Source organism: Mixophyes fleayi, chromosome 12 (genome assembly GCF_038048845.1).
Source record: "Mixophyes fleayi isolate aMixFle1 chromosome 12, aMixFle1.hap1, whole genome shotgun sequence".
In the NCBI taxonomy this organism is placed as follows: Eukaryota; Metazoa; Chordata; class Amphibia; order Anura; family Limnodynastidae; genus Mixophyes; species Mixophyes fleayi.
The window spans coordinates 38,000,947-38,123,446 of record NC_134413.1 but is presented as its reverse complement, the minus strand read 5'-3'; the positions used below and the strand labels follow the sequence as shown (position 1 = coordinate 38,123,446).

The 122,500-nt window shown below is 40.5% G+C and overlaps 2 protein-coding genes across 5 annotated transcripts; both read right to left on the bottom strand.

The window, feature by feature from the left end:
* Window positions 1–2,153: 2,153 nt before the first annotated feature.
* On the bottom strand, window positions 2,154–5,715 carry ZNF770 (zinc finger protein 770). The gene has a single exon (XM_075191830.1). It carries the CDS (start codon window positions 5,358–5,360, stop codon window positions 3,369–3,371), a length of 1,992 nt encoding a protein of 663 aa, XP_075047931.1. The 5' UTR covers window positions 5,361–5,715; the 3' UTR covers window positions 2,154–3,368.
* Window positions 5,716–23,684: 17,969 nt separating this feature from the next.
* Window positions 23,685–66,543, bottom strand: DPH6 (diphthamine biosynthesis 6). Of its 4 annotated transcripts, none has more exons than XM_075193093.1 (15): window positions 66,423–66,543; window positions 66,013–66,107; window positions 63,243–63,430; window positions 51,310–51,383; window positions 50,240–50,358; window positions 47,189–47,250; window positions 46,143–46,237; window positions 42,477–42,564; window positions 39,366–39,498; window positions 38,788–38,904; window positions 37,289–37,418; window positions 36,290–36,461; window positions 31,707–31,937; window positions 28,402–28,765; window positions 23,685–24,009 (listed from the first exon to the last, which is right to left on the bottom strand). In XM_075193093.1, the coding sequence occupies exons 1-15, from the start codon at window positions 66,443–66,445 to the stop codon at window positions 23,891–23,893; spliced, it is 2,010 nt and encodes a 669-aa protein (XP_075049194.1). In that variant the 5' UTR covers window positions 66,446–66,543; the 3' UTR covers window positions 23,685–23,890. The 4 variants fall into 4 exon arrangements, with proteins under 4 accessions (XP_075049194.1, XP_075049196.1, XP_075049195.1 ...); XM_075193095.1 differs by having other exon boundaries at window positions 66,469–66,508; XM_075193094.1 differs by lacking the exon at window positions 66,423–66,543 and adding an exon at window positions 66,283–66,360.
* Window positions 66,544–122,500: the final 55,957 nt, after the last annotated feature.

The window sequence follows — 122,500 nt, the reverse complement described above, 5'->3', positions numbered from 1 at the left end:
TATTGGTAATTTATTATTAAGACTTTGAAACACTTTGAGGATCTGGAATTTTTTTAATGGGAATACAAGGTCTTTACTCAAATCATAGTCAAAGGCCTTCCTTCAAATCCTGTTATTCTAATAAATTGGAACCAGGCAAGAATGCCCGTATATTTGATAGAACCACTAGTATCTTCCATCAGAGCCTCTTTAGACATAAATGTAGTGAAGGTGGGAAACCTTGATTCAAGTTGAATCAATTTGACACTTTTGCAACAAATAGTTTCCTTACCCAACTTGTTTAATATTATAGACCTAAATAGTATCCTTTCAGGTTATAAGATCAACCAAGATAAATCAGAAGCCATGTTATATGTGACAGCTGGATATGAAAAAGTATGTAACAACTTAAATAGCAAAAGAAAAAAAAAGAAAAATATTTGGGGATCATATTACCGACTCTATAAGGAAAATGTCCCTCGGCTTTACATCCAAAATTAAATCAGAACTATACACATGGAGATATAGGATGATCATGAGGTTGGACAGGACCATTGTGATCAAAATTAATATTCTCCCTAAACGCCCTTATTATTTTCAGATTTTACCAGTTAAAATTCCATACTCAGAAATTACTAGTATTCAAAAATGTCTCTGAGACTTTGTCTGGAGATTCCTCTTTATTTAGTTTAAGAAATCTATAACATGTGGTGGAAGAGGCTTTGCAGATCCATTCCATTAAAAGTTTCTTGAGTAGACCTAGAATGCAAATGCTTTCTCTTTTAAACTGAGACTTTATTTTTCATATTGTTCCATTATAGGACAATCCCAATTTCCCTCTGGGAATGTCCTCCAGCTTCTCCAGATCCTAGACTGAAGCCGGAATATGATTTATATATAATCTTTCAGAGGGAAGAGACTGGATTTCACTTGAATCTTTCCAAATTCAATACCCTACATTACATACTAGATTCTTTACATGCAGAATAATCATTTCCTGTTGTCTGCTCCTCAAGATGAATCTGACTCTTATCATTCTACAAGTACAAACACTCTGCAGCACCATACCTCTCTGTACGGCGCTGCGGACCTTTTGTAGCGCCATATAAATAAAAGAAAATAATAAATACCAGCATGTTCTGGCAGCCATGGGTGTGCCATCAAATCCGAACACTTTAGGCAGGACAAGCCTTGCTGTGATATCACCATTAAAAAAACCTATTTTTACACTTGTATTATACCACACCTACGGGACGAGGGGTGTGGGAAGAGCCCTAGTGCTTCAGCACGTGCATACTTGCCAACTCCGAAATTCGGGTCAGTCTCACGGACTCCCGGGAGAGCTGGCGATTCTCCCGCATCTGGCCCATCTGCCTACTTCAATAAAATTAGACCTGGAATGTACGGGCTTAGGGGGCGGGGGCTTCATGATTTGCGTCATTCTGGCCCCGCCCCCAGTGATGTAATGCTTGTTTTACACTGTAAAAAAGACCCAAAACAGGCATTGCGTCACCGGGGGGAGGGGGGGGGGGAGCAAAATGACGCGAATCGTGAAGCCCCACCCCCTCCGCCCATACACCCCTCCTGCCCTCCAGAATCTCCTGGATCCGGCAAACATAAGGCTGACAAGTATGAGCAAGTGGCTGTTTCTCCTGGGGGAGGATGCAATTTTTACTGGCCCTATTCCGCAAGGCAATTCATTCCCATACTGAAAAGGCTAGAGCTGGTGGACATTATGGCAAGAGGACCCCATGCTGTTCCTAGCCTGTCATAGCCTACTGCTTGTAACAACGTTTTGGGGGGACATCACATAGTTTGTAATTGTCTAGATATTTTTTTTCCTTTTGTAAAAATGTAATTGATTTTGTACAGTCAGAGAGTACAGTATATATAGTAAAATGTAATACAATTGGGTATCCATACGCCCTGGACAGATACCTAAAAAGTATGTAGGAAAATCAAGTTTATATTCAAATTTAGATAACTTGGCCAAAAACTATTTTCTTAAAAGGCACTTTAGGCTCACAAACATACTTTGTTTAGAGGGTTTCTCTACCCAATTTTAAAATTGACCAGACCAAGCTGTGCATGGAGGTGCAGTTTGTTCTTCCTCACTTTATATTATATATATATATATATATATATATATATATATATATATATATATATATATATATATATATATCATTTTTGGACCTCCTGACCCCACCACATTCCCAGCCACATCAGCCTTTCCCATGAAAGCAGGCCACACTCCAAGAGGATTACCACACATGAGTAAGACTGACAGTTTGGGAGGCTATATTGGGCATTATGGGATAGAGACAAAAGAAATGGCTATAACTAATTCACATTCTGCACATAACAAGTATATAGTAGGTAGGCGAATACCTGCAACATAAACCATAGAGTTAATATTATTTTAAACAAATACTAAATAAATAGGCCATGAAAATAAAATAAAAAAATAAGTGCATTTTTACGAATTCAAAATGTTTATATGCATGTAACTCCTTTGCAATGTACTAGTTCAGATCTGGCACAATATATCTGATACAAATAAATAAAGTATAAGTTCACCTTTGTGGGTTTTATTGCTTTTATTTATTTTAACTAACATATGTATAATCAACCCAAGGGTGAAAATAGAATACGTAGCCCATCTTTAATCACCGGTTAGATACACTCTTTGTCAGAGTGGTAACCTGATAGTGCAGGGTCTTCATCTTCAGAGTTTCTGGTGTATTAAAGAAAGGTTATGGATTCTATTTACAAAATACAGTCATTGGATATATTATATTCATGGAATTTGCTGATGCTGATAGTTTGTCAAATTTACTCTTAGGGGGTATTCAATTGAAGGCGGGAGCGCCAAAAATCCCGCGCTCGAAAAATATCACCGTTAATACGTAAAAATGCTCAGGGAGCTGCGAGCTGAAATCCAGCGAGATATTACCGTATTAACGGTAATATTTTTGGAGCGCGGGATTTTCGGCGATTCCGCCGTCAATTGAATATGCCCCTTAGGGGTTTTTTTATGTTTTGACATCTCCAGAATAGCCCACCCTCTGGCTATTCAGTTAATGTAGCTGCTTCCATACATTCTGAATACAAGCTTACAACTCCTCACAAGAATCTTCATGTTAAAATTAAAGTCATGGAAATGGTAAAAGGAATTTGAAGTAATCCACAGTGTAACAAAAACCAAAACATATTTTACCAATTTTAAAACAAAGTAATCAAACTATTATTCCATTATTAATTATTGAACTTTATACAATCTATACCTAAAGAAGTATGTAGACTGCAACGAAACAGGAAAAAAGTGTAACTTAGTCAAAATCCATGGAAGAATGTCACATCCTTTGACTTGCATCACCCACCTCAGTTTAGTCCTTCGTTCGTATGTGTGTGAGCATATGTCGCTTCAGGTGGGGATCTTGGCGGAACGACTTTCCACACTCTGGACATTCAAAGGGTCTTTGCCCAGCATGCATGAGATAGTGGCGCTCAAGTTTGGAAGGGGAAAGAAAGTTTTTGGTGCACACACTGCACTTATAACTCTTCTGCAAAGCTCGAGTCCTCATTTTCTGAAGGGGACGTTCTGGATGGGACTTTGTGCTCCGACCTCTTGGTACAGTTACCCTGGCCTTCTTACAGGCCACTGGTTTTTGGCTCACGATTGACAAGTCCGTTGACTCAATTTCTACTTTAATTTCAGGAACTACAAAAGTCGTAACTCGATCAAGGTCTTGGATGTTTTCTGTTGGGCTAAAAGAGTGCTGAGACAATTGGTAGCTTATGTTTTCCTGTTGCTGACCAAATGTTGAATAATAATCTTCAAGCCCTCCCTGTGACCTGTGCAATGGAACTTTTTGCATGTGAGTTACCTGATGGCGTTTTAAGTGAGCAGACTGACGGAAATTCTTTCCACATTCAGTACATGTGAAGGGCTTTTGCCCAGTGTGGATAAGGTAATGCCTGCGTAGCTTGGACATAGAAGGAAAAGTTTTATCACACTGGTCACACTTGCTCACCTTGTGCCGTTGCAGTAAAATGCCTTGTGCCCCCTGTAGAAAATGGTGAAGTGTGTGACTCTCCTCCCCAGGGTCTCCATGCTCATAAGCAGTGAAAGCACTCTGTGTGGTTTGATTGTTTCCATTTCCCAGCATTCCTTGAAAATTGATTCCAAACTGATGATTTTGAAAATGATCTCCCATATGCATCTGAGGTTGCCCTATGTATTTTCTCCGTGATTTTCCTTTCTGTCGTGGATGCAGTTGGAGTACATTTCTGGGGGCTCCAAGCTGTTGGTATCCTGGCTCCCTGGTGTTTAGCTGTTCTGCTTCTCGGAGGTCTTCTGTTTTCAGCAATCGCCTAACTGGTTCCGAGACATTTGGAAGAATCTCATTGTCAGGGTTCAAATAAATTTCATGCAATTTCATCTGTTTAACAGATCCTTTGTTACAAATTCTTCTGGGATAAGACACTGTTTTGATTGTGTCTGCTAGTAAACATGTGTGGCTGTCCAGGATCTCCTGGGTCTCAAAGCACTGCTCACAGGAGGTACACTGGAAAGGAATAACATAGACAGAGAACACCTCTTCAGATTCCTCCTTGATTTCTAAAGATTCAGTTCTAGAACTCCTTGATTTGCCCCGAACATTAGATAGGTTCTTGTGCAACTCTTCATGCTTGAGAAGTTTTCCTGGTGTCTTAAAGGACTTCAAACACTGGTTGCACTGAAAGGGTTTCTCCTGAGTGTGAGTGAGCTGATGGATTTTCAGGTGTGTTTTCTGCCTGAAGGATTTTCCGCACAGAGCACAGGTAAATGGTTTCTGCCCAGTATGAATCATTAAGTGCCTCTCCAACTTTGAGCGAGAAGGAAAAACCTTATCACAAAACTCACAAAGTAGATGTTCAGGTTTCTTGTAAGCGGTCACATTCACAAAGTCACACTGATGAAGCAGTCGCTTTTCTTCACTTGCAAATGTTCTCTGGCACCCAAAGCAATAGACGGGTAAGGACAGGCACCTCCTCTGACGGGTAGCTAAAGACTTTTTGGCTGATCTCACTTCATTTGGGGGACCCTTAAGATGCATTTGTTGATGCTTTGAAAATGTCTCTGCATTTTTAAAGTGCCGGTGACAAATGTTACACTGAAAGGGAAGCATGTGGGTCATCATGTGCCTTTCTAGGTGCACTAACTGGCGAAATGTCTTGCTGCAGTCCTGGCACTGAAAGGGTTTTTGGCCAGTATGAGTGAGGTAATGCCTTGCCAGCTTTGAAGGGGTTTCAAATTGCTTGGAACATGCATCACAGCTGTAGGGTCTCCTTCGTGGGGCTTTCTTAAGAGTCTTGCCTTGCTGGGTTTTTAACATCTTTTCAGTAAGATTATTGTTTGGTTTCACATGACGTCAGGAATGGAGCAGAGATATCTGACTTCCTAAAGCCACAGCTGGTATGACGGGATCACATGAATGCACTTTAGTATGTACAGAGGCTGAATGTAGTCTGCTTCTGATCTGTGTTCTCTCTCCCGCAGTGTCAGCAGGACACTTCCTCAGGGCTGCAGCCTGCCTGTGCTAGCTGTTGTCAGCTACACATTGTTCTCCATAGCTGTTACGAATTCCTTTCCAGCGGAGTGTAACTGTAAAGTGTCTATAGATGGTTTGTTCAGGGCATTACTGTACCTCAGGGTGAGGTGAGGACAGCAGCCATAATCTGCACCAGGAAGTCCTTTGCCTGTGGCATGTCAGAGCTTCAGTCACTTGACATCATCAAAGAGAGTCTGAAGCAGCAGTGGCCATTTTTCATTTGGTATAGGAGTTACAGTGACTTTATTATGCAGATGCTACTGGCTGGGAAATTTGCATGTGTTGTGTTGTATTCAAACAACATGCACACACAAAAACATCACTGCACGGGTGTCATAGGAAGACGTGTATATGACAGACAGCGAAAAAATGGAGCAATGATTTTCTCTGTCATATGAACATATCCGTGTAAACATAATGTTTAATTTATAATGATTAGTGACCTAAACTGTATACATTGTACAAATTAGGTAAGTTTGAATCTAATTTAAGATTATATATAAAATATATACCGTATGTAAATTCATTCAAGGTTTGCTTGTTTTTACTTTACATTATTCTATTAAACACATCCAGTATGACATATTGCTTTTCATCATAACTAGAAGAACCTATCTTGGGATGTTTTCCAGATACAGACCTCCGTTCCGGATGCCTGAATGGGTCTGCAAGTATCATAACTACCCATTCTGGGTGCCGGAGTGGGTGTGCGAGTATGTTACCCATCCATTCCTGGTGCCGGAATTGGTCTAGAAGTACTATAGTTATCCATTCCAGGTGCCGGAATGGGTCTGCAAGTAACATAGCTATCCATTCTGGGTGCCGGAATGGGTGTGTGAGTACGTTACCCATCCATTCCTGGTGCCGGAATGGGTCTAGAAGTACTATAGTTATCCATTCCGGTTGCTGGAATGGGTCTGCAAGTACCATAGCGATCCATTCCTGGTGCCGGAATGGGTGTACGAGTACGTTACCCATCCATTCCGGGTGCCGGAATGGGTGTGCGAGTTTGTTACCCATCTAGTTCTGGTGCCGGAATGGGTCTAGAAGTACTATAGTTATCCATCCTGGTTGCCAGAATGGGTCTGCAAGTACCATAGCTATCCATTCCGGGTGCCAGAATGGGTGTGGGAGTATGTTACCCATCCATTCCGAATGCCGGAATGGGTCTGCAAGTACATTATCCATCCATTCCGGGTGCCGGAATGGGTCTAGAAGTATCATAGTTTTCCATTCCGGTTGCCGGAATGGGTCTGCAAGGGCCATAGTTATCCATTATGGGTGCCAGAATGGGTCTGCAAGTATGTTGCCCATCTATTCTGGGTGCTGGAATGGGTCTGCGAGTACCTTACCCATCCATTCCGGGTGCCGGAATCGGTCTAGAAGTACCATAGTTATCCATTCCGGGTGCCAGAATGGGTCTGCAATTACGTTACCCATCCATTCAGGGTGCTGGAATGGGTCTGCAAGTGCCATAGATATCCATTCCGGATGCTGTAATGGGTATGCGAGAACCTTACCCATCCATTCCGGGTGCCAGAATGGGTCTAGAAGTACCATAGTTATCCATTCCAGGTGCTGGAATGGGTCTGCAAGTACCATAGCTATCCATTCTGGGTGCCGGAATGGGTCTAGAAGTACCAGAGTTATCCATTCCGGGTGCCGGAATGGGTCTAGAAGTACCAGAGTTATCCATTCCGGGTGCCGGAATGGGTCTAGAAGTACCAGAGTTATCCATTTCGGGTGCCGGAATGGGTCTGCAAGTACGTTGCTCATCTATTCTGGGTGCTGAAATGGGTCTGCAAATACATTATCCATCCATTCCGGGTGCTGGAATGGGTCTAGAAGTACCATAGTTTTCCATTCCGGTTGCCGGAATGGGTCTGCAAGTACGCTGCCCATCTATTCTGGGTGCTGGAATGGGTCTGCGAGTACCTTACCCATCCATTCCGGGTGCCGGAATCGGTCTAGAAGTACCATAGCTATTCATTCTGGGTGCCAGAATTTGTCTGCAATTACGTTAGCCATCCATTCCGGGTGCTAGAATGGGTCTGCAAGTGCCATAGATATCCATACCGGATGCCAGAATGGGTATGAGAGAACCTTACCCATCCATTCCGGGGGCCAGAATGGGTCTGCAAGTACGTTATCCATCCATTCCGGGTGCAGGAATGGGTCTAGAAGTACCATAGTTATCCATTCCAGGTGCTGGAATGGGTCTGCAAGTACCATAGCTATCCATTCCGGGTGCCGGATGGATCTAGAAGTACCATAGTTTTCCATTCCGGTTGCCGGAATGGGTCTGCAAGTACCATAGATATCCATTCTGGGTGCCAGAATGGGAATGCGAGAACCTTACCCATCATTTCCGGGTGCCGGAATGGGTCTGCAAGTACGTTATCCATCCATTCCGGGTGCCGGAATGGGTCTAGAAGTACCATAGTTTTCCATTCCAGGTGCCAGAATGGGTCTAGAAGTACCATAGTTATCCATTCCGGGTGCTGGAATGGGTCTGCAAGTACCATAGTTATCCATTCCAGGTGCTGGAATGGGTCTGCAAGTAGGTTACCCATCAATTCCAGGTGCCGGAATCAGTCTGCAAGTACCATTCTGGGTCCCCGAATTGTTGTGAAAGGTGGGGACCAGACACATTAACGGTTAAGCTAGCCGGGGACCCTACCTTCATGGTGTAGTAGGTATTGTTTCTGCTCCTTAAGTGTCCATTTACTGTATAATCTATGTGTGTACAATACTGTGTAAAGAAACTGCTTATCTCCTCCATCTACCTAAACATCGAGGGATGTTGCCCTTTTTCCAGTAGCCCATATACCAGTGTCCCTAAAGGGCCTGATCATGAATCTTACCTCAGAAAACAAAAGCCCAGTCTAGCGTGATTAATCCCCAGCGGTACCAGAGTCCAAATCATAGTGAGAATGAGAGCCTGGTAGAACTTTTTATCCTCCAAGCAGCATTGGTATTTAATTTACATAGGAAACATATAAATACTAAATAGTACATATATTTACATTAACTACACAACGTGTATGAAAAGTCTTTATTGCAAAAATAATTTCCATAGTTTGTATGCAATGGAATGAAACAAAAATAATATTATACATAAATACTCAGTGCAATTTTTAAATGTTTAGGCAGCAGTTCTATTATTTTTTAACACATAACAAACCACTTGCATGCAGGGACAATAAACATAGGGCCAGATTTAGGAGATGCTTTAGGGTTAGCTGAAAATGTTACATGCTTGCAAAATAGGGAACCGAACAAACCATATGTATCTGGAACTAGACTCCTCTTTTATTGATCAACTTTTTAATGAAATGTTTTCTATTGTTGCGATAGGAAATCTTCGATATCATAGGGTCTTGATAAATAGACCCCTAAATCTGCCACTTAAAACTGAAAATAAAAATGGACTCAAAACATACATTCAAAAAATGTCCGTTCCCGTAAGTTTTTCCACCTGTATTTTGAGTTGCACACATGTTAAGGGAGGTGCAAGAGTTTTATATCTAGTGTATAGATGTGTCTGAAGCAAAGATGCGTCCACAGCGAAAATGTGTCAATCATCAACACGTAAATATGCACCACGTTCGGGAAGGTGCGAATGTTCCGTCTTCAAGATGTGTCCAAAACAAAACAGATCTCAGCTGCGTGCTCACCTTATTGTTCTGAACTTGCACATGAGCAAAAGGGTCAGCAAGTGCAAAATACATTCAACTCTAAATACAGATTCATTATTTGCACAAGCTCAGTGGAGCAATTTCTGATCTCAAGCCATGATTAGGCTGCACGAATACATTTACCTGCAACTTTAAATCAATTCACCCCCAGCAGAAGCAGCAGCAGTGGGACGAACGCTCAAGAATACCCATTCCGGGTATGGATAAGGTACTCGCAGACCCATTCCTGGCAATTAGAATGGATAGCTATGGTACTGGCAGACCCATGAATGGCTAAGTAGGTCAGAGCCCCATTCCAGTGACTGAAATGAATGACTAAAGTTCTCAGAGCCCTATATGGCACCCGGCATGGATAGCTAGGGTACTTGCAGAACCATTCCAGCACCCGGAATGGATGGGTAAGGTACTCACAGTCTCATTCCAGCACCCGGAATGAATGGTTATGTAGCTCAGAGCCCCATTCCAGTGATAGTAATGGAAGGTTCTTAGAGCACTGTTCCATCACTTGGAAAGGATCCCTGAAGAACTCGGAAATACATTCCATTGTATTTTATTATTTGTATCTCTACTTTTTTTTATATTTAATGCTTTGAATTATTATTTTAACTCTTACTTTTATTTCATTCCAACCAGAATGATATAACATCTTCCTTTTCTATGCACATTTACAAAAATATTTATATTATATATTTGTTTGCTATGTGTGGCTGTTTTTATATTTGTGGATTACATGAATTTATATTTCCTTGTATGATATTATTTTGATATTGTAATCATATTAATCAATAGATGCCTCAATAAGACGGTGTTATGTTATTGAATATTCGAACAGAATGATGCGAAACATGGCGATGCAAGAGCTTGTAAAAGCATGTCTCCCACATCACCCTGGAGCAACTGTTGAATGGGCAAAAAGCAAGATCCAGAACCTTAGGAATGTGTATAAAAAAAAGAATTAAATAAAGTTGAAGCAGCCAAAAAATCAGGAGCTGCAGCTGAAGACGTGTATGTGCCAAGGCTATGGTACTTTGATCTGTTACACTTTGTGAGGGATCAAGAAACACCACGTACGTCCACTAGCAGCATGCCCACAGACAGCAGTTCATCCACGCAGGTAGAGCAAGCAAGCAAGTGGGCAGCACAGTGGCCTAGTGGTTAGCACTTGTGCTTCGCAGCACTGGGGTCATGAGTTCGATTCCCGACCATGGCCTTATCTGTGTGGAGTTTGTATGGTCTCCCTGTGTTTGCGTGGGTTTTCTCCGGGTGCTCCGGTTTCCTCCCACACTCCAAAAACATACTGGTGGGTTAATTGGCTGCTATCAAAAATTGACCCTAGTCTCTACCTGTATGTCTGTATGTATATGTCTATGTGTGTGAGTGTGTGTCTATATTAGGGAATTTAGACTGTAAGCTTCAATGGGGCAGGGACTGATGTGAATGAGTTCTCTGTACAGCACTGCGGAATTAGTGGCGCTATATAAATAGATGATGATGAGATATACCTGCAAGCGGCACAGTAAGTACAGTACATTATGATGTTGCCATGTAACAGATTTATTCATGTTCAAAGAATCAACACAATAACAATACATAACATGTATATATAAACAGTTGTCATAAGCAATCATTCTGCCATGGCACAACACCATCACCGTAAGGTTACGAAATACGTAAGGCACGCTTCCAGATTTAATTTTGCCAATGTACTACTATTTTTAGAGTGTCCACACTCTAATGGTGTCAAGCCCACTACCTCCATGTCCTGGGCATTACTTTCCACATTGACCTGAGTGGTACGTCCACTGTTGCTTTTACGCCGTAGAAAGTTATGCAGAACACAACAGGCCATCACTACTTTGTTGACTTTGTCCAAATGCAGGTTTATTGCAGAATGAAAAACTCGGAACCTGTTATTTAGAATCCCAAAGGCATTTTCAACTACACGCCGAGCACGTGGCCGTCTGTAATTAAATATACGCCTTTCAATGCTCAGATTTCTTTGTGGGTACGGTTTTAAAACATTGTTGTGCAATGCAAAGGCGTCATCTGCCACAAACACAAAGTTTAGTCCATATTTTGTGCTACTCCGCAATGGAAGGTTTAGGGCATTGTTTTGTAGTTTGTTATGGAAGGCAGTATGCTCCAATGCACCTCCATCTGAGACTCTTCCATTTTTTCCTATGTCCACAAATAGGAATTCATAGTTCGCATCCACGATGGCCATTAAAATAATGCTAAAAAAATCCTTTGTAATTATAGTAGAAAGATCCACTGTGTGATGGTGGCATGATTCTGACATGTTTGCCATCAATAGCACCACCGCAATTTGGGAAACTCCATAGTCTCTCAAAGTCTTCCACTATCACTTTCCAGTCTTCCTCTGTCGATGGAAACTGAAACATAAAGATGTGTAAATAGTTTACATTTGAACATGCCATTGCATCCCCTCATTCGTTTGCTCTTTTTCAGCCTGCACTACTGTCTGATGGGCTCTTGCTGGATGTTGAAGGCCAGGAAGCTACAACAATTATTAGCACTGTACCTGAAAGCCAGGTAACTGCTGACAGCCAGGACGTGACCCAAGCTGGTACACTAGCAAAAACAATCAGAAGCGAAAGAGACGCAGAATAAAGGAAATACAAGAAACTGATGCACTAACAGAAAAGATGATTGATTGCGCTAACACCTTGATAACAAAAACAAAGGAACAGGACACATTTGATTTCCTGGGAGCAACAATAGCTAGCAAAATGAGAAGTAGTAGCAAGCGCATACAAGCTGAAATGGAGCAGCTGCTGTGCGACCTCATGTGCAGGGCTACCGCTGAAGATTTGTGGCCGGACACAGTTATTTCCCCATCTAACCGCAGACACAAACAATCATACACATTTCACACAGCACAGTTGCAGCATGGTACCATGGGCGGACAAAGCGTAAAGTCTCAACCGTGTATGACATCCACACCAACAGTATCAGGAAGGATGCCACATTACGCTGGGGACACATTTGGAATGGACACAAGCAAAATTTTGCACTACCAACAATTATAAACTGTTGCTCTGGTCCAAATAATTAATGCATTGCACGTTACAAGTTAAATGTATTTTTAATATGTATGTTAATAAACCGCTATTTTTACAATCAATACTATTGCTTTTTTTTACCAATCTTCATATACTGCTCACTGAGAACTTCAATGATAGCATCACAGGTGTCAGGTATTATCATGGCAAGAGCTTGAGGTGAAATAGCCGTGCTGTATTTAAGATCTGCAAGTGTTCTCCCTGTTGCCAAAAATCTTAGTGTTGCCACCAGTCTTTGCTCTGGCGGTATGGGTCTCCTTAATTGGGTGTTCTCCCTCTGGATGAGAGGGGTTACTAGTTGGAGCAGTTCCTGAGAAGTGGAATCATTCATACAAAGAAAATTCTTAAAGTCATCTGGGTTGTTGTCCCGTATCTCCTGTAGCAGGGGCATATGAGAGAACGTGTCTCTCCTCTTGAACCACTCTTTGCTCCAACAAGATCTACTCTTCCTCCTTCTTTCTCTTTGGTTCCGTACGAGCAGTCTTCTTGCCACAGCAAGCAGGAAAAGTGCAGTTGCTTGTTCTTGTACTACTGTAGCCATTGTAGGTTTACAAATAGGAATGAATGAAGAGATAGTGTAGCCTTCTGTTTTTATGCTGTTTTGGGAGTTAACTATAGCGAAAGCTCTGCCCCTTTATGCTGTCTTTGGTATCTTGTTACATGCCCCGCAAATGTTGCTTCAGTGTGTACGAAATTGCAATCATTGCTCACGACAACATGGCTGTAAAAAGTCACTAAAGGGACGTCCGCTCTTCCCTTTATCGTCCTAACAAGGCTAGTGTGTATGCAGTCCATGGACCGAGCGATCGGACCATCGATCGCATGTAAAATCGCTCGGCATAAAAAGTTGGTGGAAATTTCTGTAGTGTGTACCCAGCTTTAGGTTGCCGAACAGGTGGTCTCACCTAGTCTGTGTGTGTGTATGTTAGGAAATTTAGACTGTAAGCTACAATGGGGCAGGGAGTGATGTGAATGAGTTCTCTGTACAGCGCTGCAGAATTAGTGGCGCTATATAAATAAATGGTGATGATGATGATGATGATAATCTGGCACTGCTCATGCAATTTGAAAATGATAAAAAAAAAAAAGGGATGCCATCAAGGAAAAAAAACATTGGTTTCTCCAGTAAAATGGTGGTGGCAAAAAACACTTACTACACTCTTGATTAGTTAAAAGAAACCAAGGGGATTGAGTACAATACATTATTTGTTTCATATCAAGCTATGCTCCATTAAAAGACATACACTATGCAAAATACTTCAGAGTACAGTTATAGATAAAACCCGGAGTCCTGTTAAATTGTTCCCATAGGATTAAACTTAATATCTAGTAATAGTATTGGCCCTAATCGGACATGATTACTCCAATTGCTCACTGCTTTATCAGTCTTTCGAGATTAAACTCACACTTTCTACCTGCGTTATCTTTTTTCACCACTGGAGGTCACCAGAGGTTCACCTATTAAAGAAACACTTTTTTTTTCATATAAAGCATCAACATTTTATATATCACTGTACTATCATCATCATGCATTTATATAGCGCCACTAATTCAGCAGCGCTGTACAGAGAACTCATTCACATCAGTCCCTGCTCCATTGGAGCCTCCAATCTAAATCCCCTAATTTACACACACAGACCAAGAGAGACTAAGGGCAATTTAATAGCAGCCAATTAACCTACCAGTATGTTTTTGGAATGTGGGAGGAAACTCACGCAAACACGGGTAGAACATACAAACTCCACACAGATAAGGCCATGGTCAGGAATCAAACTCATGACCCTAGTGCTGTGAGACAGAAGTACTAACCACTAAACCACCGTGCTGCCAAATGAATCAATGAAAGTAAAAGTTGAACAGACAGTACGTCCAAGTTCAAAATTGAAAACAGCACAGAGGGCCTTTCTTCTAAAAGCGTACACTCTAAAATATATGTGGTGCACATTTCCTCTGTTCTTTTGGGTTGTCCCTTTTAATGCTTTCTTCTAGACTACATTTGAGCTCACTATGAGTCCTTTAAATACATATTATTCTTTTGGTTTTCCACTCTCACACACATTGCCTCAAACAGGCTTCCTCATAGTGATAGAGCGCCAGCATCGTTAGGGTGGGTACACAGGGGTATTTTAAATTCTTAAATAATTTAAATACAGCTAGATACGCTTTAATGCGCATAGAACAATAATGGAAGAGAATACACCTGTACATACAAACACTTTGACAAGCATTCGCAGCATACATCCACGTTAATGCTTTAAAATTGGTATGCTGTACAGCAGGACGGGTTTTGGAACAAAAGTTGAATGCTCTGTTCAAAGCAAGGACAATGTACAAGGTTTTGTTTTCACCATTAGTATGTTGTTTTCCAATGCCCATATGTAGAGCATATGTATTGGAATATATAGATTCATACAAAGCTGTATGCTAGTAATCCATGCAACAGACACTATTTACACATCAAACAAGTTGATGTTTTGGGGCAATGCAACAACACTTTTGAATTTCTGAGAAAGGGACACTACACTACTACACTACTATAAAACGTGGACTTATTTGATGTTTGAAGCGTTCCATGCAGAGCCGGATTAGGAGAATGGAGGCCCCTGGGCTAAGGGGGCCCCCCTCCCCGTGATCGGAGCTGCCCGAGCCCACCCCCCCCCTCGGCACTTACCTCCCTCTCCGGCGCGCTGTACTCTCTTTACTGAGATCTCGTGAGAGTGAGACTCACGAGATCTCCTCAGTAAGGAGACTACAGTGCGCCGGAGAAGGACTGCAGGGAAAGTGCCCCCACCCCCGACCGATCAATGCTGCTGCTGAGCACTTTCAAGGGCCCCCTGGATACCATTGGCCCCTGGGCTGTAGCCCAGTTAGCCCTATGGTTAATCCGGCCCTGGATGCATGTATTATATTACTGGCATGTGGAATGCTGCAGTTCTATATTGGATTCTACTTACAAAGCACAAACCTGGTAACCCAGCACCCATCACTATACATCAGATATCGTATTATTAGCTACTTAATCATCTACAAATAAATTCTAATGGAAAGAAAGGGACACAAATCAGTTTTCATTCCAAGAATGCTCTCCCAGCAATTCACATACATTTTCCACAGCCTCCTGCGAGGCATCTTTTATATAATAAGATAAATTATGGGCAGTATGGTGGTGGTTCGATTCGGTCCAGGGCTCTACTTGCATGGTGTTTTTATTTTCACCCCTTGTTTGCAAGGGTTTCCTCCAGGTTCTCACTTCCTTCCACAACAGTGAAAAACATCATGGTAAAGTAATTGGCTGCTGACAAATTGGACCCTAGGGTGTGTGTGCGGTAAGGAATTTAGACTGCAAGTGCCAATGTGGCAGGGACTGAAACAAATGGCTACGACAAGATAAAAATTATAACTGCTATTGGGAGAACCGTGATGGAGCTTCACATCCAAGACCTTCAACCACAGTTCATAATTACTATAGAGATGCAGTGCTCCTGTGATAATGTAAAACCATACTCCTAACTGAATCTGGTGTGGCGCCAGGGCCGGATTAACCATAGGGCTAACTGGGCTACAGCCCAGGGGCCTATGGCATCCAGATCGGATCACGGGGGGATGGGCCTCACGGGGGAATGGAGGCCCCCTTAGTCCCGGGGCCTCTATTTCCTTAATCCGACCCTGTGTGGCGCACAAACAAGGGATATCGTAAAGGAAATCAGAGAACTACAACATAAGATACTAAATGGATGACACCAATTACAAGAAGTGAGACACATTCATCTCCAGCCTGAACCGGCAGCTTTTCAATGTAAAGATTGTCAGACTTACCAAGACCTATGCGGCTTTTCCATCCTGTGTAACTCACTCTGGAGGCTCTCCCTCTGGCCTAAGTGCTGACGTGTTGGAGATGGAAGAAGTCCACAGATTTCTGCGGTCCAGCAAGCTTATTGGCCTTTCATGGGATGTTATCTGCAAATGTCATTATTGCCCCGCTAAAAACGTATCATAAAAGCTGACAGGAAAGCGGTGTGACATCAATGAACAGCAGTCCTTTGGCAGACAGTGACATCAGACTCCTAAAATCTTGTAGGGCTCCTGCACACAGGAGGTTTTTGAGACACTACAAGAACATTAACCTGTGTTTATAACATCAAACCATTCCTGAGTGCGCTATGCTGACATTTTTAGTACATTATCTACCACCTGAAGTCAGGACAATGTGTATTAAAAGTGACCAATAGATATATGAATATATTTTAGGATTATATCACTATTTTGGGAACCATCAATGACTCACCTCCTGGTGAACGAAGTGCAATGCAATGTATCACAGGGGATTATATAACTTTCCATGACTGTGTATCAGTCAATCAGGCCATTTCAGTAAGGATTGGCCATAAATCAGTGAGTAGGCTTAAAATGATCATTGATTGCACTCATCTGTGTGACAACATTCAGCTGTCCATCAGAACTTGCATTAGTCAGAAAACAACTACAATATTAGTATGTACTATGTAGTGTTCTATAGGGGCCAGTGTTTAGTGAAAACACCCAGTGCTGAACAAGACTCGTCCTAGCAAGGTAATTAACCAATCTAACAGTTCACATATCCTTGTGAAAAAATAATTCATCTAATGAATGAACTAAACCAGTAAAAACAGTGGGCACTTATAGGCATGTCCATTGTGCAGCATTTTGACTAATTAACTGTGATCATACAATAATGGAACACCAAGTTTTATAAGCTATTCAACCAAAGTGTGGTACTTTGGCTAAATGTTGCTTGCAAATATATCTGTTGGCAAACCAATAAGGCCTTTTAAAGAGAATGTTGGATGTTACAGTGAACACAATTCGAAAAAGCTGTGTATTTGTTATGGCAACCAGTGCGGCATAATCTTGTAGAACTATAGCAGTAGAGGTCTTCACTTATAGCAGCAGCCTTTCTCGTAGAGACTGGTTATGCTCACAGGTACTCGGATGCCCGCAGGACTTACACTCAGTGTAATACAAGTTTATGTTCACACGGCAGTGCACAGCTACAGGAGGTAATACTCGGGGTAGGGACCGGCCAGAGATCTGCCGAGTGGACAGAGCACAAGTGGAGACCTTAGATGCTAGCTGGATCAAGGCCACAGGCAAAGGTTCGGAGTCCGGGTACAGACAGAAGATCTGGGTCACAGGCGGGAGGTCAGAGTCACAGGCAAAGATTCAGAGTTCAGGAACAGGCAGAGGTCATACACGGGTACAGACCGTTATGGCCGGCAGTGAGGCTCAGTCCTCAATGCCTTAAATAGTACTAAGAGCCAATCAGGGTAGTGCTCTGAAAGCATCCCCAGGACATGCCTAATTAATTAATGGCCCTTCCGGCCAATGCAGAAGCAGTGCCCAGCTGCCTAACAATCAGCCAGTTGGCTGTAATAAGGACTGCCTCCAATCAGCCCTAGACGACTGAACTAAATAGCACAGCTGGCCGGGCACGGCCGCAGGGAGATGCAAGTGTCCCGGTTGTTGCCTAGGCAACCAGGATGCGGAGACCGGAAGGGACGTCCCAGTCGCCATAGCGGCTCCTGACAGTATTTTGTCTGGACATGGCAACCAAGAGATCACAGTGTTTAAATAACAACCTGAGTGCTCATATAATGTGAATACATCACATTAAGTTATCCTGCTATTATATGTAGAACTTGCATAAGATGATTGTCTCTGGGAGACTTCAGGAACATCCATCTATATGATTAGTGTACAGTTAAGGATTTGAACTAATAATTGTTTGTTCATGTGATGTTGAATACAATTAAGCAAACTTCATTCGGAGCCAATTGCTATAAATTACAAGTAGATGGAACAAAGTTGGAGACAGTCCGAGGTGTTAAACAACGGTGCCCATACACAGTGGTTTACCACCCTATATTGCAGCATATGGCCTAAGTGACTGATAATCCTATAACCAATGGGCCTGTATGTGGCCAGCTTACGGGAGAGAGCTGACATGAGGTGGTATAGAGTTTGGATCCATCACCATAAAGATACATTCCCCTGTTTAATAACACCAGCTTATAACAGACCAAAACTTGTGTTACAGTGAGTTTTATATTAAGAGGCTGACATGTAAAGGAATTTATATATTTTAATGCATAATGTGCATAGAAAATACCTGGTAGCAAGTAAACCAAAGAAGCTCAGGGCTTTCAGAAGTGGATGATGACAATGGTATCAAAAGACCCAGAATATTACATTTGGCAGACAGAATAGATAGCAAGTAAAGCCACCTTTTAACAATAATACATTTAAAATGTTTATTTCTTAGTTAAATAATATAACTGAAATAACAAATGTGACCAGATCTATAGATTAGGCTGTCTACTTTTCTTTCCAGGATGGTGCTTCTCTATCTGAGCACAGATAAATCTTGGTGACTGGCTGGCAAATTTTACAGATAACAAATGCTCAGAAGGCTGCAAACTAGTGCATCTGTGTACAGGGAACAGTACCAGTAACCTCCCAGCAATGCGTTTTGTTTTGTCCTGTATCAGATCTGCTTAGGACAATATTCCAAAGATGTTATTTCAGCAGTCTGCAATGAGGGTACATCAGGGGGAGACTGAACAGTGTAGTTTGGTTCATTGTCTGTTCAAAATATCCTAAAGAAAATCAAGAGCTAGTTGACAGACATCTGGTATATGAGTATAGATCAGGTGTTCAAGGAATTTTTTTCAAGATTAGTAGGTGTTTTCTGTAGGATAGGATAAGTCCCAATTTAAAAAAACAAAAAAAGTTGACCACTATCTGTGTGCATGCTCACCCGCTAACAGCACTAACAGGCTCCAATCTGTCTCTCTACCATGATCTATCCAATATCACCACTGTGTGCGGACAAACATGAACCTGCCTCTGATCTCTTTGGTAGTAGGGAAAGGAAGCATTTTGATAAATTGCATGTTAGGAAATCATGACCTGATTGATGGAAAAGCTACTTGGCAAAAATAAATGGGTGAAGAGGAAATAAACTGTAACAAACTTTATATATGGGGAAAATTAGGTAAAAACTCTGTTAAAGATGGAAATTCTTAGAACCGCTTTCTGGCAATGCATAGAATGAATTCCTCTTTTTAGCTTTCTACGCAGTTTCCTCAAGTTTAATTTGTCCTGTTATGGAGTTAAGGACCTCTGGCGATATCCCGTTAGTTTTGGTGGGTATGCATGTGCTTTTACCATTATGCTTAGTTTAGTCACCATACCACCAAGATCTATAAACGGGACAAGAGGAGAATCTACCAAATTCTAACTCTCAGCGCCTACGTTGTCCTCTCTAGCATTCTCCAATGTGTAATGCAGATTTCTGCCTGGCACTGGAAATAGATGAGGTGGACTGGGACAGACCATTGTGTGTTGAAAGTAGAGACAGTAGATCAGGGTTTCCCAAACCCAGTCCTCAGGGCTCCCCATCAGTGCAGGTTTTCCATATCTCCTTGCTGGAGCACAGGTGTATTCATTACTGACTGACAGATTGTAACAGATCCACAGGTGGTCCTAATTATGTCACATGTGATCCAGAAAACCTGCACTGTTGGGGAGCCCTGAGGACTGGGTTTGGGAAACCCTGCAGTAGAGAGTAATGCACCTCTACAAACTCACTGAGGTCTGTCAACATAGATCCTTTATTTACTATAACTCAGACTACTAAACCATTCACAAATGATTTACATGATTAGAAATACATTTAATATTCATGTGTACAGTATTGTTGGCTACTATTTCTCTTATCTCTCATGGAATAATGTTCTAAAATATTTATATCTACAATGTTGTGGCAGTGGACTGAACACATTAACAAAACAGATAATATTATTCATATGAGTGCACTTACAGGAGGTCTTGCATCTGCAAAAAATGTGTCGCTTGTGCTGGACTTACTAGCTGCATTAATGTTATATACAAATTTCACAACCTGACATATCCATTATCCACTGCTGCCCTCGTGTGGCCAAATGAAATCATGCCAAACACAGCAATATTACAAAAAAGTCTTATCCTACAAGTGCATTTGGTGTATTTTTATGATGCCAACCATAATTTTATTTTTCCTGGTATAACATTATATGAATGACCTATGAACTTTGGTTCCCATTTTAAATTTTTAAATTTGTAAAAGACAAGGAACAATTCATTTTTTTACTTTGGTATAATGGAGGGATAAATGTCCAATCCGAAAGCCACCCTTGTATAGTAAACTTAAGTGAAATATTTGTAGTCTTAGTTGACAGCAGATTTCTTTAATCACAATTCTTTACTACTTGTATTCTCAAATACAAGATACTCTATTGGTTAATTAATACTTTTACATAAACTGGATTGGATAACAGACATTATTTCTGAGTCACAAATTACCTTTATATTATTTTACTATCTCACTGGATTAAATACCGATATATAAGCCTATAGATGGTTAACCTTAAACTATAAAACAATGTTACATTTTTTTTTTAACCAAACATTTTTTAAAACGAAATCTTTTCCTGCAGACAATATTAAAGACATGAAGGAGTGATTGAGAATAAGACTCTGCAATCATTATAAGACATTGAGCAGTTAGTTGTATATACACAATTTCATAATTATAGATGTGCTTTATTTTTGTTCTTTCTCCAACACAATTTTTTTTTTTAAAACATGGGTAAGACATTGCTGTAAAAATCTCTCCAGAGTAAATAATGACTGCAACCTCTATGGACCTTTACTCTTACTACCCCCTTGTGTGATTGTTATTCTCAGCTATTGCTTAAACCTACTAAGTGTATTAGGTCATTGGTGCAATACAGTGTAAACTGCTTGGTAAAAGAGCTAAACAGAAGAATGACTACAGTGATAATTGGAACACAATGAAAAGTTTATTTAAAAAAAAAAAAATCCAGAATATAATCTTATATAAAAAGAAAATAATGTATCGCAGAACCTTAAACCTGCTTGGTATACGATATTATAAATTGATCCGGGAATGTTCCTGGAGCATGCTGGGCATTGGTGCAATATGGCAGTGTAGGGTTTAGGTCCTACTCTGCTTTAGATTATTGTCTGTATATGGTTTAAGCCAGGGGTGTCCAACCTTTTAGCTTCCCTGGGCCACATTGGAAGGCGACAAGTTGTTTTGGGCCGCACATAAAATACACTAGCACTAATGATAGCTGATCATGCAAAAAAAACATAGAAAACATTGCTAATGCTCCTTGTTGTTGCTCTGTGCTTCAATGACATGCTAATGGCTGCTGTCAAACATCAAGTGATATTGTTACAACATTTTATGAAGGGCTTCAATACAGCAGTCATTAAGACAGGAAGATAAGGTCTGTGATGCTCCAGGACTAGGTGAGTTTATGCACTGGTCAGCGTCCCTTGAAATAATAAAAAAAAAAAACCCTTAACTTACCTTTTAATCGGCTTGTTCTCTGATTCTCTTCTTTTGTTTTTTCCGTTTCACTGCTGCTGATAGTTTGCGCGGGTGACTCCTATGTGCTGCGCTCCGCAATGGATGTCGGACGTGATAACGTCACGCCCGACATTCACTGCGAGCGCCGCACGGAGGAGGAGACCAGGGAGGGACCGCGTGACCACAAGGTAAGTATTTTCTTATCTTTTTCTTTTTTGCAGGATTATTTTTTTTTCATTAACAGCGCTGCCCCCTTGCCACAACCAAAACTCCTGCTGGGCCACATTTACAGGCATGCTGGGCCGCAGGCCGTGGGTTGGACAACCCTGGTTTAAGCAGTTCTTAGCACCCTGTGATTTAGACTAAGAAGAGTGAATTGGAATAGTCTGCTGGCCCCAGAAGCCCTGTTATATCTTATGCGTACTACTGATATTGTAAGAAATGCTACTCCTCAGTTCTTGTGTAATTAACATTTCTTGCTCCTCTTACCCAACTTTAATCCCCGCCAAGTAGGCAAATACACACTAAAAATATTTATAGCCTTGTATTGGACACTTCCTTAAATCCAGCCTGTACATACAGATCTCTGCTCCTGTTATTTGAAAATTATTCTTGTTTCATATATACTATAAAATAAGTGTGGTCCACCAGTAAGTAGCCAAATATGATCCTAAATATACCTAACACTTGACTCCAGCTCAACAAGCAAGTGATATAATGTGACTTGCTCAAGTTATATTGTATATAAATTAAGGTATACATAAAAAGTCTTTGCAATTTCATTACAAGTGCGGTTTGTGATGTAACAATACATAGGATCATCTGCACTCACCAAAAGCACTATTAATGCTATTCAAGCTGTACTGTATTAAAGCTATATACTGTATTAAAAACAGAGAATGTTAGTTCCACATATTGCAATACATGTTAAGTTGACTAACTCAAGCCAGTGTCTTCCCCTTCTGGCCAGTCCTACACTGAACATAAATATAAACATACATTGCTATGCTATAAATATCAACATGATCATTGCTATGCTTTTATTTTAGTTTTTAAGTCCTACCTGTTTGTGATCTACAGCCTGAAATCAATATAAATTGAGATGTTTGACATTTTTTGTACTTTTCAGGGACAAACGCAGGATTTTTAAGGGGGGGATTTCCGCCCCCCCCCCCCCCCCCAAAAAAAATAGAGAGGGCATTTCGGCGAGTCTGAATCGTGCAGCAGACGAGGCGCTGTCAAAGAAGTACAATACAGCACTGCCGCGGACACTTCTTTGACAGCGCCGTTGCTGCTGTACAGAACCGTTCGTTGAGGCAAGGGGGGAGGGGGGGGGGAATCTGGAGAACCAGAAACCCCCCCTGCGTGCGCCCCTGCTTTTAATGTGCACTGAGGCACCATTTCAACTAATACGATCCTATTATCATAACCATGGCATCACTTTACGCACTGTGCTGGAGGACTAAGGAGAAGCTTACACATACCAATTGTTTCATTTCAGTCTATGCAGAGAAATTCAAAGTAGTCAGCAATAACAGAACGGGCCAATAGCTTTTGATTGTCTGACCAGCAATAACGTTCGCTGCCAGAATATAGCGTTTGAGAGAAGACAAGATTAATATCGGCCAATATGGCTGGTAGCAGCTTCATTGGGTTTTATGGAATTGGAGAGGTGGGGCATGAATGAGGGAGCCGTATGTGCCCCACACATCGGGTAGACAGCTGCTTGTCTGTAAGGGAAATTAGATTGAAAGGTCTACTGGATATGTGCTTGAATAATAAATAAACGTGCTTGAATAAAGTTCTGATAGTACAGCGTAAACAATATTTTAAAATATCAATAAAAGAAAAAATATGCACATTTCAGTCTACAAAAAAGTTCAGTAAGTCAACTTTGAGATAAGGAAAAGTGTTTGTTTTTTTTTTTTTAATACAAAAAAATAAAATTATCCAAATGATGGCTTGAAAACATGAGTGACGAGAAAAAAATAATTCATAACGCTGTTCGATGCTCTTGGGACCTGTATCTTGAACACCTGCCCTATGCAGGAAGACAGTTTTGTGACTATGAACTTGATTCTAGAGTCCTCATTAGTCCCTTGAATGTCCTCCACAGGATCAAGAGCTGAGCCAGACAGACAGGTGCAGGAGTTCAGAAGTGGGCAGGTCTATTACAGGCACCAAGACCAGACAGGGAGCATTCTCTCCCCACACTTTTTGCAAGATCTCTGGCAACTCTGGAAAACAGAAAGAACCAATTGGATGGAAAAAAAAAAAAAAAAAAGTTTAAAATACATGTAAAACATTCGATATGGATACAATCTTTACAACCGTAATCAAACTTCATCTACATTTCAAACTTCTCCTCTGGGAGATCCTGGAAGAGAAGTCATGTGACAGGGAGCAGCAGCGGGCATGGTGACACCATAGTTCCGCCCCCTGCTAGGAAATGCCAAAATTCCCACCATTTCAAAGCAGGGGGCGGGACGTAATGACGCAAAATTGCGGCATTAAGCACCACCTCCATCGTGTCCAGGGAGTTGCTTATTCTTTCGGGAGTCTGGGAGGCCTCCCTGAAATTCGGGAGCCTCACGGAAATTCCGGGAAAGTGGGCAACTATGACATAAGAATTTACACCAATCACTTCAGAACCAGCAGAACAACTTCATACTACTGTCTTTCACTCCCACATTTTGCAAGACACAGCAGAAGGCCACATATGAATATAAGAGAAATAGTAACCTTTAATAATCCAATATTTCATAATAAGACCAATGTCCTGGTCTGAGACAAACATCTTCACTAAACAGTTATTTACTTGTTGCAATTTATACACTATATCTTTCGTTTTTCCAATTGCATGGTGGCTTACAATGCCTTGCTGAATTCTATAACAGAAAAAAGGCCCAAGCCATAACAGAAAGAGAGGCCACAGAGGGAAATGACAGATTAGGTTTAGTCAGTAGACGCTCATCAGCCTCGCTGACTCCTTTCTGTGTAACTTCTAGCGAGATGGGGAAGCAGGAGAGACTCGCTGTGTAATGATAATCTCCTTAGAATGAGGATTTTTTTTTGTTGTGCTTTATTAATTCAATGCCTGATGGGGGATATTAGCAGCTCTTGAAATTGGAAAGGCCGGGAGCGTTGCAATTTGCTGAATCCCAAAATGTTCCAAATGAGCAGATAAACAGCAGCAATAATTGGGCTTTATTAAATCAAAGAGTCGTTCATTACAAGTATCCCAGCTGTACCAGAGCGGGGGACAAGGAGGGAGAGAAGAGCTGAATGCGTGCACTTGTAATGTAAAATGCATGTGTGAATTACAATCCTACACCTACCAGGATGTAGATGCTCTTTTCTCCATCAATCTAGGCTCACCCCCACTGCACACACTCCTGGGGGGCACAAGGCATTACCGGTGTGGTCAATTTGCCTACTAAGGTAAGGATGTGTAATTTCCTACATGAAAGTTCCTTTTGGCCACCTTTACCTATGGTGTGATCAGAGAACGGTGCACCACTAAAATCTCAATAGGGATTCCCCTGATGATTTCTCTTTCACTGCACACTTGGCAGTCCTACTAATTCACACATTCATGCAGAGGGATTGATCCCCATTCATGGTAACTACAGATAGAAGAAAAATAAAGTAGACACTTTTACTTCCGATACTCCTATCACTCTGGTTACAACTTCCCAAACCCAACAAAAAGTCAGAGGCACGTAACAATAAAATAAAACTACTGAAAACATAAAACAATTTATATGCTAAACTACCAACCTGAGCAAAGCTTCCAAGAGCTACAAAGTAGATACAGCCTGCCACCAGCAATTATCTGCAGAGCATACTTTATAAACAAGCAGCATAAACTGACCCCTGACAGACAGGAATCAAACTTATGGATATGTCCACCATATGTGTATTGATTGTTTAATGCTGTTTGAATCCTATATATGTGGAATGATTTTCCTTGCAGCTGTAAGGGGGTTAACATTTAACATTTATCTTCTTGGCATAAATCTGCATTTCATCAGAACAGGTAAGGGAGGCACCCATTAACAGGCACATACTAATTAGTATTCTTCCTCAAGATGTTATGAGCTGCCGCTGAAAGCTCTGCAAATTATCTCACCCCTCATGGTTTCCTCCTGTCTGCACTCAAATCTCACAATACTGGCACCAAAAGGGTGACACCAGCATAATGTACACACCCTGATCAGCCAGTCGGACACCAGACAGTTGTGTTACCATTACAATTTGAAAGAGTCAGAGCCCTCCGAATTATACCAACACAACACAGACAATACATGTTAATCACATCTTAATTGCACTGAAAAGAAGCATCATGGCACCAACCATAAAGCTGTCTATACACGCAACGATCCGGATTTGGCCTTGCTATGCCAAAGTTTCCCTACAGGCCAGGGACCATTAAGATGGCAAGCAGTGCAGATGAAAAACCCAGTCAGCCAATAACCTGCCTCTTTTCATCCAGTCACCTGGCGTAACCACCAATCAGATTTGTTCAATACAGTCACCAAAAGTGGTGGTTCAAATTGGACACCAATCTGGTTGCTCAGACTGTATGGACAGCTTAACAGATATCAACTCTTCATCTATTTATTTACATAGCGCTACTAATTCGCAGTGGAGCAATAACTACTACACCATAATCATTTATCATATATAAATCTTCATCTGAAATATTGCAGTAACTGGCTGTATGTTCCAACATCACTTTATTATGATCCCGCTCTTCACCCAATCAAAATGAATCAGTGTTCTTACACATGACATGAATGAGAACTTGAGAGTTGAAAGTTGGGCAACCTAATAAATAAAGGGAATGGAAGGGTTACATTTTAAAAGGGAGGCCAGTAGTTGTGTCTATTTCCGATAAAAAGGCACCTTAGAGGTGACCTAACTAATATGTTTTAGTATAATCAAGGCAAACCCAAATCACCAACAGAGGAAAGACTTTCACCGTGAATGATTCTTTACTGTAAGTGTGCTTAAGCTGTCTTATCACATGAGGTGGTGATACCAAAGTCACTACAGAATTTAAAAGTGGAGGCTTTTTAAACAATAAATTGTATAAGTAGCTATAAGTAGAAGAGAACATTGTGTTGGTGTTTGATCCAGAGGATTTATCCGATTGACATTTTTGATTTCAGAAAGGTTTTCCCAACCCCATGACACTAAATTTGCTGGGAGGTTTGTTCTGCCTTCCTCTGGTTCAAAGCAATTACAGTTTATAGGAGATTGAACTCATGACATGTATCTTTCCCACCTTAAAAAAAAACTAAAATAATTTTTTTTTTTTTTTTAAAGTTAGCATTAATTATTGATTTCAACACAAGACTCCAATTTAAGAATAGTGTAAAGATCCATAACGTCAAATGTATTAATTCCAATTTGAATGCAGAAGTCTAACTTTAGACGTTTGGGAGTATGGCGGTTAGGTATTTCAAAGCTGACAGTATTAAATTACCTTGATCTAACTGAAAGTTAGCAAATGTCGCCGATATGCTTACATCAATTAGCACGAAGAATACACATTTTTCATTGCTCATCATACATCTATTAAAATAGTTGTTGGCCAAGAAGCACAACGACCCTGCTATGAACTAATGTACAGGATATTACCAGTAAGTATTAAAAGGAGTGAAATCACAGCTAAATTTGGGGGACAACCTAGAAATGCTGCTTCCTTCTCCTTGGCCATGGGGAAAAGAGGGGTGTCTGAACTAGTTGTGTAAGCAGCTGTTTATACACAGAGTGATCGGAATGGTGAATTTGGTCATTTATATAAAAATCACCCAAAGTTTCTTAACATATGGGCCCAAAACAATAGGCAATTCCAATATCTGATCAGAGTGAGATGTCAAATGGATAAGGCTCTCATAATTTAGAAATGAAAAACCAAATCATAAAATCTACCCAAGACTTCCTTTTAAGTTGGCAATAAAGTAAAAACAGTTAAAGGAAACCAATCCCCACTTCTATTATTTATTTCGGTATACAGGGACTCAAAATTATGTGGGGAAAAAAAGCTTTGCGAGTTAATGATTTTAGGTAGAATAAAAAGCAGACTGTCCTTGAAAAACTGGAACAGATTGGGAGGTCCAGAAATGGAAAAATCCTGGTCAGCCAATGGCCAATTGTCCAGTCTGTGCAGTCATTGGGAGCCATAGGATCCAGTTGCTCGGTATGAGCACCAAGGCATCAAACAGATCCAATTTGGCCAACCATTTTGGCAGAATAATCAAACCGGTCAGACCAGATGACCAATATGCCCCTGTATAGACAGCTTTATTAAGACCATGGAACTTGTATTGCTTATTTAATAATGTGTAACGTGGTATTTAAAATTTTGGTTGTTAACCGATTGTCTATACCATGTGAAATGACTCAGCTGGTGCTGCCCTGGGCATTGTGTGTGAATGCTGCCTAATAATTGTGCACCACAATGCCCTTATGTACTACTCTCCCGGGCCAGTAGCTGGTGAAACCCACATAGGAAAAGAAGAACATTGAAAGGAAAAAAGTAAATATAATGTACAGATAACCATTTCTATACTGCCCCGTATGCATAGTTTGCCTATATGGGTAATAGAAACGTGACTCACCTGCCTGGAGACCCTGTATCTGTACACTGTCACTCCTGTAGAAAGCCCTGCAGCACAACGGTGTAAATACTGGGAGTTCAGCAGAGGCTTTCTGTAGCACAGCACTTACAAGTTTGCTAGCATTGCACCAGTCCATACAAGGCCTCTGAGGTGTGGTTACAGAAAGAGAAAGCACAAGGCAGGCACATGTCTCACAGCTAGAAATGGAGCCATGGATCACTGCCTGGAATCCAGAACTCTGCTCCAGCACAGATATATTTCTCTGACCAGCGGGGTCACTCTCGGCAGCCATGACATGCCACTCCACTGCAGCCCCACGTGGAAGCCTAGGGACTACAGCTACTGTAAGGAGCGGGAGGGCATCCTGTTAAAGAAAATAAAATAAAAGAACATGTAATTTGCAGCTAGACATAGTGCATAATATGATAGAAGAAAAGATTAGATATAAAAGGAAAAACCAAGAACCAGTTTCCTGTAGTAACTGTATAAATGTCTAGGTAGTTACTTTCACAAGGTGTTGTTGGGGACTATTAAATATGTGTACCATTATAATCATCAACTGGCTAAAGTACAGAATAAGGATACTGGAGAATCGTGGGAGCTGGGATGTAGTGCAGTTTGCAGACCTGTACGCTAACAGCGTCAGTCACGTAGATGTATGTCCCCTGCAGTCAGGTGATTTAATAACTAGAGTGACAGGAGAATGACAGGTCTGCAGGTTGGCCATCAATTCCCAGGATTACAACTGCTTCTCATTCAGCAGAGCTCAATTTCTGTAACCGAATCTCAAAGAAAGCAGGATAATTACAGGAAGCTCAATAGTGGAGACACGGGGCTGTGTCATGAGAACCGCACCTTCTAGGCATATGAAAGGCCAAACATCACACACGAGACAAACAGGACATCTCATCAAATACAGAACTCTGCTCCTGTATTAACTCCTTAAATGAGATGCTACTTTCTGTACTTTTCATCGGGGCTTAAAGCAGCAAACTTGTTCTTTGCCTAATTGTACCTGGTACAGGGGGAAGTAATGGCTAGACATAGTGCTAAGCTATTCCTTTGTAGAAAATATGACCAAACTAAGAAAGTTGAGTCTGCCATCTCTTTGCCTGTTCCCATATTTTAAGTCTCCACACTACAATGACATATACCCAATTATATCACACCCACCACTGAGCCACACCCCAAACCATTCTATTATGAGAGGGTCACAGCTCTGTAGATAAGGGGATGACGTGACAGACAAAAACACTGGTATGGAAAAGGTGAGTTCTGCAAGAGAAACTAGGCAAACCGTATAACAAACATATATCCAAATGTTTCCATTACATACAAAGGTAAAAAATAAGGTTACAATGCTTTCAGAAATTACAAGAACATTCAGACACAAGAAGTTGGCTTAAAGGAAATATACACTCATTTCTTTCAATTAACATCCTGCAATTAATAAAATGCAAACATTTATATTCCGTTTATGTGAGTACAGAGCCATTTGCTTTCATTATGTTATGGACTATCAGCATCAAAGTGTATTTAAAAGCCTTTAAACATGCCTGTGTGTACAAGTTCTTCAAACAAGCTATAAAATGATTAGCTTCTATGCTATTCTAAGAGATAAAGTGCTGCAGAAAACTACAACATTATTGCAACAATGTAAAAAAGCATCAGTAGTCACGGCTTCCTAATGTAATGACTAAAGCTGGGTACACACTGATGCAAATATCGTGCAGATCACACAATTCACGATGGTTTGGTTAGACATTCCGAGAGTGTGTACACTCCCATGATCATGTTCTATTGTACCAAAACACATCACATTTGTTAATTTGGTTTGATAAACTTGCTAAAAATCACGATCAATGGACTTTCAGCCTTTGCGAAATAGTTACAGAAATCGCACTCTAGGCAAGTGAAACAACAAGAAGACTTAACACCTTTGTAGAATCCAAGCCAAGTACTGGCACAAGAGAATGTCACATTCATCTCTTAATATTTTGATTAGATGAATAGAATAGGAAACAAAAAAACAAACAAACCGGTATGGTGTGCCTTTGTGAAAACCCTGTTCAGAAACTAGCATTTTTATTAGTCTCTCTCAAACCTGTCCTCAAGTCAAACAGTGCATGGTTGTAAGATCTCTTGTAAAGGCACATATGTGTAAGGATCTGAACAACAAGTCATTCTAGAGGTACAGCACAACAGGCTCAGTGGGAGAACTCAAGGTTCTCCCACTGAAATCCAGAACTGTTGGACTGGAAGCAAAAAGGTCCTTCCTACAGAGATCCGCGATTCCCATATCATAATTTCCAGCTGTAGAAGACTGGGCTGAATCAATTTATTTATTCACTGCAGTTTACTGCAATTAGAAAAGGAGTAGGAAAGTACAGGAGCAGAATATATGCTGGCATTTATGTACTTGGGGAAAAAAACCTGTGTATTTTATCAGTGCAAATTGAATCTGCCGGCGACATGCAAAGGAGCAAGAACCAATGCCATGTTCTGTGCAGATAATTTTGTGCTACCATCGTTGGAAAGTATACGTCATCCATCCACAGTGAAAACTGCTTCCTATCAGTAGCTTCCAGGTAACACAATTACAACTTATTTTTTTTTTCTCTTAAAATACTGCTCTCTGGGCCATTCCATTAAATTTTAATGAAGTCATAACAGTAAGGTTTGGTTAGTAAGTGGTTTATATACAGATATTAAAGTGCTTTGCTGCATAAAGTGCACCTATATGATGCAAACTGCAATGCATGAATCACAGTAACCAGTGTCTGATAACCACAACAACATAGAACATGCAAAAATAAAGTTGCTCTGTACATCCAAAAAAATCTCTGCAGATTCCTGCTAAGTGAATCCTCTCCAAAGACATGGACACAATGAATTTTACAGTCAAATTAATTCTTGTATTTTTGCATTTAGCTACAAAACCAGGTGCATTACTTGTAGCCAACTCACATACAGGAACTGCTCAGTTCCTTCCATCAGACACAACATGCTGCTTTCCCTAGACCCTAGTCTTATTAACATTATTATTGTCAACATTTATTTATATAGCGCCGGCATATTCCATAGTGCTTTCCAATTGATTACTGTAGTGCTGACTGTGCTACCCCATGCATGTAACTGTACATACACATATACGTACATATGGTTAGATGTCTTATGGCTTAGTTGATATCTAGTAAACAAAGTTACCAAATACGAAACAAGAGTTAAAAACCGTAAAAGTAGATAAATATTAAAAGCGATGGGAAAATATTACAAAAAGAAAACAGAGAAGATCTCGTGTTCACCTTATGTTCACGTTCCCATGCTTCCACAGCAGTAGGTATGTAGGATCTGTGTGTCACGTAGCAATGAGCAGCCATCACATGACTCCGTGTAGTGCCTGGGCTAACGGCCTCCAAGACTCTCTCAACGTGGCGCAAGGAGATGCGGCTCTCAGCTAGGATTCCTCCGGAGACCAGCTGCATGGTGCAGGGTTTTAGTGCAATCTGTCCTGCACAAAATACTGAGCCGCCAACCTTTACATGTAAAACATAAAACAAACAAAAGCATTATCAACTGATACTTGTAAATAGTCACAGCTATATTTACTATTGTATAAAAACTCACCTGCTTTTAATATTTAAAGATCCAGTGCCAAATTAAGCAAATCTGTAGCTCCCCATCTGTGTTGAAATACACCACTTTGCATGCTGGGAAAAATATTTCAACAACGGTTGGAGAGCCGTATATTGCTAAAGCCAGTACTGGACCACAGTAATCTGCACTGTAACATGCCATTTCCATAACTCGTGCTTCAGAACAGGTAAGAAGAGCCATTTAACATGATCCATGGTGACACACAGGTCCCTGGTAGCAAACTCAGAAGAAAAGAGAGCTCACCATTATAGTGTACCCATTGCCTAGAAAGAGTGGAATCAGCCATCTTGTGGGCGGTACCAATTTTAATACCTCAGTCATGTTGCTAGTGCCTTGTGAATAGCTAGACTGCATTCTATTGTTTTGACCCATCAAATTCCTACCTTCACTGTGAGGGTTACACATTAACCTGAAACCTAGGACACCACACAAGGAGTTTATTGTTCTAGCAAATTGCAAACACTACATATTGGAGGCAACTCATACATACACGTGACAGCATTAAGCAGTTACTCATTTACATTATCTGACAGGAGACTGGTAAGATAATGGCTCTCAAAAACTGTACAACGCTGCACATAGAAAGCAGACATACAATTATTTCCTAACAGAAATATTGTTCATTTTTATTTGGAAGTATAGCTATCAGGATCATTTATTGACCTAAACTCCTTGCTATGTGGGGCAGACAGAAATGGCAGTGTGCACAGAACAACTTTAGAATTATTTTCAGAGTAGAGAGAGTTGTTCTGACAGTCAGAACACACGTAATCGTGCAATTCACCCTCTTCAACAGCATATCAAAATGCAAATTTGGTTTCAGTTTCCTTTCAGTGTACCAACACAGATATCAAAAGAAACCACTACATTTTATTTAATGCTTCCTTAGACGTTATTGGTCAAGTTACAGAGCAAGACTAACTAAACATATATGTTTGCAATCAATTCTAGACCTTCCAGCAGGGGATTATCAACAGCACATTCAACCACCAGGCCACCCCCTATTAAAATACAGAAATCCACTATTTTTTTCATCTAGCAGTCCTTCTTTGTGACCCATTATAGATGAGCTGTCTGTAACTACCCCTGATCCACATCAATACCCAATAACCTGAATCCACCTGATAAATGCAGCACAATGCCTGAAGATCTTGCCCTTATCCAGGGGTCATAGGGCAGCCAATATTCAATAGGACAACCAGCATTTTCCCTTCATTAGACTGCATCTCCCACTGCAGGGGAGAGTGTGCATCTCTCTGCATACTGAGTGACACGGACACTGCTCTCCCTGCAGGGCACCACTCATGCGGTGCTTTGGACAAGGGACGATGATGACAGGGGACAAAACACACAGTGCTGTCATTGGGTACAATTCAACAATGGCTTGCAACACACTGTCACATGAGAGACAATACCTGCAAAGGGTTTAAAGTACAAGAAGTGGAGAAGGCAGGTTTATTAAGGAATAAAATCATTGTGGCATGGACAAAGTGAGTGATAAGACACTTAGCTGACACCAAAGCCCAACAGGAAGTTCATAGCACTTAAAGGGTTAATTGCTAAACATGGACAATTGTCAGAGTGTCTGACACCTCACACCTATATCTAAGCAGGAATGGACCAGTGTCAATAACCATTATGAGGTGGGGGCAACTTGTAAGTGGCTCCCCCTGGAGATGTAACCTCTGACCTTGGCTGTAGCGCAAATCAATAAAGGCTGTAACCTGCCGCATCAGATTGTAACGGGATTAGAGACCCTCTCATCCCATAGCGTGTGCTAATCCTGTCAGTAATTAGACTAATAGAGGCAATCCCTGCAGGGATTTTTCCATGCAAAACACACACACACACGTAAAGAACGCACATGCAGCTACTAGATGACACATACTAGGACACCTCGGCTAATGCCTACCAGAACTGGGGAAGGATTACACGTCAGATTCAATTCTAAGAGCTATATTGAGAATAAGATCTCTATATATATTGCGGCACAAAAATTCCACAGCACTGTACACTAGAACACTGACATAACAACAAGTACAAAAGTGGCACATTTAAATAAATACAAATTTACATAACATTAAAAGCAACAAAAGACATTACGTAAACAAAAACACTAGTGTGTATGTATGTGTATGTGTATGTGTATATGTATATATATGTGTATATATGTATGTGTATATATATGTGTATGTGTATATATATATATACACACATATTATACACACACGACTAGTAGTACCCTCAAATTCAAGTAATCTCTATTCCTATTAAAATATTTGAAACATTCATAGATTGTGTAGGTTCTAACGCATAAACAATCTCCACCAAATAGACGTATAAGATCCTGTGTACATTTGTAGCAGAATGGTACCTGTCCCATACATAAGATAAAATCTGTGCTCATTTGTAGACTCTGCCAGCCGCTCAGGTGGAAGTAACGCTCGCCGTGTGTGCGCTGTTGGGTGGTGCTCAGTCTTGCTCTGTTTGCCTGTCTGAATGCTGAATGCCCCCGTACTGGATGTGTTGTGCAGGGCAGGCAGCGCTGTCACCTCCGCTTTGTCCACGGCACGCTGATTATCCTCTTTTTTTCCCTGCCGAGCTCCGCTTTGCGAATGCTATCAAGGTCAGGAGCAGTCGCTCAGAAAAACAAATTTAACCCCCACCCTCCAATCTGGGACGTGCCTCCCTCCCATGCAGTGCTTCGCTGGGTGCAATCTCCAAGAGAAAGGACCAATATTACTTTACACAGACAATACTTGCACACATTCAGCACGTAACATAACAGGAAACAGAGCAGAGCCTTTACCGGCTACCAATCTACATTCTACTATTAAACCCAGATAGGACAATAGAGCAATTTATAACTATCAAAAATATAAGACATGTACCTCCTCACTAACCTGCAGACGCCTTCTGAGGCCATACTATGCTATAGATGGATAAAACTAGGCTGCGCTTCTTCTATGACCTCACATTTAACAAGAGTAATAAGTTAATAAAAAACAAGCACATAGAAAGGACTGAGATCTAACTGTAAATACAAAGTTTCACTGGACAGGCAACTAAACTAAGAACATACAGTACATCACAATCACACACAAACAGGGTAGAACATTTCAATATATTGACAGCCATGCTAAAATATCACACTGCTAAATTAATAAATATGGCCTAAACCAAACTATATGCTTCTCACAGTCTCCTACAAGGTTGAAGTGGTTAAAGACGTATATATTTTTTTTTATTATTGCTTCCGGTGTTTTGAATGTTACATACATCTTCTGGTCTCCTTCACATTACTTCTGCCAAGGTGCCTCCTGTGACCTGCCCGCCAGGGTCTCCTTCCAGGACACTGGAAATAGTGACAAACCCCATCACCCCGCATTAAGCGCCTCACTGTAATACCCCTATTTCCAACGAGCTGCAACAGCGTCAGCTAAAGGGCACAATGTCTGATTGACTGATGCCGAAGGGACAGTCTCTACTCTAGGCTGTCACATCCTGCAGACCTTCTACCAATCTATCCAGTCTTCTTTGTAGCCAACATGAGGTGTAAGAATAGTATTTGAACACTAGGGGGCAATGTAGCACTGCATCAAATGGAGTGTTACATATTTCTCTAAACGTGTGCTAGACAAACATGACTGCTGTAAGCGTTTACCAGTCCAGCAGCTCACCCTCCAGTTGCAGGAAAAGACACCAAGAGTAGCGTTTACCATTACTTCTACAAAACACCATAGACTTATTATGGTGCATACAAGTTGTATATGAGAAGACAACTTTAATGTAATTACATGGAAGAAATGTTTCTATAATCTAATTTCTAGGAGAAAATATATAGAGAACGCCTCAACACAGCAGATCCTGTACCCGTTTGCTGCCACTACCGTGCAATCAATCACTCACCTGGTGACTAGTAGACATTGCACATATATTGAACTTAAAATATTTCGACTAATAATTATCACAAAAAAATAAACTTGAAATGATGAATTCTTTGTAACAGTTTCTTACAGCTGCAAATAAATCCCCAAGGGGACAACGATGTGCCACACTACACTGCGTTACCTCTGACACTAGACTGTACCGCCTGGCCCGTTCCATTCCTTTTCCTGAGCTACCGTCAGTAGGATGACATTATTTACGGCTTGCACAGTGTTAATCGTGGTGATAAGGGACACGGTTCTAAATAATGGCACAAGTGTCTTTGGCACAGAGTGCTGCTTACCCGCACAGCTTGGCTGTAGGGCCCTATGTTAGCAGGGGCCCAGTGGGAGATGCTCTGCACATGCATGGCAATCTTCTCTGGGGTGCATTCGTCCCTGCAAGCAGCAGGCAGCCAGAAGAGAACATCCATCTTGAACAGGGTATCCTGGGGTAGACAGCACTGCACACAAACGCTGGAAATCAAGTAAGACATAGGATAAGATTTACTATGCGAAGGGAAGATCTGAGTTTCTGAACAGAAGCAAGTAGTCAATGTGCTGGTAACTCAACACAGACGAATGAAACAGGTATCGCTAACAAGCGTTACTAATAAAAAGTCAGTACAAACTGCTTGTTAATTACAATTAAAAAGGTGACAGGAAATCTTTAGATTCAGGCCTATAAACAAAGCAAACGTTAAATATATGAATGTCACATGGTCATAGTCAGATCTGCCATTGATAAGACGACTAGGAAATAAAGATACATTACGGAGTCAGCCAAGAACCAGCAGTGTGTGGACATTACATCACGGCCGCGTACAGTGTGGACAGTGTGGACATTACATCACGGCCGCGTACAGTGTGGACATTACATCACGGCCCCGTACAGTGTGGACATTACATCACGGCCCCGTACAGTGTGGACATTACATCACGGCCGCGTTCAGTGTGGACATTACATCACGGCCCCGTACAGTGTGGACATTACATCACGGCCGCGTACAGTGTGGACATTACATCACGGCCGCGTACAGTGTGGACATTACATCACGGCCGCGTTCAGTGTGGACATTACATCACGGCCCCGTACAGTGTGGACATTACATCACGGCCCCGTACAGTGTGGACATTACATCACGGCCCCGTACAGTGTGGACATTACATCACGGCCGCGTACAGTGTGGAGGGGGAGGAGGGAACATAAGATTAGGAGTAAGCTCCAGTCACCAGGGCACATTTTTTAGCCACCTTTGGCAGCCAGGATTTCTCCAGTAATGACAGTAAGAGGTAAGACCTACCGAGCGGGAGGTGCCACAGGGAAAAGTGTCCCATATTCTGCATTGATGGTGGCAAAATCATCCATTTCTCTGATGTATAGGTGAACCAACACAGCATCACTCATCTGCAGCCCAGTCTCTTCCATGTGTGCTGTACAAAAACAAAAAAACATTTACATTACTATTCATTATGTCCGAGCTTAACCTGGATCTCGTATATGCTTTTTTTGTTTCCATCTTCCATGTTTTTCTGCTTGTATTGACGACTTTGCCTATTTTAATTTCATATGGGCAGCGCAGTGGCCTAGTGGTTAGCATTTCGGCCTCACAGCACTGGGGTCATGAGTTTGATTCCCGACCATGGCCTTATCTGTGTGGAGTTTGTATGTTCTCCCCGTGTTTGCATGGGTTTCCTCCGGGTGCTCTGGTTTCCTCCCACACTCCAAGAACATACCTGTAGGTTAAGTGGCTGCTATCAAAAGACCGTAGTGTGTGTGTTAGATAATTTAGACTGTAAGCTCCAATGGGGCAGAAACTAATGTGAATGAGTTCTCTGTACAGCCTGCAGAATAAGTGGCGCTATATAAATAACTGATGATTATGATGAGTGTTATTGTGTCCATTCGCCACCATGTAACCCCCCTTCCTTGATTTTTCGCTGTCCCTTTTCCCCTTTTGCTTTCTCCATAATTTAAAAAAACCCCAAACAAAATAGAAAACATTATCTGAATTGAACACCACTAAACGCAGAAGTGCAGGGGAGACTAAACTAGGCACATACACGTTGTTGAACAGTCATAGGCAAGTTAAGATAAGTTCATTCCTGTATGGGACTGTTGGGGCTTCTAGAAGGAGTACATCCATACCAGCACTCCCATAATTTAAAAGGGAAACCTCTGACACCCATATAACCTGAGGTTTGCTAAAGCCATACACAATTCACCCCAAATATACTTGTAGATCACAAATAAGGTAAAAACAGAGCCTATTCCCCTTGTCCTGATAGTTTAAGTTTATTCTGAGTTTTCGTTAATGGAGAAAGAATTATTTTAAAGTTAATGATTTTGGGTGGAAAAGAAAAAAAAAAGTCATCAGAAAACCAGGACACGGCAGTCCTAAAGGGAATGACCAGCTTACATTGCAGAAATTCACACTTTCACACATAGTGCATGACCCCCATGAACATTACATCTGCAAATCTGTCTGACACATTGAAAACCCAACAGTCGCCACATTGTTCATGTAAATCTGTCACGAGTTATTAAAACTACTCCTTGACAGGTATTATCTATTGCATAAGCGAACAATTACATTTCTTAGAAGTGCAGTATGTTCCTATTGTCCTTAACAAGCTTACAACACTGAAGAACACACCCGGATTATTAATATCCAATTACAGTTCTTGCACAATGATCATTTTGCATTAACCCCTTCACAGAGTGAGGTGAGATCATGTTAGAAAGGAGGTCCAGCATCCGCAGTGCTGACAGATCATCATCTTACCCCCTCTACATATGTACCTTTCATGGAGGAGAGTCCTCTGAGAGTAGCCTCTTGCACATTATCCCCTCTGGCAGTGACTTCACTGATCCAACGGAACCCACTCGGTGACTGGGATGAAGAATGGAGTACACTACCTAAAAGGATGCATCAATGAAGTGTTTTGTCAGTTCATTTTCATCACATCTTTATAATATAGAATACATTCTTAGCGGAATATTCTTATTATTGCAGACAAGCCAACAGTGAAAATGAAATGGATTCAGAGTTCAATGCATGGAGACTGACCCATCTGCAACATGCTGCTCCCTGCAAGTAAGGGAGCAGCAGTAAGGGCATCTCTGCATTGCGTGGCAATAATCAAATACCTTTAGACATGTAAAAGGAATCAATTTACAGGTTTTAGCCTTAGAAATTGTGTGGCAACCAAAATATGTGAACAGAGTTAAGGAGACCAGGGCAACCCCTTCGCCCACCAGCTGTGTTTTTAAAATACTTGCACTAAAAAGATTATTCATGTAGCCAAAACCAAGAAGGCACAACTAGAATATGCCTAGTATATAGAGGTGACCACAAAGGGCAAATATGTACCATGTACCTGACGGCCATATCTGGGGTATAGGTGTCATAGGTTGGCACTCTGTTTCTCTGTGCAGCTGCGTCTCATCGGGCACACACTGTGTAATATCACAGGGACATGGCTCTCCTGAAGGCAATGCTGGAGACCCAACCTATAAGGAAAAGTCAACTGGTTAGTCATCACAACAAAGACACACAGCAATCCCCCACAAAACAACAAAAGTAAAGACAGATAGGAGGATAAAACACTTTGGAATATAATACATATTACAATTATGTTCCAAGCACTATGGTCTATTTTTGTTAGCATTTTATGTAAACAACAACTGTGGCAGCCTGTTGTGGAATAGTAAGTTCTGCCAGCCAAAGAGCAAGGTATGTATAGACATGCAGCATCCCCTGCCAGCCAAATGATGGGACTTATAGTACCACAACAGCTGCAGAGCCACACATTACCCAAGCCTACTGTATGTATTACTTAGTGTCCTGGTCAGTCCTCTCTTATAATTAATTAGCTTTGTTTGATAACAAGACATCTATGTTTTTGTTTCATTGGTCGTTTAGTTCTCAAGCGCTCATCTGTATACCCTATGTTGTTTGTAACACCTGTCAGTGTACCTAGTGCTGCTATATTAACATTGTATTACATACACTATATTCTAAATATTATTTAAAATAGGTACCTGTGTCTTTCCTCTCGGTACCACTAACATTCCCCTCCACGTTAAATGATTAAGCACTGCTCCTCAGTTACTATAGGAGAACATGCTCAGTGATCACCCTGTGTATATGACATTATTACTGAACAACAACTACAAGTAACCTTTTACCTTTCTGTTTGTTTGGAACTTTCTGTATAATGAGCTTCCAGAAAACAGATCTTACACCAGTGTGTGTGTGTGTATTCGTGCGTAACAACTTCTGCAGGATACAAACGTAAGCATGACATTTCTATACATTTAATGCATCGGCTGGGAGGGAGGATTAATCTCTTGGTATCTATTGTCATGGAGGAGGAAGAGTACCTATAAGTAAATAAAATTTGGCATTTGCAAAAGTCAGTCTATCAGTCAATGCTTGGTAATCTCTCTTTTGCCAAAAAACACAATTTCCAGAAGTTTCTTGTTCATTTTTAATAGTTTAATCTTTTGTTCCTGTTAGTATAACATGGATCATTGTCTTGCCGATATATCCAACCTCTTTTCGGCTTCAGTTTGTTTACAGACTCTGGGACATCAGCTCCTAAGATTTGTTATTTAATTGCTGTACTCTGCACCATAACTCTGGTGCCAGCTCCCCCTATTCGGTAGGTCCTTTGCAGCAATATAGGGGTTCCTCATTGCTCAAAGGACCAGCTTTATTAGAGATTTCTCTGGGTTCTCTTGTCTTGCCTCCAGCAGAGCCCCCTAACACCCATTTCTTAATGATGTTTCCAACAGTGGAAATTCCAGACTGGAAGCCTTTAGACATCCTATACAGCCTTCCTCTGCTTTGTGACAGTCAATTATCTTCATTTTCAAGTCCTCGGTCAGCTGCTTAGAGTAGCCCATGGCTGTATAGAGTAGACACAACACATCCTGAGAGGTTAGAAAGGTATCTATTAAACCTTGAATATGTCTTCACCTAGCTTAACAAGTCAATTATAGTTTTTGGCCTTTAAAAAGAAAAGAAAAAAAAAATCATTCTGAAGGTTGCACAAATTTTTGCAAATGCCAAATTCAGTTTATTTTTTTTCAATTTTCATAATTCCCCATTCTTAAATGTGATGCTGCTTCATGTGTGAAATTCTTACTTTCACCCCATATCATTATATAATTTGTCTATACAAAGTAGAAAAATGCCTACTCAATTATTTTGCTCACGCAACTTTTTCTTGCTGAACTTTTAAGTTGACAACAATTGAATTGTTATTGTCGGAATCTGCTCACCACACAGATTCCGGAATAGTGCTTGAACCCAACACTTATATATAGGTGTCTATATGTATAACAAAGGGTCCATTAACTGTAAATACATAACTATATAATTGAGTCCCCAGCGGATTCCTGTAGCCCTGCTCCAATACTCATCTGGCCAGACACCCTCTATAATCATTCGTTGGTGGCAGTGATGGCACTTCAAACAGTTTGGTCAAAGTAGAGGAAAACAGGGTATCCCCGGGACTCCTCTTTGTCACCAGCCAACAACAAGTAGTTTCCCACGGTGTTGCTGTTGTGACTGGTTGGCGGTGAAGGGAACACCCTACTTTTCCCCCATTTGAAGAATAAAGTAGGAAGAAAGAATAAAATACATTTCCAAAAAGACTATTATGGATTAAGAAAGAAGGTTTTATATTTAATAGTGGTAAATGAGGGTTTGAGAAGTGTATTATTCACTTAATCTGTGTGTGTGTTTATTTGTTTTACTGTTTTGGAAACAATGGACAGAGGGTCTTAGGGACCATTATAATTTTCCCTACATATCTAGAGCCAGTATATTCAGCAGGGCTTCACAACTGGGAATACAGTAATAAAACAAAGACTGGGTATTAAACAGACAAATATATAAGAAGGGCCTTCTTGCAAGCTCACAATCTATAGTTGATGCATTTGTTAACAAATTTCTGTTCCTAACACATTGTTAGACATTGAGTCATATAATTGCAATATGGTGGTTTATGAGTTGTAACACATTCATTTTGAAAAATAAGAACTTAGACCGACATTTACCAAGCCAAATCGCCACACTAGCAGACCCAAGCCTGTGCCATTTTCAGTGCCGGGCGACACACACGCACCTCCCAGAGAGGTACCAGGCCTGCACTGACCTGCCTGGGGCTGGATTTCACTATGACAGGGGGCCTCAATAATTGTGCATGAAAACCAGCCCTGGCTGCCTGTCGTTGGGGTTAGTTGAAGGTCCCACTGCTGAACGTTGCATACAAAACTTTTTTTTTTGGGTGCCCAACTTTCCCTCTTAATTTAACCATTTCTAGTGTTAACTTAGTAAAACAAGTTTCCCACTCATGTGAATTAATTGGAATGGATTACAGATAGAACTTTTCAATATCCATCTCAATATCCATGTAACAAATACACAGATACAGGCAATGCACTTGTGATGTATAGAACATGGGGCATAGGTTACTTACTTTATTCTCCAAATGAAGCTTTAGTAGTCGGAGATAAGCCACGGGAGCAAAAGCATCATTAGAATGCATCACCACCTCTGTGGAATCACTGCAGCATAAAGAGACAGAAGTGTCATGTACACCAGTGGACAGCTGCCCTGAAGAATGTAACATGACTATTGTCACTCATCAGATGCATGTAGAGTAGCAGCTATGTATGTTGTCTACACGCACAGCATGCCTACACGTGACAAATGTCCATTTCAAGTAGGACTTCCATTTCTCTTTTGTTTTAACATTCAAACAGAATATTCCATAATGATCATAATGATAATAATAATAATAATAATAATAATAATAATAATAATAACAATAATAATAATGAAATAAGACATACAGCAGATTCAGTTTAAGAAAACACTTACTTTCTTAGGAACAAGGGTAATTTCTCAGTAAATCCAAATTTTTAAGTGTATAAATACTTAGTAGGGTTTATTTTTACCTTCAAACCAAGATATATGAATGCGTTAAAATGCCAAATCAATATGATAGAAATTCTTCACAGTAGCAAAGCTTATTTAAAAGAGAAAGTCCAATTGTGGTTCTATTCGCAAAATTTATCTCCTAACAAAAAATTAAAATAATGTCCACAAAGTTAGAATTATCATTCAATAATACAGTGCTATGTTCACAAACGTGCTGCACCCTACAGCAAAATAAGATGTTCCTTTGTATTTTAAGACTTGTACTAAAAGAAACCCAAAAGACAACAAATGATCGTGTCAATCTGAGTGGTTATTAGGTTACTGCACATTTGTGCACGCAACTTGTCTAACACATACTGCACATACAGAACTCTCTGCATAACAGGCTTCCAGATAACAGATCCAGTACCTATAAACAAATGATTTAACCCAATCAGATACTAGTTCCATTAGACTGCTAACATCTGATATATGTTTGGCTGCTATGGGTAACAACACATTGTTGCTCTTTTGCCCCATAACAAATAAGCACATACAGAATATCATACTACAATGTAGGAGCCCCAGAAACTGTAGACCAGTGTTGGCTAACCTGTGACACTCCAGGTGTTGTGAAACTACAAGTCCCAGCATACCCTTCCAGCAATAAGCTGCTATATATTGACAAAGCATGCTGGGACTTGTAGTTTCACAACACCTGGAGTGTCACAGGTTAGCCAACACTGCTGTAGATCCATATGCCAATCACCCAGATAACATGATACATGTGATGAGGAGTGTGGCACAAATACAACACAATCTAAGTAAAACTTTTACGCATATCAACTTTACTAATAAATAGTTGGGAGGCTACAAAAATATTGAGGTTGCATTAAAGAATTACAAATTGTTTCGAAGTATAACATTACAATGCAATCCGAAGTAGAAAATCCTTTTTGCCCATTTTCATTGTAGTGTTCAAAGCACAGGTACAATAACAAATTAAAATGAGTCAGAGATCTTGGATAATGTTGACATTGCAGCATTATAACCATATATAAGAGCAGAGGACAGCCAGACAGGACTGAAAGCAAAGGATGACCTCACAGAGCTGTCGCCTGCAGCTATGATGGGAGCTTGTTAATAGTGCAGCTATAATTACAGGCCAGGAGAGATATGGAGAGCTCACGAATAACATTCTATAATTAGCCCCAGATCCATGAGAGAACTCAACAAATTATTAGAAGCACAGACCCGGTCATCCATTACTCCTAAAAGGACTATTAGCTATGTGCTTATTTCTTTTCCTCCTACTACTGGGCAGGGACAATATTAAGCCTGAGTTATCCAATGAGCATCACGTGTAGGGTCTGTTACCTGGTCAATTATCTGCACAATAAGTACCAGAGCTGGGATACAGGCGATGGCATGAAGCAATACATACAGCAAAATATAGCAACATACCACAGCATTATGTATCACAGGACCCGCTTTGTGGGCCACTCCCCCTGCTGTTAGGAGAACCGCCAATGCACCTAAAACCTAACATACATTAATAGTCCTGAAGGTCATTGAGACTAGTTACATGTGGTCACCCCACTTGCAAAATGCCCTAGAACAAGTCGTTCATGGCTCATAAGAGAGAGATGTTAGTTGAAGTCATCCTTCCGCTCAACCTGTGCAGTATGTATTTAGCTTTGTAAATAAGACTTTATGGGGCACATATAATTAGCTGTGATGTTTTTCAGAACATTGTGGTTGTGCACATTTGCAGGTACTACGGTACCTCAACATCGCGGATTTCGCCTCGCACTTCAATGGGGGGACAGAAATCTGCAATGTTACATGGCCGCAAAGAGCCTTTGCGACCATTCCAGAGACACTCCACGGCTATGTGAATAGGCCCCTATGTTTGCGTTTTGATATAGCCTTACCTATGTGCCTTTTACTACTTAAGAAGATTTTGTCACTCCCTGTGAAGTGCTTTGATTATGTTAGTTTGCTTACAATATTTTATGACTGCTGGTTTACCCGCTCTCTTTTAGTTGTATAAGAAGTTGTTTCTCCTGCATGTACTGTGAAGCCTGTTGTTGAGGCATGATAAAGCATATCCAGCTTATTAGTTTGAACTTTACAAGCAGTTTTTTGTTTTTTATCTTGATTAAAACAGAAACCTTGTAAAAGCAGATAAAACAATATTCCTATGGGCATCAAAAAAGCTACATTTACCCTGACAGCGGCCCTATATTTGAGATAGTCCGAGGCACTTTTTCATTGACATTAACTCCGTACACTCACTGCCCTCTTGGCAGCTTCTGTGCATTTACAACGGTAATTTTTTTTTGCATTCGTTTACAACTGTTGAAAATAGCAAAATGTTCCTGATGTCAAGAACATGTCCTTACTTTCAGGACAGTACTGGCAGCCACTTTGGAAAAGAATATCATGACACATCGCAGTCAGCGAAGGCTTATGGAGGTATGATTATAGGGATTTATTGTTAAAAAGTGAAAGCACTTATTGAAAAGTGATTTTATTTCTAAGCACTTACAGCCATGAAGTGCTGGAGTCACAGAGCTTTACAGTTACAAGAAATTTGCCGGTCTGGGTGATTTCTTCCCAGCAAGCGTGCCTGTCACTGAATGCAGGAAGCTGATTGTCTGTGAACACTGCTGTGCCATTAAAGCAGCACCAAGGCAAATCAAAATGTTCAAGTACCTTGCGGGGTGGGTAGTTCAAATGTGCTGCCAGGCCCAGGAATAAGATTGGCAGCTTTCTGCTTTTTTGTGAAGCCTCTCACGGGAGTTCTCACATAGTAAAAGATACTTTATTTCCCTTTTTTTTTTTTTTTTTTTTTAGTAAGTAAGTAACTTCAAGACTTCCAACAGGATCTCCAGTATGGAGTTTTAAGATATGTAGTTTAATATTTTGCTGCTAGAAAACACCTGTGATTTCAAGAGCCGAGTGTTCAGGACATGCACAAAGGTGACTGTGCCACAAGAATATACTCTCCAGTCTACAGAGTTTTTAGGAGATCCTGAAAACAGGTTTAACAATCCCGGCATTCAACATCTAGATTCTAAAGGTCAACGATCTTTACCTAATAGCTCTGAACTTCTCAAATATACACAACCCTGAGATATATATTGCTAAAAGATACATAATATAGCAGCATTATTTCTTACAAATATATGCAAGTATGGTATAATATAAATAAACTTACATAACGATTTTCTTCATGAAAAGAGGACAATCTAAAGTGAGTGTCTCATATTCCCCACCTTCTCCGCACACATGGACACCATATTGGGCTGACAGCTGAAACAAACACAGGCTCATAAGATCCATGAATTATCAAATGCAGCTTCCATTGCTAACACTGTGTTATCTTTACTGACCGATCACAAAGTCAACGCAAGAACAGGATAACTGCTTAACGCATGCTCACAAACCCATGGTTTTCCGGATACATTCTAATGCTGCACATGCGATAGCAAATTCCATTATGCTGTGCTATCACAGGGATGCCAGTTGAGAAGCATTCTATCGTGGGCCTGCAGATCGGTCAATATTTTATATACAGGCCTAGAGCAGGCATCTGGTTATGTACAGTCTCTACACCACTCCTGCGGATATATTTATTAAACTGCGGGTTTGAAAGAGTGGAGATGTTGCCTATAGCAACCAATCAGATTCTAGTTATTTATTTAGTACATTCTACAAAATGACAGCTAGAATCTGATTGGTTGCTATAGGCAACATCTCCCCGTTTTTAAACCCGCAGTTTAGCAAATATACCCCCTGGACAGGTAAGTAGAACAAGGTATCATTACTAAGAAAGGAGGGCGGGTGAAATGGAGAGGATTTGGGGATGGGGCTTAATCAATAATGAATCTTATTTAGGAAAATGTTCTTAATATACAAAATGCATGAAAAGGCCCCAAAAATAAAATAAGAAAAAACTCCTGCAAAAGTGTCACAAATAGATTGTATAAAAATACTTTAAAACTATCTTCATAGTAACCACATTCCATAATTTCTGATGTGATTAATAAATATTAAATAGCGACCTATGGTTATATAAAACCACAAAAAATAATAATGATGAAAATCAATTTTAATTCTTAATCTATTAGCTTAAGACTTATTTTAGGATTGTTGTCACTGGGTATTTATTTGTTTGTAGCTGTTTGATACAACCCTGTGACGAATCTCCTAATGTTAATGTAACAATAATAATCATAATAATGAAGATTAAAAATGATGAACCTGCTTGAGGTAAGGTCTCATCTCTTCCAATGGCTTTCCAAGGTGTTTATCTGGATCTAATCCTAAGAAGAAAACAACCCCATTTTACAATGATAGTAACTCAGGCTGTACATTTTAATATGCATTACTCTGACCTGTACATAGCGCTCTTAATGGTGAAGTATAGAATTATATTACATGCCATTAGGGTAGCATTATTATGTTAAGTTATATAAAATGATGCATTTCTCATTTATTACTAAAACTGTGCACCGGCTTGTTTCTCTGTAAGTTAGCAGATATTAGTGCCGGGTAGTTGGATACATCTTGGACTAAAGCATCACACAGCAGCTGTCTAGCCATAGCAAACAGATGTTACACAATTTATCCAGAGTGTCAACTGCACAAGACATTGTGTTTCCATTGTACATACTTTATATATGCCCTTTATCACCAGATTCCAATGCAGAAGCTGACAATTTGTTAAGCTTTTATTAGTTATTAACACAGTGGTGGAATGATCAGCTGTTTCCCAAGTTTAACTTGCAGAATCGTCATAGGGTCCCAGTTTACAGATTTGAATGGGTTGAGTTTCATTTTTCTCTAGTTACATTTTATATGTATGTCTATTATATGTATAGCAGCTGCCTGTACTATTTGCAAATATGGGACAAAATCAGGGTGGGCAATTGATGATCACGGAGATAAAGATTATGGTCACTGTGCAATCACTTATTCTACCTTTTATGTCTTTGTACACTTTACTTAAAAGTATATAATTTAATTCACTTTTGAATTAAACCTGTTTAGATTTTCAAAGTCTGTTGATCTGTTAATTTTGTTAGACTGACAATGCTATGATGGTTGGATATATATATATATATATATATATATACATATATATATATATATATATATATATATATATATATATATATATATATATATATATATTTATTTTTTTTCCTATTGCAGGGATTAACAATCTATTAACTGCTCATAGCGCGCACATTGATATAGTTTACATATACCTTTGTCCATGTCACAAGACCTTCCTGTAACAGAGTGTCATTTCTAGTGTCAATAGTATCAAGAAAAGTTAGTTAGTGGACTTTGGGGGTCTATTTATGACTGACAGACTGTAACCATCATTATGGTACCGCTATGGCATTGAAGAACTGCTGCTATTTACCCTCCTCTTGTGCGATGACATTTTCTTATGCCTAACGCTGCCAGTGAAAGGAGGAACTGCTGTGCACATCGGCGGCTAGCGTCTGCACATAACGCTTTGAGCTGCTAGGAATCCACGCCTCATGTTAAAAAGCAAGTAACGTCATCCTGAGATAAATTGCCTAAAACCACTGTCCCCATATAGGTCTATAGGGAACGAGGTGATCATCAGTAAACAGGTTAAGGCTGGGGAGATGTCTTACTTCTCCAGCATTAATCCCTTTTTAAATAAGAAATTATGGTGAAAGAGTCCTTTGTCAGTGTTTACAATGGCATTTTGGTTCTTCAATGCTTTTTAAATAGACTCCTTAATCTGAAGACATATTTTAGTTTTATTGAAAGTGAGCCACAACTCTGGTAGTTTTTACTAATATCATGCACAAATACAAACAGGATCGTGAATATTAAAAATAGGTGTCCCCTTGGCGCACAGTTAAAAAAATCCACAAGGGGTGATACTATCCCTTGATTTCTTTGTCCCCCCGGGGATCCTTCTCTTTACATCCATTTAAGGGAGCGCGGGCCCCCAGTTTTCATATCTACAAACAGGATCGTAGTTACAGTCCACATTCAACCCATCCAAAACAGGATTATATTTTCCAATTTTCCAGCAACACAATGTAGTTGGGTGTCAAGGATATAACTAGCTCTTTAGATGATTAACATTTTTTTTATTTATCAGTCAGTACCACTTAAATATTGTATCTAACCTGTTTGTCAAATGCAATTCATGGTTAGTACAAGTTGTTGGGGGCCTGGGACTCTTACCCACTTGAGGTGGTTAGGCTTCACCTCTATGATCAGACTTTCCTCGTGGCTTTGTGCCAAGTTAGTTTTGCCAGGAATTACTTTTCATTCTTTTAAACTACCCAAGTAAAATGTGTATTGTTTTTTTCAGCACATACATTGGGGCATTATAAAGAAATATAATTTTTTAGTTCACTAGTTAGGGAAGAAAAAGAAAAAAAACCCACCGAAACACTGTGGTAACATTTACAAACTGAATAAAAGTACATAGTATTGTATACGCAGGAGAAGTAGAGAAATACGTCTCTTAAAGTCCAACATAGATAGGGCAGAAAAGTATTTGTGTTTAATTTTTACTTTTATTTTCCAGTTTTGTTTTTTCAAACCAGGACAGACTTTTAGGAATATCAGGGTATCAAAAAGGTCTCCCTTATTTTAATTACTAATAGATCCAATGCAAACTGAAGCTAGGAGTAATTATTGTATCAGTTACCATTTGATCCTTGTAAACAAGGTGATGTCCAGTATGTGATAGCAGATTCAGAACAGTTTTGAAAGTTGTTTGTACCCATTGCAGTCCCGTGAACTAAACTTCTCCTTGCCCAACCGCGTTCAACAGTTGGGGGAAGCAAAGGGGTGTGATCCCCCATTGCAATGATAACGTTTAAAAATAACTCTACTGCGGCACCATCAGATTTGAAGTTTCTATATCTACCTGCACATAAACAAGTTAAGGATATGATTAGTATGTGTGATTTATCTCCTCAAATGCAAAGCTCTTATAAGCTCTGTAGCCTTCATTTTTAGGTTAGGTATATAAATATTTGGTTATTTTAAGCCAAGTAGCTGATCATTCTTGCTACATCTGTAAATCTGATATCCAGTCATATTCGAAGTATACTCACTAACAGCCATGAAATCTATGTGAAATTATATGGGGAAAAGAAACAGTCCTGTTTGATCCCTCCAGTGTGGGATATAGTCTGTCATATACAACACTGCACATTCGCCCCATCATATATAATCGTTTGACAAATATGCAGTACTGTTGATATCTGTGATCCATATCAATGTGCTTCAGCAGTACCCTCTTACCAAATGCAGCTACCTTGATGAGGATGGCCTGCAAACCGCTGGATATCATTTCATCTAAAAGCTCCTCTTGTTTCCTACGCCAAAGGAAAGCCAACGGCTGAAGACTGAGGCGCTGACACCTGGAGAGAGGGACAGAGAAATCTGCTTAGTAAATAAAAAGCATGAAACACACTCACATTATTCATACGTACAATCATATCTGTACCACTCTTTTATATAAAGGGGCAAGTATTTATCACCACCTCATACAAGAACCCCTATCACTTTAGCTGAAACATTCCATCACTTACTGAAAATAGGCAGGATATAAAAACACCACCACACTTTAAAGCACACAATAACACGTACACTTCTTCAACACCAGCATTGCCAGCATTATTAGATTAAATAAATGCTGTAACACAGGCTCTCTGTATTCATCGCCAAGCTTCTTGACCAGTGATGGGCAACCAAATATACTTCAAGAGCCGCATGTGCAGTCTTCCAACTTCCAAAAGGGGCAAACAGAACTCAAAGTCAAAACAACTCTTCAGCTCCCCCACATCACTCATCCCTAAATGCACCCACATGCTGAAAAATTCCACATTTCACTCAGGTCTGCCACGTGCTCCAAAATAGCCCCACATGTCCTCAGACCTCCGCTTGGCGGGCCGCCTGTTCCCACCACTGTTCTAGACGAAGACTATAAAACATATGGCCTACAGGCCATGGCTAGTTTGCAAGGGGAAAAAAAAAACAACACTATACAGTTTTTTGGATTTTTTTTTGTATGACTTTTTTTTAAAAAAACGTCCCATTATTGTTTTCTTAAAAATAAATACATAGCACCAGAAGCATCAGCATAGTAAAACAGGACAACAGGAGATAAAAACTACAAGTGCCGCCATACTCTCTCCCCATATTTAATAAAGACACAATTTATACCACCTCCCACAAGCTATAACCAAGAGTTGCAGTGGTTACTAGTCTGCATACAGTGATCATTCAGAAAGTAAAATCATTTTCGGAGACAATGTATAAACATCACAATCATGCTTTTAAACACCCTATAGTGAATATAAAAATCTTACACGTTTTCCACTCGTACACGTTGGTAATCGGAGAGAATAGCTCCAACAGAAACAGAGTCCACCGCCTCCTTCTCCTGTAAGAATATGAGTGGATATCAGAAGCCAATGAAGGCTAGGAATATCAAGCTCAAGTTGCCATTAAATCAGTTAAGTCACAATTCCACATTTCCCCTCAGAAAGTAAATTACACTACAGCTAAAGGTTCTAATTTGGGTTAAATACATCTCAGAAAATCCTAAACTCAGAATTTCTTACACATTTAAGGTCTAGTGATTAGCACAATGTCAAACAACAAGTCTACCACGTGACTGACCTACACATTACAAACCAGGTTTGTGAATCCCCGAATCTAGCTCTATTATGTATTGGGGATTTAAAATACTGAACAATAATGTTACAAACAAATTGCAAACAATTACTACACTGAAACATTCCCAGGTGATCTTACAATGTAAAAAAATATGGCACGCATAAAATATTAGGCAACAGACGGACAATAGAAGCTGATAAAGTAGAACTGCTAATACTTCTGTTATACTTCTCTTACACTAATTACCATCACGCTAGAATTTGCTTGTAAACCACAAGCCCATGTCATGTGAAGTACAATAGGGTTATCAAGTGATTAAAGCAGAGATCACAAACAATTTGAACAACTCATTTGCCATCCCTGTGACTCTGGTTGCCCATAGTATTCTGTGGACATAAGCTATGGTATTAATGCAGCAGCTGAATGTATCGGTCAGTTCTCCTGTCTATTCAGAAGTGGTTGCCTAAAAGTGGACAAATCCTTTAATATGTTGTCATATATGGGGGGCCTTAAAGTCACAGGCTCAGTATACTTTCATAACATTTATAACAAAGTTGGAATGTATTACACAACATAAAAACAAAACAAAGCAAATAGAATTATTGCTTTCAGAGAAAAAAAAAAAAGTTTCACAAGTATCTGTATTCTCTCTAAAACAATGGCACAAAATTTTCTTTGCGCTTCAAACTGTGGAGCCTCGTTCACACAAATCCGCTGGGAAACACAAAATTTGCTTTCAGCCTACTATAAGTCCTATGTTTTGTTGCCACCTGGACCCTATTAATCACCCCCAATATAGTTTCTGGACAACAAGAAGAGTAGGACTCACATTTAGTGTAATAATGGAGAAAGCCCAGCAATAGATGATATGCTCATTCCACAACAGACATATTTTGATATAATTTTAGCGCAGTAAAAAATTATAGCCCACTAATCATGCTAATTTGGAAGTCATCAGAGGAAAATTAGCATTATGAAATGAAAGAATTCCAGTGGCAAAATTTAAGACTGTCCTGGAAACAAAATCATGACAACGAGACCAACTTTGAAAATAAATGCAATTTTTAGAAAACATAAGATGTTTTACTAGAAAGCAAAAGAAGCTTTAAATAAGATACTTGAAAACACTTTACAAAGAAAACCAGAACAAAGGCTATTTTTGTGTTTGACCAGAGTAGTATCAGTATGTAGTTATAGGGATAATATATCATTTATTTATTTATATAGCGCCACTAATTCCGCAGCGCTGTACAGAGAACTCATTCACATCAGTCCCTGCCCCATTGGGGCTTACAGTCTAAATTCCCTAACACACACACACACACACACACATACACACACACTCACACAGAGGGAGACAGACAGAAAGACTAGAATCAATTTTTGATAGAAGCCGGAGGAAACCCACGCAAAAACAGGGAGAACATACAAACTCCTCACAGATAAGGCCATGGTCAGGAATCAAACTCATGACCCCAGTGCTGTGAAGCAGAAGTGCTAACCACTAAGCCATAGCAGTTCTTGTAAAATGTCAAAGCAAAAATAAAGTAAAAAAAGCTCTTTGCATAAGTCCCATTACCCAGTTACCCAGTTACAGCTGTGTAAAACCTGCTTATAAATAGAGTTTTTGCTCCATTAAAGAAGTGGTAATGAGTAACAGGCCAGCAATGAAACGCTTTAAAAATAAATCCTGTAAACATCTATTCTATAGTTTTCAAACCATACATTATCCCCATAGTGGTAGATATATGATTTGAGACATATACGTTTCAGCAACGTTAAAATAGCTAGAATAATTAATGGCACATAAATATTGGTGCTTATAGCCTTATAATGCTCTAAACTGTGTTCACCACAATCACTCAGGTGAACATAGCTTCACTAATTGGCAAAGTTCATTGATCTTTACCGTGAACATGGTATCAGTACATATTGACACTATTCCGTGTGCTTGAACCAAACAAATAGAACAAGGAGTGTTAATGCTGTGCCATCTATTGGCTAAAGAAACCTCTGAGGTGTCTAAGCTTGTGAATGCACGACAAAACAACACAGATGACATGCGTGGCTAAATGCCTATAGTTTAAGCTCTGCTGAACGGATACAATAGACTGTTGCTGGATAGAAAAGCCAAAGATCAGTGGCTTCCATCAAGAGGAGTGGATGGAAGGAGGGAGGCTGTCAGACCTAAGTACAAGTTCACCTGTTGTTGTTACAGTACGACTGCTACGATACAGCAGCCAAACTAACCACCATAAACCTAGTGACCACCAGACACCATAGTACATCAAGTGAGCACCTGAGGAACGCTGCAGTACCCTTAGAGAACATACACTTTGTGACCACATTACTGGGGCCGCTGTACAACTACAGCGTACATCAAGAGTTAGAACAATGAAAGGATTTATGGGACGGATAAAGGCTGTACAGAATAATTCAATTACATATGATAAAGACCACTCCCCAATTATGTGTGTACCTAATTCAAGGTTCTCTGCCAACCATGAAATTGTCCAGGGGAGAAATTACTACTAACGCTTCAGAGTTTAATTGGTGAATAACACAGCCTGTAATTATAGGCGGAAATGTAATATTAATGAGAAACAAAATAAATAAAAAAAAAACCTTAACAGTAAATTACCTTGCAGCCATTATCAATTTTCTTAAACTGTGGGTCCTTAGGATACACTCCCTCCCGCCCCCCCTGCAGAGCAGTAGGTAATTTTTCTCTGCCTGATAAACACAACCATTAAATGTGGCGTGTATCACAAACCTCCCTACTTTTCTTTAAATGAAATCGTTGTGTTGCCTCAGGGGGCCTCTGTCTGACTTGATCCCAATGTGTCAGTTAATCAGATAAAAAAAATAAATAAATGAAATAATCATCAAGTCAGAACCACAAACAGCCTGAGGGAGGCGGGAGAGGGGGAAGAAAAGGAGGGGGGATAGTTATTAAGATTTGGAAGCTGCAAACAAAACAAGACATCCGGATGATGTTACAGCATGTGTAAAGGTTACTGATCGGCTGGGGACCAAACTGGCGACTGTCCCAGCAGCATACCTGCTACTGGGGCCTGCACCTCTTACTACTGCCAGCCGCCCTTACTGGCACAGTAAGGTACAGGTATCTAAACAGCATAGATAAGGAACATTTTTCTCCTGTACTTCCAGTGGTAGCTACTTGTTGAGTATACTAAGGATTCACATTTACAAAGATGCTACCGGGTTTCACAAGCAGCATCAGTGTAACCAAAGGAAAAAATGAGCCTATAATGGGTTTCTCATGCCAGGTGTATATTGATTTTATCAATACGTACTTACATACATACCATACATGTACATGCTCTCTCTTCTCGGCCTTTTGGCTAAGATCAGGTGCAGATTTCCATGTACGTAGTAGAGGCATAAAAGGTGCCCCCTATATGGGACATCACCTGGTCCTCTGGCCAAAATGCTGACATGCCGATTGTTTAACGGGAGCCAGGGGTGCCCAAAAATTCACTGGTGAGGGGGAACCTACAACACCCTCCCTGTGAACAGAGTACAGCACGAGCACTAAGCACATTTTACATCACTTTTTATTTCTTGGTCCTGGCCTTTTGGCTAGACCCAAAAAGATTTTAAACCCACCGGCCATTAGGCTGAAGCCTGTGGGCACTTATTTATTTATATCACAAAGCACTTTTTATGGTTTTCTTTTTTTGATTGATTTGATTGCACATTTGTTGGGGTTTGGGTGTAGACCCTTATTGACGACCGGGGGCTGAAGAACCAGTCCCCCGGGGTGAAGCTTCGGCCAACTTTGGGGAAAAGGGGACCGCCCGAGCCTTGTGGCGGAGGTGATTCTGAAAGACCCTTGCCTCCTTAGGGAACTTTTGTCTCCGGAGGTCAGGGATGTAAAGGGGCTATTTCTAGCTTTGGCAAAGGAGGGCCGAAGATCTTTTTTTTCCCCTCTCTGGGGCCTTTTGGCTCCTGAGGGATAGGGAGGAACGGGGCCCTTTCCTTTTTGGGAAGGGTGCAAAGACCCAAGCACCCAGCACATTCACAGACTGTACTGGGTGATTTGGAGCACCGCACCTCAGGCTTCAATCAAAAAAAAAAAAAAATCAAAAAAAAAAAAAATCCGTGTAACCAAAGGAAAAAATGTGCCTATAATGTTTCTCAGTCCAGGGGGTAAATGTATCATAGTGCGGGTTCTACAAGTCGCCGGAAATCGGCGAGATGACAGCTTAAATTTAAAGCGGCGCTGCCTTGTAAAGGGAAACTTAAATTTAAGCTGTCATCTCGCCGATTTCCGGCGACTTGTACATCCCGCACCATGATACATTTACCCCCAGGTGTGTATTGATTTTATCAATATGTACATATGTAGCAAATCTGTCAATTACCAAGAAAGAAAAACAAACCTATACATACTTCAGTCGTCTATGGCTAGCAGACTGTTAAAGATGCAATTACTGTTGGCCATTGTTTTGGGATGCAGCAGATCTGAGAGGAATTGTCTTAATGAATGGCAAAATTTTGTCTCAAGTTCCCTGTGCCATGCAAACACCTCTATGGACTATGTAATGCACACTGTGCATAACTATGTCGATATAAAGCATTGCATTTAAAATAAATTATAATATTTCACACCTGAAATAAATTCTGCCCCAATGTCCTCTTAATGATAGGAAACAATCATTACCACCTTTTAGTTATAAAGTGCTATATAACAAAACTACAAAATAACAAGCACAAAAGTGACAATGTTAAATAGACACACACAAGAAATTTCCATAATTATAGCATTAAAACCAGCAAAATTAAATATTTACATAAGGAAAACACTAGGGGTAATTTTATCATGATGTGGGTTTGAAAAAGTGGAGATGTTGCCTATAGCAACCAGATTCTAGTTATCATTCATTTAATACATTCTACAAAACGACAGCTAGAATCTGATTGGTGGCTATAGGCAACACCTCTACTTTTTCAAACCCGCTGCTTGATAAATTTACCCCTAGGAGAGTGGGCCCTGCTCATGAGAGCTTACATCACTCTAGAGGGGATGGGTGGACATAGACAGGGCAAAACTGAGGTAGGAAGTAGTGATGGGTGATGAGGAGGCAGGAGAGTTAGGAGCAGGGCTGCCAGGATTGAATGAAAAAGATTAGTTTCAAGGGCATGTTGGAACATTTGGAAACAGCAGGTGGATAGTCTAATTGGACATGGGAGTGCATTCCATCTGATGGGAGCAGTGCGGGAGAAATCCTAAAGACGGGATTAGGAAGAGGTAATCAGTGCGGAGGTGACGCAGCGTTCATTGGCAGAGTAGTAGGCTGGATGGACCGTGTATGGAAATTAGGTTGGATTTGAGGTGCAATGAGTAGTTGGGGGCTTTGTAGTCCGGAGCAAAATTGAAAGAAGTAAAAGGGCTAAAAAGATGGATGATTAGTGGTAACATTTCTACTAGTCCAAGACACATGCTATGAAGTCGCAATGTTCAAACCACAATAATTGTATTCATCAGTTACACAGGCTGTGTACATAAGCATGGAACATGGAAGAATGCACAATTACAAATATATATGCGCATGTTTTGACTTTTGTAAATAATCCTAAATCGTCTGTTCAAATATACACACGAAGAAGAACATGTATAGCTGGCCAGTCGCTATGCTGGATACCCAGATTTTCTTTCTGGTTTCTCACCCCATGTGGTCTATGGTGGGAGAGCTAAGGATTTATTGTCAGTAACCAAACTTTTGGACTCACAGGATCCTGTCACTTACCTAACCAACTCCCGACAAGAAGCTGACCTCTGCTAGAAATACTTCCACAGCCTATTCACTTTCCCTGGGCTGTGACCTATCACAGCCATCCATCTTTTCAAATCTGCTTGTCTCAACTCGGATGGCCACATGATGCCAATTCCTGATTACATTTCTCTAATGATAGCCACATTTACTAAAATGTCACATGGTAAGAATGAGGTGAATCTTTAGACTAGGAGGACTGAAAGGACATTTAAAAAAGGTCCACGGGTGTTACTGCCAGGTTTTCAAATACTGCATTCCTTTATGTCTTACAAGTATGTTTGGTAAGCAAACCCAGTGGTTTCTAATTGGTGGCAAGTGGCCTTTGATCTACTTCATTTCACAAATAACTGTGTTGTCATTTGTTTCTAATACTTAGAGAGTATGAGTCAGATTCAACATTTTAGTAACAAGTCTAATGATGAAACCGATGCTTTTCCATAAAGATTATGTGCAGCCCCCTTGTGAGGCCATGAAAGTTTCCCACCACTACTGTATATACTTGTGATATGTCGACACAATAAAAAGTGTAACTATAAAGTACTGAATTAAAGACCCTGTGGATGTATTGGGGTCACATATGCTGCGATACAATGTAATTTGCCAATTATCGCAGTGTTTGATTGACATTACAGTCCACAACCCTTCAGTGGGCCATCTTCAAGGAAGTGGGTTTAACAATATAAATGACATCAGCTTCTACAAAACCCAAACAATGTCCAGTGTATGCCTAAACGTGCCCAGTACTTTATCGAATAAGAGCTACCTGCCCAAATAAAGTTACCCAGATTCTTGTCCCCTGACATTTACTGCAAGATGTAGATCATGCCTGGTCTTTTTGATAAGGGATTGATTTGTTTGCTACCATTCCACCATCCTTGACTCTTTTCAGTAGTGTTCTCAGCTTCAAATACCTAAGAATCGGGCTCAATTATGTGTCCTTTTTTTTTGTGTCTTTATATTGTTCTCAATCTGCATTTTTGCCCTTAGAAGATTCCATCGGTGTAATTTTCTAAAATGCATTTATTTAAAAGGGATGATCCCCAAACCCTATATACAAGGGGTTGTTCCCATGGGACAGCGCACCCTCTTCACTATTTACTCCCTAGTTGCGCAAGAAAATTAGAGTAGCCCAGAAATTAACCCTTCATTGTTAATTGTCCATTCCTCCAGTAAATATGTGGTTAAGGTTTGACTGAATTCCTTGTCTTTTCCTTAAAGGAAATACTAATAGAGCATTTCCTGTAAGTGTCAAGAGAAAAGACGGTCCACGGCCTGCCGCTCAATTCTAGTAATTATAGTCTCTCCCTAGCCAGAGAGTGGCTGTATTTTACTGTCTGTGTTTCATGCAATCTGCATTCATCACTATTTTAATTAAACCAGACTTTAATTTAGTGATTTCATCCCAAAGAGTAAGAGGGGGTGTGAGAAAGAAGGAGGAGGAAGGAACAGAGTGAGAATGTAATGAGATAGAGAGAGGGGAAAGGACAGAAAAGAAATGAAAGGACAAAATTAGATTAGAGAGAGTGGCAAAGAAGGTAGCCATTGAAGACGAGGCAAAATAATTAAAACTCGGATAAGATGCAGAGGGGAAACAACGAAGCCGTAAAAATGGCCGAATACGAGTGCGTGTAGGAGCCCTAAACAGAAGGCGTTCTGAGGAAGGGTTTTAGAATTAAACATGGCATCTCAAGCTTATACATGATCTCTATAATTTAGCTATAAATGTTCCCTTAACAGTGTGAATGCTATGTTAGAGAACAGGTGTGAAACTAGAACATTTATGGGGACTATCACAAAGTTCTTAATGGGGTCCAGCTGTTGCAACACTACAAACATACTCATGGTCTAAAACAGGGTTGTCCAACCCGCGGCCCAGCACGTCTGTAAATGTGGCTCAGAAGGAGTTTTGGTTGTGGCAAGGGGGCAGCACTGTTAATGGAAAAAAAAATCCTGCAAAAAAAAGAAAAGAAAATACTTACCTTGCGGTCACGTCAGCTGGTGCTGCGGCTCCCTCCCTTGTCTCCTCTTACATGCGGTGCTCGCAGTGAATGTCGGGCGTGATGTCATCATGCCCAACATCCATTGCGGAGCGGAGCACAGAGGAGACACCCGCGTGAAAAGAACAATCAGCAGCACAGAATTGGAGAAAAGAAGAGAAGAGGACAGGAGAACAAGCCGATTAAAAGGGGGATTTTTTTTTTTATTATTTCAAAGGATGCTGACCAGTGAATAAAAGTCACCTGGTCCTGGAGCATCATGGACCTTATCTCGCTGCTACATACTTCTACTTGTAATACTAATGGGGCATTATATATTATTCTCTTTGGCCCATTATAAGTTGTTATCCCTTAACTAACATAGTGGTGTAATTAGCAAAACAGGTCACAATTTGGGGTCACAGTGGTGTATATGTCAGGTGCCGCAGGCCTGGTCAGGGCACCCCGATATACAATGCCTGGCTTAAATGCACTTTATTGATATTGCATCGAAACAATACAAAAAGTGATTATAGTATAATAACTAGAGAGGATTTTTTGAACAGGGCGATTGAAAGGCAAGTATAGGGGGATTTGAAAAAAAAGTGATTATATATATATATATATATATATATATATATATATATATATATATATATATATAAAACTTTTTCTCTCATATATATATATATATATATATATATATATATATATATATATATATATATATATATATATATATATATGTTAACTATGTTTTCTATGGTTTTTTGGATGATCAGCTATCGTTATTGTATCTTATGTGCGGCCCAAACCAACTAGTCGTCTTCCAATGTGGCCCAGGGAAGCTTAAAGGTTGGACACCCCTGGTCTAAACCAAAGCAATGCCTAAGATCGTAGCGCATATATCTATCTATCTTATATATATCTATATCTATCTATATATATCTCTATATCTACACATACACACACCCCTTTGTTTCCATGGTCCCCATATACTGCCGAGATCCATAGCAAAGCAAATTGTTAACTACTTTACTTGGTTCGCAATAACAGCAAAGCTATTTCATACATATATGGTAGCAATACAGATACCAGAATCAGAAACAGAGCACACTATCATAAGTAATAGACTATAAAACATTACAATTAAAAAGCAGCAGGGGGCACTGCTGGATAAGCTTTAATGCACAGGAACAGCACTACAAGAAAAACAGCAAGACAAACTCCACTCCTACAATGTATTTGTGATATCATCTTTTAGGTTAGGTTGGTTTAACTTCAGATTTTAAACTGTCTATTAACTAGTCAAGCAGAATAATCATTGAAAATTGAATATAGGCTCCAGCATGGAGTTTAGAGGGGGCTTTGTTTTATTTACGCATCTTTAACAAAAACATATATACGTTCATTTTGGGCAACATAAATAAATATATGTGCCATGCCAGATATACCAGGTTTTTTTGATGCAAACCATGGGCCAGGTTAATAAATGTTCTAATTAGTCACCTAATAAACCTAATTAGATTGCACTCTCCTTGAATATGATTTTTCCAGTGCCTGTCACTGCACTTGTATTTATGTCTTCGTATTGTATATTCCTCCCTGAACATTTCCAAAGCTTTGGGTACTCAGTGGAGTTATATAAATATACTGTACATTCAGGTAATATTTAGGTGTTCATCACATTTATGTGGCTGCACAGAGACCCAGGACAAGGCTGGGTACACACTACAGAAGTGTTCTCCCGATGTTTTATATATAACGGTTTTAGCAACGACTGATAAATAAAATAGTCCCGATCAGCATCTCGATTCATGTGTATACACTACACACGGTTTACAAGATTTACCCTCACATCTGTGCTCTTCATCGGTCATAACCATTGGCTGAAAAGCACACAATTCTGTAAACTTTATGGAGATCCTGATTGTGAGAGCATACACACTGCAGGATTGGAACAACATTGTTCCATCGTTGAACGAGATTTTTAGTTTGGCTTAAAAATTAAACAAAACGATACGATGTGCTTTGGCATGATAATCGCTCATCGCTGCAGTGTACACACTAATGTAATATCGGCCCGAACAGTTGTTTATCAGGTGATTGGCCCCATAATCAGCTGAAAACTCTGTAGTGTGTACCCAACTTTAAATAGGGGCTATTCAACAGGCTGGCAAAAAGTACCCAACATGACACTTAGATTGCAACCAGTCTCCCACTTAATAGCTTAATGTGAATAAGCTTTTGCTGGATAATGTGAAAGACTGCAGGATTTTGGACTTTAAATTCCTTCACAGTCAACGATTCAAGCTAAATTGATGTGCAAAAAAAAAAATCAAAAACCAATATGGCAGCAGCACTTTTCCATTTATCACAACAACAATGTGGTAAAGAAAACCACAAAAGCATTTACATGATTAGAGATACAGGATTGTAACTAATAACTTCCTAAAAATATAAAAGCAAAATGGATGAAAAATGGTTAAATAACAAGCGCACTGACAATGCGGAGGATTACATTTTCAAATACAAATTAAAAGTTAAAATGATGCACTTGTGAAGCATTGTGTATTTACAGATCAACTGCAAGCACCAGGAATGTAAACATTTATTGCTTGCTCTGGACAAGCTACTTACTGCTTAACAATTGGACCACGTCCTTTATGGAAGGGATTAGCAGTCATTACTATTAATTAGTGGTCATTTGGCTTCCATTTGGGTTAGTGGGTCTGACCCTGGGGAGAGTGATGTAGTCTCTAATGTTTCTGACACTTAATGAGTGCGATGCTGATACAGCACAACGAAGAAAAGGACTGCGGGTGACGACAGTCTGCACTATATGCCAAGTCTTTAAAGACTACCATATCTAGTATGCATTTTCCATAGATACAGGAATGGTAAAGAGGGAATGGCTAGAGGTGGAAACAAGGTCTACAGCACCGTACCTATGGCACTTAGAAACATTCCTTAAAAAGTTGGAAAATTGTTTAGTGCCAAATACAAACTAGGTCTCATTTATTGAACAATTATGTATCCTTAGACAGTAATTGCATAATAAGTAAGAAAGAGAGTCCAGACAGATACGGCTTTTTGGCAGGGAGGAGAAAATGACAGATATGAACATGCGTAGGTACACCCTTTGAATGCCAGTATAACAAATCACATGGGCTAAAACAGACCTGTCTGGAAATGTCTACACCAGTGTTGGCTGAGCTGTGACACTCCAGGTGTTGTGAAACTACAAGTCCCAGCATACCCTCCCAGCAATAAGCTGCGATATATTGACAAAGCATGCTGGGACTTGTAGTTTCACAAACACCTGGAGTGCCACAGGTTAGCCAACACTGGTCTACACACACATAGCAATAGCAGTAACCAGATGGATGCATTTTGGGCTGTGAATGATTGACATCCTCACATTAGATAGCTGTCTATTATCATTTATTTCTATAGCACTACCATATTACGCAGTGCTTTCCAGAGAATACTGAATCATTCACATCAGTCTCTGCAGCAACAGAGCTTACAGTCTAAATTCCCTATCACACAAACACACAGGGGTCCATTTTGTCAGAAGCCAAATATCCTACTAGTATGCCTTTGGCCTGTGGGAAGAAACACACAAACGAGGAGAATATACAAACTCCACACAGATAGATGAGCTACGGCCAGAAATTCTGTAGTAAAAAAACATTTTCACGGCTTCTCTATAGTTTCTTTCTAATCTGGTCCAGTTCTCTCAAGAAGAAAAATTAAGCAATTTCCAAGTCACTAGACTGACAGGGCCAAATGTTTGAAGGCGGAGTCAAACACAGACTGACAAATCACAAACATAATACTTGCCTTAACTAGCTTCAATAAGCGGTACAGATCCTCAACCTCATCTCCTTCTTGTGGGGTATATCCTCTTCCTATGTTAAGGCTTGTGCCACTGAGGGTGGCGCGATACAGCGGCAAACCCATGGCCTCCGCGTAAACATCCAGTGCCTGGTACCCAACTGTCTGGTACATATAGCTGTCTAATTCATTGTCTGCAGAGAGCATGACATGGGGGAAAATTCAAAGGAACGTAAAGAAGCTCACTCTTTGGAATGACAAATAGGGAACACATGGAACTTCCTAAAAGTTATTTACTAACAAAACTAATATTTACAGTAACTGTGTGTATAAAGAAATTTCCACTCTTGACTCTTTAATTCATAACATGCACATTGATGTATAAACCTGATTTCTATATGTATATATCGCCCAAATTAAAATGGCAATCTTGCAACCATAAGCAATACACGAAAATAGGCTAGAAGTTATGTCATTAGAACAGACTAATATCAGACACGCCAACATGACCAATTTCATCAGGGAGACATTTGTCTTGTCCAGAATTTAAGACTTTTTTTTTTTACTGAATTTCCTTGGGGCCAATTAATTAATTGATGCATAACAAGCATTTTACATCAATTAACGAAACACAGATTAATGCAGTCAAAAGCGGGAAGTACTAAACGAGACATAAATGATGAAATGGGTGATGGTGGACTATGATATATAGAGTAATACACCACTACTCTGAAATATAAAGATACAGAAGTCTCTGGGAGTTATTTAATATACACTGATCAGCCACAACATTAAAACCACTGATCAGCTCAGTGAATAACATTGATTATCTTGTTACAATGGCACCTGTCAAGGGGTGGGATAAATTACGCAGCAAGTGAACAGTTAGTTCTTGAAGATGATGTGTTGGAAGCAGGAAAAATGTGCAAGTGTAAGGATCTGAGTGACTTTGACAAGGGCCAAAATGTGATGGCTAGAGGACTGGGTCCAAAACAGTAGGTCTTGTGGGGTGTTCTCGGTATGCAGTGATTAGGACCTACCAAAAGTGGTCCAAGGATGGACAACCGGTGAACAGACAACAGGGTCACATGCGCCAAACGCTCAGTGATGCGCAAGAGGAGTGAAGGCCAGCCCGTCTGGTCCAATCCCACAAAAGAGGTACTGTAGCACAAATTGCTGAAAAAGTTAATGCTGGCTATGATAGAAAGGTGCCAGGACACACAGTGCACTGCAGCTTTCCGAGTGTGGGGCTGTGCAGCCACAGGCCAGTCAGAGTGCCCATGCTGACCCCTGTCCACCACCAAAAGCGCTTACAATGATGGTCATGTGAGCACCAAACCTGGATGATGGAGCAATACAAGAAGGTGGTCTGGTCTGATGAATGACATCTTTGAAACCGATTGAGCACTTACACTTCTTTATTTGTCTGATGGGCATGTTGGTGTCAGTAGCTGAGGGGGAGTGCTGACATTGGATTGCTATTTGGAGGCTTCTGGGGTACCTCTTTGGTAAGTTAGCGCTCAATTTAAAAACACATATGTATGGCCCAAATATTTGGGACTCTCATTGTTTAGAGTTAGGACCACCCTATTAGCAAAAGCGCCGTGGAGAGGCGGGTGGCTTTAACATACATTTGCAAATGTGTGCAACTAAGACTTTTGCATTTTTATCTACAGTAGAAATGTCAGATCTGTTTCTGGCTATAGCAGTGTGCGGGGGGATCTCTGTGTGTTTGTTCCTTTCAGGATAACCCCACCCTTTGAAGCACCTGCTACAGCCTATAAATTGATTGAGCAACTTCCACTTCCTTATATGATAGAAAGATGCCAGAACACACAGTGCATCGCAGCTTTCTGAGTGTGGGGCTGTGCAGCCACAGGCCGGTCAGAGTGCCCATGCTGACCCCTGTCCACCACCAAAAGCGCTTACAATGATGGTCACGTGAGCAATACAAGAAGGTGGTCTGGTCTGATGAATGACATCTTCTTTTACATCACGTGGATGGCTGGATGTGCCGTTAGCCTAGGAAAGAGATGACACCAGGATGCACTATGGGAAGAAGGCAAGCCGGCAGAGGCAGTGTGATGCTCTGGGCAACGTTCTGCTTGAAAACCTTGGGTCCTGGCATTCATGTGGATGTTACTTTGACACGTACCACCTACCTAAATATTGTTGCAGACAAAGTACACCCCTTCATGGCAATGGTATTTCCTTATGGCAGTGGCCTCTTTCAGCAGGATAATATGACCTGCCACACTGCAAAAATTGTTCATGAATGGTTTGAGGAACATGACAATGAGTTCAAGGTGTTGACTTGGCCTCCATATTCCCCAGATCACAATGCTATCGACAAATCTGTGGGATGTGCGGGAAAAACAAGTCAGAGCCATGGAGGCCCAACCTCACAACTTACAGGACCTAAAGGATCTGCTGCTAAGATACCACAGGACACCTTCAGAGGTCTTATGGAGTAAATGCATTGACGGGTCAGAGCTGTTTTAGTGGAACAAGGGGGTCCTACTGAGAGTGCCGAAAAGCACAGGTGTCTCAACAGACAGCAGAGGGTAAAAACTGTCACATGCAGTACATAATTATCTTTTTTTACTTTGTGCAAAGAAACGGTTCAATGAAAGGAAAACATGATTCTTTCTAGGACAAGCCATTGCATGGCTGAGGGGCTGGGTGCAGGAGTTTGTAAGCAGCATAATTATTTATATGTATTTACACCAGAAATATTTATGACCAGAACACAAGAGATCATTTTACTAGTTCTTACCTGTACCCTCCGGTGGTTTCAGATTAGCAAGGGCAACGATTTCATGGCCGGCCAAAACACACTGCATCAGGTTGTAGCAACTGTCCTTCCCACCACTGCAGTTTATATGGATAAAAAATATGAAACTGACTGTTAACTACGGAGAATAACAGATAGTTGCAGTGATAACTCATTTAAAGTCCACTTTGGTAATTCAAACAAAATAAATAAAATATCATGGTTATGAACAGACAACTGGTGGCCATTTAGCTACTGTAGAACTATAATTACCATATTAAACCTGGCAGGGCATGCTGGTACCTCTAATGCCACAGCAGCTGCATCACGATTGTCTACCCTGGTTCATTTGTAACTTTATTTTATCATTTTATTCAAAGCGTCATTATAATACACATCGCTGAATAAATCACCTGATTAAAGCTACCACCCTCATTCCTAGTAGCGCAGTGCACGCACCACCCGGCTCTCTGCTCCTGTATATACGGAACTGTCTCTACATGTGTCTCCCAGCGTGTCAGGACCCAGACCAGTAAGGTGTCCGCTGCAGTGCCTGTAGAAGAGGCTACCCGGCAGAACAAGAACACCTAAATGTAGCCGCTGAAAGACCGCCGCCATATTGTGACTGGCAGATGCTGCTGGCGGTCCTAATCCTGACATTCACAAATATAGTTGTTTTTTCAGTGGTGCACAGAATGCTCTGCTCATGAACTTTCTTTTCATTTTCTATTACAGTCACCCGTGCTGAAATGATTGATTTAATATACGTAAAAGTATCAATTCAACACGGGCAACTACATTAATTGTAAAGTACAAGAGAAGAAAACTTGTAGAAAGGGTCATGTTGGAGGGTCTGTATACAGTGCATTAGCTCTTATATGAGGATGCCAGGGAAGTGCTATCATTCATAGCACTGAATCATTACCATGCTGATAAGTTGAACTGAAAATGTTTTTCCCCAGTCTACGCTAGTTCAATTAAAGCACAAAATGGCTGTTTGGCACATATATTGTAAGCTTCTGAGCAGGGTCTACTTACCTCTCTGTATGTATTACCCAGTATTGTTTAATTACTGTTTGTTCCCAATTGTAAAACACTACAGAATTTGCTGACACTATATAAAAAAATGATGATGATGAGGTGCAGTGACAAGTGCTCTTTGGTGCAGTCCACTGCTGTTTGCGCAAGTGCATCTACTTTTCTGCCAAAGTAGGTCTGCAGAGCAACAGAAGCTTGCACAGGCCATGGCAGGAAATAAGCAAAGCAAGGGCGTTCCTTGCACAGAACTAAATCGGTGCAGCACAACACCTAGTTTTGGGGAGCACTGCAAAAATAAGGTTTATTTTTTTTATGAAGTGAGCTTATTGAAATTAACCTTACTATGTAGAGGGGAGCACAGCAATTCACACTACCTACAGGGATTCATTTTCCACTTACTAGCTGGTGGAAATTTGGTCTTTACTTTTAATGGGTGCCTTTTATTTGTTCTTCGGTGGAGAATGGCATTTCTAGGTGCCCTTTGACCAATGTAAAACAAAACTGAAAAGACTGTACCAATGTCTTATCACTATTAATTTAATTTAATTAATTATATTTATTAATAACTAGGCTTAAACAAGCATTCTTTTAGGAGAAAAGCAAATGGTTCTTGAGCGTTTCTGCCTCTCTGCAAGATAAACTTCTAGTTTGCTGAGGCGTCTCTCAAGCAAGGAAAGTAGATGAGCACCTATTACCACTATTTTGGTTCCATTGCAGGTTGTTAGTACTAGGCCAACAGAAGTGATCTCCTCACTGTGGCCAATAATCAGGAGGAGCAATATTGGGAATTGTGGTCATTTTCACACGCTACGTTAGCATCACAATCATCAGCTATTTATATAGCGCCACTAATTCCGCACCGCTGTACAGAGAACTCACTCACATCAGTCCCTGCCCTATTGGAGCTTACGGTCTAAGTTCCCTAATATAGACTCACACACAGAGAGAGAGAGACTTGGGTCAATTTGATAGCAGCCAATTAACCTACCAGTATTTTTTTTGAAGTGTGGGAGGAAATCGGAGCACCCGGAGGAAACCCACACAAACACAGGGAGGACATACAAACTCCACTCAATGATAAGGATATGGTCGGGAATCAAACTCATGCTGTGAGGCAGAAGTGCTAGCCACTAAGCCACCATACGTTATCGGGCCAATTGCCTAATGATCCCACCCACGTAAAGACAATTTAAATTCACTGAGCAGATATGGGACCTTTAGGGGACCCGTGCTGCCTTCTACTAAAAACAAACAAAAGGTAAATTTATTAAAAAAAACTTTTTATTAAGCTTAATCTTTATTATGGGCTGCTCACATTGATTTTTTTTTGTGTTTTTAATTTTTTTTACTAAAAGATCAGAAATAAAAAAACATTTTCAATGATAAAAATCTGCTTGTATACAGAGGTGTATATATTTGATTCACTAACGTTATTTTTTTAATAGTGTATAAGAGGATGTATGCATAGCCGGATTAAAGGGGGCACAGGGGGCACGTGCCCCGGGCCCCCCTCTCTCCGAGGGCCCCCCGCCGCCGCGTGCTTAACTTCTACTGATTTTATTTTTATTAATTTTTTTTTTAATGATGCGGGGGGCGGGGGGCTCGGGGCTCCCTTTGTTGGTGGGGGGAGCCGGGTATTAAAAAAAAAAAAAAAGATACAATACTCACCTCACCGCGGCGCTGGCGTCCCTCCTCCTCCCTCCTCTCTGCACTGTCAACACTGAATGACAGGCGTGACATCATCAAGTCACGCCTGTCATTCAGTGAGGAGCAGCGCGGAGAGTACCAAGAAAGAAACAAGAAGACAGAAGAGAAGAAAAGCTAAAAGAAAGGTAAGTTAAGTAAAAAAAAAAAGGGAATAACGCAGAAAGGCACAGTATGGAGGAAAAAGGGGGAGAAGAGAGGCACAGTATGGAGGAAAAAGAGGGAGAAGAGAGGCACAGTATGGAGGTAAAAGGGGGAGAAGAAAGGGACAGTATGGAGGAAAATGGGGGAGAAGAGAGGCCCAGTATAAAGGAAAAAGGGGAAGAAGGACGGCACAGTATGGAGGAAAAATGGGGAGAAGAGAGGCACAGTATGGAGGAAAAAGGGGGAGAAGAGAGGCACAGTATGGAGGAAAAAGGGGGAGAAGAGAGGCACAGTATGGATGAAAAAGGGGGAGAAGAGAAGCACAGTATGGAGGAAAAGGGGAGAAGAGAGGCACAGTATGGAGGAAAAAGGGGGAGAAGAGAGGCACAGTATGGAGGTAAAAGGGGGAGAAGAGAGGGACAGTATGGAGGAAAAAGGGGGAGAAGAGAGGCACAGTATGGAGGAAAAAGGGGGAGAAGAGAGGGCACGGTATGGAGGTAAAAGGGGGATAAGAGAGGGACGGTATGGAGGAAAAAGGGGGAGAAGAGAGGCACGGTATGGAGGAAAAAGGGGGAGAAGAGAGGCACGGTATGGAGGAAAAAGGGGGAGAAGAGAGGCACGGTATGGAGGAAAAAGGGGGAGAAGAGAAGCACGGTATGGAGGTAAAAGGGGGAGAAGAGAGGCACGGTAGGGAGGAAAAGGGGAGAAGAGAGGCACAGTAAGGAGGAAAAAGGGGGAGAAGAGAGGGACAGTATGGAGGAAAAAGGGGGAGAAGAGAGGGACAGTATGGAGGAAAAAAGGGGAGAAGAGAGGGACAGTATGGAGGAAAAAGGGGGAGAAGAGAGGCACAGTAAGGAAAAAGGGGGAGAGGCACAGCATGAGAAAAAAGGGGGGAGAAAGGCACAGTATAAGAAAAAAGGGTGAGAGACACAGCATGAGGAAAAAGGGGGGGGGAGAGACACAATAGTGGGGACAATTAATTTAAGATGGGGTGGTTTGGGGAGAATGAGGTCCCTTTATTAAATATGCCTATGAATTATTTAATGGCAGTGACGGTTGCGGGAAATAGGTATATTTCTGAAATGTAAATACTATTAATTTATTGATGGGGCTGTTTGTAGGGAGGGAAATAGGTTTATTTATTAAATGTGAATACTATTATTTTAATGTTGGGGCTGGAGAAAGGCCTAATTATTAATCATGGGTGGTACTGATTTAACGCCGGGGGTGGCTGTAATTTTCTAAATGTACCCATTTTTTTTCCAAATAGGGCCCCTAACATTCCAGGATCCAGACAAGCCGCAACTAAAGAAACCTGCAGCACAGGTGGTGAAAGTGAGAAGAACAGGTAGGAGAGAGCAGCAAAGTCTGTGAAATGTTGTAATTCTAGTGGGACAATCCCAATTTTTGGTGACTGTTCAATGGTGTACACAACAATGCAATTTTTTTGTCTGTAGGAGGGTGGCGGTATCATTGCTAGTTTTTATGTGCATTATAAATTTTATTTTTAAAGTGCAGTATCATTGCTAGTTTTAGCGTGCGGTATCATTGCTAGTTTTAGTGTACGTTATCAATGGTATTTTTAATGTGTGATATCATTGCTAGTTTTAATGTGTGGTGTCAATACCCATTTTAATGTGGTGTTTTGATGATTGTTTTAATGTACAGTATTTTAGTTTGTGGAAGCAATGATTTTTCTTATGCAGACAACCTAAGCGAGCCCTCTGGGAGAGCTGTAAGTGTCATACTGTGGGCTGTAGGTGATGTAATGCAGGATGTGTCACTATGCCCTTAATTTTAGATCTTAGGGGCCCCCCTGTCTTAAGTGCCCCGGGCCCCCCGAAGCCTTAATCCAGCTCTGGATGTATGTCAAAATGTCATGGTGCACTGGCCCTAACTTTGGCCACATACAGACCATTCCTGTCATTGTGCCCAAGCGACAGTATTAGTTTTTATCTAGGCCACACACATGGGTCACCAAGTTGTACAGATCCGGATACTCAACGCTTAGGCAGCACAAGCCCATACACATAGGCAGATAGTGCTTATTTGTCGACTATATTTGCAAACCTACCTGGAAATTATCTCTATCAGATTTTTGTCATGCATCATGGTCTTTCATGTCGCCACAAGACAATATTTGACTAATTTGTGCATATTTGCAGCATGTGCATGTGCCATCTGCATTCACTTTGTACTATATTAGTTTGAATTGGGTTTAAAAAATATTTAAAGCAAAATAATAACGCTTCAACTTCTGAGTACAGTACTCTTGAAGCATTCAAAATAATCAATTGAACTCCTGCATTATGAAGTAAATTGGTAGTAAACTCCTCACAAGCATTGGGTTAGGTGGTGAAGTAATCGTGGAACATAATAAGTAATTGCTGTTTTGTCAGTCAGAAGTTTTAAATATGACTCTGGAACTTTTTGCTCCCAGCTGTTTTCCTCTATTATTCAGCTGTACAAATTAATTTCACTGTGCTCATACTTCAGACCTGTTGATTTTGGATTTATAGACTATTGTAAAGTATGCCAGAATCACCACCTCCCCCTCAGATCTCCCTCGCTATCAGTAATAACACAATTTCCTCAGTCTCCCAAGCCCTCTGCCTTTGTGTCACACTTGACTCTGCCCTCTGCTTTATTCTTCACATCCAAACTCTCTCCCAGTCCTGTCAATTCCACCTTAAAAATATTGCCAGAATATGCCCTTTTATTTTCTGCCTATTCTCTCATTATCTCCCGTCTATTACTGCAACCTTCTTCTATCTGGCATTCCCGGCACCCATATATCCACCTTTCAATCCATTTTAAATGCTGCTGCAAGACTGATCTTCCTCTCTCACTGCTCCACATCCACTGCACCACTTTGCAAATCCCTCCACTGGCTCCCTGTGTCCTCCAGAATCCTATTCAAATTACTCACCCTTACCTACAAAGCCTTCAACAACACCACCCCTTCATACATCTCAAATCTCATATGAAAATACTCTTCCACAAACCCTCTTAGACCTCCCTCTGACCTGCGCCTTGTCTCGTAGCTGGTAACCACCTCTCACTCCTGGCTACAATACTTCTCCCATGCTGCTCCCCACTTATGGAATTCCCTGCTACCGCCAAATCAGGCTTTCCCACAGCCTTCAAATCTTAAGATGTTCTCTAAAAACCCATCTATCTTTTTTTTTTTTTTTTTTTTTTTTTTTTAAGCTTACCTTATCTTTGATAATACTATTCACACTAATACACCCTCACACCTGTCCCAATCTCCCCTCAGCCACACTCGCTCCTCTTGTTTTAGCTGTGCCCTCTTCCACTTATAATGTAAGCTCTCTGATGAGCAGAGTCCTCCATACCCTTTGTTTTCATGCCTGCATTTATTTTGTCTGCCTTGTATGTCCTGTTTTCCCTACTATACGGTGCTGCAAAGCACTGTGGCACCTTTACAAATCTACGATAATAATAATATGCTGGATGTAATTGCCATAGTCTCTTCTTAGTCTGTTTGATATTGTTTAAGGATTTTTTTGTACTGAAACATGTGCAGGACTATGCAACATTCACTAAATAAATCCTTTTTCTTACGCAGGCAATGCTTTCCACGCCTCACTAATTTAAACCTTTCAGTATTAACACAGAATAAACAGTGAAAAATATTTTAATGTTGGCAGGCAAGCAAAACCCAGCTGTACAGTACCACTTCTTTTGTGCTATATGGTGCATGTACATATCATAACTGGTGTATTTATGTACAACATCACAGTAACACTTCTCTTGTAATGTATGTAATTATCATAACCTGTTCTTTATCTGACATCCCCAAATATTTTGTACTGTATACTGGATGTCATTTTCAAGACTGCTTCTATTCTATATGCTGCATAAGTGTAAAGTTATTTATGGTAGGTTTGTTTTTAAAATTGTATAGTGCTTCCATGTGTTCAAGATGTCTCGGTACATTGGGAATATGCATATTGAATGTGTTGCCCAAAAGGAAAGCAAAAATGAATTTTATATCACCTTTCATATCACATTCATGTCCCACTTTTCTGTTTCAAAATTATGGGAGGCCTAAGTATGATCATGTCTAGTGGTCATGTACTGTTGGCGGATATAGCGCTCTGTCTTCAGTTGGAGTCTTGTGGTGGATAAAAGAACAGCTGCCCAGGCAGATGCGTTCTGTCATTTGCATTTGAACAGTTGTAGTTATAATGGATGCATGAATTTGCATAGTCCATATTCTATGTTGATATACTGTAGGTGTCTGGAAGAGCTTATGACTGTAATGAAGAATTCAAACTTGGATGTATGACTAAGTCTTGACTCTAGGATACTCACAATCATACGTCCAGCATATACATCTGGCGTGTTGTAAATATAGTGTGGGCTGTCTTTTCATGCAAGTTTTATAAAGACATGACCCAAATGAGGCCACTCAGTGTACAATCACACAGTTGATATTTTCTTATTTATTATTAGGGGCACACAATAAATAATTGCGTGTATAGTATTTCAGCAAATTACTGCTATAATGATAGTGGCTGAACTGCACAAAATACTTTCATTAGCACTTACAGTGTTTTTGTTTACACAAAAGAAGTGAAATTAGATATGAAAACCAATTTAGAATCCAAACAGAAGATACGTGCAATTGTAACACATTCAGAAGTGTATAAGTGTATTTGCGGAGCTTGATTGGTGTAAAACTAACACAATCAGTTTTTCTTTTTTTAATTACAAACTGTTTCACAAACACAGTTACCAGTGTATTATATAAAAAAATCTTGTGTTTTTCATGAATTTTTTTTATCTTCAGATATGCAGTACAAAATAAATTGATCATAAATAAGATTACAATACAAACTAGAATTGCTTATCTTGTGGTATCTGCATTATTAGTTTTATTTAGTTTTATATATAACTATAGTTCCCAAAAACAGATCTCCAGACAGTGTCATTGAAAGTAATCTGGACTCCACTTTTTTGCAGCTTGTCAAATGTTTTTTTGTCGACTACACGTTATTTGTAATATTGTATTGGTGTATCACCAGTTTTCGTTTTTGAAATCTGATGCTAGTCTTGATGCAAAAGATACTAATCTGTGGCCAGTCTGTATGTGCGCAGTGCTCGTTCAGGACTATGTGCATCACTTATACATTATGTTAACAAGAATTATGGGCATGAGAGTATGGGTATAAACTGTACATTGCAGGTATGTAGTCTCTCTTTCTGGAGATAGTCAGACAATATATGTACCATGTTTCCAGGAGGCAGTTCAAAGTTCATATGGAGCCCCATAACATGATAATAAAGTCCCCACTAGCTGATCCGCAATTGGTAACTCAAGGTGACTGTAAGTAATTACTAATACAGCAACAGTTCAGCAATAACAGAGATGGAACTTAGCTAGTCCGAAAATGGTAACTCAAAGCATAGTAGGTGAATCACTGATAGAGCGGCATTCAGACAAAGGTAGTGGTAAAGTAGAACTTAGCTGATTCGTAGATAATAACTCAGTGCATGGCAGGAGAATCATTGACACAGTGGCAGTTCAAACAGAGGGAGTAATGGAATAGAACTTAGCTGATCCGCAGATGATGATTCAGAACAACGGGTGAGTTACTGACATAGCGGCAGTTCTACTGTAGAAGCAACAGAGACGTTGAACTAGCTGATCCGTAGATGGTGAGTCCGAGCAGCAGCGATGAGTACAGGTGCAACAGGCAGTTCATTAGCAACAGTTCAATATATGGAAGTAACGGAGGAATAGAACTTAGCTGATCCATGCACGGTGATTCAGAGCAACGGGTGAGTTACTGGTACAGCGGCAGTCCTAATGGAGAGGCAGCGGTGGTATTGAGCTAGCTGATCAGGAGATGGTGATTCCGAGCAGCAGCGATGAGTACAGGTGCAATGGGCAGTTCATTAACGGCAGCAGCAGAGAAGAGTACAGCTGATCCAGGACGTACAAGCAAACAACAGGTGAGTCAGACCAAAGGAAGCCAAATCCTTCTGAGAGTGAGTAACTCAAAGAACAGGCAACGGACAGAGGAACAATGGGAGGTTTAAATAGTGCTCCAAAATGCTTAGAACCAATGGGAACAGGTAGGAGGTCATAAGCGAGGGTAATAGGTAGCATATGCGCAGAACCAAATACAGATGATGCCTCGATAATGAAGTTAGTAACCTTGATCACCACTTACAGGAGGAAGGTAACAACGCCGGTACCTGTCTATGGGACCGGCGTGTGACAGAGAGCTGTGTTCTAACCCATCAGTTGTTTGCTTTTACCTAAAAACATAATAAAATGATTGTTCTAAACCTAATGTTATATTAGATGTTGATATGAAACATTTGTCAAATTCATCTCTCAAGGAGAAATGTGCCTGGAATAAAAAATTGTCATGAGCTCATAATTCTTATGAGCGTCCATGCCAGGGTAGGCCAAGATGAAGCTTATGATAGAAGTGAGGTGGCAAGGCATTGATGGAGACACCAGGTTCCTGGAAAGGTGATGTTGCTGCTGGAGGCATCAGGACATGCCAGGATACCGGCCTTGCTGGTCCAGAGTCCAATGTGGAGTGGGGCCCTGAAATGGTAATCAGATGAAGTGCCTTGTGCATGGGCTTTGTTGGAGCGCCACCGTTTCATGTTCCGCAGGATGCATGGAAGTGTTACTGCTCACTCCACCAAGGTTCCAGGTCTTCCAAAAGGGACTTGACCATCAGGCTCACAATGGAGCAGCAGAGTGGACTGAAGGGATCCCCTCACAGCAGTGGCAGTGGACTCAGTCCAGATTACACGTCACAAGGAAGGGCAGACAGAGCAGTTGGTCTTCTGAATATACAGTACCAGCAACCAGGCAAGTCATCAGTCTATATGCACCTCCTTACTGGCACTTTTCTTTGCCCTGGCTAGATCTTGGATGTGGGCCTAAGTGACGAGAGTCCCCACAACATGTGGATTTACAGCAATGTTTGTTAATGTGGACACAGGTGTTGGGTGGAGTTGCAGTGCAATAGTTGTCGCAATAAGTTGGGTATAGACCATCTCTATATTGCAAGACAGAAACTCTTGACTTACATTCCTTCTGCTCCAGCACCATAGGTCGCAGATAATAAAGTAACTATAGATATTACCTGCCTCCTCCTTCACAGTTCTTAGGTGGTTGACAGATTTACCTTACAAAATATATTCATCCTTAATCCACCTGCACAGTACTTAAAGGGCTGACATGGTTATGACAATAGGACTGTCACATTTAAAGTGGTCAGCCAACGCCAAAGGGGTTGTTGCATAATAAATTACAAGGGGAGAAATTGCAGCTGTATCGTAATGTATTGCATGTAATGCAGGGCAATGCAAACATCCTATATTTACATCAAGACATCATGCATAGTCTTCAAGTGGGGACTTCCCTCGATTGGCATCAAGGATGAGAAATCTTTGAAATATCTTGACGACAGTACTATCTTTTTGAGACGTCTAGGAATAATCCAGTAGTTAAGCGTTGTGATAAATTTAGCACAATAGGTGCATTCCCTGAGATCACAAGCTCCATCTGTGAATTTCTCAGCTTCCTCACTTTTATAAAGTCAGGTGACTGTTTTGTCATGTTGTATACTTACCTGCCTGGAGACATGGTATATCTGAACATTTCTCTTGTTCTGCTGATTAAGTAGACCAAGCTGCAATTAGTACGTGTACTGTCTTAATGGTTAGACCAAGGATAACTATGATTATCATCAATCCTCCATAAAAGGAAATGTTTTAAAGATGTCTACGCAAAGTTATGTGCTTGTATTTATTTTACATGGACATTAGTGGGGGGGAGGGGTTTGCAATAATGACAAAGTGTATTTGTTTGTTCATGTTGTGTATCTTTATGGTTCTTGATTGGTAATATATTATATCTGTAGTTTTTGTTGTTTTGTTTGTTTTATTTTTTTACTATGTGGGTTAAGAATTGTAACATTTCATCCTTTCAGATTTAACAGTCTGCTCATTTTCATATATGGTGAATTATTCAAATGGTTTTGCTTACTGTAAAGATGTTGAAATCGAGAGATGGTTACCCGTGAAGGAATTTCAAAAGGCTTAATGTAGATGAGACCCATTTTGATAAACTGGGCTCTACAAAATGTAATTATAAATATTACCTGATTGTGATCAGCCTGCCCCTTAGGTGTTTGCCCATACCGTTTGGATGCAAAAGTTCATTTTGTAATACTACAAGGTTATATATGTGATACAATAACCATTTGCAATGTATATGCACTTAATGCAGGTCAATATCTATTTTTAAAGGTTACTGGAAAAAGACACATTGTTTTTTATTTAAGGGGACTATAATATCCTGTTCTCTCTTACCATTGGTAAACAGATCTTGATTCACGGGATGTATGTAATGTAGAACAATCACTCTCCAAACTATTTCATTCATTGGTTTGGTTATATTCTCTATTTAATGTATAGAGATTTCACCATCTGAGGACTAAACAATTTACATTTTACTGCCACCCTTGCAAATCCCACTCCAGCCTTCATTATGTTTTCTTTATGTAGCTACACTTAGACCTACCTCAGAAATACACCCAATCTCATAATCCAATTGTTGCTCTTTGGAGTTGACACTTTTTCTGCCAATATTAGGGGGGGGGATTCAATTTCCCCCGAAACAATGCCTCGCTAAGTCTATTACAATTAATATGGTAATTTTAGCACTGCGCTGAAATTACCGTATTAACGGTAATTATGCGCACTATTACCATAATATCAGTAATAGTGCGCAGGCCGCGTTACTTTTGACAGTAATGCAGCCAATTGAATTCCCCCCTTAGTGTTAGATGTTGTCATTGGAAAGTGAATGAATATCTACTAAAACAGGAAACAAAAGTATTAGACCTCCTCAGTTCGACAGCATTTTACAAATAATGACAGTTCACTTAATCTGCATTACACTTCTCCGGAAGCTCACAAAGCATTCATTAGGGAGAGTGCATCTCTCATGCCACGAAAATGAAGATGGCCCAGACACAGATCTTTAAAATACTCCGGGCTACACTTAGGACAGCAGAAACTACACTCACAAACTCCCCATTCATTTCTAAGTTGACAAAGTGGTTTTCATTGATAACTCAAGCCTCGGCAATGGAAAAACTTTTCAACAAAGCACATACCACACAAAATTTTTTGAATTTGTTGCTTTCTTGGACGTTTGCTTTCTCTCTCTATAGGTTTTATGAAATGTTTTGTGTTCTTTCATATGATCCCTTAGAGCTAGGCAAAATGTTTTGATATTTTGCCAAGCTATATGAATGTATTCAACCCTCTTTACCCTTGTCCTCCCTTAAGTTTCCAGGTAATAAATTATTTTTTACGAAACTGGAGACCTCCTATTCTGTGCCTGTTCAAATTTTAACTGTATAATGCACCAAATGAGGAAGAGGAACTGAGAGTTTAAATATTGTATCCAGTAGAAAGTTGTCATGCCCAGATGGCTTTATCAATATCAATGCTATACGTCTTTTTTGAAGACCTTTTGCCGCTCATGGGTACATTGTTTAATTCATTCATGGCAAGAAACCATGCCATTTAAATTAATTCACTCCTTCGTCCAGGTTCTACTGAAGCCAGAAAAATAACTTGCCATGTTGTGAATGCCCAATTGCTCTGCAGGTTTTAACATTTATTACAAATCTCTTGGCAAAGAGGTCGGGTGGTATTTTTGCCTTGATTGATTCACAATCATCAGGTAGGCTTTACTCATTTTAGGCAATAATAATATAATCTTTTAAGTTATATTGAACCTTTCTCCTAATATGACTCGGAGCACTTTACATTGCAGCAGAGGCTGCTGTCTTGGGCGCGATCGGCTGCTATTCTATGGAATCATTCACATCAGTCCCTGCTCTATTGGCTTTTACAGCCTTTATTCCCTACCACACAAACACACACTAGGGTACATTTTTGTTGGAAGTCAATCAACATACCAGTATGTTTTTGCATATGTAGGTGGAAAAACAGAAGAAACCCACACAAGCACAGAGCGAACATGCAAACTCCACACAGATAGGACCATAGTGGGGATCAAATGCATGATCTCAGTGCTGAGAGGCTTCGATGGTAACCACCATGATGTATGTAGACAATACAAGGCAACCCGTAGATCTCATTGATACTGTAAACAGGGTAGGAGGGCAGGGCTTCATCCTTAGCTTTATTAGTGAAAATACCTTTAATATTATAACATATGGTAGCTGTTCATAATATTAACACTGGTGGTTTCCTGGACAGTTTTATATGGACTTTAGGAACCTTTTATTAGACACAGTCTGCAACTTCTTCCCTTTCCCTATAACAAATCGGACAAGACAGGAATGTCCCCTGTTGTCTTTCCTGTTCGTAACTTATATAGAACCTTTGACACAAAAGTTAGACTAGTAGTAGTAAGTAGTAATAAGCTGTCACATTTTGCTGATGACATCCTCTTAACTATAACAAGAATTTTTTTACTTACCTTCCAAACCTACTAGGATATTAGTGGAGTATGGAATTTTGTTAGGATACAAAATTAATAATTCCAATGACACAAGCATTGCTTATTAAAATTAGTTCAGATATGTTAAAATTACTGAAATCTTACTTCTCATACAAGTGTAAAGAGACATAAGGAGTGAAGACATTATGAGTAAATCTTACTAGAAGGTGCAATTTTGCACCTTGGCATAACCATGTTGCTCTGTAATTGGGGTCAAAGTTAAAATGTGCAGACACAATTAGTTGGGAGAGGGTCACAAGTCAAGAAAGGGGGGCATGATAGAAACTTTCAAATATATCAAGGGTTTTAACAAGGTACAGGAGGGAAACATTCGTCCAAGGATGAAAGGTTTTAGAACACGAGGACATGTAATGAAACTGGAGGGAAGTAAGAAAGTTCAGAGAAAATGTGAGGGAAAATTGCTTCACAGAAAGGGTAGTCAATAAGGGGAATAGCCTCCCATAAGAGGGGGTAGAGGCTAATGCAGTACAGCAATTTAAACATGCTTGGGATAGAGATAAGGATTTTCTTAAAAATAAATAAGTATTAAATGGAGTTGGAGGTTACCATAGGTAAAAAAAATGGGCAGATTAGATGGGCCAAGTGGTTCTTATCTGTCGTAAAATTATATTTTCTATGTTTCTTAAAGCACTAAAAATAAAGCTATGCAGTATTTGTGTGCTACATTATATTGCATACCATATATTATACACTATTGTCAGGATCTGCCTGCTGCCTTCCTCTTGGAACCTGGACTTTTATGTATTATCTGCAATGCCTCTGTTCACCTGAGGTGCTGCTATTGTGCCTTTCCTTTCATCACTAGGGGTTAACTTGTTGCACCAATTATCTCTTGCAGCTGGGTGTCCCTTTACTTATACCTGACACTCCCACTATACCTTGCTGGTCATTAAGTTGTTGCTGTTGTATGTTGCTGTGCTCCTGGTTCACCTGTTCCATGGGATTTCTTTATATTACCTGTTCACCTGCATGAGCCATGTTCCTGGTATTTGCTTTCCGCATCTCCCTGCAATCCTTATTCTATATCTACACCATCTGGTTTGTACCATACTGCAATGAACAATGTGTTTTTCACCATATTTGGGGCTCCTGTGATTTCTGCATTGACGTTGGACAACTAAACTTAAAATAATTTATTGGGTATTTTACTCAATAAGTGATGGATGAATCCAATCTCCCAAATTGGATGCATTATGACTGTTAATATGAGCATTGTTCACAAATTTGAAGTCTTTGCCAAATAAAGCCCATAGACCAGTCTTATGAAAGCTGCAATCAGACTTCTGTAATTTAAATAAAACTAATAAGAGGCACCAAGTCCACCATTCAGTTATGTTACCTAGGAAGAGGGAAGGTGGGCTTGTAGTGCGATATGTTATAACAATATGGTTTTGCAGCTCAATTATAACAGATAGTCTTCTGTTCTAACCTCTTGGCATACAACACAACTGGTAAGTGGAAATAGAAATAGAGAATGGGACAGCATGGTGGTAATTCCATTGGCAATAAATAGCAGCTCTATTATGAAGGGCAATTTAATGAGGGGTTGCCCCTCTTTCAAATCAGGGTACCCTTGAAATTATTCGAGCCAGAATGGGGGAGATATAGCACTCTTGGTACCCTCAGTTGTGCTGACATTAAGTTCCGCCTGATTTCCCAGAATTTACTGAAGGCTAAGTACTTCTAGGTAAGTTATTTTTTCCTGTTTCAACTACTGAAGTGCTAAGGACGAGTGGCACTTTTAAGGTATATGCTGAGTCCCATTCGTCCTTAGCACTGAAGGGGTTAAGTAGTATTGTACACACTTTTTTGTACTTCTGTGCAATATATTTTGAGAGCCAGTAGAGGAATTTATTAGTGCAGCTCTATACATTAGATCCAACAGAGAGGTACATTTGGATGACAGGACAGATTGGAAATGTGTGTATAAAAGTTTGAAGGTTCTTCCAAAAGAGGGATATGCAGTTGCTTAGCAAAAGTGGTGTCAACCATTACCTGGTCCAAGAGCCCTGGGGTCCCAACTATGACATTTATATGTTACAAAGACTTGGGTATGTTTTTTTCATAACCTTACCTTACAAGCATGTTTTTGTACAGTTATTGATTCAGGGGGGCACTTAACCTGTATGTTGCATACCCCAAAACAATAATGTGTGATTTACCACTGTAAAGTGGCGTAGCCTAACAAACTGGTGGCTTGGCTATGATATATTCATTATAGCTTGGATTATTCCCAGGATATGGGCAACTTTGGTTATTATGGAATGTTGCCGTATTTTTGGCATCACAAAACTAACTGGGAGAGAGACCTCTGTTGCTTACAAGACTTAGAGTGGTCTGGGATCTGGTCGAGGGTAGCGAAAGCATCTGCGTGTTAAAGAGAACACTTACAAGCTGCTCTACCACTGGTATTTGGTACAAACTAGATTAAATAAAATACTCAGGGGCATCTCTGCTCTATGCTGACACGGCTTTCAGGCTCCTGGATCTTTATTTCCTAGATGGTGGTACTGTACTATCATACAAAAGTTCTGCTTGGAAATCCAGAATCTAATTATTACATCTACTAACATCCCTTTTGACCCCAAATACATCTGCTCTGTTTGTTTGATTGCTGCATTATGGAAGAAATAGAATCCTCCACCTCTTCCAGTGCTGAGGAAAAGAATATGAAACATATAAAAATTGGCGCTTATGATTAGCATACTGAATAATTTCTCCGTTGCTTTTTACAAAACGTGGGAGACATGGATACCAACAACCTTCCCCAATTCAATTGAAGAACAATATCACTTCATCTGTCCTGCTCAAGACACTGTACCGTCTTTCTCTTTCCAAATTGACGTACATGTCCAAGAGAAATCCCCCAAACTCCTGCCTCTCGCCAAGCCCCCTCCCCCAATTAAATAGAAAACAGATACTGTTTTAATTTACCAAAAAAACTTTATTCTTTATTGGACTTTCATGAATGACAATAAATGAACCAATCAGTGTGTTATTTACTTTATATTTACTCTATATTGTTTATGTTTTTCTTTTGCATATGATATTAATTGTATTTTTTTTTCTTTCATATTTGACTTTGCTTTGGTGAAAGATATTGAGCTATGAATATTTATTTCTCAACCCCTGCCCACTTATGAGCCCCCCCATAAGAGTAACCTATTTTATTTGTATTTAACTAGCCCATGATCCATTGTTAATCAAGTGTGCCTCTACGACACTCATCACTGCCTCTCCTTGCAGCTCTCCTGGATTCACTGATACTTACACATTTTACTAGAACATATAATAGCACTTTAAAGGGTAGAAGGGGAGCAGCATGGAAACTCACGTGTAGACACCTGCTAAATTGCTTACAGGCTAGGAAGTAAGGAGATGAGCGGCATTCAATGTCTATACATTGCTCGGCGAGGATTAGATAGCAAACTAAATTAAAAATATTTATTATTATGGGTGTCCTTCAAGTGAGGGAAGAGTGAGCAATAATTATTTTTAAATGGAGAAAACTTTTACTACCATTTAGATCTGCATCATGTGACAGATCAATGTGATGCTACTTCCTACTATGGAGTTGGAAATGTGTATCTGTGGATTTTCCTCTGTAGCTTCTCTTATTTGTTCCGTGTTTGAAAGGTCATAACCTGTTGAGTCTGAGCTACATGTGCAACAAGAAAACAAATGGGATTGTTACATCCGTTCTTAATGCAAATGTCGTTTTAGTTTCTCCAAGTAATTTAGGGCAGAATAGAGAGTACCTGACCTTCAACCTGGGTCTGCACAAATATCGGAAATATATACTAGCTAGAATTCAGACGGCACAGATCCCACAGGAGGCATCAGGGCAGATATTTCCCGAGCAACAAGCAGCCAATTCAAATCCTAAACTACTACAATATTTCTTCCTGTTCCTACAGAATTTCTATGGAGTTCCTGTTTATACTGTTCAAGGAGTGGTTAACCCTATGTGTCCACAAAGATCATTGACAGAGCGGTAGTGCATTCTTTTTATGCTTACTGACATTCTAGTGACAGGCCCATGATTCCTCACTATCATACACTAGATTGACAATACCAATGGACCATAACCTCAAAATATGCAAAAATATGTCATTTTGTACAAATTGGTGTGCCTAGTCCAAAACAATGCACATATCCCCATGCTGCTATTATGGGTGCACAAAAGAATATCCATCGGGAAAGTTGTGAAAGTCCCTTAAATATCCAACTTATTTGTACTGTAGGATAATCCCCTTCCTTAATTTCAACTTTTTTTCTCCTAAAATACTGCTCACACTGGCCTTATTTTTGTCTTAAACAATTCATGAGTGTAAGGGGCTATTGAGGCTGTCTTTCTTACCTATGGCAAATTCGTATGTTTGAATCTTTTATTACTAGGGTATATGTGCATAGGACCCTTCTAGTTTAGTTGCACTTCCTGAGCAGTAAAAAAAACCTCCCACTCCTTTGGGGGTTAGAGGCTCTGCACCAACCCTAAATGTACCCCATAAACTTAATGGGGTAAATATATTAACCTCTGATTCTAGCATATCACTGATGATCAGTGAGTTTGCTGGTAAAATGTAGAACAGCAATGTGTTTAAAGGCAAAACTTGCCTAAATAAATTGGCGTTTTAAATTTGGCAGGCAAAGACGCCGACTATCAGTGATTTGCTAGAATCGGAGTATGAAATGCATCAGTCAGCCTATACCCTATTTAGCTAGGACTGGTCTGATCGGTGCCGCTTATCAATGACAACATACAAACGTTTGCACTCTCAGCAGAAATTGCGATCTTATATCACAGATCCATGTGCTTCCCATATAAATGGATGCATCTGCACAAAAATAGGCACATGGTGTGACACTGTGGGTGTTTCTTCTTGCACTTTCACAAATAACTCCTATGCATTTGCTTAAGTTCCATTGTGACGTTTTATGGGATAATGTATCCTCTACTATAAACTATAAGGCGTAAATTTATCAAGCTGCGAGTTTGAAAAAGTGGAGATGTTGCCTATAGCAACCAATCAAATTCTAGTTATTTATTTAGTACATTATACAAAATGACAGCTAGAATCTGATTGGTTGCTATAGGCAACATCTCCACTTTTTCCAAACCTGCAGCTTGATATATTTAGCTCTAAGTGTATTAGAGCCCATCAAAGACTTCCTTCACCATATAAAGCCACACACAAGCTTCCCTAACGAACACAGATGTAATGACATCAGAACTCAGCAAATATAATGTTATTTCTAAGTGTTTACAGCTACAAGCAGCACTTGTTTATTATATATGGCTAATAGTTTCGTATGGCCTATTTGGTTTCTCCGAGGTTAGTGCTTGCATGCTGTGTTCATTATTTAGCATGTGTGCTAGCATTATGGGTGGACTTAAACTTCTTTTAAAAAATGTAGAGTTTTTCACAACTTGCCAGGCAGACAAAGAAACTATTCCAAAACAAATCCAAGAGATGCAGGGAAAACTGCTTGTAAAAATGATGTGTCGGGAAAATGCAAATGGTCCCACTGCTTCCGTTATTTCACAAAGATTATATGAAGTAAGCAGTCTTCAATGCAGATAAGCTAGGCAGTAGAGAGCCAACCTTTATATATATATATATATATATATATATATATATATATATATATATATATATATATATATGTATTTTAACATAGTTAGTCAATCTAATCAGTGAGTGATTTGATTCTGGAAACTATTGGGGAAAGCTTGAAAAGTACTTAGACAAGCCGGACGGAATTTCTGAACAAAAATAAATGTGGAGAGATAGCACAAAAGTAATTTCTTTGTGCTGTGTGAAGTTATGCACATGTTTTGTTTTTTAACGAGGAGATATGCAGGTTGGGCATACGTAGAGACATTCCTGATTTAGAAGAAGTCTTCAGAGTCTTTTAAACTCCTTGCCAGTGTATTCCCACAGTGAAAAAATAGAGGCAATAGTGTGTACTGATTTACCGGAGTCATTCATTAGTGTGCTGCAGTGTTGGGTAAAAATTGGAGATTTTCACTTACCCCCGTGTTTTGGTTTTGGATCTGTATTAAGTTTGGTTTTGGCAAAACCGCCCTTGCATGTTTTTTTTGTTTTGGATCTGTATTTTTTTTTTTAGAAAAATTGCTAAAATCACATAATTCTGTTTTTTTTTTGTTCCTATATTATTATTAACCTCAACAACACTAATTTCCAGTCATTTCCAGTCAATTTTGACCACCTCACAGGTCACAATATTATTTTCATACACTTTGGGATAAAAACTGCAGTGAATTGGCTGGATACTAAGCAACAAAGCAACGACACAAACGTACGGCAGTTCATTGCACATCTAGAAAACATTGTCATACAGCAGTGGCAGAAAAGAAATGTTGTGCAAGATGGAATTGTCCTTGGGACCTCGTACCCACCCATATGTTAAAAAGCTTTAACAAACTCACACAGAAACAGGAGAGGTAGCAAGTACAGTTTAACAAAACAAGCACTTCTTGGTTTGTTTGGGCCCTCCACAAAACAATCTAAGAATGGGCTTAAGACAGCTAGGCTAACAGTACTGTCAATGAACTCTACAGTGGCAAGATGTTGTCATCATAATCAGCCTCATCCTCACCCTCGTCAGTGTGTACATCATCCTCACACAATATTAATTCATCCCCTGCAGGAATCCACCATTACAAAAGTCTCTGTAACATAAATGTTAAAGAAAAATTGAAAAAAAAGCTTTTACCTTTTTAAAGAAAAAAAAATCATCTTTAATGAAGGTGAAACTTTACTGTAGAAAAACGTAAAATTGCCAACATGTTATTATACCCAAAATATTAATGAGCATTCAAGCATCAGCTAGCTTCTTTTTTTCAGCTAGCTTCCACCACCTGCAATCTACACTGTCATCATCCTCACCCTCATCCTCACACTCATCAGTATGTACATCATCCTCACACAATACTAATTCATCCCCGCTGGAATCCATCATCACAGAAGTCTCTGTACTTTTATGTACTTGCCGGTAAAGGCCTTTCTCATGGAATTTGTAGTTCATTTTGATGAACATCATCTTTTCCTTATTTTTAGGAAGTAGCCTCCTACGCCAAACGCTGGCAAGGTTCCTGGCTGTGCTGAAAGCTCTTTCTGAGCTTCTGAGCACTGGAGGCTGGGCAGCTTAGGTATCGCAAAGCAAGTTTGTACATGGGTCTCCAAATTGCCTTTTTTTCCTCCCAGTATGTAAAGGGACTGTCTGACATGTCTATTTGTATGCGGTCATTATAATAATCTTCCACCATTCTTTGGATGTTGGTAGTAGGATCAGGTGGAGTTATGGAAGAGGTGCCACGATTTTTGGGTAATTCTTTTAGACCAGACCAAATGTCAAAATGTGTTGAGTCATCTGCATTACCACTGGGTCTCTTAGTTTTTTCCTAGTCTGAGAAACTAAGGGAGGTGACACCGTTGTGTCACATTCCTCTTCAGCTGTCAACTTGCTCACCAGGAGCTCATTGAATCTCTTGTGATCTGGGATAGTTGGAGAGAAAGACAAAACATAGCTCTTAAACCTAGGATCAAGCATAATCGTCAATATGTAGCAATCCGATTTCAGGATGTTGATAACTCTTTGATCCTGGCGAAACAAAGAAAGTACTTGATCTACAAGTCCGACAGACTTAGCGTAATTGTTTTGTCTCTTCTCCTCCTTCAATCTCTGAAGCTGTTTTTCAAAAATTTTAATTAAGGGAATCATTTTGCTTAAGATAGCAGTGTCTAAACTCACTTCACAGGTGACTGCTTCGAATGGTTTCAGCACCTTGCACTACACGGAAATTATTCTCCACTGCGCTGGACTAAAATACATTGCCCCTCCTTTCCCAATGTCATGGCTTGTGGAGTAAGCATGAATGGCTTTTCGCTGTTCCTCCATCCTCACAAGCTTATAAAGTGTGGCAGGGCAAAATAAATTATTCTTGCAGCTGCTGCAATTTCCTATATGATGTAGCAGAATGCCGAAAATGTCCCGAAATTTTTCGGGCCACAGACATCTCCTGCACGTCCCTGTCATTTTTCAAAAAGCTCTGTACCACCAAGCTGATTGTGTGAACAAAACAGGGAAGGTGATAGATTTCACCCAGCTGTAATGCTCTCACAATATTGGTGGCGTTATCAGAAATTACATATTCTCAGGATAGTCCAAATGAAATAAGCCATGTTGCAATGACATCCCTAAGTTTTTTGAACACGTTGTCAGCGCTATGCCTCTTAGTGAAGCCGGTCATTTCTGATAATACCACCAATATTGTGAGAGCATTACAGCTGGGAGAATTCCATCACATTCCCTGTTTTCCTCACACAATCAACTTGGTGGTACAGAGCTTGTTAAAAAATGACAGTGACATGCAGGAGATGCTGTCTGTGTCCCAAAATAATTCTGGTCATTTTCGGCATTCTGCAACAGGATGTAGGAGATTGCAGCAGCTGCAAAAAGAATAGAATTGAGGGGGAATGTACTTTAGTCCATTGCAGTGGAGAAAACTTTCCGTGTTGTGCAAGGTGCTAAAACCACTCGAAGTAGTCACCTTTTCAGTGAGTTCAGATACTGTTAGCTTGAGTCAAGTGATTCCCCTAATTAGACTTTTGGAAAAGCAGCAAGAGAAATAGAAGGAAGAGAAGAAACAAAGCAATTCCTCTAACTATGTAGGACTTGTAGATCAAGTACTTTATTTGCTTCACCCGGATCCGAGAGTTATCAAAATATTGACATTGGTTCACTACATTTTGGCAACTATGCATGATCCTAGGTTTAAGAGCTATGTCTTTTCTTTCTTTCCAACTGACCCAGATCTCAAGAGATGCAAATGAGCTCCAGGTCAGCAAGCTGACAGCTCAAGTGGTACATGACACGACAACATCTCCTTCCTCAGTTTCTTTGGCAACTGCTGATAGGGAAAAAAGTTAGCTTTCCCAAGACACCCAGTGGTGATGCAGATGACTCAGCACAACACAACATTTGATCTGGTCTAAAAAAATTGCCCAAAAATCGTGACACCTCTGTCGTAAAATGAACTACAAATTCCACGAGGAAGGCCATTACCGGCAATTACATCAAACTACAGAGACTTCTGTAATGGTGGATTTCAGCGGGGATGAATTGATATAGTGTAAGGATGATGTACACACTGGTAAGGGTGAGGATGATGACAGTGTAGATTGCATTTGCTGGGATCTAGCTGAGAGAAGGATGCTAGGTGATACTGGTATGCTTGTTAATAGTTTGGGTAGAATGGCATGTTGGCAATTTTATGTTTTTCTACAGTAAACATTCACTTTTATTAGATAGGTGTTTTTTTCTTTAACAAGCTAAAAGCTTTTTAGTTTACATTTTTGTTTCCCTGACTTAAAACCACTATGCACTTGAACATAGGGTTTAGCAGATGACATAGAGAGATCAGTATCATCATGACTGGTGCCAGCATCTGCTTGGTGTTCCTGGTCTTCTGTGAACTGATGTGAATCCTGTTACAATTCAGATTCCTGTATTAATCTTGATTAGCACATGCAGACCAGAGGCGCGGAGTCGAACGGATTTCCCGGTGTTCAATAAGAACCGCCGCAAGGCAGGATGGGCTTAGCTGCCAGGAATCCGCAGGTCACAGCCCTCCGGATTGCCCCAGAATGTAACACCAGAACCGGAAGGATGCAGAGAAGGTATCAGAGTAGCTGGTTACTGGTACAGGGAGATCAGAGTAGTCAGACACGCCAGGAACTGGTACACTGGAATCAGGCCAAGAGTAGTCAGACACGCCGGGAACTGGTGCACGGAGATCAGGTAGCGAGGTACACCAGGAAGTTCCACAGACTTGGTCAGACAGGTGATTACTAGTACACGATTTAAGCAGCGACGTACGCAAGGATGTTCCACAGACTTGGTCAGACAGGCGATTACTGGTACACGGTCCAGGCAGCGAAGTACACAAGGATGTTCCACAGACTTGGTCAGACAGGCGGTACTGGTACACGGTGATCCGAGAGAGTAGGTAGCTGCTAGGTAGCGGCTGAGGAGAACTGGAAGTCAGAAGCACAGCAAACGAGTTGCACTGACACCAAGCAAGTGTCAGTTCAGGTTTAAATAGGAAGCAGTTCGAAACTCCCGTCCCGGAGACCTGATCATGTGAACGCATCGAGAGCCGATCACAATTTCACACACAGACACTGGAACGAGTGACAGGTGAGTATCCAATCAGTGCGATTTGAGCCTGGCTGCAGAGAAGTGCCGTGAGAGGCACAGAGAGATCATATGGAGGCATAAATAGTGAGTTTCGTTACAAATCCATATCGATTGCACAGATCAATTTGACTGGAGAGTAACAAGAACACTGCTACCCCTGTTTCCGTGTGACCAACGGCACTGGAGAGTGAGAAGAACACTTCCACTCCTCCTGATTTCTATGTGAGCTATGGCATTCAAAAATGTGACTGGAGAGTGACAAGGACACTACCACCACTCCTGTTTCTGTATGAGCAATGGCACAGAGCAATGTGACTGGAGACTTTTCAGAACACTGCCACCCCTATTGTTTCTGTTTGAACAATGGCACTGAAACTATAGACTGGGAAGAACACTGCCACCTCTCCTATTTCTGTGTGAGCTATGGCACAGAGCAATGTGACTGGAGCCTTTTCTAAACACTGCCACCCCTATTGTTTCTGTGTCAGCAAAGGCACTGACATTATAGACTGGCAAGAACACTGCCACCTCTCCTGTTTCTGTGTGAGCTATGGCACAGTACAATGTCACTGGAGACTTAAGAACACTGCCACCTCTATTATTCTGTTTCAGCACTGAACACTGCCACCTCTCCTGTTTCTGTGTGAGCTATGTACAGTACAATGTCACTGGATACTTTTAAGAACACTATCACCCCTATTATTTCCATTTCAGCACTGAACACTGCCACCTCTCCTGTTTCTGTGTGAGTTATGGCACAGTACAATGTCACTGGAGACTGCCAAGTGCACTGCCACCCCTCCTCTTTCTCTTTCACTAATGACACTGCCCAACTGCACTAAAGACTGCTAAGACCTGTGCTACCACTTCTGTGTCTCTCTGTGAAATGGCGCCAGATCTCTGTGAAGGGGGGGTATTTATAAAATCCAAAACTCATAAGATCTGATGACGCAACAATGACGATTTGCCTCGTTTTCAGTTCTGAGGGCACAGGAAGTACTGAGCTGGCTCGGCTTGGGAATTTGGATCTCCAATGTTCGGGTGGGCTCAGTTTTCGGAAACCGAGCCTGAGTATCTCTAGTAAAACATGGCAAATTTCCTGTACATTATTAAATACTATTATAAAAAAGGGCATTCACAAGTTCCTAGCAGGTTTATAAACAATAATAGCTAATATTTCAGCACAGTTGCTTTATCTTCACATATTAAAGGGGATGAGACAACAAAGCGTCTTGAATTAAGGCTACTTTATCATGTAGAAGTTACATAATGCCCTGCATGCCCCCAGGAAGATCTATACTGCAATTCACTTCAGTTAGTATTGCATTTTAGGAGTTAAATGCCACAAGTTGCTCTCTAGATAATAATGCTCTCATAGTATTAATTGCAGGCATCAACTTAACAGTTTACAACGCACCTCGCTCTAGAAGTCCTCCTCTGTATCCCCACCTCACCTCAATTAAAGCTGTGATCATGTTTCTACCTGTAGGGCACTATACTCCCTCCCAACACGGCCCTGCATTTGGTAACTAATACCAGCAATTAGCCTCATCTGCTATGTAAATGAGTGTAATTGCAATTAAAGAGTAAAAGACTTTAGTGGGCCCGAAGGGAAAACATGCAGTTATTAGGAAGGCAGCGGCAGACATAGGTAGAGTGTGAACAAGGGTCTGTTCTTCTCCATTCCAGCACTATGTAAACCTGAAAACCTTTCACCAGATGGTTGGGAAAGGCCAGGTCACAGAATGCTAGTATTGCCACAGTAGAGAGTTTCCACTTGTCACTTGTTTGCATCACCTGCTCATCAACAGAATATTGGTTAATATTGCATGTCTTTTTGTGCACTAGTGGAAATCACATATTTACTGCTGTACATCGAGTTGGAAAGGAATATAATATTACCCTTTGTTTTACACTGTACGAAGGACAAATATTTCAATAAAAGTGAGAATATGTTAAATGTTCAACCTGTATGAGTAAAAATTGTTGCAAAACAAGAGATAATTGAACATTTAGAAACGGTTATACATTTTTGAATAGATGTAGTGTTTTGTCACAATGTATCATTACTTCCGTATATTATAGGAATGTGAAAACATAGTTCTCACCCGACCCTAACGTGTCACACATGACCCACGCAGCAGCTGACTATATATTTCTATACCTGATCTGCATCCAAACCCACCAATGATGTTATATTTAATCCCCGTAATACTGGGTCCCCGCTGCTTTAGGCTAGGGGTGATGCAGGATTTCTGGGCTACAACTCACCGGCACATGCCATTGATGGACGTTTTAATATCCAAACTCACAGGCTTTGGTTATTTTCACACATCACTAGTAAGTTGCTGTGACACATCACAGCTAGTTTAATGCAGATTCTGTACAAAAGTAAACCTGACTACTTGGTGTACCAGATTTTAAGCTTTTGACTTGACCAGCATTACTGTAACCCCTGGGCATTCATTGTAGGTACTTCTTACCCCATTATCCAGTATATCTCATGAAGGGAAGTGATTCCAATTTTGATTTGTTTTTCCTAACTACAGTATGGACTATTACAAATAATAGCATCTTGATACCAGTTGCCACTGTCCAGAAGATATTTGTTTGTTGGTGCATTACAGTTACCAGCCTTAGGGGTCAATTTCCTAGAGCAGTAGCTACCATACTGTTTGCAGCATTAATTACAGAAGCCATGTGTGGTCATGACTGCTTGATGCTCTAACACACCCCAGCTTTAACCCCTTTGTGGACAGAAGTATACATAAATAAAGGATAATAATAATAATAATAATAATAATAATAAAAAAGTATTGCAAGTGACAGCTAGGAGGATCAGCATTAAGAAAACAAGTATGAAAATGTATGCTTCCTTTCTCTACCTATAGTACGAAAAGTAAAATTTTGTATCTTGACAATAAAGTTACTGATGGCTTTATCATATAACCAGAAATGCCTTTGTCTAAAAATAAATAAGTATATTATGTTTTAGAAAGTAACTATAGTGATAGCCAGGCCCAGATTTGTGGAAAGGGCCTAAGGTGGCAGAAAGAAGTACAAGGGCAGCAGACTTTTTTTTTTTTTTTTAACAATCTGAATAATAAGATAAAATACTACATTTAATTAAAGAATGAAACACCTATCTGTAATAGTATATCAGCAGGCATTTTAAAGAAGTGTTACAAGGTATGACAAACAAATCTGCCAATAAAGCAGAAAGGAGAAGGGGGTCACTGGTGAAGGCTTGAAGGGCCACGCAAAAATGGGGAGAACATGCAAACTGCACGCAGATAGGGCCCATGTTAGAATCAAACCCATCAACTCAGTGCTGTGAGCCAGGAATACTACCCAAGGTGCCACCATAATATACATATAGTATAAAAAGCGCTAATTTAGAAGTTAATTATTCAAAAAAAAAAAGCATAATAATAATAATTAAAACCATAATGATGCATTGATGCAGGATGGAGCAAGTTCCTAGGTCATTGTGTTAAGTGACTTTAAGGAGAAATATTACACCCTACCCCTGCCCCTTATAAATTTACATAGGTTCACACAGGCCCCCTTGTTAACAGCAGACCCATTCAACAGATGGGGGTTAATGAATTTGAGGAATGGCTTGAAGGGGTTAATGAGCTGTCCCTTCTCTGTTCTTTTTCCCTAGTGAAGGTCAGTGAAGGACCATGCTCTCTAAATAAAATAAACACCCTATCAAGTTTCAGGCAGATCTTCCTCCTAATTAGGTCACCAACCCTTGATGAAAAGGTACCATTATGGTTCAGCTTCCCTTCCAGTTCCCTGTGGGGAACAGTACAGACCGGTAATGTGTTTAACCCCTTTTCGATAGCCTAAACGTGCCTCTTTTCTCTGGGGGGCCGTACTTCTCACTGGACCATTTCAAGGAGTATGAAATGAATAGCAGAGCAAGGGTTAATAGTAATGAGATAAAACAAGGTCATCTATGAAATCTGTTCATTCCAAGCTGTGGCATAATGCCAAATATTATAAGTGCTTGTGCTACATATAGCCATTAACGTCCCTCCCTAGGGTGGCGTGGTGACGTACAAAGATCGGAGTTCTGGGGCATGGACACTCATACGCCAGCTTACTGTTTGAGTTAAAGTTCTAAAAATGATGTGACAACAGCCAATGTAATAGAGAAATCCTCTCTTTCTACAAGTGAGACTGTAACACAGAAAATTAAAGTTATATGTAAAGTGATGTCAGTGGGAACAGCTATAGAGATGACAAATATGTGGCTCAATTACTATTAGTTTGCCATCTATCAAGTCAAGATGTTCATTTTTGTGGACACTCCATACAACTTTTTTAGGTTGCTCTACACCCTCACAATCTCAGCTCTGCAGCTCTCCATGGTCCCACCCTGTACTGCATTTTATCTATATGTATATAAAAAGTAAATAGATGGAAGGAATAAGCCTGCAATGAGCCCATGGTTAAGTATTTATAATATGTGAAAAATAAATGAGTAGTAGACAAAAAATAAAATCAGTGATGTGCAAAATCAGGACATAAATAAGTAAATATATATTTATTTCTATTACAGAATCCAATAGTTTAGGAGTATGGACTTTCTTGACCTCTTTACCTTCACTCATTTGTTTCAAAAATTCCTCAGAGGATTTAAAACCAGTTGTGTAGCCAGACCCCAAATAGTGTGTAGTGAGCCAGTTTATCTAAATAAAACATATGATTAATCAAAACCAGTTGCCTTTGGTTTCCCTGGTCCTGTTTATTTAAAATCTTTGCTGCTACAGCAGATTTGCCATACAATGCAGAAAATTGACCTCAGACGTGAATTGCTAATTATTAAGGCCATAAAGCTCAATTATACAAAACATTCAGCCTTTAATGCTTACATGATGTGTTTGAATGCAATAATATCAATTAAAAAAGACTGGATTGAAAATCACTCTATACAAATGATATAATACGATAATTGTGAAAATTTCAAACTTTTGAAGCCTGCATTTTCTAGGGCTAGTGTGTCCTTATTTTAACAGGATGATCATTGAAGTCAATGAGGAAATAACTGTCATTAACATCAATGGAGCAAAAAACTTAATTTATATTCTAAGGTTTCCTCTTAACTTTTTTATTTAGTTTTGTTCTCTGTTTTGTAAATGTCAATTATTGTCAGTTTATGTTTATTGTATTTGCTTTGTAAATATTTGTCACTTGTCCTTTTTGTTGCTGTTCTACCAATTTTAGCTTGATTAATGCTGTTGAAGAATTTGTTCTTGTGTGGTTGGTACATACCTTTTTATTTATCACTTTCAGTGTTGAGTGGTTTCAGATTTTATAAGCAGGGGTAAAAAAAAGATAGTGACATGTGGAAAACTGAATGTAAAGTAATAGCTAAAGCATTTTGAAAAGGAACATTTTAAGTAGATAAATATTCTAGACAAGTATTTAATATATCAATAAATCCCAACACAACTGTGTCAGAGCATATGGACGTAGCTATTGTCTGTCCTTAAACAAAAAAGTTCTTAGCGTTTTAAGAGTCACCTCTGGAAATTGTAAGGTAGAATAGTTTAGTTTACTTAAAAGTAGTTGATTCTTGGAACATTCTTGGAACAAATACCAAAAAATCTGCAAAATAGTTTAAATGGGAGCTGTCACATTGGACCCCTCTTTTCCTGAGATGCAGCCTCAGGGATTTAAATGCTTGATCCTGCCTGAAAAAGCAGAACCCCTTTCATTATGATTGGTCTAAACATTGGTTTACCCTGAAAATAAACCAAGCACAATTCAGACTGAATGGACTAATTATACATTATCTGCTATCAACATTCCATGTTTCTAATTAGCCTCGAGAAGGAGTCACCAAAGTTAAATCTCCAAAAGAGAATACTGAAGTCATGAGTGGTCATCTGAATCAGTGACATGATCTGTGTGATACCCTTAGGTTGTGGATGATTGGATAGGTATGAGTTTCCTCCATGCTCTGGCAGTTGTACGGTGTCAAGGGATAACCCCCATATTTGCTGTAAGAGTCAGAGATTCATTGAAGCATAGCTTAGAAATGGGAGCTGACAGTGCAAAGTGTTGACCTGCCACAGATAAGATCTATTGCTTGTACTGGTCCATGATTAAAAGGCCAAGGGACCTGTAGAAAGAGCCACAGACATATATATGTTTATTTACACAGAGAGGGGGAAGGAGTCAGTGCAGAACAGAGTCTCCATCCACCCCAGGTTGTCTGCATCTCCTAGCAGCCTGGAGACCATTATTACAGGAACACCCCTTTACTCAAACTCCTGCTCCTGTCAAATGTAATCAAGGAAATAAACTCCAAATTTTCTCTTCAAATTACCCCCAGGACTATATTTACTAAGCATTGTTCATTTCTATAAAACAATTAAAGCATATTAAAAGCCAATGCCCATGGTTCACTTGATAAATAGACTACATTGCCGTTATTGCACACTAAGGTAACTGTTCTGTAAACCTTGCTGCGTATCACCATACAATTATATGGTCATTGTGTCTACCATTTATATGAAGACCAGAATATCAAATAGGGCAATTACAGGCAGAGAATACGCATGAGCGGTTTGTCAGTTGAGAATACCACGCTTGACTCAATGTACATATCTGTCATCCTTGCATCAATTTAAACCGTATAACATGGTAAATTCTGCCAAGTTGAAGCTAAGACGCCTCTATTGTTAAAATGTGAAAATGAGTATTTCTAGAATAGCCAGTCCAGATCAATTGATTATTCAGGGACAACTATTATTATTATCGTAGATTGTAAGGCGCCACACTGCTCCGTACCGCTGTACAGTAGGGAAAACAGGACGTACATAAAACAAGGACATACAAGGCAGACAAAATAAATGGCAACTATTAAAAACTGCATGTTACAGGAATATATCAACATCAATGCAATATTAATGCAATCTGTGCAGTCTTGGAATGTGTATATGTTGATAGCCAATACAATTCATAAATTATCAGATAGTTCACAGGGAAGAAATAGGTTCACTTAGAGATGAGCGCACTCGGATTTCCTGAATCCGAGCCCACCCGAACGTTGCCGATCCGAGTCGGATCAGAGACAGATCCGGGTATTGGCGCCAAATGAAAAATTGAAACCGAGGCTCGGAGTCATAATCCCGCTGTCGGATCTCGCGATACTCGGAACCTATAAATTCCCCGCTAGTCGCCGCCATCTTCACTCGGGCATTGATAAGGGTAGAGGGAGGGTGTGTTAGGTGGTCCTCTGTTCTGGTAGATCTTGTGCTGTGCTGTTTAGTTCTGTGCTGTGCTGTGCTGTGCTGTGCTGTGTTCTGCAGTATCAGTCCAGTGGTGCTGTGTGCTGTGCTCTGTCAATTTTGAGTTCAGTGGTGCTGCTGGGTCCTGTGTGCTGTGTCCTGTTCAGTCCAGTGGTCCTGTGTCCCGTGCTCTGTGCTTCTAAGGGCATAGTTATTTCCCCAATATTCCCAAGTCTTTAAAAAATTAAAAAAAAGTTAATACAAAAAATATACAAAAAACTAATTAATTTTTTTTTTAATTACAACAAAATTTGCCAAACCAATCCTGCAGTATAAGCCCATTGGTACTGCAATATTACCAAGTTCACACATTCAGCAGTAAAAGTCCAGTGGTACTGCTGCAATATTACAAAGTTCACACATTCTGCAGTATCAGTCCAGTGGTGCTGTGTGCTGTGCTCTGTCAATTTTGAGTTCAGTGGTGCTGCTGGGTCCTGTGTGCTGTGTCCTGTTCAGTCCAGTGGTGCTGTGTCCCGTGCTCTGTGCTTCTAAGCGCATAGTTATTTCCCCAATATTCCCAAGTGTTTAAAAAATTTAAAAAAAGTTATAAAAAAAATACAAAAAAATAATTTTAAAAAAATTTAATTACAACAAAATTTGCAAAACCAATCCTGCAGTATAAGCCCATTGGTACTGCAATATTACCAAGTTCACACATTCTGCAGTATCTTGTGCTACATATAATGGAAAGCAAAAATTTGGAGGATAAAGTAGGGAAAGATCAAGACCCACTTCCTCCTAATGCTGAAGCTGCTGCCACTAGTCATGACATAGACGATGAAATGCCATCAACGTCGTCTTCCAAGCCCGATGCCCAATCTCCTAGTACAGGGCATGTAAAGTGCGAAACGTACGTCGAGGCTTAGTGGCGTCATATGTGACGTCACAAGCACCCGACAGTGGCATCTGGTCCCGGCTGTGTATGCCGCGGCTAGTAATCCCGTACACTTAGTAAAAAGCGCTGGAGGTATTTGATTTACCCTCATACTAATAAGCGCGTGTTTGGGATGCAGTGATCTATATTATAAACTATGAGTGCATGTATGAACCGAGTGGGGCATAATGGGAACTGAGTGAGGCAGAATGGGAATGACGCCACTGCACTACTCCGTTAGGTGTTAGAGTGGCAATATACCTACAGAGGGACAAGGTCATTTTACAACACTAAACACTATATGGTTTTACATGTGCGAGTGCATGTTTCACTTATTTACCTTGGGTGTTTACTAAATTTAGTGTCTTGTGTTATTCAGACCTGACATAAGGTATTTCAGAACACTGTGTTAATATAGCCAATAAGGAATGAATATAACTAGTAAACGCCCGTAAACCATATTCAATAAGGGTTATCCATATTATGGTAATATATTCCCTTTAGACATCATCACATATATATGTCTATGGACCTCTCTTATTTGGTGTTGTGTGCTTCGTGACCGGCTATATAATATGGTGATACATCTCTCCCTCCCAGCCCTTTATACCTCCACTATATGGTTATATTTAGATGCTCATTCATATTTAGGGGTATCATCTCCCCTTTCATAGCCTTACTGCATAGGGATTGATATATAGGCTATACACTCTAAATAGGCCATAGGCAGACCTATATGGTTTTGGATACTATCTGATTGTGGAACTTATAATTGATAAATGACACGTTCCTGGATAGACTTAATGCAACTTAATTGGCCTTTGTAATACCCTATATCTGCCACTGCCAGGGTGCTTAGTATTTTAATACACTACACAAACTATTTTCATTTTTATCTATATTTCGCCGCTTTACTTGATGTTTTAATATGAATCTAATAAAATTTAGTTTTAATTGATACTATTTCCTTGGGGACCGGAGTGCCTCTATTTACTCTTTTTCTCTCTTTTTTTGACTATGATCAAAGTATACATTAGAGTGCACCCCATCTTTTCTGTGAGGTTACTTTAAGTACCCATTATAGATGAATGGTCCTAATTTTTGTGTGCGACCATACTTTTTGTTTTGTAAAATCCAAAAAGCCCAAGTTCTCAAAAAAAAGCAAAAAGAGAAACTTAAAATCATCTGAGGAGAAACGTAAAGTTGGCAATATTCCATTTACGACACTTAGTGGCAAGGAACGGCTTAGGCCCTGGCCCGTGTTCATGACTAGTGGTCCATCTTCACCCAAGGATCTTAGCCCTCCTCCTCCTCCCCCCCCCTACAAAAAATTGAAGAGAGTTATGCTGTCAGCAACAAAACAGCAAACAACTCTGCCTTCTAAAGAGAAATTATCACAAATCCCCAAGGCGAGTCCAAGGGTGTTGGTGGTTGTCAAGCCTGACCTTCCCATCACTGTACGGGAAGAGGTGGCTCGTGAGGAGGCTATTGATGATGTAGCTGGCGCTGTGGAGGAACTTGATGATGAGGATGGTGATGTGGTTATTGTAAATGAGGCACCAGGGGGGGAAACAGCTGATGTCCATGGGATGAAAAAGCCCATCGTCATGCCTGGTCAGAAGACCAAAAAATGCACCTCTTCGGTCTGGAGTTATTTTTATCCAAATCCGGACAACCAATGTATGGCCATATGTAGCTTATGTAAAGCTCAAATAAGCAGGGGTAAGGATCTTGCCCACCTAGGGACATCCTCCCTTATACGTCACCTGAATAACCTTCATAGTTCAGTGATTAGTTCAGGAACTGTGGCTAGGACCGTCATCGGTACAGGGACACCTAAATCCCGTGGCCCAGTTGGATACACACCAGCAACACCCTCCTCGTCAACTTCCTCCACGATCTCTATCAGATTCAGTCCTGCAGCCCAAGTCAGCAGCCAGACTGAGTCCTCTCCAATACGGGATTCATCCGAGGAATCCTGCAGCGGTACGCCTACTACTGCCACAGCTGCTGTTGCTGCTGTTAGTCGGTCATCTTCCCAGAGGGGAAGTCGTAAGACCGCTAAGTCTTTCACAAAACAATTGACCGTCCAACAGTCATTTGCCATGACCACAAAATACGATAGTAGTCACCCTATTGCAAAGCGTATAACTGCGGCTGTAACTGCAATGTTGGTGTTAGACGTGCGCCCGGTGTCCGCCATCAGTGGAGTAGGATTTAGAGGGTTGATGGAGGTATTGTGTCCCCGGTACCAAATCCCGTCGAGATTCCACTTCACTAGGCAGGCGATACCAAAAATGTACAGAGAAGTACGATCAAGTGTCCTCAGTGCTCTGAAAAATGCGGTTGTACCCACTGTCCACTTAACCACGGACATGTGGACAAGTGGTTCTGGGCAAACGAAGGACTATATGACTGTGACAGCCCACTGGGTAGATGCATCGCCTTCCGCAGCAACAGCTGCATCAGTAGCAGCATCTACAAAATGGCTGCTCGTGCAAAGGCAGGCAACATTGTGTATTACAGGCTTTAATAAGAGGCACAACGCTGACAACATATTAGAGAAACTGAGGGAAATTATCTCCCAGTGGCTTACCCCACTTAGACTCTCATGGGGATTTGTGGTGTCAGGCAATGCCAGTAACATTGTGCGGGCATTAAATATGGGCAATTTCCAGCACGTCCCATGTTTTGCCCACACCATTAATTTGGTGGTGCAGCATTACCTCAAGAGTGACAGGGGTGTGCAGGAGATGCTTGCGGTGGCGCGTAAAATTGCTGGACACTTTCGGCATTCAACCAGTGCCTACCGCAGACTAGAGGCACATCAAAAAAGCATGAACCTGCCCTGCCATCACCTCAAACAAGAGGTTGTGACGCGCTGGAACTCCACCCTCTATATGCTGCAGAGGATGGAGGAGCAGCAAAAGGCCATTCAGGCCTACACAGCCACCTACGACATAGGCAAAGGAGTGGGGATGTGCCTGAGTCAAGCGCAGTGGAGACTGATTTCCGTGTTGTGCAAGGTTCTCCAGCCGTTTGAACTTGCCACACGAGAAGTCAGTTCCGACACTGCCAGCTTGAGTCAGGTCATTCCCCTGATCAGGCTGTTGCAGAAGCAGCTGGAGAAAGTGAGGGAGGAGCTGGTAAACCATTGCAATTACACCAAGCATGTAGCTCTTGTGGATGTAGCCCTTCGTACGCTTTGCCAGGATCCGAGGGTGGTCATTCTTTTAAAGTCAGAGGAATACATTCTGGCCACCGTGCTCGATCCTCGGTTTAAAGCGTATGTTGTGTCTCTGTTTCCGGCGGACACAAGTCTACAGCGGTGCAAAGACCTTCTGGTCAGGAGATTGTCCTCTGAAGAGGACCGTGACATGCCAACAGCTCCACCCTCATTTTCTTCCACATCTATGGCTGCGAGGAAAAAGCTCAGTTTTCCTAAAAGAGCCGCTGGCGGGAATGCTGATAACATCTGGTCCGGACTGAAGGACCTGCCAACCATTGCAGACATGTCTACTGTCGCTGCATTGGATGCTGTCACAATTGAAAAAATGGTGGAGGATTATTTTGCTGACACCATCCAAATAGACATGTCAGACAGTCCATATTGTTACTGGCAGGAAAAAAAAGGCAGTTTGGAAGCCCCTGTACAAACTGGCTCTATTTTACCTGAGTTGTCCCCCCTCCAGTGTGTACTCGGAAAGAGTTTTTAGTGCAGCAGGGAACCTGGTCAGTGAGCGGAGAAGGAGGTTGCTTCCTCACAACGTTGAAAAAATGATGTTTATAAAAATGAATAATCAATTCCTCAATGAAGTACAGCACTGCCCTTCAGATAGTACAGAGGGACCTGTGGTTGTGGAGTCCAGCGGGGACGAATTGATAATGTGTGAGGAGGAGGAAGTACACACTGTAGGGGGAGAGGAATCAGAGGTTGAGGATGAGGACGACATCTTTCCTCAGTAGAGCCTGTTTAGTTTGTACAGGGAGAGATGAATTGTTTTTTTGGTGTGGGGGCCCAAACAAACCAATCATTTCAGCCACAGTTGTTTGGTAGGCCCTGTCGCTGAAATGATTGGTTTGTTAAAGTGTGCATGTCCTATTTCAACAACATAAGGGTGGGTGGGAGGGCCCAAGGACAATTCCATCTTGCAACTATTTTTTTGGCATTATGTGACCATTCAACAGTCGTTTGCCATGTTCAAAAAGTAAAAGAAAATGTCAACAAATTCAAATTTTTTTATCAAAAGTTAAATGCCCTGTCATTATTTAAAACAAGAGGTATTGACGTGCTAGAATTAGTGTAGTGTTAATATGTTATAAACACTACACTTGGAACTTGGAGGAGGTATTGTGGCCCCGGTATCAAATTTAGTACCGGGGCCACCCCACTACGCAGTCCAGATACTTGTTTGGTGGAATTCTGACCAGTTGAGGGTGTAACTATTTATTATATTGTGGCCCCGGTATCAAATTGACTACCGGGTCCACCCCACTACGCAGTCCCGAATTTTTTTTTTGGGAATTCAGAGCCGTGGAGGTTTTTTTTTATTAATTCTATTGTGGTGACCACTCCTCTACGCAGTCCAGGTACATTATTCGGTGCGATTCATGCCAGTTGATGGTTTTCTTATTATATTGTGGTGACCACTCCTCTACGCAGTCCAGATACATTTATTGGTGCGAATCATACAAGTTCAGGGTTTTTAATTTATATTGTGGTGACCACTCCTCTACGCAGTCCAGGTACATTTTTTGGTGCGATTAAGACCAGTTGATGGTTTTCTTATTATATTGTGGTGACCCACTCCTCTACGCAGTCCAGATACATTTATTGGTGCGAATCATACAAGTTCAGGGTTTTTAATTTATATTGTGGTGACCACTCCTCTACGCAGTCCAGGTACATTTTTTGGTGAGATTCATACCAGTTGATGGTTTTCTTATTATATTGTGGTGACCACTCCTCTACGCAGTCCAGATACATTTATTGGTGCGAATCATACAAGTTCAGGGTTTTTAAATTATATTGTGGTGACCCACTCCTCTACGCAGTCCAGGTACATTTTTTGGTGCGATTAAGACCAGTTGATGGTTTTCTTATTATATTGTGGTGACCACTCCTCTACGCAGTCCAGATACATTTATTGGTGCGATTCATACAAGTTCAGGGTTTTTAATTTATATTGTGGTGACCACTCCTCTACGCAGTCCAGATACATTTATTGGTGGGAATCATACAAGTTCAGGGTTTTTAATATATATTGTGGTGACCCACTCCTCTACGCAGTCCAGATACATTTATTGGTGCGAATCATACAAGTTCAGGGTTTTTAATTTATATTGTGGTGACCACTCCTCTACGCAGTCCAGGTACATTTTTTGGTGAGATTCATACCAGTTGATGGTTTTCTTATTATATTGTGGTGACCACTCCTCTACGCAGTCCAGATACATTTATTGGTGCGAATCATACAAGTTCAGGGTTTTTAAATTATATTGTGGTGACCACTCCTCTACGCAGTCCAGGTACATTTTTTGGTGCGATTCATACCAGTTGATGGTTTTCTTATTATATTGTGGTGACCACTCCTCTACGCAGTCCAGATACATTTATTGGTGCGATTCATACAAGTTCAGGGTTTTTAATTTATATTGTGGTGACCACTCCTCTACGCAGTCCAGATACATTTATTGGTGGGAATCATACAAGTTCAGGGTTTTTAATATATATTGTGGTGACCCACTCCTCTATGCAGTCCAGGTATTTTATTCGGTGCGATTTATACCAGTTGATGGTTTTCTTATTATATTGTGGGGACCACTCCACTACGCAGTCCAGAAAGATACCTCGTTGCAACGTTTTGGACTAATAACTATATTGTGAGGTGTTCAGAATACACTGTAAATTAGTGGAAATGCTTGTTAATGAATGTTATTGAGGTTAATAATAGCGTAGGAGTGAAAATAAGCCCAAAAACTTGATTTTTGAACTTTTTATGCTTTTTTAAAAAAAAATCCGAATCCAAAACCTTAAATCCGAACCAAAACCTTTCAGCAGGTGTTTTGGGAAACAAATCCGAACCCAAAACATCACGAAAATCCGAATCCAAAACACAAAACACGAGTCACCAAAAGTCGCCGGTGCACATCCCTAGCGTTCACTAGGTATGCTCTTAACTTAAGACTTTGCAGAGAAGTGTCACTTGTGGGCAGCACAGTGGTCAGTTTTGCTGCCTCAGAGCACTGGGACATTGGGTTAGATTTCTACCCAAGCACTATCTGTGAGGAGTTTATACAGTATGTTCTCCCCATGTTTGCACTCCTCAGTGGGGCAAACAACCCATGCACCCATGTGGTACTGAGGAAAATCCAGACCGATACTGTCAACAGGGACATTGACACTGCTGCTAAATGTATTGGTGCTTGTGTTATTAGAGTTGGTGTGGCTGGCTCTGGTGCCACTATTGGAACAGTTTTCAGCGGCTTTACAATTGGATGGAAAACAAACAAATACAGTGAGAGATGGAATGTTTTCCAATTGTTGAGAATCAGAATGAGCTTCGTAGAAGTTGGCATTAAAACATGATCAGATCAGTCTGGGCCTCAAGAAATTATCCAATATCCTTTTTTCACTTCTACTTGAAAACAATATACATGTAGGTGTGTCATCCAGCTTTGAAACTAAGCTGGTATAATAAACAATAAAAACAAACTATAACAATAACAATGTCACACATAGCACCAGCTAACCTGCATTTTGGTCACTGTTCTTACCTGTTTACCTTGGTTCTCACTCCCTGCATTCACTTGCTGGTCTGAACTGAGCATGCTCATACCTGGTCTTTTCAAAAATTCCTGCATTCTCTTGATTGGCTAATTGCCTGTCAGCTCTGTCTATTTACAGCACCTGCTTCTCTACTAAGTTGCCAGATCTTCAGGTCTCCTAACCTGTTAAGACGCTGTTCTCGCTGGCTCTCGTCTGCACATCGGTATCCTGTGTTACCTGTTCCACGATCAAGACCTGTGGTATTATTGCAAGAACCCCCTGCCTCATAATCAGTCCTGCTCTCAGCTATTTGCTTTCTAAAGACCTCAACGCTTCGGTTCACTGCCGTTCACCTGAATCTCTGCATTTGTCATCCAGCTGTCCTGCTCCACTCCACGGATCCATCTCGCCCTGCTCTAATCCCTCTTAGAGGTCCGTGACCTGTGGCTAGAGAGCAGCTAAATCCATATTCCCTTGCGGGTATCCCTGGTGAACACCTCTCTACCATTAGACTCCGGACCTCTGTGTATATCTATCTAGAGCAGGGCTTCGAGGCCTATTCCAATCTCAGGCTCTGTGACAAACAAAAACCATAACTACAACTGGTTCAGCAATCCATAAATGGAGTTGGTGGTTGGATGTATAGAGTACATATGTGAGAGAGGGAAAGAAGTCGGTGTAATATAATGGGTAGTGATTGTCTTGTCTGAATGCAGAGAGCCCTGGGATGATGGATACACATCACAGAGACAGAGGGAATTAGGAGCACAGGTATGTGAGCAGGTAAGCTTGTGACAGTGATAGCTAAAAGATATTAGTGTTAGGCTGGCAGTTCTCATAATAAACTTGCAGAACCAGCTTGATGCACTCACAGGTACACAGATGCCCCCAGGAATTAACTCTATAGTAGTGCAAGTTTATTAAAAATACCGCCGCAGCAAGGCTGGAGGAGGGGATCCAGATGGTAATGAGTTGTCAGACGTAAGCCGAGGTCAGGGGTCCGAAGCAAGCAGAGAAGTAGGGGACAAGCCAAATGGTCAGGGTTGGCTGCGAGTAGGAGTATTCAAATAACAAGCCAAAAAGGTGAGGGTCACCAGAATGTAAGCAAAATCCACAAACAGGTTAGGGTCACAACGGGAGGTCCAATAACATAGAGGCAGAGTATCCACAGGAACAGAACAGAAGCAGGTCAGCAACAGACAAAATCTGCGCTATAACCGGCAGGGAGGCTAAGCCTTAAATACTCAAGGTGACTAATCAGGTAAGGGGGATGAGGTGTATCCTAATGAGCCCCCAGCCGGTGTAATTAATGTTTAATTAGCCCTTAGGCCCTTACTGCGCTCACTCCCGGCTGTAACAGAGTTGCTTTGGCAATGGCCGAGACAGAGATCCCTGAAGTGACGTCCCGGCTGTTGCCATGGCAGTCAGGACGCAGGTCAGAGCTAGCGGCGGGGCGCCACTGCTTGTAACAATTAGATAATGATGGGAGCTGATGGGACCATGGTCTGCCAACAACTGATAGGATGCAGGTTTCGCATGCAACAGGAGGGTGAGTATAAATTTCCCCCAGCATAGGACTGGTGTCAGGAGTTCCTTATTGGGGGTTGTCTCTAGCCAATCCAATTGGAATAGAAAGAGGTGTCTGTAATGTATTTTTTATCAATGGCAGAATGCAAGTCCAACATACATTATATGCTTTTTATGTATATTTTTGTTCTGCTTATATGGGTTACAGATAATTATATAACCCTCAAAAGCATTTTTCTTTATATTTTCACGAAGATTGGGGCACTGTGCTACTGTCTATAGAAGGGGGGTTCACTGACATTTTATGTCAGGTGCTGCTCTGCTCATTCCCGCTGACTGCATGTTATCTGTGGTTTGCTGAATTAAAATGTTCTGTCGCTTTTAATACTGAAATCAATGTTATTAAAATATTACTGCATTAAAAAATGCTTTATTCTATGAATAAAAAATTTACAGCATTTGTTCTTTTAACAAATGTACCCCATGGTTTACCTCAGATAGATTCACGTTTGTTAAATATAACTTAAAATAACATAAAATATTGTGACACGGGCACCCCTCTGGTGATGCATACAGGAACAACTTCTTGCTGGGTAAACAATCCTTACATTGTTACATCACAACAAAACAGCTTACACTTCTGTCAAGATGACGCCAGGAAACCTAACACTGACTAGCCGGAGTCCTCCTGTCTAGACACCGGCCACTGTCTGGCTTCAGTCGCCCTGTACAAAAGCAAAAGACAGGTTTAAAAACACAAAACCCCTCCCTTTTATCTATAGACAAAAGGAAGCGCCCAGGTGTACCAGTGGTACAGTGTTTTTTTTACAAACCATTCTACATTGTACAGCCAGTACACACATCCTTAAACCGTAATACCAGGAATGAGAGTGTCGCGCTCTATAGTGAAGTCATTTTGGCCAAATGGCCTGTTTATGTGCTCCATTTCTGTGAAGTCTCTTTTTCAAGCTGTCGGGGGGAAAACACTATCGGTAAGCCCTCCATCGGTCTTCTCATGTAGGGCTAATTGGTGTCGGAGTTAAGGTACTTAGTACCCAACCCAACATCACCAAGTAGAGTGGCACGGACTTCACAAGTAGCGCAAATACATCTGAATTTTTGTGCAAAGTCTCTCGTCTATGTTCCATTCAGTTCGACTGGGGTGTGACCAAACCTTGTCCAATGACATATCTCAAATGTTTGGCCTCTTCGATTACAACCTTAAGTGTCCTCTCAACCTCGCCAACCAGCATAAGAATGGGAATTTTGTCTTCTTGTCACTTGAGAACACTGCTCTGAAACAGTTTGTTTTCTCTCTCTCTCTCTCTTTCTCTCTCCACTTATAGCTCCTTATTTTTGTAAAAGTACGCTTTCTAATTGTGGCTGTTCTGTGACAGTGGGATAGGTTTTCTGGCACAAAGAACAACCCCTACAGAACCTTTTTATGACCAAGTAGACTCCGGTCCAGTAAAACTTTCAAAGATCTTCTTCCCTCGTTTTACCTTCCCCTAAGTGTCCACCACCCACCTGAGTGTGTGCAGCTTCCAACACTAGGGGTACATGAACTTCTGAAACTATCAATTGTTCTACCTGTCTCGCCTTCACAGCAGCAATTCAAAACATTATATTACTTTTAACAACATGTGATTGCATACAGCCTGCCAAGTCTCGCAATATCCCCAACATTATTAGCCAAATTAAAGACATGCTTTAAAGTTACATAATTTCTCTGGTAATGTGCAAAGTTCAGCACATGCAACAGTTCTGGATAATCAGACCAGTCTGTACCCTCACCGACAAGCAGGGAGGGCACATCCACAACGTTGCCAGTCATCGTTGATTTCCAGTGTCCAGGCTCCTGTGTACAGTGCCATTTTTGTCGCAACCCTGCCATGACCTCTAGAATAGCATTCTGTGTTGGCAGTTCCCAGCGATCAAGGTCCAGACATTGTGACTTTTTGGGCAGATCCTTTAAGACTGGGCTTCCAACCACTGATTCAGTTGCCGACATGTCCGGCTGAACTTGGTCACATAGGACCTCTTTAAGCAGTGGGAAATCTAACCATAGAATAAGCGGATACGGCAGCTTAGGCAACATGGAAGCCACTACCTTCACAGTTTGGCCTTTATTTCTAATGGACAAAAGAGTCCTTTGTAAATTCTTAGTTGCCTCATGTGTACAGTACACTTAAAATCTGGGCAATCGCGAGACCTTGGTTCCATCCAGAACAGAGCTGGAGACCAGCATAAATTCACTCAAAGAGTCCACAATTGCCCCCCCTTCCGACCACTATTTATCTTAGTGCTGCCAGCCTACTGCTGGTTGTGCAAAAATTGGGGAAAAATTAGCGTGGGGTCCCCCCGACTTTCACGCAACCAGCAGTAGGCTGGCAGCACTAGGGTTAATAGTTGTCGGAAGGGGGGAACCCACACATTTTTTTTTCAGCATTTATCTATTTTTAAACTTTTTATAGCCGCCGGGACCTGCAGCTCTATAGACAGGCAGTGTAACAGGGATGTGTTTACTAATCTCGCTAGGAAGCAGCGTGTTGTATCTAGCGATTTTTAAAGCAAACTATGAAGAGATTGCTTAATCGGTGGCGCTTCATACATTCGGAGACTTGTATAGCTAGAGTGGCAAATAGTCGGGACTTCGACCTCTAGCGATTTTTGAAATAACGATTTTGACAGAAACACATCGCTGGTGATTTTACATAAATCTCAGGTTAATATATCGGCTAGTTCCAACTCTCCTGAGAAAATCGCAGAATTTTCAAAATTGGAGGCTTGATACATTTATCCCCTTGTCTCATGTACAATTTTTTTTTTGCTTAAACACACACACACACACACACACACACACACACACACACACAGGCATAATTTATACGGGACAAAGTAAGCGCCAATCAGCGTCAGCAGCGCAATCACACACAGCCAATAACATGTGATCTGCTAATGCAGAGATCATCATCATCATCATCTATTTGCACCTGCCCCTGACCACCCACAAATAATATGGTTTTCTCAGACATATATGCATCTTTTATCCATTTGCAATTGAGCAAACAGTCCTTAATTTACTGGACCCATGTTAAAAAGCCGCATGCCACCTCTGCACGCATGGGCTGGCATAAGTGGAGGGGAAAGCTGGGGGGAGACCCAGATCAGTGACCTAATAGGGATATTTTAAAGGAAAATAAATGCATGTAGCCCAATAGCCCAAGTCGGCCCACTATGGGACTGACCCCAGCAAAATATGATATCACATTTTGCTGTGTCCTTATTTCACTAGTTTGTCATTAACACTTAACCCAGATGCCTGGTTCAGTAGCATAGAGTTCTGAGTCTTCACAGATATTTGTGTTCTTAAAGAGATATTTCAAAGACTTAAACTTTTGCTACCCGTGCCATAAATTGATACAGGATGCTAGTCTGTAACCATGGATCTGGGCTCTCTTACCTTCAATCACCTCCTGGGGAGAACAGAGGAGGTTAATATAACCAAATGGACACGTTAATTTAGTTATTTGATAGTCATTGGTTAGTTATTGATTTAGTTTTCAAGTTTTAACCCCTGGATGGACACAGAGCTCCTCTGAGCCATATCAATCTATTACTATAAATGAATTCACAAACACATATTTGCAGTTTTATATGACTATTAATTAGTTTGCATATGACAAGACCCATGGGCTTTTCAGGCTGCCTTTTAAACAGTTTTAACTAGTCCAGATTCCCTTATCTATGAGGACTTAGTCTGGAACATTCTTTTACTTTTAATATTAACTAAGGGGGAGCGTTTTTTCTAGAGTCACAGTGGGCTCTACTGTCTCCACCCTTGGTCCACTAAGCTTGGATTGGAAAATTTGATCTTTAAATCTCAAATTATTTCCAGGACTCCTGGAGCCCAGTTCCTCCTTCAATCTGAAATCAACTCCAGGAGACCAGCCACCTCATTCCAGACTTAGAATCCTCCTGCTGCTGCATTGAGATCTCTTTGAACCCTAAATGAGGACTTTGCTAACCGGGACTCCCAGGAGGCAACACATCCTCTGTATTTATTAGAATACAGAAGGTGCTATTAGAAGCCCTTCCTGTGCTGCTGCTCTGTCACATTCAGAGCCACTGTTGAATGTCCTAGCGTACCACTTTACTGTCCCAGGGTCCCCACAGCACCCCCTCCCCCACCCCAAACACTAGACTACTAGGGACCTCAGGCACGGATATGCTCTGGTAGCGCCGTCAAATTAGACCGGATCCCCACTAGACCACCAGGGTATGTGCATCTTTAAGGCCTTAAAACAGAAATAGACTATTGAAAGTACAGTAACAGACATGAGAAGTACAAATATAGGGCTCTGTGTACTAATGTACATAGAGCACCCAACAGTTCTTTTTTCTTACATACAATGCAACTCTGCTCCAAAAATGTAACAGAACTGACTTCCACCGCCTTTGAGTTTTGATCCATGGAGAAGGGGAGAGAGTAGCACACATGCCCAGTGCTGGTGCTAGGGTCCTTGGCGCCCTAGGCATTTTGTAAAAATCGGCGCCCCCCCCCTGCAAAAATCGGCGCCCCCCCTGCAAAAATCGGCGCCCTCCTCCCCCCTCACCCCGTCTTTCCTTACCTTGAATCCCCACCGCCGCCTCTCTGCTCCGTCTCCTCCCCTCCACTCACTGACACTGTCGGGCTGTGATGATGATGTCACGGCCCGACAGTCAGTGAGTGGAGGGGAGGAGACGTAGCAGAGAGGCGGCGGTGGTGAGCAATAGCCTCTTCCCCCCTCCTGTGGATGTATCTGCATGCTGTGCGGCGGCCGTGACAGGTATGGTCAGCGGTCGCAGCACAGTTTTAAAGTAATGTTCATTCTGTGGCGCCTCCAGGCGCCCTCCAGAGCCCGGCGCCCTAGGCAAGTGCCTAACCTTGCCTAATGGGAGCGCCGGGCCTGCACATGCCGCATGCTAATGATTGGTCTCATTTCCTTGCATGCACACTGTAACTCCACTCTGATTCCTCGTCCTAGAACTACTCCCAGCAGCCGCCTGTGCAAAGTAGGACAGAGGAACATTGTGGTCTATATACTAAGGCAAATATGGAAGGAAGAATTAAAATGTGACACTGTTTCCTCTATACATTATATATACCTAAGTACATAGACCCGTTAGGGATCTATTTATTATATGTAAGTATAAGTATGCGTGTTGTCAATCAATATTAAGAACTGCTAATCACAGCAATGCATATTTAATCACCGCTGCAATTTACCATGTCCGTACCATGTCAGCCTATTGCTGACGGTGAAAGGAGGAAGCGCTATGTGCATAGAACTTCCATGGGTGAGGTATACAGTAAAGCCATTGAAAAATTACAACTAATACCACTAAGCTTTTCAAAGTTTAATAAATTGGAGAACTATGCAGACCTCATATTGATATGCTAAAGGGGTTATGGCAGGATAAATCTATGTTGACACCTTCATAAATTATGCGGTGACCATTTTATAGAGAAAACTGCTGTTTTCTCCAGTATTATGGCTAATTGCATCTTACTAAATAAATAGACCCCTTAGAAGCTGATTTTTCAGATCTACAAGTCAAAAATGCAAAGTAAGTCGTTCCATGTGTTCCGTCCAGATATGTGAACATTTTAAACTGTTTGTATGAGGAAATGCTATATGCATTTTAATTACATATTTAATTTAAATGATTCTTTGCAGATGGTCATTAAGTGATTGACACATGTATGCTTGCAAACACTTGTAGCTGAATTGAACAGTTAAAACAAATATTTGGTTCTGAATCCATGTGTCCAAGTGTAGGTATGCTGACCTCATAGTTTGACCTGACTGGAGTCGGGGTATTTTCTGGCTAGGTATAATATCTCATTCCAACTCTTTCTGCAATTATTTTAACTTGCTTTCCTATTTTCTCTTTTATTTAGTTTGTTTGCATGCATTATCCAGCTCTGTCCTGTCATCCAGAGATTGCGGCTCCGTCACAGATGGTAAATAATTTGAATACCTCATCTTCTTATTGTGCTGCTGTCCAGTACAGGGAAAATCACCCAAGACTTAAGCAGATGTGTCAGTGCTGGCAGACTCATGCATCATCATCAAAACCCTGCTTAAAATGAAATTGGATTCCCAGTGACAGTTCATGCAGCGATTCAGTGTAATTCCATTAGGATAGATAAACTTTAGCATAGCCTGGGATGGCTGCTAGTACTTACAAATGCGGCATAAGCTTGCCAATATACCTACAGTAATTCTTGCATCACAGGAATGCTGTAGTCCTTTCGTTCTGCATTCATGGTGTGCAGGAGACTGAGATATACAAAGGGAGGCAAGTAGGTTTTTTTCATATTGTGGGTCTTAGGTAGAAAATCTGTCTGCTTATTTATGCCCTTGCTCAACTGGCATGTAACAGATCAAACAGGTTGTGAATTATCTGTAGGCTCTAGAATGCCACAAGTTTCATGCCTACCACTCTGCTCTCTGGAGAAATGCCAGTTATCCTGATTGAAGACTCTGGGCCTGATTCCTTAAGGAAAGTAGGGCAAAAAAGAAGTACATTTTCTCCTGGACAAACCATGTTGCAATGCAAGGGGTGCAAATCAGTTTATTATTTTGCACATAAGGAAAATACTGGCTGCTTTTTCATAAAGCACACAAATACTTGATAGTTTCATTTTTACACTGAAGTTTAAAGTTAATCTAGGACATACCCTACCCCAACTATAAATCTGTCCCGACATTTTAAAATTAACTCCCCCTCCAATGCAACATGGTTTTGCCCAGGTGCAAAGTTACTCCTTTTTTATGCTTTACTTTCCTTAATGAATCAGGGCCTCTATCTGTATTTTTCCATGTGGAGAGGATCAGAACTTAGTTCCTTGGCCAGTTATATACCGGCAGTGTGCGGAAAGTACAATTCTGAGAGGAATCCCCCATTTCTAATCATAATTTTATTGTTTCTTTATATATATCGGGGCTCTTATTAAGTTGAAAAGAAAATGAGTTTCAGATGTATAAGGCACTTTGTTAATTCTGTGCAAGCGCACAAAGCACTAGTTCCGAAAATAGCGGTGTGCGCATGCTCAGATGTAAAGAAGCCTAGTCTATGCCAGAAATGCAATTTGCGTTCAACTTAACACGAACCCCTTACTACTTTTACCCAATTCACACAGATATTCCCATTAGATGTAGATCTCAACAACAATGTGTGAGGATATATTGAAGACTGCTGTTAAGAGAATTTTAAACTCATGTATTTATAGTACATCAATCTTATTATATCAATGTTAAGCTTTAGCCAAATGTCAACCGCCTTATACGGCCCAAAATGTTTTAAGGTTGAAGGTACCCCCTCAGATGGTCCTCCTGTAAAATCATTTATATTATTTTGGGTACAACTGTACAAGTCCCTCATTGATCTAATGAGCACCTTTCTTTCATGCATTCTTAAATTAATAGATGTGATTGGTTGTCCACAAGGTACAACACTATGCAGATCTCCATTTTTAATATAATAAATAACAAGCAGCCTGCAATTCTGCTGTCTTAAGGCCAAACTTATGGGCCTTCAAATAAATTTGGGTTTGAAGCAGGGGCATCAACCAAAGGAGGTTCCTATTTAAATATTTTAATAACCTGGCCACTATGCGGCACCAGACATCAAACGGTCAAGCTGGCTGGATAGTAGTGGTCACAGCCTGTGTGGCTTTGTCACTCATAATCTTGGTCCTACTTCTGTAAGCTATGGGTCCCCACTAGGACTAACACTGTGTTAGACGGCCGCAAGTTCCACCTGATGCAGCAACATCAATTACTGATACAATGTTGTTCCTACAGGACTCCCATAGGTTATGGAAGCCCTGTAGGACCAATACTGTGCAAGGGGATTATCAAAGGCTGCGGCTGCTTCAAGTTCCACCACTGGAACACCCAGCCCGCTCTTTGCTTGAAGAGTATATATTTGAGGACTATGGGGCTCATGTAGAGTTGGATGCAGTAAAAGATGCATGAAAAAGCGCATTTATGAGTATATGTTTAGTCAAATGCATCTCAAGTTGCATCCAGCTTTGCAACACTAGCATATGAGCCAGCTTACATCAGGAGTAAGTGTGAGTACTTACGCACCAGTATAGTGTAGAGAACGCAAAGTAATAGCTTAGATATGTGGCTTGACAGTGTTAGTGACATTACATACACACACAGAAACAGAGAGAGAGAGAGACTAGGGGCAATTTGATAGCAGCCAATTAACCTACTAATATGTTTTTTGGAGGGTGGGAGGAAACTGGAGCACCCAGAGGAAACCCACACAGACACAGGGACAACATACAAACTCCACATAGGTCGGAAGTCAAACCCAGGACCCCAGTACTGTGAGGCAGAAAGGCTAACCACTAAGCCACCCTGCTGCCCTACCTACATGCTGCATATGCAAGGCAAGAGGAACACGGTAAGCCCGGTAAGAGTGGCAGGAGGGCAAAGTGGTTACCGGGGTGGACTGCTTGCCCGTCCACACCGAAAAAATATATTATTTCCACTGCGGGGACCCTTCCCCTTTAGTCTCTGAGTCCCTGGTCTGAACAGAGCAGGGGTCGAAAAAGGCATCTTGCTACCCAGAGCGGCGCATGTGCAGTAAGGCCCCAGGGGGGCTTCACAGTGTATGCGTGAAATTCCACTGGGGCGCTGAAAATGCAGCACTGGCACTGTGCATATATATACTCATTAAGGGTCATTTACAAAAGTGGAAAACTGTATGTGTGTATTGCAATTTCCCTATATTTGCACAAATGCAACTATAGTTACTGGGAAGTGTATGGATTTGGAGATGAAGATGGAAGTGCTATTTTATTTTATGAGAGGAGCTAGGCATTGCATACTGAGTGCGGGCTAAGCGTATGAATACACCGTTTATAGCTTCACTGTGCATGGACCAGCCCCCACACATGCTCAGAAGAGCAGAGAGGAGGCCACTGATAGGTGCATTCCCGGGCCCCCCTTACATCCAGACACCTTATCGGCCACACCAGCGGTAGTTCCTACAGATATACATATTTATAATGCAAGTAAACACAATATGCCCAGTGAACATGTCATGATAGGAGTGTAGTGCACTGAGGTACACCTCTACTGTACCGTGCTTTACATGCTCACTTGCTCTCGCCCAGCTATTAAGTGTTCCTAGGAAATATTATTCACATGTTGGCGACTATACATTTATTCATATATGAAGGGTATGGAGAACATTACACAGACATTAATAGGGGGAATTAAGGACCTCAAATAAATTAAAAATGAAAAAAGAAAGATAACATACAGAGACATGAGGATTTAGTGCATCTTCTCAGAGATTTGTTGAAACATGCAATAATCCAGTTTCTGGAGAAGTGCTGAATACATGTGTCATTGTGACTACACAGCTGGACCTCTGCATGTTGCACAGCTACTTTCTTTCCAGTCATCTTGTTCGAGCACTGACACCAATGTTTGTTCTCTTGTTTTGCTGATTATTCCTGCAATATACAATTCTTGCCTTCAGCGACATTTTAGTTTGTGGCCTCATTTGCAAAAGTAATTTACAACTGTACTGCCCAGGCCTCATGTTCTTGGATCACAATATATCAGACACTGTGAGATGGAACGGCTTCCTAGCTCCGGGTATATTATTATTTTTATAGAAAATAAATAATATATATATATATATATATATATATATATATATGTGTGTGTGTGTGTGTGTGCGCATGTATATATATATATATATATATATATGTGTGTGTGTGCGCATGTGTATATATATATATATATATATATATATATATATATATATATATATTATAATATACATACACACACACATACTTTTTGTTGTTGTTGTTCTGCACTGCGCTTAGCTATAAAACATCCTGGCATAATATATACTGGAGCAAATATGGAAATGTTGTCAGCCTCTATTTCCCTCTGGCTTGTCCCATTGTATCTACATCAATAGGCTTATTGCAGCTATGTAAATCTAACCAGTATGTAATGGAGTTGTTAATCCTATCAGGGCTCTGCCGGGGGATTGAGAAGGAGGAAGTGCTGTATGATGGTAGAGAAAAAAAAGAACAAGAATAAAAGCACTATACTCAGGGCCATCTCATTGTTAAACACATTCTCCCGAGAATACATAGTAGCAACAAGGGATCTATTTGTAGTTATGACTTATTCCGTGATACCCTATGAGTGTGCTAAGATCCTGGATACACAAATTGCAGTACTCCGATCAGGACTTATTCCAAAATATAAGACTATATTAAAGTGTTTAAATCATATTCTCATATCGTGACCAAAAGGATTAAAGTATATTATAGAAGTATGCAACCTTTGATTTAGTTTTATATTTGCTCAAATTGTTAGGTTAGTCTTAAAATTAATAATTCATTTTACCTCTTAGAAAAGAATACTGCACACCAAAAACAGCACATGTTAGAAAACATTTATTAAAACTAGACAATAGACCTTGGTCATGACCATGCCATGCACGCATGACCGCTCAGCCATAGTACTGCACAGGAAGTGACGTGATGTTTCAGTAAGGTTTTGGGGAAAGGCTGACTTTAAGGGGCATCTTCAATTAAGTTCGAAGTGACTCCAGAACGGACCCGAAGGCAATCCACGTTACCGCAACATTGCGGACTTCCCTTAGCCCCCCATAGGGTTGCGAAGGAAATTCCGCAGTATTGCGCATTAACATAAAAAATGGGCCGCTGTGATATTGATTGTTAATTGAATATGCCCCAAAGACAGTTGTATAAAGACTATATCCTACATATCACTGGCACTTGACTGTGGTTCACAGTGGGGGGGAGTCAAAATTACAGAATAATATCACTCTTCACTTCTGTAATCCAAAAGATGCCGTCCACAAATGAATCTGAATGAACAAATTAATCTGAGTGATAGCTGAGACTTCTGGAAATGGCAGGGGCAAAGTCTAGGAAATTCAAAGGATCTAGGCGAGTGGAGTAGTTTCATATACAAGATTCGACACAAGGTGAAACAATTAGCAATATAGACTGTCAGGAACAAACCCAAGTCTGATACCAAGCAGACAGCAAATTCGTTGATAATATGTTTGCTGCTCAGAAACCTGCTGCAATCCATGCTGGACACATAGGTGCAGGTTTGGCAGGCCAGTCTGATAACTGTTTACAAAACTAGCCAAACATTGTACAGTGTCCCATTAAGACAGATCACAATCTGATCCCACTGGGAGACAAATCAAGTCAGACAGCTATCTTAATTGGTGTGTCTACAGACTTGGGCCAGTCCATAAGTAGAGTAGATTGTATCAGGTGGAGACAGGAGGAGCTGCTGGATAGAAAGCTGGGATTCCATAAAGTCCAAACACCTTCTACACCAGGGTGGGTACACACTACAGAAATTTCGACCAACTTTTTATGCCGAGCAATTTTACATGCGATCGATGGTCCGATCGCTCGGTCCATGGACTGCATACACACTAGCCTTGTTTAGGACGATATAGGGAAGAGCGGACGTCCCTTTAGCGACTTTTTACAGCCATGTTGTCGTGAGCAATGACTGTAATTTCGTACTCACTGTTGTGGATCGGTCGGAAGTTTATACACACTACACAGCGGAAACGAGATTGGAACGAAAATATTAAACGGTACGGCCAACCAAATGAGGCGATAATCGTCCATTTGGGCAGACTTTCGACCATCGTGTCACTGCACACACTGACCTGACTTTTGAACGAGCGGTCGTATGTCGGCTGATTCAGCCGATTATTGGACGAAAACCGTGTAGTGTGTACCCAGCTTTAGGAAATGTTTGCCTTTGCAACCTTGGTTTCTTGTCACCACTGTACCTTGAGTGCTTATTACTGCTTTATTCTTATGTACCTCACTACTTATGACTTCCAACTTAGTGTGACTGTGCATATCTTTACTTAGCCACAGTTATAGACAGCTAAGGCATCTTATTTGGTTTTATTATTTTAAAAAACTTTATTTATGCACGGTCAGAACATGAAACCGACACTGTGAGTGCTCACAAATTTAACAGGATGAGTAACAGCAACTTTAAAGGGCAATTAAAAACAAAGCACAGTGCTGGATATACAAAAAAATATGGCACCTGATTATTTATCAGGTGAGTTCTGCACTCACAGTTTTTACATTATTATTACCTAGGTCAAGGAGCATGTAATTTGCGTAGAATGATAATTTTCCCCACGCCCTGAACCTCTTGATTGCAGCATTACCCAGGGCCATCGTAACAACATTATGGGCCCCCGGGCAAAGCAGTGCACCGGAGCCCCTACATATATATATATGTATTTATTTATATATATATATATATATATATATATATATATATATAGATGTATAGAGATACAGATATAGATATATATAAAGATAGAGATAGATAGATATATGTACTTGCTCAGTGACCCTTGAAGGTTTTTTATGCAGTTGTTTTTTTTTTGCAGGATTATTTAATCTAATTAAGACCCCTGCTTATGGGACCCCCTTGCCCGTGGGGCCCTCGGGCACCTGCCCATCATGCCCAATGGAAAAGATGGCCCTGGCATTACCCCAAAGTATAACCTCCACTTGCTCAAGTGGCAATGCAAAGAGAGCAATGGAAATCAAGTAGTCCTGCCCAGGAGATATCTTCCAGAGGCGATAATATTAATTGCATGCCTCTGGTTGAGAATACAAAATCTGGACCCACTTCTAAACTTGGGTCTGAACCGAAATATCTTTATTCATTCTAAAAGGTGCCACCTCTCCACCAAATTGAAGGCATTAGTGGCATCTAACACTTATTCTTCTGACAGCATTGTGATGGGGGTTCTGTAAATTGCTGTAATGACTCCATAAATTAATGTCATAAAATACATTTGGACTGAATGTATTATGATACATATTTTGAATTTCTATACGTTTATATGACTTATACTTCCTGGGAACCTTTGCCAGCGTGAGAAGGACAACTATCAAAGCCTTCTTCATAAAAAAGGGCACATGGTTATATTGAAACATTGGATGGTATATATATATTTTAATTTAGGTGCCACTAAGATCTTATACTATTCAAACTACTCAGCCAGAATGCCATCAATATCCAGTGCATCCCATTTGGGAATGAGGAGATATCAGTTAACCATCTCATCTAACAAAATATCATCCTCCAACATCTCTCTGGCATCTGACAATTGCTTATATGTAGCCCTGTCTAAGTATTGCGTATTAGCAAGTGGTAGATTTGTAGGAGCAGACAAGGTCCCATAGAAATCAGCGAACTTAAGGTTGATAGAATGTAGTGCAGAGAGTATCTCACTCACCCTGATCCCCCCAAAATATTTCTGGGAGAGTGGTTTTTCGCCAAAAACACAATGGGCCTGATTCATTAAGGCACGCAAAAGAAAGTCTAAATAAAAATAGGAACAGTGCAAAATTCTAGACCTCTCAAAGCGTAATCCATTCATTTATAGATTTGACCAGAAATCAAGGAAGTAGATAAAATAATAATTGTTTAATGTAAGAATTAAAATCAATATCTATTAGAATCATACAAATAGGTAGAAAACATGACTAAAATACCCTATATTAAAAAACACAGCACAACTGAATATTCACAGAATTCAAAAAAGTCCATTCATAATAATCTCAGTAATATTGTTTCCTATTATATATAGACCAATATTCATCGATTAGAAAACATTAAAAGATTGTATATGTATAGGATCCGGATCCTTGATATAGAGAGAGTATCTCTGAGTCACGTAGTGATTAGTACCATATAACTGGCTGAGTCTCTCAATATGAGTCCGCCTGTAATATATATCCAATTAGGTAAATGAATATGGAACTGATCCACCTTTGATATGTAGTCAGTTTTACCAATGATAAAGAGTTAAATATTAAGAGCCCGGGAGTAGCTTTAAGCAAAATATAATTCACCTGGGAGTTAGTGAATAACTCACACTTGCAGTCTCTCCAAAGTGATGCTCCGTATAAGTTGTATAAGTTGGAGAAAGGAGGAGCTGTTGGATAGAGTGCTGGGATTCCATACACTGCTGCAATAAGGGCCAGCTCCTGATTGGAGGAGTGCCGCAGCCCGCAGGGACCAGCTGTCATTGATAACACTGTGTCAGATCTCAGTGCTTTCTAAAACACTGGTCTCAAGCATCTTCTTCTGCCTCCATTCAGCTGGTTGCTGGTTCTCAGGTAGAGTTGCTGCACGCAAAATGCCCCAGGGTAGAGGACCCACCACTCTCTTAGGTTGTAAACTCATTTCAGAAGGCCCAACTTTACAAGGAATGTCCAAACACCTTCTACATCAGCATTAGGAAAGGTTTGCCTTTGTAACCTTACTTGTTGTGATCACTGTATTCAACACAGTGCTATTCTGAAGAAACATCTCTTGTTGAATACGGGTCTAGGTGCGCTGTGCTCTAACAGACAAGACACTGCAGGATATGTCCAATTCATATGTGGAATATAAAGTCCCAGCAGAACACAAAGGAAACAAAACTTATTCAATTAATGTCACCTGTTAATAATGTAGTCACTAATGACTAAACTGTAAAAAAAAGATTTTAAATGCATTTTTACAGTTTCTGCTGATTGCAAACACATGTTATAGCATGCATATGCGACTATCGCCATTACCACTCGGCCCTTACTACAGACCTGTATCTGGTGCAAGTGTTAAGACAGAAAAATATGTACCGTTGAGATGCCCAAAGTTTGAATCGGGCACTGCAGCATGTGCTCGAACTCGGCATGTCCTTACTATGGGGTGGGGGGTGGAAAAATGGGATTCCAAAAAATCGGCAATGTCTTGGGGAAATCCAAAGCAAGAAATCAGTTTTGGGACCCTCATGTTCTTTTATTTACAGTTATTTTATATGATACCCATATAAGGCATTATTGAAGATATATACTCCCATCTTCATAACGTCTACAGATAACTTAGAATTTGAATCCCCTTATGGAACAAATGCAGGGAAATAAGAAAATATAACCTACATTATTAGTGTAGCAATACTATAGTGTTTTTAATTTAAACTCTATAAGTAGCTGCAGCAATTGTTCTGCTTCATTCTTCATCCATGACTGTTGAATTCATAGGAGCATCTGGGATTGCAAATAATACTTTATTGAATTTACCAAGTAACAATGTTTGAACAAAGCGCTATTCGATAATGCAGGAATCCCTGTATAACTTACTGCTAAGGGGCATTATAATGCTGTCCTGCAAAAAAAGTCAGTGCAACTGTTATTATAACTATTGAATAGAACAGAAATAAAGCAGGCAGTCAGTCTCATCTCGTGCAATACATTTTGGCATTGTTTGAATTTTTGCTGCCAACATTAAAACGTGTTGTATCTAGCAGAGTGGCAAATGATTCCATTTTAATTCATATTCCCGTTTTTTAAACTTACTATTGAATTTAAACACGTGTGTGCACAAATAAGGAAAGGTCAATGTTTTTGTAGTGTAGGACTGACTGCTGTTAGGTCTCCAGCCTCCTCACTTTGCTCCCGCTAAACTCCCGTGACTCAAACATTCTCAGTGTGAATCAGCACCATTGATTCTTGCACCAGCAGTTGAGCTCAGAGCACCTATAAATAAAATATAGTTCTATAAAGGAAGCTGTAAACATCACTCTTTCATGTGTGAGAATTATGGATATTTATATTCCTGTTGTCAAAAATGCACTTTCTGGAATTGAGAAACAGCCGCTGGCCAAGGGGAATTTTACCACCTTGTATCAAATGGAAGTAAGACTGTGAGAAGCACAAAGTGAATCAGATATATTATAACAGGTGATATTGTATTCATTATTCTATACACTCTATATATATATCAGTTAAAGGAACGATATGAATGGTAATGTAACAGCAAAGTATTAGCATTGATACAAACAGAATTTCAACAGTCAGGCCTGTATTTAGAGTTGATGCTTCCAAGATTCAATTTGACTCTACGGGGCTATTTAATAAGGATGGAAATAGTGGACTTTACACTTCTATGCGTCAATTAACACACTAACAATCACATATTTAATTTATTTTATTCAAAAAAGCATTGCAATCCTTTTTTTTTACTGATAATGGAATTTAAACCCTCAGCTGATTTCTACATAAACAGAATTTCCGACTCCATCACATTGTAACCTTATTTTTCTGCATTAGTGTTAAGCTTTAATATTTCAGTAATTTTCCAAAAAATATATATGAAATTGGCCCCTTCATTATAGTGGTTCAATTGAAAGTAATTGTTCTGCTCAAGCCCCATAATTAAAGA

Coding starts and splice junctions, on each gene's coding strand:
- ZNF770 (XM_075191830.1), bottom strand. CDS start 5,360: ATGTTAAAAACCCAGCAAGGCAAGACTCTTAAGAAAGCCCCACGAAGG.
- DPH6 (XM_075193093.1), bottom strand. CDS start 66,445: ATGAGGGTGGTAGCTTTAATCAG. Junction 28,766..31,706: donor CATGGGAACGTGAACATAAG/GTGAACACGAGA, acceptor TTTCTTTAACAG/GATGCCCTCCCGCTCCTTAC. Junction 24,010..28,401: donor GATACAGGGTCTCCAGGCAG/GTGAGTCACGTT, acceptor TCTGTTTTCCAG/AGTTGCCAGAGATCTTGCAA.